This window comes from Tenrec ecaudatus, chromosome 4, assembly GCF_050624435.1.
Source record: "Tenrec ecaudatus isolate mTenEca1 chromosome 4, mTenEca1.hap1, whole genome shotgun sequence".
In the NCBI taxonomy this organism is placed as follows: Eukaryota; Metazoa; Chordata; class Mammalia; order Afrosoricida; family Tenrecidae; genus Tenrec; species Tenrec ecaudatus.
Window position 1 is genome coordinate 124,510,792 of NC_134533.1, and position 144,179 is coordinate 124,654,970.

Here is a 144,179-nt window from a genome sequence, read left to right on the forward strand (position 1 = left end):
ATTAATAAAGATTCATCACTCCATTTAATTTGTTATAAAAAGATATTATCACTGAGTGGGAAAACAAGTCTTACAGTAAAATAAGTTTAAACAACATTCTGATGTCTGTTTTTTGTCACCTAGTTTCTTTTCTAAAGTCTTCTCCAGGCACTGAGGTAAAACAGTGCACCCAAGTCAGCAACCTCACCAGTTAATCAAGTTGCCTATCCTGTACCACCTCTTTAGAGAAGGTATGAACACAGAGATGATGTAAAGTCAGGGCTGTCTTTAGCCAGACTTGAACAAACGATCGAGTGATGTCACCCCAGAGGCTGAGATGGCGGTGGTCTCACCCTGAACATACATAGCAGCATGGCCACATAGCTGAGAAGAAAATATTCTGAGGAATCGTTGGAAACAAACCAAACACTCAAACCCGCGTTTAAGAGAGACTCTAGTTCTAGATTACTTGTGTCAAGTGACTATGATAGCTATTTTACGATCCCCAAGAACCAGGTTAAGGACATTGAAGCAAACTTCCTTTTTTAAAGATAAAATTTTATGTAGTGATTTCAAACTATAAAAAGCAAAATTAGAGAAAACAAAAATCCAGGACAAGACCTTAGGATCCTTCCCCAAAGACCTAACTACCAAGACAATTCTCACTCAGTGAACCCGTTGGGCTGAGTAGAACTGCCCATCTTCTCCCATGGAGAGGCTGGTGGTTTTAAACTGCTGACCTCATGGTTAGCAGCCCAACTTGTAAACCTACTATGCCACCAGGACTCCTTTTTAGTTTGTTCTACTAATACTCTTATTATCCCAATCCACATGTACCCCTAAAACTAACAAGTGGAACAACTGATCATAAATTTTGTTTTCAATGAAGAAACTCTAAATTTCAAAATTTTCATACCACTTTCTTCTTTTTTTATTTTAAAATATAACCAAATAACATACTAGGTAACATTGTTTACATTCCAGTGGTGCATGTTTAATGACCAGGGCATGAACAATTGAAAACCACAATAATTATCTCAGCATTCCTTACAAAGTACCCCATTCTGTTTTGTCTAGAGGACAGTAGTAGTAGAACACAGGAAAGAGACATGAAGGAAGAAGGAATGGAATTGTCTAGGCAGAAAGAAATGTCAATTATTATACTTAGGTTTCCAGGTTTTCAAACCTGATTAACAGTATAAACTGTCATGAGAAAATAGATGGCACAGTCTAGGTAAATAGCTAGTCTAGTTTAACTTCACCATTTGGCTAAAAGATTAAGAGCTTCTCAAAAATATACCAAATATTGGGCCTATAAAAGTAATTTCTTTGTAAAATTTACTAAGATTTATTCCTTTTGTAAAATGTGAAGAATGGACTGATATCACAAGCAGGTTTCTACTTACAAAAACAGACAATAATAATTCCACACATTATATCTAACACAATTTTCCAAGATACAGTGAAAGATTTTACATGTGTTTCTTCACTAATGCAAAGTATATATTTTACATACTCACTGGTATTGTGTCAATATTGGCTATTTAGTATTTAACACATATTTATAATTCACACTCAGTAAAGATCTACCAATAAGGGCACAGCTTACTTGAGAAAGCATAAAAATTAGTATGAGGTAGTTCAATAAAAACCCAGTATTATTTGGAAGTTGTGAGAAAAGAACATTGTGCACAATTAATCCACAGAATAGTATTTCTCAACTCTTCAGTAGCCAAGAAAATTTGTATCAGAAATGCCAGGAAGGTATTACTCTTCTTACTAGACTCTCCTTCAGAGTGCTTGATTAAGAGCAACTAGCTTGCAATTAATTAGGACTTTTGTTTTCTTTTTGAGTTTTCTAATTGTACCCCAAACTATACATTTCTGTTTCAATGCCCCTTACCTCTTCAGCTTTCTTGCTATTAAGGAAAACTCTGTATCCTCTGATTAGGAAGAAAAAAAATCTAAGAGAGATCAGCAGAAACACAATCTATATTAAAGTAGAAAAGAAGATAGAGAGGAAGCACATAAGAAGGCAGAATGATGACGTTGGATTTCTTATCGCTAAGAGTTTATCAGGGGTCCCGGGGCTTCATGCATGCACTCCACAGCTACTGTGTGACTAAGGAAACAACACACACAAACTACAACATCATTTCTGAAAAGATACAAAGCTTTTCCACCTCAGAATGTTGTGTAGGCCTGGGCCTAGGCCATACTGAGTGGTTAAGTCTTCATATGTGTAGCAGATATAAGCTGATAATATATACCAAGTCTTATCTGTAACTCAGGAAAACAGCTTCACTTGTTTGCTGCTGCTCTCACTTCGACACTAACATTCTCTTCATCTTTTGAAAGAGCACAGCACTATCAGAATGAATAGAAAACTGGAATGGGTTACAAGGAGATTTGCTATTTTATACACAATCGAACTCTGCACTATCAGAGATTGTGCATCTTCTCACTGAAAGGCTAGAGTTCTCTTAGAAACCCGAGGGGAATGCAGTCGCCTTTACTAACTCAGAAGGGCGGCACCAGGAACAATCAGCAGTCAGAGGTGCATAACTGAGAACTGTTTAGCAAACAATACGGAAAGAGCTGAAATACTCTATGCATATTATAATTAAGAGGTATCAACCACACAATCATTTTATAAGTGGTATAAATTAGAAGTTTAGAGAATAGTAACCAGTGAGGCATATGCAAAAATATTGAAAGTGTCCCTTCCCTAGCTTACAAAGTTGGAAAAAAAATGGTCAAAATAATTTCTGACAGTAAGATGATTGTATATGTGAAGAAACTTTGAAAATACTAAGAGTTGCTTTAAATAAGTTACTACTTGATAGAAACCATATTTGTAATGACTTTTTTAAAAAAAGTAATGTTTAAGAGGCTTTAAAGATTCATAAAGCTTATACACACATGCACACGAGAGGGTTTCAAAAAGTTTGTGGAAAAACTAATTTCTCTTTCACTTCCATTTTTCCGTACACTTTTTGAAGCCCACTCACATATAATTAGCTTAACTGATTTAATAAAGAAAGTTATATATAGATACTATATTAAAAAACCCAAGACAGCCAACATTATAGGATAGAATTTGCTAAATATTTTAGTCAACATAAGAAGTGTTCATGTTTCCTGAATTCAACTGAAACCTACTGGTTGTTAAGTGGCATTTGGAACTTACAATAAATGAGCAACCAAAATACCTGTTTTTTTTCTTGTTTAGCCAAAAAAATCCATAAATAGAGATAGGTCATCAACAAGGTCATCAACATTCAGCTAGGATATGGAACCTTCTAAAAGCGTGCTAGCTAATTAAAGTGCAATAGTGAAATAATCTATCCTAGAGAAAAATAAAGTGAATTGACTGTCAAGCTAACATAAACCTAAGAACACATTTATACTCATACTCAATTTTTTGCTGAAATAATGAATCCAACCCTGTTTTTCAATTCAAGAAACATAGTCTCAAAATTCTAACTGGCTCTAAAAAATTAATGTACTATGTTGTCTGAATAGGAAAGGGGTCAATAAAAAAAATACTGACTTCAAAAGAAAATAGAAATCATGGCTTTAAACTATCAAAAACAAATTTGTTTTTGAACATATAATCTAATGTATTTTTATGTTAAATATTGCACATTAATGTTTGCAGTCAGTATGTGAATCAATGCAAGTGAGCTTTCAGACACCAAATGTTGAGCCGTAACTGCTCTCACGCTTTATTCGTCACTCATTCCCATGGGCTTGGGGCCCAGAACCTGGCCGCTACTGAAGTATGCATTCCTCAGTTCACTATATGAAATCCCTCCTGTTTCTAAGGTAAAGATGCCTAGGGTCATTACAAACAACAGATAATAAGACTTGAATGACATTTTAGGAGCCATTCAGTTATAAAGAAATAATTCTGCAAATATAAAATGTAAACAATTAACATACACTAGTCCGGAGTCATACCATTCTTCACTACTCAACTTCTACATTTCATGTTGTATTGAAAATCAGGTATAAAAAAATGAAAGGCTCAGACTAAGTAACTACCATTTATGCCTGCTCTGCTCAGTGTGAAAAACAGTCCTTAGAAAATTATATCCTATATATGGCTATGTGCTATTTTCAGATGAACGATATATTGCTCATTTGATATATCACCTACAGAAATCTAAGTAGGTTTTGGAACCTCCTGATATTGATTATAAATATGATTATGCTACAGCAAGAATTACATGGCCAAAAACACCATAACTGGTGCTCAACTGACTGGCACTCCACCTCTTAAGAAATCAGAAGGTCCAAAGGCCTGAGATCGTAAGGAAGGGAAAAAATGGACTCTGAACCATTAAAGGGTATACAACCTGAGTAAAACTCAGTATGTACAAAACAGGCTCATAGCTAGGAGAAGTGAACCATCTCTTTATTTGCATTGAAATGTATTATTCATGAAGTCTCCTCTTGACTTTAGATGATCATACGCTTTGAGCATGCCACAAATTTGCAGAATACACCATAATTTTGACTTTTGTGGGGTGGGGGTGGGAGAGATAGGAAAGTAGTGGCAGATGCCCAACATCTTCAAAGAATAGCTCTGAGATATTCTGGCATATGAGGATGGGAATTTTGCCAGCATTCATGTAGAAGTCTACCAATTGTAAATAGGATTGGCAAGTAGCAATTATTGGAGGTTTCTTACAATGTTCATCATTTACAGCAGTTATTCCTGAATATAACTAACTGGCTACAAGTTATTTTCCCTCACTCTTCAGCGGTTATTTTATTGATAAGCACATAACCCTGAAGGATAGCATCATGAACAAAACATCTAAAATAAATCCTAATTAAAAAAACTATAAAAATCTTAAATAATTCATGATATAGGCAAGTCACCACATAATAATTGCTTTCAAAAACAAAATCTTACAAATTCAGTAAAAAAAACAGCAGCATAAGATAAACAAATATGCAAAAAATTTAAACCACGATAATTAGGCTTATATTATACAGTTAATTACAGCAAAAAATGTACAATAGTTTTGTTGCTGTTCTTAAACACTATTTAAAATTTAAATTACAACACTTGAAATTAAAAAAAATTACTACAAAATGAATTCTACATTTTAAAAAAATCGCTAAAAAATAAAACCACTGAATTGTTTTCGAAGTAGTTCTATCAACAACTAAACGACTCCCTACCCTCCCATTCCACCCTCTAATCCAAGTAGTCATCTACAACAGCCCAGAGGTCCAGATGATGCTTCTAGGCTGCTATCTGTATCAGAGGCCAATGTTGCATCTGTTGACACTGAAGACACATCATTGACAGACGACGACGATGATGGGTGCTGAGAGCCACTGATCACTGCTGCACCTGTGCTATGAGAAACAAAACAGCATATCAGTTGCAGACAGAGTTGCAGATGGAGCTATTTACACTATAATTATCTCCAGTGGTAAATACTTTTTCTAACAAGAGATAAAAACTAATTTGCTATTCAAGACAAGAATTTTAGGGCTAGCTCGTGTTTAGAAGTCCTTTAGCAATATCAATGAATGGCTTCTTGCTTATGTGAAGTGACACTTGCAAATATATGCAAATCTGTCTGTCTGTAAATTTTGTTGAAGAGAGAATCTCAAAAGCCTATTATCCTTCAGAAAGTTAAAAAGCTACTACAAGAAATAATTATTTAAAAAATTGATTTACTTTATTTAATATACACAGCAGAATGTACAAAAACTTAACCATTTCTACACACACAATTCAGAGACAAAGATCTTCCTCTAGAGACCACCTATAAAGAAAAGCCTTCCCCTAGAGACTTTACTATGAATTTGGACTTCCAGTTTCCCAAACTGTAAGGAAACAAATGGCAGCTGCTAAAGCCACCCACTTATATTTCTCCAATATGAGCATTAGATAACTAAGACATATGGGGTCCTGGGGGCTGAATGAGTCAAGTATAAAAGCCTCCTTAAAAGTAGCTATCATTGTGGTAAGCTTAATATGTCATTTATAATTTTCTCTAGGTTCTTTTTAACTGTCACAAGTATTACAGTTAAATATACAGTTAGCGTATAATAAGTTATATCCCTCAAATCAGCTTTCTTCTTAGAGAACGAAAACTTTTTTTTAATCACTTTATTGGGGGCTTGTACAACTCTTATCACAATCCATACATGCATCCATTGTGTCAAGCACATGTGTACATTTGTTGTCATCATTTTTAAAACTTTTGCTTTCTACTTGAGCCCTTGGTATCAGCTCATTTTTCCCTCCCTCCCTTGTGAACCCTTGATAGTTGATAAATTTTTTTTTCATGTAATACACTCTCTGATGTCTTTCTTTACCCACTTTCTTGTTGTCGTTCCCCCAGGGAGGGGGTTATATGTAGATCACTGTGATCGGTTCCTCCTTTCTACTTCCCCTTCCCCTTCCCCTCCTGGTACCGCTACTCTCATTATTGGTCCTAAGGGGTTTATTTGTCCTGGATTTCCTGTGTTTCCAACTCTTATATGTACCAGTGTACATCCTCTGGAGAATGAACACTTTCTAATGAGAGTTTTAATATTACTGCCTTGCTCAACAAATCAAGAATACCAAAAATACTTTGTTGTCATCACACATACCAAGTTATACAATGAAGCTTTTGCTTCACTGAAAGACAAGTATATTGAATTTTGAGTTTTTTCTTTGAAAATGAGAACAAAGATAGTAAGATGAGGGTTTCTGCTTCTGTCCTTTAAGAGACCGTTAATGTCACAGAAAAAGATGTGTATTTTATGAAGTTTCTAGTATATTAGTATAGTTTTTTGATATATTGAGTCTAATAGTTAATTTAATTACTTAACTATGAAATCATAAATAATAGTGGCAGAATTAAAAAGAACTTAGGCTTCAGTAAGACTGAAGATTGAAATATAGTAAGTAAAGGGCAATCTTGATCAAGCTTATATTGTAACCAACCTAAAGGAGATGGCTGACCCCGTACTACTCCATTCTTGGTTCTCTCCTCCAAGTCCAAAACTTCCTTGTATATCAATTCTGAAAAACAGATGAATAAAAATCAATCTTTCAAAAAGAGAGTCAATCTTTTAAGTTATATGTTTTAAGCATTACTCTAAGATTCAAATGTATCAATAGTTGCTCCTTGATCCTCAACTGTGATTTATATTTAGAGAAACAAACAAAAAATATCTCTGGTGTAACTACTATTCCTAAAGTTTAAGGGTAGAAGTAGGGCTAGAAGCTTCATCTTTTAAAATCCTCCAGTACCTTATACATCATATCACTACTATTCTGTATTATAAATGCTTGTTACACACATGTATTATTAACTTCTGGGTCTTTAAAAAAACACTTTATTGGGGGCTCTTACAGATATCATAACAATCCATAAATCAAATGTCAAGCAAACTTGTATATATGTTGCCATCATTTTCAAAACATTATCTTCCTACTGGAGCTCTTTGCTATCAGCTCCCTTTTCCCGATCTCCCCCATGCTCACACTCATGAACACCTAAAATTATTTATATATTCATATCTTACACTGTCTGCTGTGTCCCTTTACCCACTTTTCTGTTATTTGTCCCCCTCGGGGGCTTTGGGGTTGTTGTGGGGGTGGTTATACATCCATCATTGCTATCCATTCTCCCTTCCTCCCCTTCCCCACCTACCCCTCCCCGTACCCTCATGGAATAGCTACTAACGTTGCTATTTCTGAGGGGGTTATCTGTCCTGGATTGTGTGCATCAATAGCTCTTATCTGTGCCACTGTACATATTCCAGTCTAGCCCAGATTTGTGAGATAGAATGTGGGGCATGATACCACGGTAAAGAAGCATCAAAGGACTAGAGGAATGGTGTGTATTTCATTGGTACTATACTACATCCTGAGTGACAATACATACCTTCTGGGTGACCCTTCTGTGAGAGATGTCCAATTGTCTACAGATGGGCTTTGGGTCTCCACTCTGACCCCTCTCCCTCACATCTATGTAATTGTTTTTGATCTTCTGATACCTGATCCTGTGGACACCTCGTGGTCTCACAGGCTAGTGTGCTACATGGCCGCTTTTTAAACTTCAAGCCTTTAAGACACCAGACGCTTTATCTTCTAATAGCCGGGTACCATCAGCTTTCTTCACGCTTACTTATGCACCCATTTTGTTTTCAGCAATAGTGTAGGAAAGGTAAGTATCACACAGTGCTATTGAACAGTGTTCTTGTGTTGAGAGAAAACTTCAGTAGAGGCCCAAAGTCCGCCTTCTACTTTAATACTTTAACTTATAAATTTATGTACATAGACCAATATTCCCATTGTTAATTTACATATGTTCATGCCTATATTTATACCTCTAAGTGTTTTGCCTCCTAGTTCATTCCTTTTTTTTCCCCTCCTGCCCCATTACCATGTTCACCCTTCATTTGGATCTCATAAATCCTCTCGCTACATTACATTTGACTAAACCCCACCAGGCATCTTACATCCTCCTCTGTATAGATTTTAGACCCCTTGTTGTTTCCTTGCCCCTGAATTTGTTGCTTCCCCACTCCCTTTCCCCCACTTCCTCCCTTCCCATCTCTTCCCAGAACTTTGGTACTGTTGTTGTCTCCTCGAGATTATCTTGCCAATCTCATATAGACAGACATATATATATATATATATATAATTAATTTAAAAGTGTCTATTAAATAGTTCCAGGTCTATCTGATGATTTTTATGAATGTCTTCCAACCAGGTCTGATGATGTGCCAAATACTTCCCCCTGAGTCAGAAGTCTATTTTTTGGGATTCCTTCAGGATTTTGTGACTTTGCTCCCCTTGAGGCTCTGTTGGGCTCCTTTTATGATTTGGTCTGGTCAAGAGGTGGGAGTGGGATTAGACCAGACACACTTCCTGCACTGTATCTCCAGAGTTGTGCCCCATAGCGTTGAGGTGATGCCATGCCTTGTGTTGGGGCTGGCCCTAAAGTCTTTGTGCATTGGCTGCTCCTAGCAGGAATATTGTCTTTGAGGCTTGGTGGGACAGGTTAAGGTCCATTCTCTTTCTCGCTCTCTCTCATTGGCTCCCTTGTGGTCAGGACAGGCTAGTCACTCGCCCCAGCCTTTATCCCCAGGGCTGTCCACTGTACCACATCTTCTAGGGAGGGTCAACAATGCTCAGCTTGGAGCCAGCCCAGCAGTCCTATTAATGCACTGCTTCATGCTGGAATGATGCCCTTAAGGATTAATGCACCAGAATGAGGTCTAGTCTCCCTTTCCTGTGGAGACATAAATACCCTCCCCATGGGTGGATTAGTGCCCTGTTCCATACTGTCTTTTTTTTTTTCCCCTATCCTTTTTTAGTTGGACGCCATATGAATCCCTGGTTTAGGTTGGCCCCTGTCAGAGTGCCTGGACCTCTACCTAGGAATTATGCATTAAATAACTTTCCTTTATACCAACTGTATTTTTTGTGCTTACCTCAGTGGACTCATATCATATTTATCCTTCTGTGTTTGGCTAAATTCACTTAACATAATTTTCTCCAACTCTTCCCATGAGATATGCTTTATATGTTCAGTACTGCTTTTTTTGGGAAGCATAGTACGCCACTGTGTGTATATACCAGAGTTTTTAAAATCCATTTGTCAATTGATGGATATTTGGATTGTTTCCAGTTCTTTAAAACTGTGAACTGTGCCATGATGAACACTGGAATGCAAATGTTTGGTCGTGGTCCGTTTCTTACTTCTGGGTGTATACTCAGTAGGGGATTGCTGGGTCACATAAGAGGTCTATTTCCATTTGTTTTAGGTATCGCCAAATCTATTTCCATAGTGGCTGTACCTACAAGACCACCAGCAATGGAAGAGAGTTCCTATCTCACCACACCCCCACTAACATTTGATACTTCCTGATTTTTTGAATTGAAGTGTCTTTGAAGGTGTCAAGTGGTATCTCATAGTTGTTTTAACTTGCATTTCCTTATGGATAATGATCGGCAACATTTTCTCATGTTTACTGGCCATTTGGGTTTCTGCTCTTATGAAATTTCTGTTCTGGTCCTTTGCCTACCTCCTCAATGGGCTATTTTGTAAGATTTTAGTGATAAGCCTTGTCTGATGTGTCATTGCTAAATATGTTTTCCTAGTCTGTGGGCTCTCTTATTACTCTTTTGATGAAGTTGTTCAATGTGCACAGGTTGTTTAATCGTTAGTATATCCCACTTATCGATTTGTGCTTCCTCTATGTTTGTGTCATTCTCTATTTCTGGTAGCCTACATATTATTCCCTGTGCCAAGGTTCTCAGGTTTGTCCCAATGCCTTTGGTGAAGGCCCTAATAGTCTGGGTTTTACTTCGAGGTTGGTGATCCACCTTGGATTCATTCTAGTACATGAAGTGAGGTAAGGGTCTTGCTTCATTCTTCTGCAGTTAGCAATCCATTCTTTTCAAGCACCACTTGTTGAAGAGGACATCCACTTCCCATTTGATCATTTTGGGGCCCTTAATTGAAGATCAGTTGTCTGAATGCTGATTTTAGTTGTGGATTTTCTGTTCTTTTCCATTGATATGAGTATCTGTCATTATACCAGTACCATGCTGTTTTGACCACTCTGATTGTATAATGCATGTTAAAGTCAAGTAAAGCAAGCCCTCTGACTTTGTCCTTCTTCTTGATGAGTTCTCTGCTAATTCTGGGTTTCTTTCCATTCCATATGAAGTTAGTCAGTTTTTTTCCAATTCTTTGAAGAAATATGTCATGTTTATAAGGATAGCATTAAACTTACATAGTGTCTTGGGTAAGATTGACATCTTTCCTATATTGAGTCTTCTGGTCCATGAACATGGAATATTTTTCCATTTGTGGAGGTCACTTTTCGTTAGATATTTGCCTAGATATTTGTTTGTGCTGACTGTAATCTTATGCAATATATATAGCCATCTGATAGACTCCAGTTTGTTGATCTTGTATCCTGCCACTCTCCCATATTCCTTTATTGCTTCCAGCACTCCTGTTATGCAGCTTTTGGAGTTTTCAATGTAGAATCATGTTATCTGCAAATAACAATAGTTTCACTTCTTCTTTTCCCAGGCAATACCACTAATGTCTTCCCCCTGCTTTATGTTGTTAGCTAGGACCTCCAGTATAATCTTGAATAAAAGTGGGGAAGAGGGGCATCCTTATCTGATCCCCCTTTTCAGTGGGATTGTTTTTAGTCATTTCTCCATTGCTGTAACACTGGCTGTTGGTTTTTCATATATCGCTAATAGTTTATTGAGGAATTTCCCTTCCATTCCTTTCTTCTTGAGTGTCTTAAGCAGTGTTGGATGTTGTTAAAAGCTTTTTCTGTCTATTGATATTACCATGTGGTTCTAATGCTTTTTTTTTGGTCAATGTGTTGGATAATATTGATGGACTGTCAGATGCTGAAACATCCCTGCATCCCTGGAACAAATCTCCCTTTGTCGTGAAAAATTATTCATTTTATATGCTATTGTATTTTATTGGCCAATATTTTGTTAAGGATTTTTGCATCAGTGTTTATTAGATATCAGTCTATACTTCCCAATTCATGTGAAAACCTTGCCAACTTAAAGTTATCAGTGTTACACTAGCTTCATAAATAGATTTTGGGTTTTGCTGTCCCTTTCTATGCTCTGGAAATTTGTGAAGGATTAGTGTCAGTTCTTCCCTAAAAGCTTGGTAGATTCTCCTGTGAAGTCATTGTGTTGTTGTTTTTTTTCATTTGGTAGTCCTTTGATAACCCTATTTATTATATTGCTATGGGTCTGTTGAGTTTTTGGAATCTATCTGAGATAATCTAGGGAAGGACTGTTTTTCCAAATATTGGTCCATGTCCTCCAAGTTGTTGAATTCATTACAGTACAGACCATCGTAGTACTGTGTGATTAGCTTTTTAATTTCATTAGAGTCTGTTATAATTTCCCATTTCATCCTTCATACTAGCTACAGAGGTTAGCTCTTCCCTTACTTTGTTTAGGTTTGCCAACGGTCTATTGATTCTGTTCATCCTTTCAAAGAACCAACATTTTACAGCGTTGATTTTTTGGTATTATTTTATTTTCCCATTTGTTTATCTGCCCTCTTATTATTTCTTTTGTTATTAGGATTATTCTATTGATGCCCTTCTAATTGTTGAAGGTTTTGTGACTGAATATCAATCATGCCTCTCTTCTTTTTCATATGTGCATGTCACTATAAAAACTTACTCTGATAACGGATTTTGCCGTGCACCAAAGGTTTTATTAAACAGTATTGTCATTCTCAGTGGTTTCTAAAAACTTAATTTCATCTATGATCTGGTCCGGTACCCACTCATTTTGCAGAAGAGAGTTAATCATCCTCCAACTGTTTGTCCTTGTTTTCTTTATCGTCCTTTTGTTGATTTCCAACCTTATGGTGTAGTGGTCTGAGAGAGAAGTCGGAGTGAACCTACAAAGGCTTGACTTGTGTCCCAGCAAGTGATCTATTTTTGAATATGTGACATGTGAGCTTGAAGAGAATGTGATTTTTTTTTGGGGGGGGGGGGAGGCATTTGGGTGGAGAGCTCTAAAACTCTCTAAAACTATCAGGTCAAGTTGCCTAATTGCAGAGATTAGTTCTGTAATCTCCTTGTTAAACTTCTTTCCTGGTGATCTATCTTTCTCAGAGAGCGTGTATTGAAGTCACCAACAGTGATTGTTAAATCTGTAATTGCTTTTATCCTCTTTTGGAGTTTGGTTGATGAATTTCTGGTTTCTTGTTGGCCGCATGTACATTTATTATGTTCACTGTCTCTTGGTCATATGGATCCCTTGAGGATTATATAGTGCCCCGCCTTAACACTTATGGATTGCACCTTGTGATCAATTTTCTTTCAGAGAGCAGGATTACCATTCCCTGCTTTTTTTGAACTGTTATTTGCTTGGTATATTTTTCACCAGCCTTTTATTCTCAGCCTAGTTTGTCAGCTAGCTTGAGATGTGTTTCTTGTAGAGAATAGACTGATGGATTATGTTTTCTAAACCAGTATGCAAGTCTTTGACTTTCAATGGTTAAATTAAGACCAGTGACATTCAGAGTTATTACATTCATCTGTGGAATCTTTGATGTTATTTTGTACCTTTTGTGTTGGGTGTTTTTCTACCTGCCCCTTTTATCAGTGTGGTGTGTGTATAGGAGGGTTCATTCTTGCCTTCTTTACACCATTGAGCCAATGTTATTTGGGGGGCCGTTTCCAGTGTGTTGACTTCTGGGTGGAGTTGCTCTCTGTGGTGCTCTCCAATTTGTGTTCAGTGAATGGTAGGTGGGTCAGAAAGAACTTTCTATAGAGCTGGGTTTCTTTTAACCTATTCTTTGAATTTTTTGTCTGGGAAGACTTACTGCTGTATTTTGGTAGTCTGGTGTGTAGGGGATTCCTGGGTTGGCATTCCTCTTTCAACGTTTAGAAGATGTTATCCCACTCTCTTTTCTTCATGGTAACTGCTGTTAAGTCTGAGCATATTCTTACTGGATTACCTTTATAGGTAACTACATTTTCCCCCTGCCTACCCTTATAATTTTCTCATTTTCCTCAATGTTGAACAATTTAATTATTACATGCCTTGGCGAATTCTTCCTGGGGTTCAGTGTAGTTGGTATCCTCTGGCTTCCTGAATGGTTGCCTGATCCTCATTCATTAATTTGGTAAGTTTTCTTCCATGAATTTCCTTGCTATTTTTGCAGTTAACTTACTCATTGTGTCATGTTCTGGTAATCGGATTATTCGAATGTTGTTTCTCTTCATAGCCTGGATAGGTATGCAGTGGAGCCATGGGCAGCCTGGTGGGGGCATCAGGAGGCCAAGAACAGACAGCTGGTGGGCTCTCAAAGCAGCAGCCCAGGCGAAGGTCCAATGCTGAGTGGGGTTCCAGGCACGGGAGTGTGAGGCTTGGGGGCACAGCATGGAAGGGTCCACCCCTGGCTCGAAGCATCACGGCTGGCAGTGGAGAAGCCCTAGCCACTGCTACTAGTTCTGTGGGTGGAGAGTGGGAGGGTACCAGCCTGGCAGCGGTAGCCATCACATAATGAAAAGGAGTCTGGTCGTGCCAGGGGTGCCACGGATGGATAGGTTTAAGGTGCTGGGTACAGTAGGAAAAGCCGAGCATGGAGGGTGAATAGTGGCCTGAAGCGTTGGGGGTAGCCGTGCATAGGCAACAGGAGGGCACTGGGCACAGTGAGGAAGGCTGGTGGGTGCTTGCCACAGTAGGAACTGCAGCATCGCAGGCTGGCGTAGTCCTTGCACCAAACAGCAGGACTCTAGGGCTCAACAGCTGGTATGGGTGAAGGTGTGAAGGTTGATTTCTGGATGGTTGTGGAGGTTAACTTTCAGACTGGGATTCCCTACTGGGCTTCCTGATCCCCAGATTCACTGATCTCCATGGAGCTCCCAAGGTGAGCTGCTTACAAGGGTACCATCCTGCATGAAGTCCTCAACTTCTGGAACTTAAGGCAACAAAAAACTCAATGGCACCTAACAACAAGGTCTTAAGCAGCTATATTAGTGCTTGGACTACAGCTATCTGTAAAAATATTTAAATCAGAGTATGTGAACGCTTACTTTAATCAAATGCTGTTGTTAAAAGACACTGAGTCAGTTCCGACCCATATTAATACTAGGCACAGCAGAAAAAAGGAGTCTGGACCTTCACCAGCCTCACAGTTGTTCCTATGGCTGAACTCTTTGATGCAGACACTGTGTCAATCCATCTTAAGGGTTTTCCTGCTTTTTGTTGTCTCTTGACTTTCACAAGCATTATATCCTTCTCCAGAGAATGGTCTCTTCTGATAACATGTCTGCAGGAGGTAAGACAATGTCTTGCCATCCTTGCCTCTCAGGAGCACTCTGGTTGTACTTCTTGCAAGCAAGATTTGTTTATCCTTTGGCAGCCCATGGTACTTTCAATATTCTTCATCAGTACCATAATTAAAACAGAATTATTCTAATTCAGTCTTCCTTTTTCAACATCCAATTTTTACATGCATATGAGGCAACTGAAAATACCGTAAGGTCAGGAACACCTTAGTTCACAGTAACATCCTGCTTTTCAATACTTGAAAGAAGTCGTGCAGCAGATTTACCCAATGCAATATGTCTTTTGATCTCTTGACTCCTGCTTCCATGAATATTGGATCTGGATCCAAATAATAAAAAAAATCCTTGAGATCTCATCATTTTCCCACTTATCATCAATTATTGGTCCAGTTCTGAAGATTTTGGTAGTCTTTCAATTAAGTTGCACTCCATACTGAAGGCTACAATCCTTGACTTTCGTCAGCAAGTGCTTCAAGTCCTCCTTACTTTCAGCAAGCAAGGTTAAGTCATCTGTATACCACAGATTAATAAACCTTCCTCCAATACTGATGCTGCATACTTCTTTATGTAATCACGCTTTTCTGATTATTTGCTCAGCAAAGAGATGATAAAAACCTGATGCACACCATTCCTGACTTTATTTTTTATTACTTTATGTTTAAAGATCAGTTCATTGGGGGCTCTTAAAGCTCTTATAACAATCCACACATCAATTTTATCAAGCACATTTATACATGTGTTACCATTATTTTTTAAACATTTATTTTATTTTTATATCTTATACTGACCACTGTCTCCCCCATGGCTTCTGCTGTTCACTCCCCTGGGTGTGTGTGTGTATATGAGATTATGTGTCGATAACTGAAATCGGTTCCCCCTCCCACCCCTTTGCTCCCCATATTCCCCATACCCTACTGGTATAGCTACTCCCATTTCTGTTCCTGAGAGGTTTATCTGACCTGGATTCCATGTGCCATGAGCTGTTATCTGTTCCTGTGTACATGCTCTGGTCTAACCCGCAGTGAAAGGCAGGACTGGGGTCAGGATAGTGGGGGGTGAGGAAGCCTCAAAAAAATCAGAGGAATGTTGTGTGTGGTTCATTGGTGATATACTGCACCCTGGTTGACTCATCCCTTAGTTGTGACCCTACTGTGAGGGGTTGTTCTATTGTCTAGAGATGAGTTTGGGGTCTCAGCTCCGACCCTTCTCATTCTCAACAATATCTTTTGTTTGTTTTGGGTTTTCTGATGTCTGTTACCTGGTCCCAATGACACTTCACGATCATACAAGCTGGTGTGCTTCTTCAATGTGGGCTTGTTGCTTCTCTACTAGATGGTCACTTCAAGCCTTTAAGACCTCAAGGTCTATATCTTTTGATAGCCAGGCACCATCGACTTTCTTCACCACATTTGCTGTGCACCTATTTGTCTTCAGCAATAATGCGGAAGGGTAAGCATCATAAAGTGCTCTTGCGTTGAGGCAGGGCTTGAGTAGAGGCTCAAAGTCTGTCCACTACCTCAATGTACTGCCATATAAATATAAATCATACTTGCTATGTTCTGTTTGCTTGTTCTGTTCACACAACTGCCTGTTGTTACTGGTATAAGTTCTACAGGAGCACATGAAGTGTTCTGGAACTCCTATTTATTTGAAACTTATTTATAGTTGTGATCCACACAGTCGAATGCCTTGGCACTGTCAACAAAGTACAAGTGAATAACTTTATGGTATTCTTTCTAGATATCAGCAATGGTATCCCCAGAGGAAGACCTGTGGTACTTTTCTGAATCCAGCGGAATCTCTAGCATCTCCCTTTCAATATAATTCTGCAACAGTTGTTGGATGACATTCAGTAAAATTTTACTTACATGTGATGTCAACGATATTGTTATATAGTTTAAGCATTCTGTTGGGTTACCTTTCTTTGGAATGAGTACAAATATGAATTTCTTGTAGTCAGTTGGCCAAATTAGGGAAGACCCACATTTCTTAGCATAGATGAGCAAGTCCTTCCAGCGCTCTATCAGCTTGCTGAAATATTCAAGTGGTATTCCATCAATTGCTGGAGCTTTGTTTTGGGCTAACACTTTCAGTGCAGCTTAAACTTCTACCTTCAGTATCACTGACTCTTGCTCATACATTACCTCTTGAAATGGTAGGCTCTTGACTAGCTAGTACAGGGACTATGCTATTTTCATCTTCTGTTGATGTTTCTTGCATCACTAAATATTTTTCCCAGAGAATTTTACAAGATTTCAACTTGAATCTTGAATTTTTCTTTAGATCTATCATATAACTTATGTTTCTTCTTCCTTTTTAGTGTTCTAACTCTAGGTCTTTGCACATTTCATTATTATATTTTAACTTGTCTTTCGGAGGAGCTACCCTCTGAAATGACTCATTCAACTTTTTAAATTCATCGTATTTTTCCATTTGCTTTACCTACTCTATGATTAAGAGCAAGTTTTAGAGTATCTTCTGATATTCATACTGGTCTTTTTTCTTTTAATGACCATTTGCTTTTTAATCAAACAGAATACATTTTTTTCTTAGAAGAATTACATAACAATGACATTTGATCATAAGAAAATATCTGTACTTAAACATAACATCCAATTCAATATATTCTAAACAGCAAAATCATCAAAGGCTTTATGTAAATGTGAAAGAAAGTAAGTACAGTGCAGATACAGATTTGAAACTTTTATCATCAATATACAGGATTATATAAATTGAAATCTACTGTCTAAAGCAGATATTCTTAGTAAAATTTTTAACAGCTTAAAGGAGTTTAGTGAGCATACTGTTAATTCTCTTGGTGGCTACTGGATTATGTTTGTTCTTTTTCTTTTGTTTGTTAAGCTACAGTAAGGTATTCATTTTACATATTTCATTAATTTTTTCATCTGTGTGCCTTGCTATAAATTGCCCTCTTGAGTATTTCTTTTGCAGTGTGTACTGTATTTTCAATGATTCAAGAAGCTTATTAATCAAATTCTTTTATTTCTTCAATTACTCAGGAGTTTTAAAGCATAATAGTAACAAATTTCTATGTGTTTGGCTCTTTCCTTATTGAAAGAAGCAACAAAGCCCACATGGAAGAAGCACACCAGCCTGTGTGATCACGAGGTGTCGAGGGGATCAGGTATAAGGCATCATCAAAACAAAAAAATCTTACCATAGTGAATGAGGGGGAGAGTGCAGAGTGGAGACCCAAAGCCCATTTGTCGGCCACTGGAGATCCCCTTGCAGAGGGGTCTAGGGAAGGAGACGAGCTAGTCATGGTGCGATGTAGCATGTAGCACCAATGAAAAATACAACTTTCCTCTAGCCCCACCCCCGCCACTATCATGATCCGAATTCTACCTTGCAAGTCTGGCTAGACCAGAGGATGTACACTGGTACAGGTAGGAACTGGAAACACAGGGAATCCAGGGCGGATGATCCCTTCAGGACCAGTGGTGTGAGTGGCGATACTGGGAGGGTAGAGGGAGAGTGGGTTGGAAAGAGGGAACCGATTACAAGAATCTACATATGACCTCCTCCTCCCTGGGGGAGGGACAACAGAAAAAGGGGTGAAGGGAGACGTCGGACAGGGCAAGATATGACAAAATAATAATTTATAAATTATTAAGGGCTCATGAGGGAGGAGGGAGGAAGGAGCGGGGAGGGAGGGAAAAAATGAGGACCTGATGCCAAGGGCTTTAGTGGAGAGCAAAAGTCTTGAGAATGATGAGGGCAATGAATGTACAGATGTGCTTTATATAATTGATGTATGTATGGATTGTGATTAAGAGGTGTAAGAACCCCTAATAAAATGATTAAAAATTTTTTCTTTAGTTTATGAGGCTCACTTTGTGGCTTATTTGTGGTTTATTCCGAAGAATATTCCGTGTGAGTTAGAGTTACTGTACTTATGCTAGGTACTTTCTGTATTTGTCTCTTAAGTCAAATTGATAGATTTTGTTGCTTAGTCTGTATATTTGTTACTTTTTTATAGTTGTTTATTGAGAGTGGTGAACTAAAGTATCCTACTATTATGGAGTTGCCTGTTTTTCTCTTTTATTTTGTGAGAGATTAACTTGAGATGCATTGCTACTATGGTTTCATTTTATTGTTTAATTGACACTTCAATTATAATATGTTGTTCTTTGCTTCCCATGCAGGATTTTGCCTTAATTTTATTTCATCAGAAATTAATATTGCCACAACTGTTTTTTTTCCTGTTTGCAATCAGAATAATATGTTTTTCCATAATTGGATTTTTAGTATATTTTTTCCATTTGTGTTTCAGGTGCATCTTTGTATACAAAATATTGATGGATCCCATTTTCTTATCCATTCTACTATACCCTGACTACAGGCTGGGGCATTTCATCTGTTCATATTTAGTGAAATAACTGAGAGGTATGAATTTATTGCTGTCACTTTACTGTGTGTACTTTTGTGGTATTGTTGGTTTCTTTATTTTCTGTGTTGAATTAAATTTAGCTGTTGTTTTAATACTGTCTTTATGGTTTTCTTTTTATGTAATATATTTTTAATTCACCTTATAATTTATTAATTTCTTGCCAAGTTTAAAATACTCAAATGTGTTCTACCTTAAAATCTACTTGATTTCCTTTCCATTTGGAAGCTCTATATCTACACCATTTCTTCGAGTGATTTTATAAATTGTCTTCAGTATCAATTGGTATCTCTGGTCCTAGCTTTCAGTTGGGTATATTTGTTTAACCACATATATTTCTATAGCTGGGTTGACTTCTAGATAGCGTTATGTATTCTAACCTCATGTTGTTTGCTGCTGTTGATTTGTGGTGCAAAGAACTCCTCTCAATATTTAAAACTTTTTTTTATAATAATGTTGTTTTTACATAAAGCAAACCTGTATTTTGTGTTTACCTGAAAATGCACTTACTCTACCCTTATATTTGAGATATGAATGGCTGTGATTATGATTCTAGCTTGGCAAATTTTTTTCCTTTTAGTATTTAATACATATCCCTATTGAATTCTTGCTTGCATGGTTTCTGCTGAAAAATTAGAGCTTAGTCTTATTAGCTTCTCTTTATGGGTACCTTTGTTTTTCCCAAACTACTCTCAGGATTTTTTATCAGGAACTGATTGTGAATTATTTTTGAGAACCATCTTGTTTAGTTGATTCAGGTTCTTGGATGCAAATTTTCTCACTTTTCATGGTCACAGGGAAGTTTTTACCAACAATTCTTCAACTTTTTATTTTTTCTTCCAATTCTTAATTCCCATTGCATATTCTCTTTATACTGTTCTACAGTCTTAGCCTTCTTCAAAATCATTTATTCTTTTTTCCTTAAAATATTTTTTCATCTCGTAGGGTAATATTGAGAGATTTTTCTTCAAGCTTAATTTAGCTCTGTCAAATTCAATTTTACTATATTACTCTCTTTATATATTTTTGAAATCTTAGTAATAACCTTCTAAATTTCTATTTGTTATTAATTAATTAATTTCAAGTTTTGGCATGTAATTCACATATCCAATTCAACCGTAATAAGAGTTGTACAATCATCACCACAATCAATTTTAGAACATTTTCTTTTCTATTGTACTTGTTATTAGCTATTTCCCTAAACCTCCCCTGACATTACCCCCAGACACCATTAATGCAATAACTGCATCTATAGATTTACCCATCCTGGATTTTATATACAGAACAACATAAAAGCCCTACCCCTATACAACTAGGACCAATAACAATGCTAAATAGTAAAAAAGTCAATAAAAAATACAGCAGAAAGCATTAAAAACTGAAACAAAATTAAAATAGGTGAAACCTAACTGCATCTACAATAATCCATTTTCCAATGCACTTTGTATGATAGTAACAGCTATTTGCATTCCTGGTCTATGGTCAGAGTATATTCACTGAGGCTTAATCCATGTATGTTTGTCCTTCAATTTTTTAAAAACTCAAACAACATTAAAATGGGTTAAAAGGGAGATCAAATGAAATATTACATGTTATCCTAACTATACAACTGTAACATAAAACGATAATGATATCTCTAAAATAAACCAGAGACATATAAACCATAGACATGAATGGATCTTGACCTTGTACTAATTCTAACCTAAATATAAGGATAGTTGGTTCTTATGCATAGCCTTGCTAGATACTTGCCCTCCTGAAGAGATCATGGAAGATATGGGTAATATAGCAATGTATAGAAAAAACTAGATGTGCCCAGCTATTAGAAAGAATAGCATCTGGCGTAAAGTAAAGACTTGTTTTCAAACAAGCAGCCATCTAAGTGAATCATCAACAAGTCCACCTGGAGGAAGCACACCAGCTTATGTGATCCAAGGAATGTAAATAATAAAATCCAAATCTTAACGAGGAAATAGTATGAGCTTAAATTGTGAATACCTGGTTTGCAGAAGGTTACAGATGACACTGGAAGGCCAAAATCCATGTGAAAGGTCCTTATGTGAATTAAACCAGTGGTGAATCTCCCCTGACCGCAATTCACGGATGGGAATAGCCTTGTTATTTAGGACACTGCACTTGCTATTTTTAAATAGTGTCTAATTTTATTTTGTCAAAGTTTTTTTCTTGGATTGCCTTCCTGAATTCTTATAAATTTTGTTTTCCTTTATTTATTCTATTATCTTTCTTAATCTTTCCCTCAATCAGTTGAAAATAGGTAAGTGCCATTCTTCTGAATTCCTTATTCTCATAGCTTCAATGCCTTTGTATCTTAAGAAAGATTGTTTGACTTTATCAGTCACTTGTTTGAGTTACTGTTTCATTTCTTGGTGTGAACAGAAACTGTTTATTTTAGCTCACTAAGGCCTATATACTATTGCTTTTTATGCATTTCACTTATTGACAATTTAGTTTGCCTAGATTCAAAATTCTCTTATCCCACGTTCCATTTATTAATAGATGTTTGCAACTGTTTCTTTTCATTTTGAATTGTACCCATCAGTAAAAGAAAGTTCTGAAAGCTTTGCTCAATCCATAACATTTAGGATATTAAGGTTGACTCTTCTTTGAAGAGGCAGTTCTGCCCCAGTCATATTTTAAGGCTCATCATTCAGCACTAGATCAGACGTTTTGTTGCTACTCATAAGGTCTTTAATGCCTAATCCCTTAGAACTGGACTGCCTTTACCCTCTTATTTGTTCTTAATCAGGAGGATCCTCTGAAATATGTTCACCCTGGGAAACATTAATGGTATTTAAATACTCATGGTGCAGCTTGCAGCATCATAGCAACCCACACCCATTGGCTATATAAAGACATTAGGTTAAACCTTCAACAATCAACCTTAGAACCAAACTGTCAATTGCTCATGTAAATTCCGTTTGAAGATGAAGAAAACTAAAACAAGTTAATGAAAATCGAAGTTTGACTTTGAGTATATCCCAATTGAACTTAGAGAACGCCTCAAGAACAGATAAGAACTGTTGACATTGACAACGGCAATGACACTAATGACGAGATGTAAGGAGTTACTGGATGACACAAGGAACATCATACATGAAGAAAGTAAACAGAAATTTAAAAGTCAAGAAAGAAAAGCCCAAAGTGAATGTCAGAGAAGTTGCAAGAGAAATTGAAATAGAAAAACAAACACACACAAAATGATGAAATAAAAAAATTGAACAGAAAATTTCAAAGGGCAGCTTAAAGAGACAAAGTAACATTTTATAATGAAATGTGCAGCCCTGGAGTTAGAACAACACTCTCAGCATATCTCAAGAAAGAAAGGGGCATCAAAAGAAGATGTAATACACAGTGACGGCATTAAAAAACGGAAGCTGGTGGTGCTGTCGGGTAAGCACTAGATTGCTACCAAGATCGGAGGTTTCAAACCACCAGCCCCGCTGCAGGACAAAGATGAGACTATCTGTTCCCCTACTTAAAAAGTCTCAGAATCCCTATATAGGGTTACTATGAATCAGAATTGATTTGGTTTTCAGTTGGTCCCATAAATAATTATTTGATGAAAACTATACAAGAGATAGTATATGATCAAGAACTAATGGTACCGAAGGAAGAAGTTCAATCTGTACTGAAGTCATTAGTACAAAACAAAGCCCTAAGAATTTATGGAGCAGCAACTGAAATGTTTTAACAAGCTAAAGAATCCATGGAGCACTCACTAGTCTATGCAAAAAAAAAAGAAGAAGAGAGCTACTTGACCAAACAAATACAAGAGATCCATATTTGTGCCTATTCAAGAGAAATAACACTACTATCACATGCAAGCAAAATGCTGTTGAAAATATTTTTAAAATAGCTGCAGCAGTACATTGACAGGGAGTGGTCAGTAATCCGTGTTAGGTTGGGTTTATACCAAGTATCAAGAAAGCATCCCAACCCAATCCGACTCCAGTTAGATAAACCCAATGCTAGTCCTCAAGTCCCTCTTTAGACTCACATAGCCACATGCCAGTGATGCAAAATGATGAATTGGGAAGCAGAAAGAACACAGGCTGGTGGACCCAGGATTGATGGGAAGGTGGCAGGGCTCTAGGCGGGTCCCAGGGCTGGAATCAAACAGTCTCAGTGAAATAACAGTGAGAAGGAAGGCCAAGAGACAAAGAAAGCGGCAGTTCTCAGAAACCTTTAGGCTAGTACTAAAAGCCACACCTTCAAGGTGTGTTCACCAAGCTACCACTTGACTGATGGACTTGACTTTACCCCTAGCTATGAGTGTCTAGTTGACATAAAACCAACCAACTATCACAATGCAGAAAAGGATGTGGTAGGTCAGATGGATCTTGGCTGAAAGCAGAGAATACCAAAAAGATGTTTATTTTCATTTTACTGATTGTTCAAAAGCATTTGACTATAACACTGAGCATGGGAATTCTAGAACACACCTCATTATGCTAATGTGGAACCTGTACATAGACCAAGAAGCAGTCATTCAAATATAACAAAGGAATGCTACATAATTTACAATGAAGAAAGGTGTGTGTCAGGGTTGTATCCTTTCACCAGATTTATTCATTCGGGATGCTGAGCAAATAATCTGACAAACTGGACTGTATGAAGAAGTCAGCATCAGGATTGGAGGGAGACTTATGAACAATATCTGCAATATTCAGATGACAAAACCATGCTAGCTGAGAAACCAAGAAGGACTTGAAACACTTGATGAAGATAAAAAACTGCAGCATTCGGTATGAATCGAAACTCAATATAAAAATAGAACAAAATTCTGCAATAAAGAGCATCCAGATAAACAGACAAAATTGAAGTAATCAAGGCTTTTATTTACTTGCAGTACTATCAGTGGTCATAGAAATCAACTCAGTTAAATAATATTGATTGGGATTCTCATAATTTTCATTTTGATCTTGTTTTTGTGCTTATAAAATCTTTGTATCTTTTTCTTTTTGTGAGATTCATCAGTAATTTCTTTTAGATTATTCTGTAATGTATTATCCTTCTCAAGTTTAAGGCAGTATATTCCATCTTGACATCATCTTGATTTCTCAAGTTTTTGAAGATCTGTAAGTACTATTCTCGCTTTTTGTTTAGTTGTCCTCCATTACAAACTGATCCTCTGTTTTTAAATTTTGTCTTGTATGTTTATTTTACTTTTGATACTTCTATATCTGGGCTGGTTTTGGAGTGATATTTTCATGTGTGCTAATCTCATGCAGTTACCTGTTGTCACTGGTTGTTCAAACAACTTCCTTTGGTAACTTTTATTTTCCCCCCAAAATGATTTCAGGATTCTTTCTGTTGTAGTTTTGGAAGGTTGATTAGGGTCAAGTGATTTGCTCAAAATTACATGGTTACAAATATGCTAAAAACAATAAATGACCGTCAAAGAAACTTGCAGTAAATAGGATCTAAAACTGACCGGATCCAAATATTTCAGAGGACTTTTAAAAGAGCTATTTTAGCACTTCCTTGACTATGAAAATATTATTAATATTCAAATACATTCATAAAATAACTCAGTTAGTGTGGGTAGGGAAAAGTGGCTGTTCCCATACAATGCTGATGGAATATAAACGGCTACAATGTATTAAATTTGGATAACAATTTGGAAGTAACCTTTGGCATATCAGTTTTCTTCTAGGACTATAGACATGTTCTAACAAGTGTACAAGAACAGTATAGGGTTGTTTGTAATAAATATAGCCTAGATGCAACTTTACATTTTTAAAGGAGCAGAAAGTAGAAAATGTGACAAATCCATGCAGAAAAATATTCTAATTCAACTCAATGACATCAAACTGATTCTGACTGAAAGTGATCCTGTAACAGGGTGGAATTGCCCCTGTGAGTTTCTGAGACGGAAACTCTTTACGGGAGTTGAAATCCTCATCTTCTTCCTACTTTGATTTTGAACTGCTGATTGCATGATTAGCAATCACATGAGTAACCACTACATCACAAGGGCTCGAGCCACATATTAAGCCAAAAGCATTGATAGTTGAATTTTCAACAATATGGGATTGAACTGTGTTGGTCCACTTACATGAAAGATGTTATCTCTATGTGAGTAGGTCAACCCTCTGGTAAAGTGTGTATTACAGTAAAAAAGTGATTTCACAATTCTTGAGTATTACTATAAACCTCGAATAAAACCACTGAAGCCATAATGACACTGGTGATGTTAGAAGTGCTCCCAAGGAGCAAAATGATGACATGACAAGAAAGAGTTGAACTACATGATATGTACTACTGACTGAGTTCTGTAGATGCAGTTGTCTGCCATTTCAAGATAAATGCATCCAGCATTAGGACCACGTCAACAAAAGAAGAACAGGGAATTCACCAAGCCACCACTGCCAAAACCTTGAACTTTTCTGGGGATGAAGGGTATAATATACTTAGCATGCAATGTATGTTTCAAATGCTGTTAATGTTATCAGTAAGTGAAATGTAACTTTTAGTAGTTATATTTTTGAGATGAACATTTACACATGTATTTTGAACACATGGGGCTCACATGTTTAACTCTCTCATTGTTCAAAGGTTTAATGAACAGTCTACATTGAAAGCGTAATCTCCAAGGCACATTACCGTATCAACAAAACAAATGTGGAAAGGAGAATGCCTTTTGTAGTCAAAAAGTATTGGCGCACAGAGGAGGGAAATGGTAAACACGCACATTTGTGATTTAAGTGAGGAAAAATAAGAAACTTTGAGAGGATCTATCTCTGAGATTGGGAAATTAGGCGAGAATGTTTAATAAAATATTTACTTTAATAAAAGTATTCATACAAATATACTTAACTTCCTTCATATGGAGAATAAATCACATAAAAAGCTGGACTTTCTTTCAGTAATAAGACTATAAACATTACCTTTCCATTCTTCTATTGTGTGTTCTCTTTCATCTAATTGCTTGTCAGGGATCTTTGGTGGTGGCTAAAAAACACGAGGCAACAACTAAGTCAGTTTACTCTCTAACCACTACACATCTATTCCTCAAATAGATTATTTGTAACATGTGTCATCACAAGACTGATTAACCCTCTTATGCAGAAGAAGAGAATTAGAAGACTCGTTCAGTTTAGAGGAAACAAAGTTATTTACTCATCCTTTTCTTTACTTCCAGATTTTGGAATGGTCATATTTTATTTATAGCACAATTATTTGCTTTATATCTAAACGAAGAAGCTCATATACATATTTAGTAGACCCTCAGGCAAGGAACACAAGGAAAGCAATTTTATCATTACCGCATATACTTGTTTATAAGCCGAGTTTTTCAGCACAAAAAACGTGCTGGAAAGGTGGGGTTCGGCTTATACACGGGTCAGTGGTACCCCAGCGAGATGTAACATTTCATGGGTGATTGCCATTCCTCCGCTGTTCATTCAAAGCTCTGACACTGCAGGGCTTTGAATGTTTGTTTACTCACATCTAACCAATCAGAGCCATGCTATGACATGTATCTTTGAATAAGCCTTTTAAAGACCGTGTGCGAAGGATGTGGCATGAATGGATGTCATCTGATCAAGCCCGACTAACAAAAGGAGGAAATCTCATGAGGCCTGACATAGAGTTATTAGCAAAGTGGGTTCGAGAAGCATGGGAAGACATTCCAGAAGACATGGTGCAACATGCCTTCCAGAAATGTAGTATTAGTAATGCTGTGGATGGCAGTGAAGACTGCGCTTTGTATGAAAATGACAGCAGTGATGGTGATGACGGCGATCTCAGTGAGGACAGCGTCTATGATGACCTCACACCAGCTGAAGCTCTGCATTGGGATACGGATGATAATAAGGAATCCAGTTTTGAAGGATTTTAACTCTTTCCATTTTAGCTTGGTTTCAGATTGAGCTCAGGGAATAGTACTCTTAAGGTATCATTGTTGATATCTTATTGTTTTTGTTGAACCTATTTTCTACTTACTGTGCTGGTTTGCTAATGTTAAATGACTTGCCCTTTTATTTGTTTTTTATTTAAAATAGATATTTAAATACATTACTCCACTGATGTCTCAATTTTTAGTAATTTTATTTTCATTTGTTTTGATTATTAAAACTCACCAATAGCTTCTGCATTTTCCACGCTAGGCTTATACGTGAGTCAATCAGTTTTTCTGGTTTCCCAGGTAATAATTAGGTACCTAGGCTTATATTCGGGTCGGCTTATATTCAAGTATATACGGTACATCTACAAGGTGGCTTGGAGTCCCTGAGTGATGGAAGTGATTAATGCTCATGGGTACTAAAAGATACTGTGAGTCCACCAGACACCTCAATTAAGTCCTGGCTAGCAGTCTACTCCTGAAAAACATCAGTCATTGAAAATTTTATGGCTTTTTACAGTTCTACTCTGACACTTATGAGTTGACATGGGTCAGAATTGATCCAATGGTAACGGGTGATAGTGGTGGAAGAAGGGGCTTAAATATGTACAATGGATTAAACCCCAAACCAAACCTACTGCCATTGTATGATTCTCAGTGTCCCTACATAGGGCTTCTGAGGCTGTAAGTCTTTACCAGAGCAGATACCCTCATATTTTTCCTGTGGAGTGACTGGTGGATTTGAATAAGTGACCTTGCAGTTAGTATTCTAGTACCAAACAGTGCCACCAAGGATCCTGCTCTCATTAACTCAAGTATTCTTTATACAAAGCAATCATTATTTACCTATATTTTTATTTAAAATTAAAAGGTCTCCTCCAAACCCAATTTTAACTCTAACCTTAAGTATGCAACATATTCCTCAAACATTAAAAAAAAAAAGAACTTACAGCTTCTGCTTCAGAAGGGTCATACCAAACATTGATATATGGGTGCTGGAGAGCTTCATCTACAGAGATCCTTTTAGATGCATCTATTACCAGCATTTTGGATAACAAATCTCTTGCCTGACTAGCTGTAAAGACAATGATGTTAATGTACATATATTTATAAATGTTTTCAAATTTTAGAAACTTGAAACTATATTTTTAAAATACATGTTTTAAAAAGAAGAGCTTTTACTTCAAATAAGATCAAATAAATGATTAATATTTATAAAATTAAGAGTTAATAGCTAAAACCTCCCATTATTCTATTATAGAGAAATGACTTTGTTACTCCCATAAAAATTTGTATGCATACACACACACATATATAATTACATTAAATGAAATATTTATAAAAAGTACCTTTAAGTTTGTTGTGTTCCGAATCAGCTGGGAAAAGCACATCGGGGAAGAGTTTCTCAAAGCTATATCCAGCATATTTAGGTCTGTTTTCAACATAAGTCCTTACTGTTGGCTGAAGTTTCTTCATGAATTCAGGACATGGTGTTCCAAGCTGTTCAATGACTTTATTCCATTGATCAATATCTAATATTAAGTTGCTAAGAAGAATACTCTGTATCTAATGTTCAACACATTACTCATAACTAAATTAACATAAGAAAATTATTCTTAAAAGTCCTAAGAATGAATGTGGCAATTATAAGACTAAACTTATTCTTTGAATTTATGACTATGTGGATGTGGAGGGGACAATGGCTTTTAATCGTGATTATACTATAAAAATTGAAGCATTTTAGTTTCAAAAATTTTATCTGCCTCAAAGAATAATTCTAAATACCACATACAGAAATATTAAACACCAATGGTACATAATTCTACAAGACAAAATTTGCTTTTTCTTCCAGGTCATCAGAAAATGCAAATGCACTGCCTAGAGAATGAGACTTTGAGTTTTCTACACTAAAAGAAAATATACATCTCACTACCAGAGTCAAACACCAAAGCGACTCTAGAACAGGGTAGAACTGCCCCTGTGGGTTTCAAAGGCCGCAACTATTTACAGGAGTGCAAAGCCCTGTCTTTCTTCCCAGGAGTGGTGTGTGGGTTTGAACTGATGACCCTGTGGTTAGTATGCCACCAGGGTCCTTTTAGAAAATGTACAGTAAGACTAAAAAGGATCACTATTAAAAAGTGACATTTTTTGGTGCAAGTCGCTATTTTCCTTGTAGTAACTTTTAAAATTTTAAATTAAAAAAAAGATTAGTGATTTACTAAGTTGTAAAGATAAAAATTCCTTGATCTCCTTACTCCAGAAGTTTTACATTTTAGGCCCCTTAAGTATAGGACCTGAAATTACCTTACTATAACCTAGAGAATACAGCTTTGTCAATTCTTCTTCCAAAACAATTCTAAAGTATTACTAGTTACTGGTTGCTAACACATGATAGATCACTATTAACATAACCATTAAAAGTAGTCAGAAGAATAAAAGCACAAACTCAAATGAAACAATCACCATATGAAACAATTGCTACTCAAATTCTCAGATGAAAGGTCAATGTTATGCTGAATGAGAAAGGTGAAAGACAAAAGCAAACAGAACATAAACAAAGAACAAGGGAGAGGCAAAAACAACAGAATGACCAAAAGCAACAATTCCAAAATTGCTATCACATTCTAAAAACTTCTTGACTTACTCAGGTATATAATTAGAAATTCTTAATGCAAGCCATGATTTAGGCTAATAGATCAATCCAAAGGCCAGCTAGTACATAGATGATACTACTTGGGGAGTTTTCAGAATTAACAGATGAAACAATAAAGAAAAGAAGGAAGGTCTATGCCAAGTAATAGGTGGTATTTTGGAAGAGTAATTTAACATTACTTCATTATTTAGTAGGGAGAGACAAAATGCATTATACCTGACACCAAGCTTAAGTGCTGTTATATATATGTTTTGACCTTTAAAAACTACATTTTAGGCCAAAGATAAGGATACGATCTGTACCTGGGAACAAAACACCACCTTTGATCATTTCTCCCATGATGCACCCAACTGACCAAATGTCAACTGAAAACAAAATGCAATGACATTAAAATAAAGATTTTGGTTAAAAAATTTTAAAATATATATAAACATTAAAAAAAAGAACACAAACACACACCATGTACAGTTTAAAATGATAAAAAGCAGAAGAAAACAATAAAAATGAGTGACAGTGAATGGGCTCTGACTACCAGCAGAGACTGTATGTCCTACTGCCAGGTGCAGCCTAAAGGTATTTCAGGTTTTTCACCAAATAATTTTTTTTAATTGTAACAGCCAAAAACTTTATGTGTGTTAAAATAAAACAAATGTACAAATGTGTCACATTAATTTTCCTTAGAAGAAAAATAAACTTCATCACCTAACTAAACTGCTGCAGCAGCATAAGGATACAGTCCCTTCCTGGAAAGAGGATTTTGTGGCAAACCATTTCTCCCATAATGCACCCCACAGACCATAAATCCACTATATGTTTGCAGCACAAAAGAAGAAAAAGCAAAGTAAAAGGTCATTTAAAATCAAAGAAGCATAATATGACTGCATTATATAACGATTGCAAAAACATTACAGAAAGTGATTTTAATTGTAGCTAATGAAATAATTTGAAACAAAATATTTTTCAAAAGGCTTTGATTCACAAAAGAAAAAAGTGTGGTCTTTTAAAATATGTATCTAGTTTTAAAGTGAGAGCTATGCACAGAAACGATATTATTTTTAAAAATCCTTGCATTTTGTATCATTAAATTTGCTAACAGAATAGAGTATAGAAAAGAACCAAATACGAGCATTGTAAATAAGGCTTAAAGCGTGCAGTATCAAGCTCAGAGAAATAATTTTTCTATTATTCTTAAGTTCAACTGTGCAGTAAACTCTTTCTTTAAGTAAAACAAAAGAAAAAAGCATGAGAAGAAATAAGTTAGCACATTAAAATATTAAACACAGATGGATTTCTATGAAAAATCATAGTAAACAGTTAATCGACAGCTCTTAAAAATTTCAAACTGCATTTAATAAATGTATGCAGTTGAGATGTTTATTGTGAATTAAAAGTCAAATTATATTCTTTGCAAAAGAATACTATATTTACCTATATTACCTCAAAAATAATAAGTATATAGAGAATGAAGAACTAATCCAATTAAAAGAAGTACATTTTCTAACTTACCTCAAGTATCATAAACCCATAAATAAAAAGGAGTTACTTGTGGTGGGAGACAGTATGACAATTCCCACAGGTTAATTACCTAGTAAACTTTCTGACTCTCACCAACCTTACATGGGAGCGCTGCTCAATGCTTAAAAGAGTTTACTAAACCCAGAAAGAGTCAAACTTAGGTTTCCATGTTTTTTTAAATTAAAATTAAGAACACATCCTCACATGTATAACTTTGGGTTTCAAATTCAGCTCTGAAGAGAGGTGCAGTTCAACAGAAGAGGAGAATATTAATGTCTGTACTTCTCTGCTACTTCATGGAAGCGTCTAAGAGCGAAACTTTTTGTACACTTGGCCATGATTCAACTCCCATGAAAATTTAATATTCATGAATTTTTTCAGCAAGATTTTTTTCTAATTAAGTACTTTTTAGGCAGAAATTTTAATATAGTATGTACTGTGATACAGAATGTCCTCCCTATGGATCAGTGGGAAAATTGCAAAATTCAGTTAAATATCCAAGACACAATTTAAGGTACAACTATGTGAAAAGATATTGTGAATTCCAGTGTAGGCTTTCTAAGAACATGGTAAGCCTATTTATTTACACAATAAATTAACTTTAGAGGGTTTTATTGCTTCATCCAATTGGTCACTTTAATTATCTCTCACCTTTGAGGAATGACCTTACAATAGCTATTAAAGTTTACAGTAAATAATATAACTATTCATTGACAATGAGTTATAAGTTCACCAGAAGGTTAATTAACACTCACATTTTACACTGATAAAACTAGAAAACCAATAATCTGTGGCAAGCAAGTACCATACATATGAGGGCTGCAAAAAATCCATCCATTATCTTTTAATTACATTTTTCTATGAACTTTTGAAGCCCCCATGTATTCAGTCTTAGAATTCACAGCAGTACATTCTTTAGTTAATGGTAGTACTGATGATGTATGGATTTCTATTTAAATAAACATGGCTCCAAGTTTTCCAAAATAATTACAACAAAGTAGTTACTTTCAAACACCTGATACACAGTTAAGTCAGAAATACATTAACTTTTGCACTTCAGCATATTCAAATAGAAATCTGACTGATGAAAGAAAAAAACAGGAATTATCTTTCAAATAAATCATAAATAATGATTGCTGACCGTTTTCTTTGTAGCCCATCCCTAGGATGACCTCAGGGGCTCTGTAGTATCGAGTCACCACATAAGGTGTCATCATGAAACTTGTCCCAGCCGTTCGGGCCAGTCCAAAGTCAAGAATCTTCAAGGTGCAGTCTGATTTTACTACTATATTACTAGGTTTTAAGTCCTTAAAAAAAAGCAACAAAAATAACCTGCTGAGATATGAATATTTTAGTTCACAATTTTACCCAAAACTTTAAAAACAATTCATGTTAATTGCTCATTTCTTTCATTATAATGGATCTCAGTGTCTAGATTAGTCCTAACTGAAAAATTAGTTTGGACATTTTTCAATTTATGAATGCAGAGAGCTGTTGGAGGACTTAGTAATTTCATTAACTGGAAAACATGCTGAGTTATAAATTTTAGGTCAAATGAAAAGTTCACAAAATAAAGAACTATTATGATAAGACAGAGTAACAGTTACCGTAGTCTACATATTATATTACTAGTACATCCTGTAATTATGAAAAGCTTTATATAGACACTACTGATTAACAGTGGGTTAGTCTATGCTTTTTGTATTAAGTGATGATCACTTATAAAGGATCAAAACTAAAAGAACAAAAAATAAATAAAGGATCACAAGTGTCATTATTGAACTTTCCCTCGCTGACTTTGGTGCCAGGATCGTGGACACGTGCAGCAGGCAGCGCAGGACTACTAGCACTCCGATTCAGGCTCTCCAGTAGCAAAGTACTTCACAAAGCACTCATCTGCAATTGGGAATGTCGACTACTTGTATAATGAGCTTCAAGCTCTACAATAGGATGTGATAAAAAATGGCCTGCCAGTTTTCAGAATATTCTTTCTTTTTAAAACTGGAACACAGCCATGCTCGTTCCATTAAGTGCTGTCTAAGGATACTGTTGTTACAATTGTTGACCTGAGTACTGTGACAGAGACAATAATACCCAAAATCTAAGATATTAACTATTTGGTCCACCCCATGCCACTCCGCCAAAGCTATCCATCCTTGCTATAGAAAATGTTAGTAAACAAGCCTTTACTAGCATGTGTTGGTAAATATGCGTTGCATTTGACAAGGCACTCCAAGAGCAAGAAGCATAGAGAGACTGGAAAAGTAGAAATCAAAGGAAACAGGTGTCCAGAATTTAAGGCAGACAAGTTACCCTAATGGCACTGTGGGTTGGTTAAGCCTTGGACTGCTAACTCAAAGGTTGGGAGTTCAAACCTACCAACTGCTCCCTGGATAAAGAGGAGACTACCTGCTCCCATAAAGATTTATAGTCCTCCAAACACTACACAGGGTCCCTGTGAATCAAGATCAACTCAATGGCAGTGGATTTTGGTTTGGTAGCAGAGAGAACAGTGCTCACCAACACTGAAATCTGCTCGCCCCCAATTTCCCAATTACCTTATAAATCCCTGTAATTAATTTAGCCAGTGCTCGGAGTAGACGAGATATGTGTCACCTCCAGGCTGAAGTTTAGAAGAGACAACACATACCATTAATACCAATTGTAGCCTAAAAATTAGCCAGAGTGGGGTCTGCAATTCACTCCACTGCTTACTGCTTATGCTCTTTCAAGGGAAAACAAACCAAATCAAAGCATCCCGGAGAAAGTTTCCAGTCCTTATTGTATGCAAAAGTGAGAAACAGTGGCACACGCGTGACCGGCAGTGGCACGGAGATGTATGCGCACTTCTTTGCTTCAGGACTGCGTCATCGTTTTCCCAATTCTGATCATCTCTCTCCAGGAACTGTTCTCAGACACCAAGACACACCTTTCCTAAGAACATACCTCTTTCTAGCAACAGTATAAAAGCCAAGCAGAAACATCAGCCAAAGGTGTAGTAGTAACTGCATCCAATTCACCAAGTTTTCCTTCTACTCAATACTCTATTCCAACACGATGGTTATCCAAAGCACTGCCCAACAAACTTCGAACACGTTTTTCCATTCTAGAGTCAATTTCTTAGCAGATTAACCTCAGAGAAAAAGCCTGTTCTCTTCACTGTAGATAACAGACTCCAACAAGTCTCTTGCAAGCTCAACTTTATTACTGTTGGCACTGAGGAAGTAGGTTAGAATGCCCTAATGCTAGTATATTTGTCTAGTTCTATTTTTTGTAGTTTTAAGCTATCTATAGCTACCTATGTCCAATGAAAACATGCGAGCAAAGGAGTTGAACGGGTATTTCTCCAAAGAAGAAAAAGCCAAAAAGTGCACGAAATGATGACTAACATCGCTAGTCACTACTGTTGTTCTATGACATCAAGCAGATTCTACCTCACACCCTATATGGAAACAGAACTTTTCTATAAGGTTTTATAGGCTGTAAACTTTTCAGAATCACATCATTAAGTCTTTCTCATGAAAAGCCACTGGTAGGTTCAAATCGCCAATGTTTAGAGCCTAGTGCTTAACCATTGTGTTACCATGTTCCTTTCATTAGTTATTAATGAAATGCAAACCACATGTTACTAGTGGTGAAATAATGTGTAAACATGTAATAAGTGGTTGCAGGACTTGAAGAATGTAATCAATATCACTGATTCCTGCATGTAGACGCTATTGGTAAATAAAAGTAAAGCTTGGTGAGATACCTACCCCTTCACGCTTCATTAGGCTAGGATGGGAGGGGGAGGGGGAGAGGGGGAGGGGAGGAAAGGATGAAAGGAAAATGGAACCACTATTCACTCTTAGTAGGAATACAGAGCTATGCAGATAGCTTACAGTCCCTCAAAAAGTTAAACATAGAATTACCACATGATAGTTGTTTTACTCCTTAAAAATATTTAAAAGTAGCCAATAGCCAAAAGGTGGGAATCCAATGAATGAATATAAACAAAATGTGACATATACACATTGAAATATAATCGATGGCATGATTAGGGCAAAGACTGTACAGATGTGCTTTATACAATTGATGTATGTATATGTATGAACTGTGAAAAGAATTGTATGAGCCCCAATGAATTGTTAAAATTAAAAAAAAAAACACACACACACAAAAAAAAGAAATATAATCGATGGCAAGGAGAGTGTAGAATGCCTAGTGGGGCTTGATCAAGTGCAATGTAGCCAAGAAGAAGCCAAGAGGAATTATAGAGAGCCGAAATGAAGGTTGAACATGATAGTGATTCAGGAGGAAAGTAAAAAGAAATAAATAAAAGAACTAGGGGAAAAAACCATTTAAAGAAGTATAAATACAGGTATGTACATATGTAAATATATTTATATATGATAGGGATATATCTATGTACATATATTTATATGCGTACATATATACTTGGGTGGGATTATACAAATAAGATATGCAAAACATTCACATAGGGAAGTCTACTTCAGTTGTTATAAGAGAACTATCTCAGAAGCAGAAATGACAGAAATTCCAAAACCATTAAGGTAGAAGACCACCAGTGGAGCATATTTGAGATTTCTTGTCTGAGTTGGTGGAGGCCAAGACCAGAGTCACCAGAGGCTGTGGCATGGAAATCATGGGACAGAGCAAAGGGTCAAGATGAGGCTGGAGGTAGAGGCAAGGAGACCATGAGACAGGAGAGAAGAACAGTGCTGACACAATGAGGTTGTGAGCTAGAGAAGCAAACTGGTTCTTGGCTCATAGAGGCAGATGCTAAGGCACTATGTGACTGAGAAGCGGAGGACTAGAACGAGATTTGTCTGCAGGCTGAGGAGAGGTGCTGCTGTGGATCAATGACTGTATCCTCAATGTTTTTTGAACCTAGCTTGTGGTAACTTAACCTTCCAAATAAATACATGTAGTTGTATGATCTGAGAGTTGTTTATTTGGCCAGCGCAAGAGAGGATCAAATCCAGCAGAAAAGCTGAGTACTGTGGGAGGAACAGCTGCTGTCAGAATGGGGTAAAGAAGGACCTCTGCCTCGTGGTAGGAGACCTTGGGCTGGCAAAAAATCGGATGCTTCCTTTCCCTTGTGGAGCCAGGGGAGACCATGTGGTTTATTCTACTACTGTACACCACTGAGTTTCACTTTTTTAAATAGTTATTTTATGTGAGCTTCACCTTAAACAAAAGAATAGGATAGTTTTTTGTTTTTGATTTTACTAACCCGATGAATAATTCCAGCCGAGTGCAGGTGCTTGATTCCACATAGCATCTGATAGAGAAGGTACGACATTCTTTCATGATCTAGTTCCATCTGAATCACTTGGCAAAGATTTGCATCCATGAGCTCCATGACTATGTAACTTCATGGGTGAAAAAAGATGACAGCTAAAGTGCAGCGACAACCTTAGAATAATGTACTACTAATTACGTTTTAATTATCAGACTTACACATCTTGGAATTCATCGAGGGATTTCTGTGGCGTGAACACATTCAAAAGGCCAATTATCTGTGGTAAAAGTAGGGAGAGTAATATTAGAAACATTTTATAGCACTTTAATTTGGGAACTATAAATATATGGGTTAAAAAATTTTACCACCAGTTTAAAATCTTTAAAGTTTTATTGAACTCATAGACTCTCCTCTTGATTTTGTATGTTATACTCTCTCTTGTCAACAGAAGTTTCACATAACCCATTCCACTTGGGAAAACACAGACACTAAGTACTATGCTCACTGATGCAAACTGAAAAGCTGGAGGCTTGAGTTCATACAGAGATGTCGGGTGATCTACTCCTGAAAAATCACAGCCCTTGAAAACCTATGGAGAACAGTTCCACTCAAGACACCCACAGGAGTTGCCCTAACTGTGCTTTGTTAGTTTGAATTATACCAGCTTCTATACTCTATTTTACCAGTGCATCTTAAACATCATCCACCAGCTCTTTATCCCACTCAATGACTCTATAATAACAGCCGGAAAACTTCCCCCTTGGTTTTTGATACTGCACAGTTAGCCAGTGTTCTTCATTCCTAGTCTCTTCCACTGACTAATGCGGAGGAATGCAGTCTTCCTCACTGTTCCACTTCAATTTTCCTCTTTCTACAACCTGTACCTTTTCCTTGAGTGGTATTACCTATGTCTTTTTCTCTAAACACTTCATGGGGCTAATCCCTAAACATACACTTCAAGTCTATACTCACCTGAAAAGTCTCACACATTTCCACTTCACATCAATGTCTCCAAAGTAATATAAAATTGAATTTACTATCCCACTATAACCCCTCTCCTTTACAAAAAATGAATCAGATTGATTTTTGATTCCCTCTTCATTTTCCACACTAAAAATCTTCAAAAGAATGCTGGCTCTTCTACTGTCAGTCTGGACTTCAATTTCTTCTTCCTATTCCCTATGCTATCTGTACTTATGTAAGGAATTTAACAGGTCATTATCTCCAAACCCAATTACTACTTCAATGTCTGCAACATGGAGAAAGAGAGAGCTGATCATATTACTCGCCACCTCAAAAACTTCCAGCCAACAAGCTTGAAAATCCCCTAGAAGTACATTTGAGGCTATCATCTCCCAAATTGTTAACATAGTTTTGCCACATTATTTCAATACTTTGTGTTTTAAAATCCCACACGACCTTTAAACTATTTCCTATGCTTGTGATTTAATACTGAATTTAAGTTATTTTCATGCTAGTTCTTTTTTTGTAGAATCTGACCACCTGTAAACCCTTGGCAAACCGAAACATTCTTTCCACACTGTCCCCACAGCACTTATGTTAGGATAACATTCAGAACACTGTAGTCTCCATGTTTACAATAGGCTTGTCCCTCACCAGGATCTTTGTTTGAAAAATTAGCTTGCATTTACTTTTATAACCATACATCATAGCATGATTCATGACATACATTAAAAAAAAGTTGAAAATTCTGTTTAAAGGAATATATTTCTAGACATAAACTTTTTAAGATGAAAATCTATGTTATTTAACAATAGAGCTTTGCTTACACAATCCATTAAAATATTTGTCCAGTGAATAAATTCAGAAAAATAATTATTCAAAACAGTATGGATATGGGAAACTTAAGTTACAAAACAAACAAAGCCCACTGTCATCAAGTTAATTCTGACTCATGGCAACCCTGTAGGGCAGGGGAGACCTGCCCCTGTGGGTTTTTGAGACTAAAACTCTTTACGGTAGTAGAAAATCTCATCTTTGCCCTGTCGAGCGGCTGGTAGTTTTGAACTGCTAAACTTGTAATTAGCAGCCCAATGTGTAACCCACTACACCACCAGGCTCCTAAACTTAACATACGCCTAAATTTAACATAGGACAGGTGGTTTCCTCCACCCCCTTTTTTTTAATAAATCTTTTATTTGGACTCACAACTCTTATCACACTCCATATATAAAGCAATTGAGTAAAGCACCCTTATACATTCGTTGCCCTCGTCATTCTCAATATTTGCCTTCCACTTGGGTTCCTGGAATCAGCTCGGTTTCCTTTTTTTCCCTCCCCCTCCCTCCCCACTCACCCCTTCCCCCCGCACCCTTAAAAGTTTATAAATAATTATTTTATCTTATCTTACACTGCCCAGCGTCTCCCCTCACCCACCTTCCCATTGCCCAACTCCCAGAGAGGTTACACATAGATCCCCAAGATCCGTTCTCCCTTTCTACACCCCCTTCCCTCCCAGTGTCGCCACTCCCATCGCTGGTCCTGAGGGGTTCATCCATCCTAGATTCCCTGTGTTTCCAGATCCCTACTGCACCGCTGTACATCCTCTGGTCTAACCAGGTCCGCAAGGTAGAATTGAGGTCATGATAATTAGAAGGGGAGGAAGTGTTTAAGAACTAGAGGAAGGTTTTGAGTGTCATTGTTGCTACACTGAACTCTGGAACGACTCATCTTCTCCCCACTACCCCTCTGCAAGGGATGTCCAGCTGTCTACAGATGGGCATTGGGTCCCCATCACGTACTCACCCTCATTCACGGTGATGTGATTCTCCTCCGCCCCCCCGCTGCCACCTTTGTTGTTTGAGACCTGGTCTCCTCTGCCCTTCACGATCATACATGTTGGTGTGCTGCTTCCGTGTGGGCTTTGTTGCTTCTGGGCTAGATGGCCGCCTATTTGGTTTCAAGCCTTTAAGTCCCCAGACGCTATATCTCTCAATAGTCGGGAACCATCAGCCTTCTTCACCACACTTGCTTATACACACATTCATCTTCAGCGTTTATGTGAGGAAGGTGATCACACAATGATTGTTTTTGTTCCTTGGTGTCTGCTACCTGGTCCATTCAACACCTTGTATTCGCTTAGGCTGTGTGCTTCTTCTCTGTGGGCTTTGTTGCTTCCGAGCTAGATAGCCGCTTGTTTGCCTTCAATCCTTTAAGACCCCTGACGCTTTATCTTTTTGACACCATCAGCTTTTTTCACCACGTTTGCTTACATATGCGTCTGTTTTCAGTGATCATGTCGGGAAGGTGGGTATCATGGAATGACCATTTAGCTGGGCAAGGTGCTATTGTATTTAGGAAGTATGCATGAGGAGGCCCAATGTCCAGGACAGGTGGTTTTAAGACAGCAGTTAACTATTCTAAATTAACTCAAGTCTCCTACTCAAACTGTACACTTGAAAACTTGGGAAGTAGCAAAACTCATTATTTCTCATTAATATCTGAGAAATTCCAGAGTAAATAAAAGGTATTAAAGATTAAAGAAGATCTATTGAGATACAATGTAAATTAGTGAGTGCTTAAGCCTGAGGGATATGGAGATGATAACTAAAGGTATTTAGGATTTTTTCTTTTAGGTGAAGAAAATATCATATAATCAATTATGATAACTACCTATGAATACACTAAAAAGTACTGAAATGTAGTCTTTAAATGAGTGCGCTAATGGTAAAGGTTATTTAAAAAGATTAAACAATTATCTCAATTTTTAAAAAAAGGAAATAAAAATTATTATGAATTATAAATAGATTGAATAGCAAAGCAAGTCAAGAAGTGATTAGGGTAGTATTACCTTCTGTAAATAAAAAAAATTACCACAGATTGAAGAAACACAGTGAGATATAGCATATGAAGATTTCTTTAAAAAAAGAAAATGTTTCTAGTATAAACATTCATATAGATTACACAGGTATCTATATTTTTGGAGTAAACCCACAAGTGGGCCACTAAACAAATCTAGCTGTTAAAAAGGAATTCTAGGATGTTCACTAACAAGATAAAAGTCAGAATAAGTAAGAAGTAATCCCAACAGTTTAGAAAGGAACCAACTTTCACAAATAAAATGCAACAGGGAGAAATAGAAAGTATTAGTTACTGGGGTAAACCAAACTAAACCCCAGCTCACTGCTATCGAGTCAACTTTCAACTCAAAGTATCACTAAGAGACAGAGGAGAACTACCTCTTAAGAGTTTTCAAGGCTGCAATTCTTACTGAAGCAGATTGCCACATTTTTCTCCTGTAGAATGTATGGGGGGGGGGGGGAGATGCTTATTAACACCAAGGTTTCTTAAATAGATTGGACTACCCTTAATTTCCCAAAACCAAAGCAAAAATAAAACAAAGAAAAAATTCAAAAAGAAACCATTTTTGGATAGAGGAAGGAAAACCCAAGGATGCTTGAATAATAAAGAGATCATGTGTGCAAAACATAAAATTGTTTAAAAAGCAAAACATTACAAAATCAACCATCAGGGAATAGAAAAAAATCTGTTTCTTCTTTGTTTCCCCACATTTCCCTTTATATTCCTTATTTGATGAAATATGTTTTGAGTACTCACTCCATGCCACCAGCACCTCTGCACCAACCTCGCTACACGGCCAACCATGTGAAACGTGCTCCCACACTCTTCATTTTGTCCGTGTTGTCACACATGCCCAAAGGTAGGAGTCAAGGTAGCTCTCCCCAAATGGAAAATGAAGCCAAGGCTGTCACTGTGAAACCAGGTTCTCAGATCACAATGAATACATTGTAGGCTACCTGCAACACTTTGAGGACTGACTCCTTCCTACCTGGATGTAGTAAGAACTGCTGCTGAAACTTCTCCCTTCAATGTAGGTGTCAATGAGCTGGCATTAACTTAAATTCTCCATGATAGCATTTTCTGTCTATAGGCCTCTTTGTGTTTCTCAGACCTTTCTGGGAGGCCCATTTCCTTTAAAAACCTACTACTAGCCCCATCTTTTAGAGATAATGCAGGTCCTTCCCTTCCTTCAAAGTCTTCCCATTTAATTTAATGGGAATCTCCTGTCTCTGAGATTTAGCTTCATCACCTATCATTGGGCAACCAAAATTCAATTTTTTGTGATATCTGATATTTAAATTTTATATATTAGTTTTACCTACAAAGATCTTCATATGCTTCTAAACCAGAAACCTAAATTTGAACATACATTATTTTTTCCCTTCAGGGAATAAACTATTGATTCAGAACCTTATACATAGTTTTCAAAATGCAGTATCTGAAATCAGAGTTATGAGCTCATTACATTCTAGAGACTCAATAGGATAAATAATGCAAAATGTTCAGTCAGACGATTTTAGTTTAATACTGTATAAAATATAGTACAGCATGGGAGGCGGGAGAAAAACTGGGCTTTCTACTCACATTAAAAGTTACAGTCTCAAAAACTCATAGGGGTCGCTGTGAGTCAACACTGACTGTACGGCAGTGAGGGAGAGCAGTGAACGAAGGTGGAGACTTGGACTAAGTATGTGCAGAATTTGTGTAATATTTGGGACTACATTTCCAAGAAACCTCCTCTCTACCACACCCTAAATGTCCGCTTCCCTGCAAAAGTTGAAAATCAAGGTTCTAAAAAAAAAAGAAAATCAAGGTTCTATTTGTGGGTGGGCAGGGAAACACCAGAGAGCCCGTTGTTCAGTTTGGTGTGATTTCTCTCTCTCTCAAGAGAGATTTTTTAAAAAAATGTTTTATTAGGGGCTCATACAACTCATCACAATCCATACATACATCAATTGTGTAAAGTACATCTGTATATTCATTGCCCTCATCATTTTCAAAGCATTGGTTTTCCACTTAAGCCCTTTGCATCAGGTCGTCTTTTTCCCTCCTCCCTCCCCGCTCTCCCCTCCCCCGTCACTCATGAGGCCTTGATAATTAATAAACTATTATTTTGTCATATCTTGCCCTGTCCGACGTCTCCCTTCACCCCGCTTTTCTGTTGTCCATCCCCCAGGCAGGTCACATGTAGATCCTTGTAATCTGTTCCCTCTTTCCAACCCACTCACCCTCTACCTTCCCAGTATCGCGACTCACACCCCTGGTCCCGAAGGTATCATCTGCCCTGGATTCCTTGTGCCTCCAGCTCCTATCCGCACCAGTATACATCCTCTGGTCTAGCCAGACTTGCAAGGTAGAATTCGGATCATGATAGTGTGTGTGTGTGGGGGAGGGGGGGAGGACATTTAGGAACTGGAGGAAAGTTGTATTCTTCATCATTGCTACATGGCACCCTGACTGACTCATCTCCTCCCCTAGACCCCTCTGCAAGGGGATCTCCAGCAGTCGACAAATGACAAATGGGCTTTGAGTCTCCACTCTGCACTTCCTTCATTCACTATGGTAAGATTTTTATGTTTTTTGATGATGCCTTATACCTAATCCCTTCGACATCTTGTGATCGCACAGGCTGGTGTGCTTCTTCCATGTGGGCTTTGTTGCTTCTGAGCAAGATGGCCGCTTGTTTACCTTCAAGCCTTTAAGACACCAGACACTGTACCTTTTGATAGCCGGGCACCATCAGCTTTCTTCGCCACATTTGCTTATGCACCTGTTTGTCTTCAGCGATCGTATCATGGAGGTGTGCACCCAATGATATGATTGCATGTTCTTTGATGCCTGATAACTGATCCCTTCGGAACCTCATGATCACACAGGCAGGTGTGTTCTTCCATGTGGATTTTGTTGCTTCTGAGCTAGATTGCTGCTTGTTTATCTTCAAGCCTTTAAGACCCCAGATGCTATATCTTTTGATAGCCGGGCACCATCAGCTTTCTTCACCACATTTGCTTATTTACCTGCTTTGTCTTCAATGGTTGTGTCAGGAGGGTGAGCATCATAGAATGTCAATTTAATTGAAGAAAGTATTCTTGCATTGAGGGAGTACTTGAGTGGAGGCCCAATGTCCTTCCACCATCTTAATACTAAACCTATAAATATAGGCACATAGGTCTATTTCCCCATCCTCATATATATATTTGCATATGTCTTTGTCTAGACCTCTATAAATGCCCTATGCCTCCCAGCTCTTTCCACTATTTTCCTTGACTTTCCTCCTGTCCCACTATGATGCTTTTTCCCCACCTGAGTTTCAGCAATACCTGTTCATTACATTAGCCTTGATCATGCCCTACCAGGCCTCCCATATCTACCTCACCACCAATTTGGATCACTTGATGTTCCCTTGTCCCTAGGTTTAACACCACTTCCTTAACCCCCGCCTCCCCCTATCCCATTTCCCCCCTGGAACTGTCGGTCCCGTTGTTTTTCCTCCAGATTGTTCATCCAGTCTATCTTATTTAGAAAGACCTGCGGAGATAATAACATGCACCAAAAAAAAGACAGAGCAAAACCAAGCAACAATATACAACAAAACAATGACAACGAACAAAAACAAAATACAAAAAGAAAGAAAAGCTTGTAGTTAGTTCAAGGATCATTTGTTGGCCTTTAGGAGTGTTTTCCAGTCCAGTCTGTTGGGGCACCACGCCCTGGCCCCAAAGTCCACCATCAGCATTCCCTGGGGACCTTGCTGCTCCATTCTCAAGGGAGATTCTTAATAAAAGCTCTCTATGCGAAAACCCCACTCTGGGTCTCTCAAAGTTAGTTCTTATTTTTGGAATACAAGAGCTCCCGAAACATTTCTGGCCAGCTAAGGAAGAGAAAGAATGTTCCCATGTCCTAAAATATCATTTGATAGCTAGTTTGTAATGATAAATATATCAAGGAAACTGTACAACTGAGAAATGACAGGTTTTATTAATTTGAAAGCCATATATAATCAAGTATAAGCCAACCCGAATATCAGCCAAAGCACATAATTTTACAATAAAAACTGCATTAAAATTTGCTGGAAAACTTGGCTTGTACACGAGTATATACCGTAAGATGTTATATCTGAAACTTTCAAGCATTGTACATTATGTTTTCTTTCTGCCTTCATGAGCATTTGCAGTCTACGTCGTCCAGTGGTGTTGCTGGGAGCTAGTGTGGACTTGGTGGCAGTGAGAAAAAGAACTGTTACAAAGACTGTGGAATTTTATCTTTGGCCACTTTATCTCACAAATACAGCCAAGATGCAGTTATACTTTTGGGATCTTATGAGCACTCTCCAACCTTCAAATTATCATCTTTACTAGGCTGGCACTCTTTTGTAAATCCCCAAAACTATGCAAGAGGTCTTTTGACCTGCTATCTTTCTTAGCTAATTCTTATCCAAGGATTTTAGGAGTGGATCCAGGACTGAGAATTTTAGCCCCTGTGAGGAGGTATTATAACAGTTTCTACAGTAGTGGGCATTATACTACGCCTCAACAGACAGGGGTGAGGTAAGGCTAACCAGTAACGACCAGTTAATTCTGGAAGCCCGTCCAAAATAGGTTTTTCAACATGGTTAAGAGACCAGAGGATTCTTGAAATCTACCATGTTCTCTCTTCTGCTCTTTTTCAGATGGGAAAACCAAAATCTAAGACCTCCAAATATAGCTCTGGAATACAAATTAATCCTCAGACCCTAAAGAAAGAGTGTTATTTCTTTGTAATAAGTGGTGGGAAATTTGGCCTGAAGACAGTAGTCTGTCTACATTATAATGGCAAACTAGTCACCATTAACCAAAGCTCTCAAGGGAATCAGGGGGCATTTTTAAAGTTACAGGGGGCTATAATAAAACCTACTTACCTGGATCCTGAGAATCCCATAGGAAAAATGGTGCTAGGAGTTAAGTTTAGAAATCTGCCCAAGACATCATGAAGTAACTTCAATGGTTGGGGATAAGTTTGGCAATTCTAGATCTCTGGTAAGTATTGAGAAAACAGAGAGAAGACTGCCTACAAGAATGAAGTGTAACAGAACTTTGTCTGCTTGTCTTTGAACCAGCTCATTATAGATCAGGAGAACTGAAATACTTTCCTTTAAAGAGATTAGATTTCAATTTCTCCCAAGGATGCCTAATGGACGGTCAGTTTGGGCCTGTCTCACATTTGCCACCTCTTATTATAAAACTTAGCATCTTCTGCCCTAGTCTTGCAGGTTATGTTTGCCTTAGTGGGTATATACAAATTACCAGGCATAAAATCTTGGTACATCTTTCTAACCTAAAGACTAAATTCTTGACTTGGTGGCCAAAGCAGTTACAGGACAGAACCTACAAATTATGCACCCTCTTGCACCAACCCTTGCAGTCTCCTTTCTGATGGGTGACTCACCTGCAGGTACAATTTAACTATCCCCACATGTGCTACATGTTATATCTCTTCATCTGAAATTTTATTAATTACCTGTCTTTTAATTACCTTTTGCCTTATAGGGAGATAGATACTTGGATTAAGAATCCTTCTGTTGAACTGTCAAAATCCATAGCAAATGCTGGTAAACTAATGCAGTGTTAAATATCCCCCAAGAGACTGTTTGTTATTTGATTCTGCCTCATACTTTATAAACTTTTTCAAGATTTTACTTCATGTAATTACGTAAAATTATGAGCTCCCATTTGTTACGTGACTACCTCACTTAAAGCCTAGTTAAATGACAGATTGCTTGTGTGGCACACAGTTGCCAAAGCGATATTCTTACTTGCCTTTCAAGGAAAATACATGCCTTCTATTCAAGAAAAAACATAAGCCTTTCCTTAAACTTTAAGTATGTGACACCAAGAAGTTATAAAAAAATTGCAACTGCAGCATTGCATGCTGTAAACTGAGAATAAGAGCGGAATCTCTTAATCTAACACTCAGGCTGGGGTGAGGCATTTTAAAAAACTTTAATCCCTAGTTATGTTAGAGTTAAATGTAAAGTCTTTCAGAAACTTATCAATCACCATGAGGCACAGGTGCACAACAGCAATGCTTAAACTCTATTGCCAGAGTGTCCCAACCATAGCAGCGTTGAGCTTTATTTTCATTAGCCATCCTGTACGATACACTTTGCCATTACTATACTTCAGAGTCTGTACTCTAGAGAGTCTGCATAGTGGTACTGTAAATGCACTCACTGTGGCACACAGATGGATAAAACAGAGACAGAAGAAGACATACACAGAATCAGACAACGGTCCACATAACTACTCACTATGACAGTCCTACAGGCGCCAGATTTACTGAAGGAGTGGCCATCAAGAACAGGCACAGAAATAAATTAGGTCAGCTTTAGAAAGGATAGTAGTTATCTCATCTCCATTCCACTCAAAGCATTATTTTCCACTACAGTCTCATATTTAGTAAAGGAAAAAAAGTGGCTTAGACCAAGGTAATGAGCACAAGCTCTGATCAACGCTAGGGACGTTCCTGGTGAAGACAAACAACATGGTATCCAGTGGAACACTAGCACTGTGAGTTCAAAAAGCCCGCTGTGGCCATCTTTAGCCCAGCCAGCTCTTACTCTTACTGCCATCTAGTCGATGCTGGCTCACAGGACTCCTGGGGGTTTCTGAGACTGTAACTGTTTATAGGAGTAGAAGGCCATATCTTCAGTTTCCAATCCAGAGGAATGAATGTGGCAGTGCCAGAAGCCACAAACTGCACACAGAGCCCTGCTTTCATTCTATGCCTTGAAATCAGTTCAAAATCCATCTTCAATACTCTAAGTATACACTTACTTCTAGCACAAAAAAACTGTGAGTGGCAAGAAAAATCCTAGAGAAAGCAAAGAGAAATAGTGTTCTTCTAGAAAGAGTGAGACATGCATGCAGAAATACACATACACAAATTATGTAGTGTGATCTAAAAGTGTCCTCAGAGCTAGAAACTGTCGAAAAGGAAGTTTTCTTTATCCTATCATTTCAGCCTGGTAGACCAACCAACCTCTTCCTGTCTTTTTAATATAAAGTTTAAGAATTTATTAAGAAGAAACGAACGGAATAATTTGTGTTATCAGTATTGTTCTTAGGACACGCATGGCATTGATGGATGCCAATACGCTTGTCACCTCTTTCCTTTTGCCTCATTATCACTAAGAATTCCCCCTAGGGCAACCTTTGTGTGTGACTGTTGGAATTTTCTGAAAGAACAGTTAATCCTGTAGGACCCAGACTGCTACCCAGTATCTATGAATGACTGGCAGCCTCAAATCCAGCCTCTTACCTCAAAGAGCTTGCTTCTCTTTAATATAGATTGAGAGATTTTTACTCATATAGGCAGGGTGATGATGTACCATGCCCCATAAAAGCAGACAGTAGCTAAAGGGGAGAGCGAGCCTTGTCCCTGATCCCATAAAAAAATGCTTGTAATCTCTCAAGGGGAAATGTGGTAGGGCATGGGAGCAAAGAATGAAATCTCAACTAAACTTGTGCAGAGTCCACGCAGTATGTTGGGATTACATTTCCCAAAGCCCTTGCTACCCCAGCAGAAATCCCCCTTGCCTTTGAAAAGCTGGGTTCCACCTGAAAGGCGGACAGAGAATAATCAGAGGGCCAATCATGCAAGCTAGTGTGGAAATTTCTCTCTCTCCCTGGAGATTCTTAATAAAATTTCTCTATGCAAAAATCCCATTCTGTACCTCTCAGTAAGCCTTCACTTCAGGAATGCAAGAACCTGAATCTCTATGTAATAAACCATCTGGTGCACTAATCATTCCTAGTGTATTTCCTCTTTGCTTCGAGAAAATAGATGGCTCCACCAGTGGATATTTTAAGTGGATTTTGAAGTAGTACTATTTATTCTTATGTGTAAAAGTGGTACACTTAAATGCAGCATTATTAAGTAATGAAAAAAGTTCTAGAGTCAAATTTTAGCAGTTACAATTCCACTTCTGTGTTAAGGCTCTAGCTTCTGTAATTTTAGCCGGACAAAAATCAAACAAAGCCCAAATAAAGTTCTGTTGAAGCAGTTACCCTTTAAAACTGTATATAAGTTAAATGTCTGCAAATTACTTGTATAATCAAAATTTCCGGAACTGTGTTATCACCTGGTATAATAATATAAAATAGGAAAAAAATTCACATTAAACTAAGTTTCCATCCAGAAAATAAGCTAATGCCCTTAATACTTAAAAACAAAACTCATACATTCATGAATAAAACTTGATTTCACCTGTACTGAAGAAATTTTTAAAATGGTCACTTACATTTTTGTGATTAACGCATTTCATAAGGACTAGTTCTCTATACGCACGCTTAGCGTGAGTTTGATTCTGAAATGGCCGGCTCAGCTTCTTGATGGCGACGTTTCTCTCAAGGATGGCATCATAAGCTGCACTGCAATGAGGAAATTCAAACAATAACCAAATACAGCAGAAATCTGTAAAATCCCTGAAACACCCATGTAGACCCTTACTGTCCTAAAGATATTTGCAATGGAATCAAATTCCTTGACTATGCATATTTCTCCTTTATTTAAGGGATTGAAATAAAGTGCTACTACAAAATAATAGAAACATTAAACAAAAATTTATCAGAAGTGATGCACTGATTCTTGACATAACCTTCATTAGGTCTATGTATTTCTGAAGTCCATATTTCCATCCTTATAACCTTTCTCCAAAGAATTTAAGAATTTACTCTTTTAATATATACTACATCAAAACAGATGTTTTGATATCTTTGAGGAACTTAAACTGCATTCCTTTCAATGTTCTTTGAATTTTTGAGGGGAAAACAAAATCTGAAGGGAAAAGATCAAGCTGTCGGGTGGATGAGATACAATTTCCTAGCAAAATTCCAGAGGCCAACCCTCAAGAATAAGCATGTGCACTGTTACGATGGGGGAAAAAAACTTTTTTAAAACAATACAAACTTATCATTATAAAAAAGGAATGTTACATACATAAAAAGATTTTTTTCTACTTCTAATTTTTATTATTTTGTTGTTGAGACTATATACAATAATGTATACAATATTTATACAAACTATACGCCAACCATTTTTGTGTGTGAAGTTCAGGTACACTTATTACATCCAATTTTGCACGACTTCTCACCCTCCTTTTCTGAGTTGTACCTCCCTCTTTAACATAAACACACTGCCTCCTAAGCTTCTTATCTGGTTTTTTTTTTTATCGCTTTATAAGGACCTCATACAACTCTCTTCTGTACAACTTCCCAAGCCTTTTTCTGACTAATGCAGCTTTTAGTTTTCTTTAATTTCTTCATAATAAGCCTTAGTCATTATTCTGTGTCTTTTGGCAAAATCTACCAAGATTACCCTTTTTGGAATCTCACAAAACAGTTGCCATAACCTTCTAAGCTAACTGGCCTCTCTACCTGGAATTGGCAGCTGCCCAGTTGGTGCAGTGGGTTATGTATTTGGCTACTAACTGCAAGATTAATAGTTCAAAACTATCAGCCACTCTGCAGCAGTAAAATGAGCCCTTCTACTTCCATAAAAAGTTTCAGGGCAGTTTTAAAACCCACAAGGGTAGCTTTACTGTTTTCTATAGTCACGGTGAGTAAAATGCAGTGAGTTTGGTTTTTGGTTGAAAGCAGGTTAGATGGAGCCCTGGTGGTGTAGCAGGTTACACTTTGGGCTGCTTGCTACTCACAAGGCCAACAGTCCAAACACACCGAGCACTCTTCAGGAGAAACACGAGGTTTTCTGCTCCTGTAAAGATTTATAGCAGGGGTCCTCAAACTTTTTAAACAGGGGGCCAGTTCACTGTCCCTCAGACCTGTTGGAGGGCCGGACTATAGTTAAAAAAAAACTATGAATAAATTTCTATGCACACTGCACATACCTAATTTTGAAGTAAAAAACCAATTAGGGCAAAAACACCGGGCGGGCCGGATAAATATCCGTATGCGGCCAGAGGGCCGTAGTTTCAGGACGCCTGATTTTACAGCCTTCGAAAGCCACAGGGGCAGTTCTACTTTGTCCTATGCAATGGCAGTGAGTTTGGTTTTGGAAGTAGACTAAGAAAAAGTGTATAACTGAGAAGACTGTCTGCAGTCATCCATCCACTGATCGCTAAGACACATTTATGTCCTGTTTAGAATAAACCTAGCCATTTAGAAATTAGACCCCTAGTAGCAATACTTTTTAACACCCTTCCCCACAAGCCCCAGTATAAAATAAAAGTACCACCAACTAATGGCATATAGGGTTTCCAAGGCTGCAAATCTGCAGGGAAACAGTCTCATCTCCTCTGGCGCAGCTGGTGGGTTTCAACTGCTGATCACACAGCCAGCAGTCTAACACTAACCTGACAGCGTCACCAGACTTACATCTACAATCAGCAAATTTGTGTTATTTCCTGTGGCCAATTAGTGATAGCGACTGATAATACCTGTTTTGATTCTTTTTAACATGGATACATCTATAGTATTTATATGCATATATATACAACATAAATATAAATCCATAAATCTTTTTTTGTTTTGTTTTGTTTTTGACTTTTCAACTTCCATCTTTTTAGTGAGGCTGATGTGAGTGAGTAGCATGCAATACTGGAGAATCTTAGCTCAGGGAGGACACTGGTGGGGACGTTTACACTTCAAGTGAGGAGAGCAAAGAAGTCAAGGGTTTGAAGACACTGCCTCCAGGTTCCCTGGGGCTTCTCGTCGATGGCTATCACTGGAAGGCCAAGAGAAGGCTGTTTGGGGACATTATTTAAAACCGAAACTGCTTTCTTCATCAGGTCCTGGCTCAACAGTGGTTCACTGAAAAACATCAGGTACAAAATTGTGGATTTTGACACTAAGCTTTTGGAAGGGAAAGTAAAGCAGGATCCTGTCCAGGGGGATTCTGTGAAACCAGTGAGTTGCCTTGCATCTTTCTTTGTACTTGGGACAGACCGAAGCTGGGTGCAGTGCGCGTGGTGCCCTGGGAACCCAACCTGGGCAGTTGTCAGCAGTCCTGGGGCCACCTTCTCTTGGGTGGGGTCTGTGTGAATAAGAGCCTAGACAATGTTTCTTTCCTTTTTGACAGTTAATCTTCGCAAGGTTCTACTTGCTGGTTCTGGTTCCCAGTACGAGGAAGGTCATCTATGTGGACGATGATGTGATCGTGCAAGGTACTGGTGGGGGGGGGGGACGCCCTGCCCCGCGCCTCCACGGAGAGGTGGGTGACGTCTTACCCTTTCAGGGGAAGTCCTTCCCCTTTACAACACACCGCTAAAGCCAGGGCACACAGCTGCATTCTCAGAAGACTGTGACTCCGCCTCGACTAAAGTCGTTGTCCGGGGGGCAGGAAACCAGGTAAGTGTCCTTGCCGACTCTCCACAACACAGGTTAGCCTTTCCAGAGCCCTGGTTGTAGTGGGTTATACATTGGGCTGTTACCTGCCAGGTCAGCAGTTCAAAACCAGCAACTCCCGGCAAAGATTTATTGCCTTTGGAGCCACAGAGGCAGTGTGCTCTGCCCTATAGGGTCGGTCACTGTGTACTGGAACCACCACAATGGCTTTCCCGTTCTCCCAAAACACAAACATGCTCTTCATCAGTTGGTTTAGGATGCTGAGGGCCACGATAGTCAGTGGCTCACAGTGGCCTCTGTGGGTTTCCGAGACTGTAACTGTTCACAGGAGTAGAAGGCCCAGTCTGTCTTGAGGAGCCTGTTGGTGATTTCACACTGCCGTCCCTGAGCTTCATGGCCCAGGGCATAATAACCACACCGTCCAGAAGCTGCTGGTGCCACTTTTATGTGTTGTATGTTAACCTGAGAAGTCACAGGCAGTGTTTTGTCACCTGCTGCTGTTGCTGGGAAAATCCATAAATCTTACTTAAAAATGTTATATTTAAAATTATGTTCTACGTAGATTAAAAAAGCACAAAACGAAACATTAGGAATTATGCAAAATAATTAAAATTTTTGATTACCTTCTGAGGTAGTTTATTGTGCCAACCTGGCCGATAAACACGTGGGGTTAATTGAAGGGTGGAGAGATAAATGACTTGGTGAGCCTCGCCTTTCAAGTTTTCAGGTCTCTTGATTTTTGATGGTTGGACCAGCGTGCAGCTGCCTTAGCCAGAAGTCACAAGGATCTACGCCGATGCAACCCTGGGTGCTGGAGCACCTGTGTGGAGACCCCTGCCAGCGCTGAGATGCTTACACATTCACTGACTCAGCTTTCCTCCTGCAGTCAGCATCATTGCGTCTATTTTGTGAGATGGAGAACTTTGTAGATTGGTGTTGGACGTATAGGTTAATGTTGGGCTTGTAGGCTTGGGCAGCATGGGTTGGGATGTTTCCTTGATGTGTACTTACCCTTTATATAAAGCTCTCTCTTATACATGAGTTTCTGTGGATTGGTTTCTCTAAAGTACCCAGACTAATACACCTTCAGATAAAGCAAGTTTTAATTTCAAATTCATTCTATTTATTTTTAATCTCCCAAATCAAAGAAGTATTTTAAATTCTAATAGTTTAAAAGTATCTGAGTAGATCCATTCCATTATTTTGCATCCAAAGACATTAGATTTCTGGTTAGTTGTTCCTAAATGTACACAAATGAGGGTCACCTGGGTGCCTACGGAGCAATTCCAGCTCAATGAGCCATTCTATTTATGGGTCACCCCCAGTGTGTATGTTAAGACCATCATATAACAAGTTTTTTGTTTAATACTTGTATATGTCATAATATTTTTAAAATTGTAATTATTATAGCAGTGAAATTGTGAAGATAATTATTCCTGAGGACAGGGCTAGTCAAGAGTAATATTTTTAGAAATCTGTGAGGTTAGGCAAAGATACAGAAAAGCTTCTATATCTTTAAATACTATCAAATATTTTATAAATAATGTAATTTTCACAAAATCTCTATAAATTCTGTGAGAAAATAGGCATTAAATATGTCAAGAGTACAAATCTGGTGACTCATAGAGCTAAATTGTTAAATGAGTTGCTTTTCTGAATCCTTGTAATATTGCATATACCAAATAATTTTAAGTTGAATTTGTAGCTCTTTATGATCTTAAGTTGACAATCAGACAATACCAGTTTAGAAAAATGATTTGTCTTTTCACAATTTTTTATATTAGTAATTACTATAAGAATCCAGAACAGAGGAAAAATCCGTTCCCATGTTCTAATTTTCTACATATGCGTATACACATAAATATAAGGTATTATTTTATAAGTGTTAAAGTATACATAAATATCTGTAGATTTTAGACATTTAAACTGAACACTACATTTCTGAGACTATATATACCTAGCTCATGATGCAATGATAAAGTCAACAAGCAGAACAGAAAACTTCAAAGTGCAATTGGAGAACACAGTAAAATATTTTAAGAAAATGTGCAAAGACCTAGATGTAGAAAAACAAAAAGGAAGAACACACTCAACTTGCCTGAAACTGAAAGAACTCAAGAAAAAGTCCAACTTCGAGTTGCACTACTGAAAGATGGAACAACGCAGGGACCATCAAAAGATGCAAAGAACACACAAGAGTCACTGTACCAAAAAGACCTCATCGACATTCTACCATTTCAAGAGGTAGTAAGTGTATGGTCAAGACCAAGGGTACTGAAAGAAGACAGTCAAGTTCTGCTGAAGACATTAGCCACGGAAAGGCTTTAGTAATTAATCAATTTAAATGTTTCTAGAAGCTGAAGAAGCACTGGGCCCACACACACGTCAATGCCGGGAGATTTGGAAGTCAGCTACTTGGTCAACTGACTAGAAAAGATCCATATTTGTGTCTATTCCAGTTTGATTTCTGTGTATTCTATCTAGAGAAGCCTATGTGTATAGTTGCATTTTGTGTCATTGGAAAAATATTATTTGCTATGAAAAAATAATTAGTAATGCATCCTGATTTGATCAATTTCAGACAGAAGACTTTGGTAGAATTCTTTAATTTCTTCATCACTAGCTTTCATGGTTAGTGCTTAAGTTTGAATAATAGTTCTTTAATGTAGATATATAAAATTCTATGACAGCACTATCCTTCAAGACAGATCTTAAAATGTCTTCTTTGACAGTGACTGTAATCCCATTCCCCTTATTTGTGTCATTCCCGACATAGTAACCAGGGGTCCTCAAACTTTTAAAATAGGGCCAGTTCACTATCCCTCAGACCCATTGGAGGGCTAGACTATAGTTTAAAAAAAAACTATGAACAAATTCCTATGCACACTGCACGTATCTTATTTTGAAGTAAAAAAACAAAATGGGGCAAAAACACCCTGTGGGATGGATAAATGTCCTCGGCAAGCCGCATGTGGCCCGTGGGCTGTAGTTTGAGAACCCCTGTAGTAAACCCTATGACTTTATGACTCAAAATGGCCAATACCAGTCCATTTCAATTCCCAAATGCCTAGAATATCAACCTCTATGTGTTTCATTTTATTTTTGACAACTTCTAGTTCTCTTAGATTTATACTTAGTACATTCCAAGTTCCAATTATTAATTAATGCTTGCAGCTGGATTATCCCTTTTTTTGACTTGTAGCCATTAGCAAATGAAGATCTTCTTACTCCCAACAGGATTTGCTCCATTCAAATCACCATTGCCAACTCTACGTTGAGAATGCAGCACCTTCTCAGTAACATTTCGAGTGCCTATGGACAGAAGAGGCCCAATCTCTAGCACTATCTCTGACAATGAATGTTCTGTTTCCATTCATTTGGTCTTTAGCAACAGACAGTGTTTGGATGCTATGCAAATGGCTTTCAGCAGCTTCTTCCTCTGAAGTACAAATATCCTCTGACAAACCTATTTGTGAGCATACTCCCCCATTCTTTTGCCCGCCCATTCAACATACATACCCATACATGCAGCCACTTATGGAACATTATTATTATAGGATTATGTATATGAGAGTATTTATCTGTTACCTCAAACTCTTGAAATTCTCCTCTGTCTTCCCCTGCCTCCATCATGTTTTACAACCTCTCTTATTCCATATTGACTTCGTCACACATGTTAACATGTGTCTACCCTTTAGCTAGTTAACTTAATAGTCTTTTCTTCCTGGTCCCACTTCTGGTAATCAAAGAAAATTTCTTTTAGTGTAAAAAGTTTTATTGTCTTTTTACAATAGTGATCTTATACAAGAGTCATCCTCTGTGATTGACCAATTTCACTCAGCATGTCCTCCAGATTCATTCATGTTATAAGGTGTTTGAAAGATTCATTCTTAATCCTTAACGTTATATAGGATTCCATTGTGTGTTTACTCATTCATTAATTTAAAGACGGCTACATTATTTCTATCTGTTTGCTATTGTGAATATCGTCCTGGATGGAACACAAATGTGCATAGATCTATTTTTGCCTTTCTGAAGCCCCTTCTTATTAGCTGACTTGCACGCTTAGTGCAAAGTATGATTTCTAAAATTCCAGAGGTTCTTCATAATGTGACACTGATGTTTTTAATTAAATAGCTTTAAGAATGGACGTACAAATACAATTAAGCATGCCACTTACTCTTTACTGAAATAGGTATTTGGCTTTATATGTTTTTGAACAAATATTAATCATTGTGTATACATAAAGATGATAATGTTGATTTATAAATAAATTATTTTATAATAAAAGATCATTAGTACCTGAACAAAACAGCTTACTCATGTTATAGTTTTAACTCACTTAATATTTTAATGCAAGTTCAATGGTGAAAAGAGAAAAACATAGCTATTATTAATTTTTAACTTTTTAAAAGGAAAAACTTACCAGACAATTCCTTGAGCTCCAGATCCTATAGGTTTTAAATTCTGATATCGTTTCAGAACTGTAAATGTAGAATCGCCAATCTCTACACTATAAAAATTGCTGTCCCGTTTGCTTCTGCTCATGATGGCACTTTTGATGGCTTCATCCAAAATTTCACTTAGGGGCTGCAAATTGGAACAAAATATGATGTAATACAATGAACTTTTTTAAGACTCTGAAAGTAAAAATATTTCTATAAAACCATACAAATCTTTATTAAACAAAATCTTTATTCACATGCTGTGAAGTGACTGTTTCTTAACATATCCTCCCTTCTCGGTCTATATGCTTTTGAAGGAATTCTGCGCTCTGTAATTTACGTCACATCCAGACAGCAGCTCTGGCATCATCATAGGACTCAACATGGGTTCCTTTCAGATGTTCTCAAGTTGTGAGAACAAAAAGATGTCCCCAAAAACCATTCACATAGCCTCTGTGCTGGCCTTTTAACCTTAAACACAAAAGGACGAGCCGATCCCCACGGATCCCACTGCTTTGATTAGAACTGGCTCTCTAGATTATGCTGGTAGTTTCGAGCTGCTGACCTAGTTATGAGTATCCCACTACGCCACCAGAGCTACTAATACATGACATAAGCTCACTAGCAAACATAATGAAAAACACAAATAGCAAAATAGACAACTGAGACATTGTAAAATTAAATAATTATATGTATCAAAAGATTTTATCAAGAGTACAAAGGGAATCCACATACTGGGAAATTTTTTCTACAACAAAGATATGGGATGAATCTCTCAAATCCACAGAAAACTGATACCTCAACATGAAAAATATGAATAAGCTATGTACAAGATGGGCATAGGACATGAACAGTTCATCAGAGATGACATCTCTGCAGCCAAAAATTGTATGAAGAAATGTTGACAATCACTGGCCATCAGAGAGATGCAGGCAAAATTTGCCATGGTAACCTCAAATTGATATTGATAGCAAAGTACAAAGAAACAGAAATAAATTATGGATAGAATCTAGAACCCACACATACTGTTAATGGGGCTGTAAAACTGTGAAACCACTGTGGAAAATGGTACGGAGCTTCCTCAAACAACTGAGCATAGAAATGCCATGTGATCTAAGAATCCTATTACTTGGTAACATACTCCAAGGAAATAAAGCATTGTAACATGAATAGATATATGTACACCCATGTTCAGAGTAGCATTATTCAAAAGAGCAAGAAGATGGAAACAACTTCAAAGCAAAGGCTGGAAGCTGAGAATACCAAAAAGAGGTTGAGTTTTGCGTCATTGACTAGGCAAAGGCATTCAACTAGGAGGGTTATAACAAACAATGGATAACATCTGGAAAAATGGGAATTCTAGGACATTTCGTTATACTCCTATAGAATCTGTACAGGAACTAAGAGGCAATCTTTCAAACAAAACAAGGGGATATTATATGGTTTAAAATAAGGAAAGGTGGCATAGCAGGCATACTTTGACCACACTTATTCACTCAGTATGCTGAACAGTTAACCCCCGGAGTTGGCCTGCATTAAGAAAAACATGGCAGAATAGTGTCTAGGGCAGGTGTCCTCAAACTACAGCCTGCGAGCCACACGCTGCTCACTGAGGACATGTATCTGGAACCGGAGGGTGTGTTTGCCCCGTTTTTTGGTTTTTTTTTTGAACAATGGAAGACATTTTTATTGTTTTTGTTTTTTAAATCATCTCAACACTGCAACTATTGGTATAAACCAAAAGTAAAACATGTGCATTTTTAAATGAACATACATTTAACTATCTCGATCACAGCGACCTCTTCAACAAGCTAAACACCCAGAGGGAGGTGGTCAGAGCATTCCGTGGGGGCATGGGGCACTCTGCTCGCTCCCAGCTGGAGTTCTCTCTCCTCACTCCTGCGCTGGTCACTGTGAGCTACGTGGCTTCCAGGTGGGAGGGGGAGTTGGAGGGGTGCTGCAGGAACAAACGAGGTGGAAAACCAGTGCACTAGAGCTCTCAGGAGCGGGACAGGCATGGGCACTCCAAGAACATGGAAAGTGCGACCATCGAAGATGAGTCCCCTGCGATGAGCTGGTCTTCGTGATCAAGTTGGCTGAAACTCAGCTGTGTGTACACCTTGTGTGTCTATAGGTGCTCGACCTGGGCTGGTGCTGTCGAGCCGAGTGGAGGCCGACTTAGCTTGGCCCTCTAGGACAGAGTGGAACTGCCCCACAGGGTTTCCAAGGTGTTCACCATAACAGGAGCAGACTGCCATCTTTCTCCCGGAGGGCGGCTAATGGGTTGGAACTGGCAACCTTTGGGCCCGCCGCCAAATGTTTTAAAGACTGTGCCACCAGGGCTCCCATGTTATGTTCTACAAGATGAGAGTTAAAAGAGCCACAGAAGAGCTGAGAAATCTTAAAATCATTCGGCTGAGTTGGGAGGACATGGGCAAATGAGCAGTGACCTCTGATTGGAACTTGCTCCAGAATGAAACAGCCGCATCCCACTGGCAAACCCTCTGCCCATGAGTTCCGCTGACATGCTGTCCGTCACGAGCACTGAGTGCTGGAACACAGTTCTTCTTAGTCTACAGGGAGCCGTTCTCTTTTCAAGCTCTTGCCTCACTTCTGTCCTGCACCCCCAGGAGGGAACCCGGGTCACTCATTCACCCGAGGAGGTGGCCGGGAAATGCTTACGCTCCGCTCTGTGTCTGAGACTCCGTTCTGTGTCTGAGACGTCTCACTAAAGAACGCACGCCAACTCCTGACTTTTGGTGCAAAACGATGGTAAAGCTTGCTGCAGGTGAGTCCCGGGCATGGCGAGAGGAGGGCTGAGTGGAGGGGTGGAGGGAATCTCGAATGATTCTTCTGACAAGACTCCAGGACTCTGGAGAGGCTGGGACCGAGGCTGAGGGTCCATGCACACTGGAGGTAGGTGTATAGTTACTGGAGGGGAGACGGAGTGGCTCCACCAGCTCAAGAAAAAGGGACATCTTCTCAGGTCCTCCCCAGCCCCAAACCATTGTTCACCTTGACTCTCGGGCTGCAGTGAATGGAGGCTATGATACGAGAGGGCGGAAGACCCTCGCTCGGAAGACAGAAGAACCCAGGGCATCTTTATAAATAGCTACATCATTAATTTTCTTATCCACTTTGAAACACGCGGCAAGTTGAATATTTATTTAAAAATAAATTTCAAAAACCTGTATTTACAGTACAGTAAGACTAGGATGTGCAAACAATGGGAGGAGGCGAGCTCATCCTGTGGTGGAAAGTCCACCTGATGACGTGGGGCACCTACCAGCTGAGCGGGCCACAGCAGGACCTTCGGTAACACTGAGCTCTGTGCGGCCTCTCAAGCCCGGGGCGGGGAGGCCAGGTCAGGGTGCTGGGCTCAGGACTGGGCCATTGAAAAGGCCCCAGTGTGGCAGGAGGACTCATTTCACAAGCCAGCAGGCCTCTAGCTAACTCGACTCCCCAGGTGGTCACTCAGAAGTGACCTGAAGGGCCCTTCTCAGTCCAATGTAGCTTCATGGAGAGACGGGGAGGGCAGAGAGGCCCAGAGATCAAAATCCTCATCTTAAACAAAAAGCAACAACCACACACAAAATCTGAGTAAGGAGTGATAAGCCAAAAAAAAATGACTCTGAACGGAAGTGCCACCCTCTCTTCTCTCCCTTGTCAAATGACAGAGCAGCCGCAGTTGAAGTCACCGGTAGCTGAGTGAACTACATGGCGTGGCATGACATGACGTGGCGTGGCACCCCCGTGTGCCCCTGGCCCCTACATGTGTGTGCAAGGGTAGGCCCTGGTCACTGGGAAAGCAGGTCAGTGGTGTAGCCCTTGTGGCAGGAAGGGGCTGGGTCAGGTCTATCTGTACACGAGGTGGGAGAACGAGGCGGACTTGTAGTTCAGCTGGTGGTTGGGCATGAACTTGTGCAACTCGCTCTGCTTGCAGCAGGGGTCGTAATGGTAGGCGCTGAGGCAGGCGTGACAGGAAACTTTTGAGCACTGCGTGCAGGTGTGGGTGGCGCCTGGGCGGTTACAGAAGCCACAGCGGGAGGTGGCCGTGGCAGGGGGCTTGGACTTGGAGTGGAGGGGCAGCAGCCGGTCAAGGCCCTGAGTCTGGCCCGAGTATTTTTCCCGCAGTGATGTGTGGGCCAGTCCCTCGTGGGCAGAGGCCTTGCTGGAGCCGGAGCCAGGCTTGACAGGTGGGGGACCAGCGAGCAGGCTATCACAGCGCTGGCAGAGGGAGGCGCTGCTCGCCAGCCCGCACTTGGAGAGGGCGGGCTCTTTGGCGGGGGGCGGGCGCTTGTGGTAGAGGGGGTGGGCATCATTTCAGGCCAGCCACACGTCTGGCCGCAGGGCATCCTGCCGGCGGTACGCAGCCCTGGACTCCGAGTCTGTGTACAGGTCCACGTCATCCTGAGTGGAGAAGTATGTGCCACGCAGCAGGCCGTTGCTGGGGGAATGGGACGGCAGGTCATCCGGGCTGCCGTGGGGGGAGCTGGACGTGGTCAGGTGCGAGGGGGACGGGCGGATGATCTCGTCCCTGAAGTCATCCCCCGAGTCTGCTGCCAGGGGGGGCTCCTTGCGCAGGCTCAGGGAAGCCTTCAAGGGCGGCTTCCTGCTCTCCCAGTAGCTGTCGTAGGCGTCCACCGACCTCGAGGGCTTGGTCACGCGGGGCTTGTAGTAGTCCTTGGCTGCCCTCTCGCTGGCCGACTTCTGGAGCACCACCCGGGCCATCGAGGTTGTCAGGTGCTCCCTGCCCTTGGCGCGCCAGCGCAGGGCATCGGAGCATCCACGCACGTCCTCAGTGCTGGTCTTGCGCTCGCTCACAACGTCCAGCTCAGAGTAGCCCTTGTCCTTCACTTGTGAGTGGATTTCCAGCATCTGCTCACACTCCACCCTGGCCAGAAAGAGCTCGAAGGAGACCATCTCCGTTTTGTTTTTTTACTTCAAAATAAGATGTGCAGTGTACACAGGAATTTGTTCAGTTTTTTAAAAACTATAGTCCGGCTCTCCAACGGGTGTAAGGGACAGTGAACTGGCTCCCTGATTAAAAAGTTTGAGGACCCCTGGTCTAGGGTCTTAAAGGCTTGTTTTCAAATAAGTAGGCATCTAAATGAGGCATCAACTAAGTTCACATGGAAGCAGCACAAAGGCCTAGGTGAACCAAGGATTGTAAATATAATATTTTGTATTAAATAATATAATAATATAATCCAAATCTAAAGGAGGGGATGGCACCAGAGCTTAAATTGTGAACACCTGGTGTGTAGGCTATGGATGACGGTGGAAGCCCAAACTCTGCTTGCAAGGTCTGCATGTGAATCAAATCCTGGTGAATGCCCTCTGGTGTTGCGGGATGTGAGTAGCCCTGTTATCAGACTATAAATGTGATTATGGAAGATGTAGTCAGGTCAAAATGTCATACTTTATCATCAGATCTCCCTTTTGATCCAATTTAAATGTTTTAGTTTAAAAAAAATTAGTAAAGGATAAATACAATTGGATTAGCCCCTGTTGAAATCCTCTCTGTCCAAGGGCTAAGGATGTGAACATGCAAAATGCATTGAAAAGTAGATTATTGCAGATGCAGAAAGGTAAAATTTTACTGCCACATCATTTGATCTCCTTTATGATCCATTTAAATTTGTTCTAGTTTTTAATATTTCTGCTTTCTTTTCAACTGAGGTTTTTCATCTGTTTACTTTGTTACTCTTGTTACGATTTGTTTGTTTGCTTGCTTGCTTGGTTTTTTTTATACATATTTTACTGTTTATGAAATCTAGGACAGGTAAATCTATTGAGACAGTAACTGGATTAATGGTTCCTTGGGGTGTGGCAGAGGAGGTTGGTGAGAAATAGGAAGCTAATAATAGTGATTACAAGAATGAAGAAAATGTTCTAAAACTGATTGAGGTGATGATTGAACAACATTTTCATATGACTGAACTATTGAATTATATGTGTAAAATTGTTGGGGACAACAAGAAAAATACAATTTACATGGGCAAAGCACTCGTTAAAATATAATATGCAAATTACACAAGCTAGCTTGCTGAAAGCAAAAAGGACTAGCCAAGAGGACTAGAAGCACGTAATGGTGAAGGTCAATCAATACATTCTTCAGTACTGGATTACAACTCAATATAAAGAAAACCAAAATTCTCACAGCGAGATCAACTGACAACATCATGATAACTGGAGAGGAAACTGAACTTGTGAAGAATTTCTTTTACCGTGGCCCCACTGTCAATGTCCATGGAAGCAACAATCAAGGAATCAAATGAAAATTTCAAAAGGAAACTGGGTAGACAATGTATTATAACAAAATGTGCAAATATCTGGAGTTAAAAAACCAAAGCAAAGCAAAGCCTCTTTTTCAGCTGAAGAAACTAAAGAAAAACTCCAAACCCTCAATATTATTAGCATTAATATTGAAATCCAGGATTTAAGGGTTTCTATGGACAAAATAGTGGTATAGTAGTTCTGCATTACGCTGTGATATGCAAGTTTGGTAGTTCAAAACCATTAGTTGTTCCTTGGGAGAAAGTGCATTCTACTCCCGTGAAGAGTTAACCATACTAATTACATCTGTAGGCTGTACAAATAATCAAAGGAGGTGCACCACATGAAAAATATCATAGTATCATTGAACTGAAAGAAAGCTAACAGGAAGATGGCATCCAGTTGGATTTACCTGCCCAGAGCTCCTGCCGCTGGACCAGAAAATTGGGAGGTGAAGGAGTCTGGGAGGTAGAGTCCTTAAATAAGAATCAGAGTACTAGGGTCTGTCCTGAACCCTGCTTTTTGGGATTTTAACTCACAAAGCGAACCAAGAACACACTATACTCGCTCTAGGCTCGGTGTGCTGGGCTCATAGGTTCTGACAGAGGAGGTACCAGCGCCCTAGTTTGGTAGTGAGCAGCGATGTCCCCAAGCAGACGCCCAAGGGAACATAATCCCAGAAAAGAACCTCAGAAAATGAACCACAGGACTCCACACTAGCGCTCCCCACCTCATAGGCTGGGAATTGGGGTTAGCGGGTAGCCATAGTTTGGAGCAATTGAAAAGACGGCAGGAAATTTACCTGACATACTCCAGTGAGCAAATTCAGTTCCAGTTGGCAAAGAAGAAAATCACTGCTGATAAGCTAGATCTCCTCCTCTGGGAGTCAGTGTGACATCCCCAAAATCAGTGCATCCCAGAAGCCCAATATAAAAAAAGAGAGGGCAGTCAGTGCTGGCTTTCTCCCACTTTGTGGGTGTCGAGGAACTCGAGATGGGAGCGCGCCCAGAGCGGAAAGATATCCCACTGTGGATCAAGTCTCCTGACGATTTAAGAGATCCCAAGGTGTTTTAGGCTCCGACGTGGCAGCTGGTAGCCATATTTGGCCCTAATGGATCTCGAATCCTGTGCCTGGAGCGAGTGAGCAAGACTATGCTTGAGCTAAAGTTTCTGGAATCCTCGAACTTGACCAAGGTTGTCATCTGTGGCTCCTATTTGCACAAGTTACGGGCTAAGTGGATGCTCGAATCTCTGCCCCAGTGGCACCGCCAGCGAGAAGAGCGAGGAATGCTGAAACTTTCGGAAGCCATGAAAGCTCTCGAACTAGACCTTGGATTCAGTGAAGCCAGTTCCTAGTCCACCTGTATAGAAGAGTACAGTGTGCTCTGAGCTTAGTGGATCTGACCTAACAAGTTGGAGGAGAACAATGATTTGGGGGTATGTCTTTGCCTATGAATTCTGCAATGAACACTTGTTTCTAAGGTTTCAATTAAAGGCCTAAATAAAATAATTTCTTTTAAAAAAAAGAGAAAAAATATTTTCTCAGTAAAAACTGAAAATCCCAGGCTCACTGCTTAACTCCAAGACAACTGGTAGAGCAAGTCTTTTACCATACATTAGTGTAATAAGGGAGCTCCAGCTAAGGAATGTCAGAAGTAGGCTACAGCGCCTAGAGGCTTTTAATATAACAAAGACCCCATGGTGCAAGTCTCTGTTTCAGAATAACCTAATTAAAAAATAAAAACCTGAGGTATTAGGGAATCAGCAGTCTTGACACAAGCTAGAACAACTTCACAAGCCCAACAGGGGGAGCTACTGTCCACCCTCAGTGATCCTACACACAGCCTGTCCTCCCTGTGCCTGGGGGACCACCTGCCTGTCAAATGGGGCCCCACACGAGGCTGATGGAACTCCTACTTCCTGCTGCAGTGCTGTATACAGCTCAAGGCAGCAATGGAGATCGCTAGTATTGCTGCCTTGTGCTGTATACAGCACTGCAGCAGGCAATCTCCAGCACTCAACCCTGCTTTGGGAACCGCTGCCTGGCATCTGCTGTGATCTTGCCTTCGAGGGAAATTCCGCCCAGCATCTATGGGACCCTACACCAAGTGCAAACACCACCCTGCTACCCTAAGGCAGGTTTGGAACTCCTATAGCTCCACAGTCAGGTGATGAAGCCTCAGTTATCTCCTTACTTACTATTCTTTTTCTTCTCTCTGTATTCTCTCTCCCACCACAGTCAGTCTCAACAGGCCCAGTTTTGTTTTTTTTCTTTTTATCTTTTTCCTCTTCTCTCCTTTCATACACCACTGCTGGCATGCGGGTCACTACCCTCCACCTAGGGCAACGCCACCTAAATAGCAGGGGGAACTCCAACCTGCCGTCTGTGGGAGCCATGCACACCACACAAGGTAGTTATGACAGCCCTCTACAGTGCCCCACGCAGTTGAGGAGACCTCAGTCTGGCCTCTACTGTGATCTTGCCAACTAGGGCAATTCCGCCCAGGGCTGGTGGGACCCTACACTAAAAGGGCACAACAACCTGCCACCTTCGGACAGGGTTTAAAACTCTCCAGCCCAACGTTCAGGTGAGCAGCTATCTCCTTACTCTCTATTTTTTCTACTCTTTCTTCTCTTTTCTAACAAAATCTAAGCGAGTACAGTTGTGTTTTTCCCCTTCTTTCTCTTTCTTCTCTTTTATTTTTTTCCTGTTTCTCTCCTCCTTCTTTCCTTTCACATGCCACTGCTGGTTTCCAGCCCCCTACACTCTGCCTAGGGCAACTCCACCCACCCAGTGAGGATAGCTCCAGCCTGTGCCCATGACAGTGCTGTATACCTCATGAAAGTGCTACACATGACATGGCACGAGGCTCAGCTATCTCTGTATGGATTTTTTTCTTCTCTTTCTTTTCTTCATCTTTTCTCTTTTTTCCTCTTCTATCTCTTCTCTCTTTCCTGCCAGTTTCAGCAGATTCAGTTTTTTGTTGTTTTCATTTTTTGACCCTGTTTTTACTTTGCATATTGTGTGTGTTAGTTTATTTTTGCTCTCATCTTTTTTTCTCTTGTCCCTCTCTTTCACAAGCCACTGCCGGCCTCCAAGCCACTCCCCTCCGCCTAGGGAAACTCTGACGGCCAATTGAAGGAGCTCCTACCCACACTTGGCTTTACAAGAAGCAGGGAAAATTATGCCCGTCTTCCACCATACCCCTAGCAGCTGGGTTATCTCCCCTTCAAATAGCTGGGGGAATTCCCGCCTAAACCCCAAGGCCCTACAAGTGATTAGGGGAGCTCTTGTCCACTTTCTGTGGTGTTCCATGTTGCTGCAGGAACATCTGCCTAACCTCCATGGTGATCTCTCCTACTAGGGTAATTCTACCTGCTATCCAGGGTGCTCTACACCAATGAGGGTGTAGAGCACCCTCCTCTGTGGCACTCCAGTTTCAGAGGGAAACAACACATCACCCAAGGCCCCCCAAGCCCACTACAGCTTACTGAAAGATCAGCCAGTGAAATGCCATCATTGTGGTCAGTCCCACAACCACCCGACCAGCATCCCATGAGAGGACTATCCCACTCACATTCCAAATAATAGAATACTGGTTGGCTAGAGTAGTGAAACCTCAGGAAGATACAGCGGTAGCCTGACCCCGCCCCCCCTCCCCGTGCAGCTACCTGCAGGTAGTTCACAGAAGCACTCATAAGAGTCCAAGAGAGAGCCCAGTGCTATTCAACTCTGAAAGATGGCACCGGGCTCCTCTAAAGCAACAAAAAGAGCAACCAGTCCCAAGAGCTTCAATGAAAAAGCAGGAGAAAGAAAAGACAAGGCTGGAAGAAGTTAAGAACCTAACAACATGCATAGAAGAAGCAGACCTTGACCTGCCACAGAAAGAAATTTTCAGAATGCTGCTTGAAGTCATACAGAATATGAGGGAAGCAATACAGAAAAAGGATAATATGATAGAGGAGATAAAAGCAACACACCAAAGGAAAATACAAGACCTAAATAGAGATCCAGTAGCAAATTAACAGACTTTGCCAACAGACTTGAGGCAAAGAATGGCACAAGTGACATAGAGGACAACTAAGCAGACCTTAACAAATAGGAAAAGCAGTCATATAAGACAACTGGAGATGAAGAAAATCTGAAAGCAATGTCTGATGCTATGAAGAGAAACAATATTAGAATAATTGGACTACCAGTTCATGACACAACAAAGAAGTCGACAGCGAAAATAGCGAGGGAATTCTTAGAGGTAAACTTCCTCAGCTTAATAAATAAGTATCAGGCAACCATTCAGAAGGCTGAAAGAACACCAGCCAGACTGAATCCCAAGAAGTCACAAGATACATAATAGAGCAGCAGATGGACCAGAGTGATGAAACCCCGGTGGAATACCAAAAATAGACTTTGGCGACACAGTGTGGCACCCCATTAGACTCAACTGGAAAACACCCATAAAGGCCAACAAACAGACCTTGAACTCTTTATAGGCTTTTCCATTTTTTCAGTGGCTTCCTTTTTGTTATTATTTTGTTTTTATTTTAAGTGGTTTTTTGTTGATTTTGACTTCCTTTGTTGTGTTATTTGGTTTTTCCAGGCTTTTGCACTTATCAATGTATCTGCATGTGTATTTAGATAAGGTAGGCGGGATTAATAATTTGGAGATACAAAGAACAGGACCAATGGTTCCAGGTGGATATGAGAGAATGGGAGGTGGGAGACAGGAAGGGGTGGGGATAACCAACCTAGGGACAAGGGAACAAGAAATGAACTATATTCAATGGAAGAAAGTTAGTAGGATGCCTAGTGGGGCTGAATCAAGGACAATGTAGCAGAGAAGAATTGCTAAACCAGAATGAAGGTACAACATGATGGTGGGACAAGAGGAAAGTAACAGGAAATAGAGGAAAGAATCAGAAGGAAAAGGACATTTATAGAGGCCTAAATACAGGCATGTACATATTTAAATATACATACATACATATAAAATTATGTTCTCATATCTATATGCAAAAGATTAAGGTTGAAGATGGACATTGGGTCTAGCCTCAAGTACTCCCTTAACACAAGAACACTTTGTTCTAACAATCTGGTATTTTGTGATTCTCACCTTCCTGGCACGATCACTGAAGACAAAATGGGTGCATAAGGAAATGTGGTGAAGAAAGGTTCCCGGCTATCAAAAGATACAGCATAAGCAGCCATCGAGCCAAGAAGCAACAAAGCCCACATCGAAGAAGACACCAGCCCAGGTGATCATGAGGTGTCGATGGAATCAGGTATCAGACATCTAAGACCCAGAACAATACCATACCCAAGGTCAATTGGGGGTGGAGGGCATTGAGTGGAGACCCAATGCCCATCTGTAGACAATGGACAGCCCGTCACAGAGGGGTCAGAGGGAAGAGATGAGCCAGTCAGGGTGGACTAAAGCACCAATGAAACACACAACTTTCCTCTAGTTCTTTAGTGTTTCCTTCCCCCTACTATCATGACCTCAGTTCTACCTTACAAACCAGAGCATGCACATTGCTATAAGGAATCCAGGATAGATAAAGCCTGCAACACAGGTAACCCAGGAAAAATAAACTCCTCAGGGTCAACAACGAAAGTTGAGATACCAGTAGGCTTAGGGGATAGTGGGGGCAGAAAGAGGGAATTGATCACAAGGTTATCAATCTAGAATCCTTTCCCAGTGGGACAAATAATGGAAAAGTGAGGGGCAATGGCGAACTATGTAAGATATGGAAATAATCATCTGTAACTTACCAAGGGTTCATGAGGGAAGGTGTATGGGGTAGGATAGGGGGAAAATGGGTAGCTGATATCAGGGGCTCATATCAGGGGCTTAAGTGGGAAGAGAATGCTTTGAAAATGATGATGGCGGCATATGTGCAAATGTGCTTGACACACTGGATGAATGTATGAATTGTGATAAGAGATGTAAGAGCCTCCAATAAAAGTATTTAATAAAAAGAAAGCTAACAACATTGTTTGTTGGAAGCAAAGAGGACTTGAAGCACTTATGGATGGAGATAAAGAATATAGATTTCGGTGTGGATTACACCTCAATATAAAGGAAATAAAGATCCGCACAAATGGACCAGTAGGATACATCATGATAAACAGAAAAGGATGGAAATTATCTTACTTAGATTCACAATCAACACCCATGGAAGTAGCCATCAAGAAATAAAATTAAGTTTTCACTGAGCAAATCTTCTACAAAAGGCTTTTTGAAAGTGTTAAAGAATCAAGATTATCTTTGAGGCCTAAGGTGCACTTGATTCTAAGCACTGAATTTTCAATTGCCTCCCATGGACCAGGCAGTGTTTCACTCTGTTCTACGTAGTGTCACTATGAGTTGGAAACAACTATATGACACCTAACAACAATCAACGGCATCCCTCTAGCAAGAACTCTACCATGCCAACATAGCTAACTGGTCATTCCTCAAAAATCCTCAGACATCTGCTTTGCTCAATTTCTTTCAGCTTTCATGAAAGAATTTCCATTCTCTTGTGTATATTTTCAATTTTTATCATTCATCAGAAACTAAAATAAGATCTTCAGGAAGCTTTCTATTCAAACCATCTTAAATCTAAATTCTCACAGAAACTACCTTGCTGCATATTTACTTGTGTAGATTTACTTTCCTTTTTTTACTGGGGGAAGGAAGGATTGTTGTCTCTATAGTCACAAAAATCCAAATTGCTTAGGTTCTACAGTTAGAATTTAATAATAGCTAAAAATTTCTTCAAAGAGTAATCATTTAAAAGTAACATAATATTTAATAAGTTGTTCTGATTATTCTCACTAGTGCTACTTTTTAGCAGACAAAAGGAGAGTCTATTAGGATCTGGTAAGAAGGTTTATTTCTGTGATGTCTAAATAAGAAACAAAATCTTGGCTAAAAGGCTTATTTGAAATTCTACAGGCTGACTTTTTTCTCCTAAGTAGCACCAAGACCCTGAAGCAGAATGGCAGGCTTCGTGGCCCACAGAACGACTTAGTTGAGTCCAAGTACTAGAGAGGTACATGCCTATCAATATGGCTGAGAGGAGGGATTATAACCTATTATGTTCCTTAACAAAGCCCATAATTATTAGTACTGCCTGAGTTTATATAGCCACTTACATATAAAACCCAGCAAAGGAGTTAAGAGTGCTGTGGGAGAGATGGCTGGTGTTAAAACAGGGAAAAGCAGAATGGAGGGTGAAGGTATGTGTGACCACTGCCTCATGGCAGTCGGCCTTGGGGTGGTATGGAATTAGATTCTCCTTCCCACTGAAGCCAGAGAAGATGAGCTGTGGGCCCCACCCCACTTCTTAAGCAGTCACAGGGCTTAGGTTTCATGGATTCGGGGGATCTAGGCAATAACCCCTGTCACTGTGGTCACTCAGAACCTCTCTAGCTCTACATCTGTTCTTGAGGCTATAGGCACACCACATAGCACTCTGAACATGTAATACTTCCATCTAACTTCTGGCTTTTACCACATCAATGTATCCTCTCCTCAAAGATGCTTTGCTCCACTAGCTTATCTAAAATGGTCCTCTCAATTCACAATCCCCCATCCTCATTTTTCGTCATAGCAAATACCACTATTAGCATGATAATATGCGTATTACCCCTCCATGGAAAATGCTAACCTTGTGAAAGCATGAAGTTTATTCTGGCCAAGAATAAATCAGCATGTCCTAGAACACGGCCCAGTAATAATAGGCATACAAAAGGAGTAGAAAGAAAAAATGAACACAAAGTAGCCAGATTTTAAGTTTCCATTTTGAATTGCCTATCATTCTCTCAAGGAGTAATTCTGAGGAAGAAAAAGGGAGGGTAAAGAGTGAATTGAAAAAATTAAGTACTCATTATTTGTTTGTATAGTTTTCATACAAGGTCATTATAGGATCAAACAGCAAGACGGTTGGAAGTTTCCCACCAGCTTTAATGCTGTTATTTGTTTACAAACAAATCCATGCTCCCTATCTCTTTGCACAGTCACGAGGAAAAACGTCTTCTCAGCCTGCAGATGTGACTGTCCACCTATGGGTGCAGAAGAATCCAACCAGAAAGATGCACAAGGACCCTATCTAAAAGAATTATGTCAACAGTTCTCAACCTGTGGATGGCGACCCCTTTGGGGCCGAATGACCCTTTCACAGGGGTTGCCTAAGACCATCAGAAAACACATAAATATTTCACAATATAAAATTACATATTGCTTTGTGATTAATCACTACTATACTTATGTTTAATTATGTTCAATGTGCAACAATGAAAATATATCCTGCATATCAGAGTTACATTACCATTCATAACAGTAGCAAAATTACAGTTATGAAACAGCAGCAATGAAAAAAATTGTATGGTTGGGGGTCACCACCACATGAGGTACTGTATTAAAGGGTCACAGCATTAGGAAGGTTGAGAACCACTGAGTTATATAGACATCCACCAAAAGACTTAAATACCCAAAATGAGTCTTTGTTCTCTCTCTTACTGCTCTTGGGCTACTTTGTTCACTCTCTTGCTGTTCTTTACTCCTGCTCTGTGGGCCCTCTAAAATAGTGCTCTCTCTCTCTCTCTCTGTCTCTCTCTCTCTGTCTGTCTCTCTCTCTCTCTCTCTCTCTCTCTCTCTCTCTCTCTCTCTCTCTCTCTCTCTCTCTCTCTCTCTCTCTCTCTCTGTTAGTACCTTACTCCACTTGTATCTGCCAGCTCCTTCCTCACCAGCTGGTTCTCTGCAATCAGAGCTGCAGTGACTGTAGCAAGCAGAGACCCTGTTAACTCCTTCTTCACCAAACTCTACTGTAAAACATACTTTTCTTTAAAACTTGGGTTCTTGTAGCCCCTATACCTAGGTGTCTCCATTTCTTTCACTCAACTCCAACCTCCCTTGACTATCCTAATTACATTTATCTCATTCCCTTTGATTCCTGTAACTCCCATTATCCCTCAATAAAACTTAACTAATACTCTTGTCTTTCATATCTCTTCCCTGGTTTCTAAAACCTTACAGTCACCTTGTAAGCCACTAATCTGCCAATAATAGATGCTTGTCCTTGGGTCTCAGGTCAGCCCTAGTCCAATCAGTTATAAACCAAGTGATAAAACCACTAGGTAAAGGACCAATCTAAGCCAAAAAAACTGCTGTGGGATGCATCTTTGACAAGCAGCTAATATCCTAAAAATTGAGAGCTCTGTGTATAGCAGTCACTTAAAAAAAGGCCAAACTTTCAATCACTAGTACACTGGTAAGAACTCTACACTCAAACTAACATGGCTAATTTCCCATCCCCCCAAATCCCCATGCATTCGATCTGCTCCTTTTCCTTCCCCTTTCATGAAATATATTCACCTTTTTTGTTTCTATCCAAGGATCCCTGGTGGTATAGTGGTTACACATTGGGCTGCTAACTGCAAGGTCAGCAGTTCGCCACCACAAATTGCTCCATGAGAGAATGACTGGCTTCCTACTAACACAAGGAATTACAGTCTTGGGGCAGTTCTATCCTGTTGTATTAGGGTTGCTATGGCTTGAAATCAACTCAATGGCATTACGTGTGTATCTATCCAAATTAATTGCTCAAACATCTGGCAAAGATGGTGACTTACACAGACTCACTACTCATATGCTTTACAACAAAGACTCAGAAAGTACATGCAAGCAGAGAAGAAACTTGGGTAAGTAATCTAAATTAGTTGAACAGTCATTGTTTATCTTCAGTAGTAAGTCCCTATTTACTGATATGAAAGCAGAGCATAATTTTGGACTTAAAGTTTTTCTATGACAAGTCTTATGAACAGTGTTCCTACCAGAGGACTTAAAAACTGCGAGACAGCCTGACTATGCTTCTGTTGCTGCTGTCACAAGCACTGACCAAAAAATTTCTCAGAACTTTATCCTATTCTTATTCAGTGCACATTATTGAAGACAATTATTTTATAATTTCTTAAGAATACAAATTTGACATATGGGATCAAGCATAAGAACAATTTTAAGGATGGTACAGAACTGGGTAGTGTTTCATTCCAATGTACATAGGGTCTTTATGAGTTGGAACCAAGCTGATGGCATCTAATAACAAGAATAATTAATTTGGGATTGTGTATATGTGTAGTTAAAATGGTTTTATATTAACTCATGGTGACCCCACATAGTGTTTCTTAGCTTCCAGAAAAAGACTGTTGTGTACTGGCAAGTATATTCCAACTTATAGTGAACCTACAGAACAAAACAGAAATCTCCAAGGGCTTTGTAGACTGCTTCAAAGTCTTTTCTCCTGCAGTGATGGGTTTGAGCCCTTCGAAGACAATGATAAATAGTGACAATCACAATTATTAAGCCTCGGAACTTTTTTCTAGACTTGTTTCAGACATTCAACTTACTTATTAAATATCTGAGGACTTTGTAGCATTGTGCTTAACAGTAAACTATGGACAAGATTCGTGCTAACTTTGAAATAACATAATTTAAGTAAAAGAACTCAAGTATAATGATGTTACCATAATACCATACTTTGGTATTTTACAGTACAAATTGATATCATGGCATTAAATAAACCCTGATGGATAAGTTTTGGGCTTCTAAACAATAAGTGGCTCAAACCCACAGGTCACTCCCAGGAAGAAAGATGAGGCTTTCTGCTCCCACAAAGACTTACAAAATCCTAAAAGAAAATGTACAGGGTTGTTATGAGTTGCAATTAGCAATATGGCAAGGTGTTTAGTGTCCAAGATTCTAAAATTGCTTTGTATACCAATTGGCAAAAATTTCAAAATAGTAAAAAGTTAGCTCTAAGTCACTCAACTGTACCCAGATTACTACTAGTGACTAAATAGCAACACCATTTTTCTCAATACCAATAAATTCAGAAGGTACCTAATTTATAAGAATATACCATTTCCCTAAGTATTTAAAAGATAATACAATTTTTCAAATAAATTGCTGGGCCGATGAGCTGAGGGTCAGAGCGTTGGGGAACAAGAAGTTCAAATGGCCTATCTTGGTCCGCAGTCTACAGCAGAGGTCCTCACACTTGTTAAACAGGGGGCCAGTTCACTGTCCCTCAGACCTGAACAAATTCCTATGCACACCGCACATATCTTATTTTGAAGTTAAAAAAAAAGAACAAACGGGGCAAAAATACCCGGCAGGCGGAATAAATGTCCTCGGTGGGCCACATGTGACCCGTGAGCCGTAGTTTGAGAACATCTGGTCTACAGCCTACTCTGGTGAGCAGTGATTAAGCTCCTAAAAGCTAATGGCTGTCTGAGGTGTAACTCTTAAGTCTCTCCTAATCCAGAGAAAGGAAGAATGATAAAAGCTAAAGAACAACGACACAATTAGTCTAACAGAGTATAAGCTCACAAAAACAAGGTTTCCACGACCTTGAGATAAGAATAACCAGATGATGGTCAGCAGCAACTACCAACTGTTTTGAAAGGAATCACATTAGACAGTCCTGGGTAGAGTGAGAGAAAGATGTAGAAAAAAACTCAAAAATCTATTAGAGACTACGGTCTCCATCTGAGACTATGGTTATTGGTAACTCTTTGGGTTTGGAAATAAACTTTCCCTTGTGGCTCAATTTCCAGCCAAACAATAGGTCTATAAAGGTGATAACTCTTGATGTCTACAAATCTTAGAATAACTGACCTTTGGGATCAAGGGGGCATCATTTTCAAAAGAATAAAGTTAAGAAAGAGGAATAACAACAAGAAGCAAAAAGGGGAAGGGGAATGGATAATGTTACATGGCTAGGATTGCAATGAATGTGATGATACACGATGTATATGAATCATTGTAAAACTGATGATTTAATTCTGTAAATCTTCACCCAAATCATAATGTTAAATTTTGTTTAGAAAAAGAATATGAAAAACAGAATAAAATGATGCATTTGTATTAGATATGCAAATTCATGCCTACAGAAATATTTTAATGGCTGTCTTTTTCAAATACTAATTTTTGCCAATTCATATGAATAAAATCTCCAGGCTTACAAGAGAAGATAATGCTGACTACATTCAACAACCACCAGAGGCACATTCTAAAACCATGCTACCAATTGGTGGTTGGCATCTCAGGTGTATCTCACAGAGAATTATTTTGTCCTAATAATTAGCTCATAAGTTAGTTCTACAAAAAGACATTGCTACTAATTCCATCCTGCCAACATCATTGTGTTAGATTAAGCTGACTAGAGAAAAAAAATCCAGGGACATTCATATATGTATAAGAAAGAGCTTTATATTAAAAAGTAATTGTATATTGACAAAAGATCCCTGCCCAGTCTAAAACAAATTCTTAAGTCCATTATGTCCGATCCTAGTTCATATATTCCTCTTTAGACTCCTGCAGCACATCCAATGATGCTGAGTGCAGGAAATTCACAGGCTGGTGGGTGAAAAGTCTTGTGGATCCAGTGGCAGTGGAAGCATCTCAATGCTGGCGTGGGTCTCCAGCTTTCTATCTCCTTCACATGAAGGTGAAACAGACTCCAGAGAAAACAGAGAGGAAGTTCCTCGAATCCTCATGAGAAGGCCATGCCCACAAGGAGCCATCATCATCAGGCTGTGCCCTCATTGACAGGCTAGATGCCACCCTTTCATAATTAAAACCCTCAAGTTGACACAAGACTATGTAACTACCACAGTGATTATGAAAAGAATGGTAAAAGAATTGTGTTAGAAAAATAATTCCATGACAAACACCTTTCTTTAATCAAATATGCTTGCTCCAAACATGGAAAAAATTAATTTCAAATGAAATTGTACCATTGTTCACAATCCCAAAGCTTGAAAAGATGTGGAAATGTCTATTTCATTGTAATAAGTCGTTTTGAGAAATATAGTGAGACTGCTGCTTCCATAAGCATCCATTGTGGATCCAAGTAAAATGAAATCCTTGATAATATCAATCTTTTCTCTCCATTTATCATAATGCTATCTTTTAGTCCAGTTTTACTGATTTGGGTTTTCTATAAATTGAGCTGTATACTGAAAGCTGTAGTCTTTTTTAAAAAAAAAATCATTTTATGGGGGACTATTACAGCCCTTATCGCAATCCATACATTAATGCATTATGTCAAGCACATTTATACATATGTTCCCATCATTTTCAAAAAAATTTCTACTTGAGTCCTTGGTATCAGCTCATTTTTCACCCTTCCCCACCCTCTTCCCTCCCTCATGATAGTATAAAAAAAAAAAATCATGTCTTACACTGACCGATGTCTCCCTTCTGTTGTTCATTCTCCCTGGAAAGGGGTTATATGTAGATCATAGTGATCGGTTTTCCCTTTCTCCCCCCCCCCCGCCCCCCATCATCTCCTTCCCTTCCTGGTATGGCTACTCTCATTATTTGTCCTCAGGGGGTTATCTATCCTCGATTCCTTGTGTTGCAAGCTCTTATCTGTATCAGTCAGTATACATGCTCTGGTATAACCGGATTTGTAAGGTAGAATTGGGGTCACGAAAATGGGAGGGAGGAAGCATTAAAGAACTAGAGGAAAGCTGTATGTTTCGTCGGTACTATACTGCATGCACCCTGAGTGGCCTGTCTCTTCCTTGTGACCCTTCTGTAAGGGGATGTCCAATTGTCTGAAGATGGACTTTGGGTCTCCACTCCATGCTCCCCCTCACCCACATTGATTTCTTTGTCCTGAGTCTTTGATACCTGATATCTGATCCCACTGACACCTCAGATCACACAAGCTGGTGTGCTTCCATATGGATTTTGTTGCTTCTCAGCTGGATGGTCACTTCTTTATCTTCAAGTCTTTAGAATCCCAGACACTATACCTTTTGATAGCTGGGCACCATCAGCTTTCTTCACCACACTTGCTTATGTACCCATTTTGTCTTCAGTGATCGTGTCAGGAAGGTGAGCATCAAAGAATGCCAGATTATTATAAGTATATGTACATAGATCTATTTCCCTATCATTATATATAAATACATTTACATATGTACATGCCTGTATTTACACCTCTATCATGTCCTTTGCCTCCTAGTTCTTTACTCTATTTCCTTTTACTTTCCTCTTGCCCCACTATCATGTTTAGACTTTATTCAGGTTTCAGTAATTCCTCTCAGCTGCATCGCCCTTGATCAAGCACCACCAGGCATCCTACGCACTCCTTGTCATCGATTTTAGATCAATTGTTGTTCCCTTGTTCCTGGGTTTATTGACAACCCCTCTCCTCTTCCCCCCCACATCCCCTTTTCCCATATACCCCAGAACCATCAGTCCCATTGTTTTCTCCTCCAGATTGTTCATCTCTCCTATCTTAACGAAATAGATATGCAGAGACAAAAATAAGCGCAAAAACAAGACCAAAAAAATAGCAAAAGAAAACAAAGAACAAAACAACCACAACCAAAAAAGGAAAAAAGAAAAGCCTATAAATAGCTCTGTACCTGTTTGTTGACTTTTAGGAGTGTTTTCCAATCAAGTCTGATGGGGTGCCACACCCTAGCCCCAAAGCCTATTTTTGGTATTCGCTAAGAACTTCATTGCTTTGCTGCTCCCTCACCCGAGTGTGGTGTAGTGGGGGTCAGATTGGTCACATTTCCCACAGTGTCTCCAGTTGTCTCCCATAGTGCTATGGGTCAGTGAGGGACATTGTGTCTCATGGTGAGCCTGGCCTTATGATTCTCTCTTTGCATTGGCTGATCAGCAGGAATATTATCCTCAGGACTTGGTGGGTCAGGATGAGTTCCACTCTCTCTTTCCCGCTTCATTTGCTCCTGTGTGCTCTGATCCGATGTGTCCCTCTCCCTGAGTTGTAGCTTCAGTGCTGTCCTCTGAAGTGTATTCTTCTTGGGGGGGTGACGAGGTGGAGGGAGTGTCCACATAGTTGGGATTGGGGCTGGCCCCACAGACCTCTCTACTGGTTCACAACTGCATGCCGGTATGTTGCATTCACATCTTGGCCCACCAGGTTGAAGTCTGGTCCCTTTCTCCCTCTACTGTGGAGATAGAAACACAACCCTCACCTTAGGTGGGTTTATTCCCTGTTCTCCCACTACTCATGTCTCCCCCCCCCCACCTCTTTCTTTTCCCCTCCTTTGCAGTTGGCTGCCATATGTATCCCTGCATTGGGTCTGGCCCCTGCCAAAGTACCTGGACCTTACTCCATGAATGTATGTATATAGTAGCTTTTCTCCTATGCCCTTTTTGCATTTTTAAAGCTTATTTCAGAGGACTCATATTGTGCTTCTCCTTTTGTGCTTGACGTACTTCGCTTAACAAAATCTCCTCCAGTTCTTCCCATGTGGCGATGGGCTTCATGCATTCATCACTGCTTTTCAGGGATGTATAGTACTCCATTGTATATATGTAACAGTTTTTTGATCCATCCATCCACTGATGGAAATTTGGATTATTTCTAACTCCTTGAAATTCTGAACTGTGCCGTGATGAGCATTGGAGCATAGATGTCTGGCTGTGGTTTATTTCTTGCCTCTTCTGGCTATATCCCCAGTAGGGGCATTGCTGGGTTGTATGGTAGCTTGATTCCATCTGTTTTAGATATCACCAAATTGATTCCCATAGTGGTTGTACATACCTACAGGTTCACCAGTAGTGGTCCAGAGTTCCTACCTAACCACAGCCCCTCTAACACTTGTTACTTTCTGATTTTCTGAACTGGGCTATCTTTGAGGGTATTAGGCAAGGCTGTAGTCCTTGATCTTCATGAGTACATACTTCAAGTCCTCTTTGCTTCCAGCAAATAAGATTGTTCCATATGAATTTGCAGATGATGGGTCTTCTTCCAATCCTGATGCTCAGTTCTACTTCATATAGTCCAGATTCTTGGGTATTTGCTCAACATAAAGATTGAATAGGTTTACTAACTTCTTAAAGAGATAGAGAAACCCAAGATAAGCAAGAAACTCCTTGAGAGTAACAAAATACTAGACTTTGCACTACCCAACCTCAAAATCTAATATACAGCCACAGTCGTGAAAACAGCCAAGCACTGACACAAGAGTGGATACTTAGACCAATGTAATGAACATCCAAAAATAAATTCATTCACCTGGAGGCAACTGATCTTTGACAATTGCCAAAAAAAAAAATCCTGTGTTAGTCTGGGTTGATTAGAGAAACAACTTCAGAGACACTCATATATATGTAAGAAAGAGCTTTATATCAAAGAACAATTTATATTACGAAAACATCGTAGTCCAGTCCAGATCAAGGCCCTAAATCCGATACCAGTCAATAAATTCCTCTTCAGACTCACTCAGCACATGCAATGACGCAAAATGCAGGAAGATCACAGGCCAGTGGGTGCAAAGTCTTGAGGATCCACTGGCAGTGGAAGCATCTCTCAAGTCTCAGTCAGAGTGGCTCCACATGGCTTGTCACTGGAAGACAAGGAAATTCACAGAATCCTCATGATGATGCCCACAAGCTAGACTAACTGGAAGACAAGGAAGTTCACAGAATCCTCATGATGATGCCCACAGGCTAGACTCCACTCCTTCTACCTTCAAGTTCACACATAATTACCTCAAATACTAAATGGAACATAAAGAATAACTCCAACAAATGGTGCTGGCAAAATTGAATCTGTCTGCTGAATAATAGGACATATACCTTACCGCATGGACAAAAATTAACTTAAAATGGATCAAAGATATATATAAAGTCAAGATCATTAGTAAGAAAACAGGAACAAACTTAAGGGTCAATTAAAGGGCACAGGCATATTAAACACAAAACAGAACAAAATAGATGACTGGGACCTACTGAAAATAAGATATATGTGCATCAGAAGACTTCATCAAAAGGAAAGAGAGCCCAAACATTGGGAAAAAAAATTATCAGTAATGACACAACAAAAGGCGAATCTCTAATCAAAAGAACACAGCAATACTTGTACAAGAAAAACAAACAAGCAAACAAATGAGTCAATCAAAATCTGGGAAAGAGAAATCAACAGAGTTCACCAAAAAAGACATTGAAATAACTACCACAACACGAAAAAATTCTCATAATCACTAGCTATCTGGGAGATACAAATCTAAACAAGGACGAGGTACCATCTTACACCAACAATAACACCTAATTAAATAGGAAACAACAAGTGCTGGAGATACTGTGCAAAGATTAGAAATCGTATACTCTGCTGGTGGGACTGTAAACATGTATAATCACTGTGGAAAGCCATATGGTACTACTTAAGACAAGTGGGAATCCCACACATCAGGACCTCTGCTGGATATGCACCCTAATGAAGTAAGAGACAGAACAGGAATAGAAGTATGCACTCTCATGTTCCCCCTCAGCACTATTCACAATAATATGAAGTTGGAAACAGACTAAAAGATCATCAGTATAAGAATAAAGAAACTTTGAAAAATACACACAATGGAATATTAAGCACTGCTAAAAAATCATGATGAAACCACAGAGCACCTTACAATCTGGTCAGAACTGGAGAAAATTATGCTGAGGGATGTCAGTCAAACATAAAAAGACAAGCATTGGTTCTCAGGTAGAGCAGTCATTCAATCCAGCCTGCCAGACAATGGAGCAGTAAAACTGTCTAATGCTTGTAACCAACCCATTTAGCATTCCCTTATATAAACATTATAAAGACAACTCTTTTTGCAGAGGCCTCACTTCTCATTAGGGGAAGAATGGGAGTAAACCAAGAGTTTATTCCACATGTCAAAGCCCTACCAGACCAAAAACCAAGTTTCCTGCCATAGATTCAATGCCAATTCAAATTGACCCTACAGAACAGCATAGTCTGCACCTGAGAGTTTCCAAGACCATAACTCTTTATGGGAGTATACAGTCCCGTCGTTCTCCTGCAGTGTCTTAAGATCACCCTTATTCGGTGAGCACTCATAGACTAGTATTCATACACTCTGGTGGAGATTCATAATAAGAAGGAAAGAGAAGATGTGTCCGTCTCAAAGATGATCTCACTTCTGTTGGGCGAAAGGGAAGGTACTGTAACTTGTCCTGGGAGAAAATGCTCCTAAGTTGGAGAATCCACCTTGTACTATATGGCTAACCATGCATGGTTAAGCGATTTTCTTGTCAGTTGTTGGCGAAACAAGCCAAATGCTAAAGGTGATCTCAACTGTATAGTCATCTTCTCAAAGCATACGGCACACTACAAAGGCCAAATCAGAATAATCTGAATAGAAAAAACCCTCTAAGTGGCCACATATCACCTCCCTTATACGCAATTCATAAGAACAACCTTGAAAGAGGAGACCTCATAGCGGCTGGGGTCAATCCTTTCAAAAGGGGGAAAAGAAAGACTACCATTCATTTGATGCCATACAACACTGAGACGAGGATGTGACAAATCAAAGACACCATACAGGAATGAGAAAGGAACCTTACTGGAAAGTCCAGTTAAGACCAGGGGAAGGGTGCATCTAGATTTCACAGGAGGCACTTGTACTTTCGTTGGGGAGGAGCAGGCTTACATGGGAAAGAGACACGCAACAATAAAGACAGAAAACCCAAGGGGAGAATTAACATTTACTATATTCCTCGTCAGACGCTTTTGAATGAGTTTCTACCCAACCCTTGGTGAGCCATGCCATGGATTATGCACAAAGATAACCTCCAGACTCTGGCCGTAGAGCAGTGATTCTCAACCTTCCTTATGCCACTACCCTTTCATACAGTTCCTCATGTTGTGGTGACCCCCCAACCATAAAATGATTTTCGTTGACACTTCATAACTGTAATTTGCTACTGTTATGAATCATAATATAATTATCTATTATGCAGGGTGTATTTTCACTGTTACAAATTGAGCATAATTAAAACACTGATTAATCACAAAAACAATATATAATAATATATTTTGAAATATTTATTTCTAATTACAAATAAAAATGTCTTGAAGCATGGTGTAGCATGGGTAATAGTCTTAAAATAACAACAGCAAACTACATTGCTACATTTGTGACAATATGTGTAAAAAGCCAATGTCAGTGTGAAGGTTGAGATAGCTTCTTTCTCACCAGATCAGAAATTCTCGAGGCAGTCTTTGCAAAAGCACAACGAAGACCATCTTCCACAACAAGTCTACTTCTGTATTTAGACTTGATAACCAACAAGCTGCAAAGCCCTGTTTCACAAAGATATGCTGTTGGAAACGGAAGAAGGATGATCAACACAGTCTCAACCAGAACAGGATATGACTACAAACACTTGATCCAGAATTTTGCAACTGGCATTGTAGAGAAATCAGTTCTCACTGCATCGCTGTTAATAAGTTCAGTGAACTCTTGTACTGTCTCAGGAACATCTTCAACTTTGGCTGTGAACAGGCTCTGGCAAGGGCAAATGGGGTGTCAGGTAACTTTGGAAAGTGTGAAGAAATTTTATCTGCAAGCATGTACAAGTGTTCTTTCACAGAAATCATCATCGTAATACTTTTGTCTGGTTCAATGTCATGTTCCTCAAAGAAAGCAGATAAGGTAGGCAACATGTAAATTTTATTTTCATCCTTTTTTTTTTTTTTGCCAAAGCTGGTTTCCTTTGGAATGATCGAATCTTTTCAGACAAATCGAGGTATGTTGCATTTGGTCCTTGAAGTGATAAATTTAATTCAAGATAGCAAAGATGTCAACCAAGTAAGCTATTTTCTACAGTTCACTTTTATCGCTGAAAAGTGCTTTGAACTGCGGTCTTGCTTTCTGATAAAAAAAACGTTTTGAGTTCATCACGAACCTCAAAAACACGTCGTAAAACTTTTCCTCTCGACAACCATCTCATTCAGTGTGAAATAGCAGAGCATTGTTCCGCGCACCCAATTCATTGCACAATTGCAAAATCTGTTTAAAGTGCTCACATTTACAAAGCAGATGGAACTTAGGACATTTTTCATTAGCTCTTATAATTCTCGTGGCAGCATTTTCATTGCTAATAATTGCCGATGAATCATACAACAGGTTCCGATGACTTGTGGTGACTCAGTCAGTATCAAACGTTCAGATCCAGTTCGACATCCTAGCATAGCTGAACCACCATCTGTGCAAACACGACAAACCTTTTCCCAAGAGATCTTATGTTTTTGAAGAAATGAACCAACTATGTCAAATACATCATGTGCAGTAGTTGTCATTTCAAGAGGTTTGCAAAAAAGAAACTCATCTTTGAAGTTGCCATCATTAATATACCTCATGTAAACCAGTAACTGAAAAGTTTGCAATGCCTGTAGATTCATCAAGCTAGTTGTTAAATATTGGATGTGGAGCAGATTTCATTTCCTAGATTACCTGATCGAGAATATCAGCAGACATGTCATCTATTCTTCTGCAGACAGTGTCCTTAGATGAGGAAATTGCACTTAATTCCGTAACAAATTCGTCTCCAATAATAACTTGAACAATGTCTTTGGCCACTGGCAACAGTAAATCATCAGCAATGGTGTGAGGTTTCATAGCTCTGGCCATCCTAGTGCCACCAAATATGAAGCTTTAACAGCTGCTACATTTTGTTTGTGGTACTTTCCATCAGTGTCAAGTCTGGCTTTCTTGACTCCATCAGCTTTGCTTCTAAAACATTTGGTATTCTTGCTGGCAAAGCTCGGATACTTGCCATCAAAATGGTGTTTTCGTTTGTCCGGCTTCATGGATTCAGCTGACAAAACGTCACATTCTCAATTCCTGCTGTAATTATTGAGTAAAACCATACTATAAAAAATCCTCGTGCAGAGTGGAGACGCAAGGCCCAAGTGTCGACCAATGGAGATCCCCTCATAGAGGGGTTTAGGAGAGGAGAGGGTCAATCAGGGTGCGAGGTAGTACCGATGAAGAACACAGCTTTCCCCCCAGATCCTGGATGCTTCCTCCCCCCAACTACCATGATCCGAATTCTACCTTGCAGGACTGGATAGGGCAGAGGTTGTACACTGGTACATATGAGGGCTGGAGGCACAGGGAATCCAGGGTGGATGATACCTTCAGGACCAAGGGTATGAGGGGCGATGCTGGGAGAGTGGAAGGTGAGTGGGTTGGAAAGGGGGAACTGATTACAAGGATCCGCATGTGACCTCCTCCCTGGGAGATGAACGGCAGAGAAGGGGGGAAGGGAGACTCCGGATAGGGCAAGATATGACAAAATAACGATGTATAAATTACCAAGGGCACATGAGGGAGGGGGGAGCGGGGTGGAAGGGGGGAGCGGGGAGGGAGGGGAAAAAAAAGAGGACCTGATGCAAAGGGCTTAAGTGGAGAGCAAATGCTTTGAGAATGATTGGGGCAGGGAATGTATGGATGTGCTTTATACAATTGATGTATGTATATGTATGGATTGTGATAAGAGTTGTATGAGTCCCTAATAAAATGTAAAAAAGAGGAGAAAAAAAAAGAAAATGATTAGGGAAAAGAATGTACAGATGTGCTTTATATAATTGATGTATGTATATGTATGAACTGTGATAAGAGTTGTATGAGCCCCTAATAAATTGTTTAAAAAAAAAAAGAAAAAAATCCTCACTATATTTTCTTTTCTTAATGTTCTTTTCTACATGATTCAATATCATACGATGGTTTGCTAATGAATAATATAAAACAATAGCTCTAATAATACAAAAGATAATACATGGCATAGTTCAGTCAATACAGTTAATTAAAGTTTTCTATGCTTTACCTTTCTGTTGTTTTTTTTTTTACATACCTGTCACTACCACAAGGGACAGTATTCACATCAACCTCAGCTTAATAAAAAAGACCAATCATCCAGATTAAGTTTCCATGGTGCAGGTTTGGGTTTTTTTGCAGTTGATGACTTTACAGTACATAATTTTACATTTACCCAGTATTTATAATTCATGAAGTGTCATTTTACCTCTAATACTGCTGCTTTCAACACAGTAGCTGCTCTCTACACAGTAGCTGTTCTCTACACGTGTGACTGGTCCACATAAGTACATTAAGGCACCAACCCTGTCACATACACCTGTATTTGTACGGGGTGTATGTGAACCATCACGATGATGGCATCATGTCAGGTACTTGCATGTATCTGTATGTGGGTGACTCGCCTGAAGACAGATGAGCAGTGTCTTGGTTCCTAAGGCCATCGGAAACATGTTTTCTGATGGTCTTAAGTGACCCCTGTGGGGTTGTGAGCCACAGGTTGAAAACCGCAGCCATAGAGGGAACATGGCATCTCCCATAGGCCCTACCAGACAAACTCGACATGAAAACTACACTGAACAAACTGGGCCTCCCTCAAAATTACTTGAAGCTCTTGGGGTTACTACTGAAAATCCCTGATAAGAGAAGAAACAAATGACAGTCACCCCAAGACTGTGGAACTGGCAGTCACTGGACTTTGGTTAGGCTCTCTGGCTTAGTAGGCAACCAATGAAAGGGACACAGAACCACCAATTACTTATCTTATAGCTGACCTTACATTAAATAACATATAAATCTGATAGGCAAAGATTTGTGATTGTAAGGAATGATATAAGAAATTTTCTCTTGGTACCAACCCCCATGATCAATGTAAACAGAGCTCAATCTGTACAAAGCAATAACTCATTGATTGTGGTTTTGCAGCTGGACTAAACTTGTATAACTTCCTTTTTAAAAGTTATCTTAAATTCTATGCCATTGGATAAATTATGGATGTTATCAATGAAATCCCCTTACAGCCAAGGGACATAATTGATTTATTTTTTAACCATAAAATAATAAGGCCACTAAAGTAAACCAAAGTCGTACATTACCCACGAAGAAGCAGATATGTTCTGGGCTCCTACTTAACTCTAGCCCCAATCTAAGAACAGTTAGTTTGTATAACATGCCCCTGTTCAATACTCGCCTTCCTGAAGGGATCACTGAAGATAGGGTGTTACAGCAAAGTATGGTGCCCAGATCTCAACTGCAATTTTGTCTGGGAACTTAAAGACTTACACACAAACAAGCAGCCCTCTATATGAGGAATCAACTAAGTCAACATGGAAGAAGCGTACCAGCCTGTGTGATCCAAAAATAACAAATAATAAAATCCAAATGTAAAGGGAAACGTATCAGCAGAGCACCCAATATATACAGAAGACTATAGAGGACAGTAGGAGCCCAAAATCCATCTGCAGAGTACCTAGTCTGATCAAGCCTGTGGTAGTTAACATAATTTCATGCCAACTTGATGTATGAAAGTACAAGGGTGGAATCTAGCCTATCAATCAGGTCACAGCCTGATGGTGTGACTCCTTGTGGATGTGGCCTTCTCATAAGGAGGGTCGTGGGAACCTCCATTCTCTGCCTTCACCTTCCTGCTGGTGAACCACGCTGGTATCTGCCAGAACCATGGAGAAGCATCCACCACCATTACATCCACTGGTCTGTGACATTCCCGCATTCAGTATCATTGCACATGGTTTCATGAGGCCGAAGAGGGACTTATAGCCTGGGCTGGGATGTTTTCCTTATATACAATTAGTTCTTGACATAAAGCTCTTTCTTATACATACATATGAATGTCACTAAAATTGTTTCTCTAGTCAACCCAGCCTAAAACAAAGCCTCTGGCAGATTCCCCCTGGCCCTAGACTAGGGATGAGAACAGGGATTATTGTAGACTTGAGCTTATGGTGGATGGGACTATGGTATAATATGTTGTCTGGTCAGTTGACATTCCTCTTGATCCAACTTGAATTTGCTTTAAGTTTAAATATTTCTCATGTCTTTCAAGACAGAAATTTTCTCTCTGGCTTATTTTCATGTTCCTGGTGGTCTTTTCTTACTTCATATTTTTTGTTTTGTTTTTGCTTTGTGTTGGTTATGTTTTCCAGTTTATGAAGCATCAAAAGAGCAGATGCATAGAGACAATTACTGATGTAATAGTTTATTGGGATGGAAGAGAGAAGGGGGGTGAATTAGGGAGCATATAATGAATATGGGAGGAGGGAGGGTACACTAGAATTGATTGTGACACATACAGAGAACTCCTTTATAAAAGAGACTTAACTATGGAAGTATATGATGTGAATTTTATATCAATAAAATTATTTTTCATAAAAACCCTCTCAGTGAACCTGTTTCACATTAAAGGAACTAATAGACACATTTGGAGTTAAAGCTGTATTGCCTAAGGAGAGATTGCTACCCTAAAGTGGTGGAGTTGGAGGTTATTGTACTATGGTTTAAGCCTCTTGCTTCTGAGGTTGCCAATAAGATGCAATTTAAGACTACCATAAATTTGCCACTTTCATATTTTCAGTTTTTTAAGACATGACATTTCTGCAGAAATGGCTCTGTTGTAGTGAATGACTGTTACAGAACATTGTGCCCTGTGTCTAACACTCTATGTTTTCATAGAAAAGATCAGTCACTTAAGTTTTTAATATGTATAAGAGTACACCCCATTTAGTTTAATCTAAAAAACATTTCACTATATGAACATTCCCCCATCTCCATAGTATCCTAAATACTATACCAGTAGCCAGTTTAACACTATTATTAAAATTACCAAAGGCCCCATGGAGATTATATATGAATTGATTTTGAGCTGGCACATAACTGTAAACCCTAATCTAAAAACAATCAGTTCTTATGATATGGCCCTGCTTAATACTTACCCTCAAAAGGGATCAATGAAGATAGAGGTGCAATAGCAAAATGTCACCAAGAAAGCAGACGGTATATGGCTCTCAGAAAGGATAGCGTCTAGGGTCTTACAAGCTTGTCCTAAAACAAGCAACCATCTAAGTGAAGTGTCAGTTAATTCCACAGGGTTGTACATAGTAACAGCTAGTGTTATATTTCATGAAAACAGAGGAATTTACTTAAGGGTTATCCATAATAAAACCCAAGATCAGACGAATGGAGTGTATTAGAGCTTAAATTCTAAGCACCTGATTTAGAGAAGCAGTGAAAGCCCCAAATTCATTTGGAAAAACCCCACTGGAATTAGGCCTCCATTGAATTCCCTCTGACCATTAACCAAAGAAGCCTTTGTCTCTCACAGTGCATCTAAAAGTAAATTAATGTACATATAGTTAGGTCAAAATGTAATCTCTTAATATCTTACCATTTGTTTTCTTTTGGCCTATTCTCAATTTGTTCTAGTTTTTATTATTGTCTTCTTTGACGTTTTTCTGCTATTTGTCATTGTTAGGAGGGATTTGTATGATTTTCTTTATATGAAATACAGGCTAAGTAACTCTACAGAGACAGTAACTAGAGTAGTCGTTTCTTAGGACTATGACGGGGTGACTGGGAGGAAAGGGGAACTCCACTGACAACCCTGGCCTTGTTGTGGCTGCTGATACTGAGATTCTCCATCGTTCTTTCTACAGATGTAGTCAATTTGATCCCTGTGTATTCTGTGTGGGAAAATCCATGACTTTAGTCGTTAGCACTGATGTTAAAAAAGCAATAAAAAAAGGGATGTGTGTGTGTGTGTGTGTGTGTGTGTGTGTGTGTGTGTGTGTGTGTGTAAATCCAATGAAGAAGTTACTGGCCTTGAAAAATTTTATCATTCAATCCCTAGCTTCATTTCTATCACCAACACTGTATGTTCCAATAGATCCTATTTGTTTCCAACTTTTGCAGTTCAATTGCCAGGAATTATCTGTGTTATCTCAATTTTCTGTTTGATCAATTTGAGACTAAAGACCAGGGGACCTCAAACTTTTAAACAGGGGGCCAGTTCATGGTCCCTCAGACTGCTGGAGGGCCGGACTTTAGTTTTAAAAAAAACTATGAACAAATTCCTATGCACACGGGACGAGTCGGCTGCTAAGCAGGACAGGCAGTGGAAGCAAAAACACCCGGCGGGCCGGATAAATGTCCTCGGCGAGCCATAATTTGAGGACCCCTGCTGAAGACAGTGGTAGAATTCTTTAATTTATTCATTATTGGATTCAGCGGTTACAGCATAATTTGAATAATAGCTCTTATCAATTAGTCTACCTTATAGGCATATAGATATTATCCTATCACAGACAGCACTGCACTACAAAATAGAACTTGAAATGTTCTTTTTGATTAAAAAAAATGTGATGTCATTGCTCTTAAATTTGTCATTCCCTGCATAGTAAACCACAACTATTCAATTAAAAATAGCTGATACAATCTATTTCAGCTTAGTACTTCCTAAGACATCAATCTTTATGCACTACATTTCATTTCTGATTCCCAGTTTTCCTAGGTCCTAGGTCCATACTCTGTATGTTCCATGTTCTAATTAATAAATGCTTGCAGCTATTTCTCCTAATTTTGAGTCTTGACCCATCAATAAGTGCAGGTTCAGAAAGTTTTGCTCTATAAAAGTCGATAGAGTTGACTGTCCTTTGAGAAAGCAGCACTTCCCAGTTGTATTTCTCCAGTGCCTTCACCAATTCTGACATCAGCTGACCATGCAACTCAACACAGGCCAGGTTCCAGCCATGATAGCTTCTCAGCTCCCTCTTCAATCGGAAGAGCGCCCAACCCTCCTTCTCAGTCATGTCTGCAGCCTTAGGGGAAGAGCCTTCTCTGCAAGGCCAGCAATAATTACAGCTTTGAACTCCACTGACAATTACCCAGAGCCGCCTCACTCTCCCAGCAAACCTTCTAAAGGTGCTCAACTTTCTCTCTTACTCTGCGAGGATGGAAGAACCTCCACAGCCATGTATTATAAGCTGGTCCCATGGTTGTTGTCATTCATGTTGCAGCTATTTCTGCTGCAGAGCTCTGCTGGGGTTGTCATTGTCTCATGTTGGCTCACTTTTCTCTACATGTCCTAGGTCTAGGAAGTTCACAGCACGGGGACATTGGGTTTAAAGGACATACTCTACTCTGGGTGCTTCTCGATAGTACTAAAGTCCTCTGGAACTTCTGTGAGATTGGCCCTTATAATCAAGTTCTAGACATGGTCTTCCCACAAGAATCACTGAACTGACCAATCCTCCCAATCACTCTATGTGTACATTAACAAACCATTTTTTGCTTGCTTATTTAATCTTATTGGGTGGTTTCACACAAAGTATTTACATGTATACTAATTAATCCCTTGTAAAACTGTGTCACGCACAATCATTTTGGCAGAATTAGAAATATAAGGCAAAAAGGCCATATATAAAAGAAACTCATTGCATAAGAACTTAGATTACTTTAAGACTATGCAATAATCAACTACAGTAACCAATAATACAATGCTGTAAGGAAGTCAGTAAAGGGCTCTCTGCCATGTTCCTATACCTGTAGGGAAAGTATTCTGTTTTCATTAAATACTTGTCGCGGTGTTTTTTAAGAAGCCCTGTTGGCATAGTGGTTATGAGTAAGGCTGGTAACTGCATGGTTAATAGCGCCAAATCATCAGTTACTCCAAAGGAGAAAGATGAGGCTTTCTAGCCCCGTAAAACATTGTAGTCTAGTAAACACACAGGGGCCATTCTACCCTATCCTATAAGGTGGCTATGAGTTGGAATTGACTTGATGGAAGTGAGTTTGGAGGGCTTTGAGTTTTTTTGTTTTGTTGTGGGGTTTTTAAGTTGCCTTTTAACAGTTTGAGGAATTTTTAATACGCTGAATAATTTTGCCACAGATATAGTCAAATGTTTTCATGTCTTGTCTGCATTCTTAAAGTTAATCATAGTTTTTTTCTTCTTTATTCTGTTAATGTATTAAATTACACTACTTAGTTTTAGAATGTTAAGCTAGCCATACATTCCTGCTGCAAACCACAGCTGGTTACACTACTGACATTAAAGTTGATTTTGTAAAACACTTATAAAACATTCCTACATACATGTCTGTTTTCGTTTTCCAGGGCCATCATAAAAAAAGTAGGTGGCTTACAAGAAGAGAAATGTATTGCCTTCACAGTTCTTGAGGCTAAACATCTGAATAAGGTTACAAATCATGTTGACTACTTCTGAGCACTCACAGGCAAACTTCCATACCTCTCCCCCAGTTATTGTTAATACAGTTTGGTAACAGTTTCCTTGGCTTGCAGCTGCAGTGTCAATGGTTTCCTTCTTCTATTTCTTTATCTCTTCATGTGTCCTCTTCTTTTGAACAAGAATACCAATTATACAGGATTAGGAGCCAGTCTACTGCAAAACAAGTTAATTGACATCTTCAAAGACTCTAATTTCCAAACAGTCATATTCGCAGGTATGTGTTAGGACCTCAATATTTTGTGTGACACACAACTCAACCTTGAGAATCCTGTCTATAATTTTCCTCTTCTAACAACGTATTTTCTCATATGTAGTGGTCTCATAAAACGAAGTTGGAATTGTTCTCTCACTCTTACCTGAATATGTATAAGAATGGCATTCTCTCTTAAGAATGTGCTTGATTTTGCAAGTAATTCCACAGAGTCTATGGGGAAAGTTTTAATTACATGCTCAGTTCTCTTAAAGATTTGCTGCTTTACTCGAGCCATTTTGGGAAATGCGTAAATTTTTTTAATGTCAATTTTATCTTTTTACCAACTATTGGTAAAATAATTTTTTATAGTCCTTTATCATTCATTTTAATGTCTGTAGGGTTTGTTGTGATGTTCCTCCTTTAGTTCCAGAGTTTGTAATTTGTGGCTTCTCTCTATTATGATTACTCTGAACAGAATTCTATAAATCTTTTGGACACTTCTCCTTCCCTCCCCCTGACCACACCCTGCCCATTTTTACTTATAATAAAGCTTTGTTTGGGAAGGGGTGGAGCCTACCCTGTCAATCAGGTTGCAGCTAGTTGACTTCATTTGGAGGCGCAAAGGAGATAAATAGCTGATTGGAGGGCAGACACTCTATTTGGTTTTCCTGCTTAAAGGATACATAAAGCTACATTGATGGAGGCAGAGCCACATGGAGACCCATACCAGCGCTGACATGTTTCTACTGCCACTGGATCCGCAAGACTTCGCCCTGTGATCCAGTGGCCTGAGATCTCCCTTCCTGCATTCAGCATCACTTAGGTGATGTGTGAGTCTGAAGAAGAATTTATAGATTGGTAACAAACATGTGGGCTAATGTTGGATTTATGAACTTAACCTGGTATAAAGTTCTCTCTTACACATATGAGTGTCTTTGGATTTGTTTCTTTAGTCAACCCAGACTAACAGGGAGTGCCACCCAAAAATCTGGAATTTTTTTTCAAAGATAAGTATTTAAATTTTTCTTTTTTAAAAAAACAACCTAACACTTTCAAAGTACTCTCCATTACATTTAATGCATTTGTCAAATCTGCTACTCCATTCATGGAAACATTTTTCAAACTCAACTGTTTGGATGGCAGACAGCACCTCTTCTATGTCGGCAGATTGCTGCCTTTTCAAGTTCCTTCTGCATTCACGAAAACAAAAAGAAGTTGCATGGAATGAGGCCAGGTGAGTAAGGTGCATGGGACATGAGAGGCATGCTGTTTTTGCTAAAAGGTGGTGTACTGAGATGGCTGTGAGCAGGTAAACTGTCATGGTGGCAAACCAGTCACTTGTCTGCCACGAATCAAGGATTTTTTGTCACACACAGTTACACAATCTTTTCAGAACCTATAAAGAGAAAGCTTGATTAACAGTATGACTTGGTGGAATGACCTCCAAATGTATTATGAGTCAACATTTTCCCATCCAGGGACTGGTATCTCCAGAAAACCTTGCCTCCAGGTAGCACTCTGGCTATACTTCTTCCAGGATAGGATGGCTTGTTATTTAACATTCTATGGTACTTTCAATATTCTTCTCCAGCACAATTCTTATGCATTAATTCTTCTTTGGTCTTCCTTATTCAATGTCCAACTTTCATATACATAACAATTTAAAATAGCATGGTTTGGATCAGGTGCATCTTAAACCCTTAAAATAATAACCTTTAATACTCTAAAGAGATCTTGTGCAGATTAACCTAATACAAGTCTTTGTTTTTTTCCCTCACTTTATAGGGAGTTAACAAAGGTATTCCATAGTTCAATCACATCAAGCATTATTGTACAATTACTACCACAATCCATTTCAAAACATTCTATCCCTTCGCAACATCAGCTCCCTTTTAAACCCCTCCCCCACACCGCCACTGGAGGCCCCCAGAAACCCTTATTCTACTTGCTGTCACTTTAGGTTCATCGATCCTGGTTTCATAGACTGAAGCACACAAAACTGTAACACAAATTCAAGAGTCACCCCCAATGACATCTGAGATAAACTTCAATATGACAAATACAGAAAATGTTGAACGTCAGATCAGGCCTAATGTGCATTAGAGGGAGGCTCAAATGATGATGTTTTACCATTTGAGTCAGGCTTATAATTTTGATTTTCTAGTCATCTCTCCGAAGTCACTGTGTTTGGTACTCACTTTCCTCTCATCCTCTACTATGGATAGAAGGAAATCACAGGAGGCTTACTTCTATGTATATCTCACAAATGTATCTTGGGCTCCACTGTCATACATAGCCTTCTGTAAACCAGACTCTCATAATTCAGACTCTGATACTATTCCCTTCAACTTCGTATTATATGATTTACACTCCTTCAGTGACTGATGTTGGGTGTAGTTCTTCCTCATGGACTTAGGTGACATCTCACTTAGAGGGCTACTTGTTTGGAAAAAGCCTTTAAGAATGCAGACACTATTTTATCTGATAGCGGGGCACCATCTAACTTCTTCACTACATTTTGCTATAGCACGCGTATTTTCTCTATTCACTTCCTGCGAGTGAGTATCAAGCAAGTTCATGATGTAAGGACTAACTATTCTTAATGCTAGGATGTAATGCACAACCCCAAAACCCATTTATAGATCTATGTTGGTTTTTGTTTCGGTTTGATTTATTTCATTTTGCCTTTGGCACCCTTTCAAAACCTCCTTGCTAATTTATCAATCATTCCCCGGGGGCATAACAGTCTTCTGTTTAAATTGACTTAGATTAGCCCTGGCACTAATTTTTTAAACTCCTGTGATGAGGGACATTAGGCAAATGTAGGCCAACTCAGTATTAGAGTACCTGAATTATTCATTTGTACATGGTTGGATGCTATTTACAAAAACATTGGGAGTTGACTGTCAGGGGAAATTTACAATAATATTCACGGAAAATGTCAGTCACAGATTTGCCAGAGTAATATACATAGGGTATTGATGTAACACAACCATGTTTGTCTGCCTACCAATGGTTCAACAATCTTGGTACAACTATTAAACCATCTTGTAATAGTTAAGTTTTTTGTGCCAATGTGGCATCTCTAAGAAGATATGGATGGAGTTTAGATTGTCACTCAAGTTGCAGCTTGATGACTTCATTTGGAGGTGCCAACAAAAAAAATGGTTCTCTGGACATGGATCTGTGTTCCTCCCCTTTCCTCTTCCCTCCACTACCTTCCCCTCTCTCTCTGCTTCACCTTCCTGCTGGTGAGCCACTGAAAGATCTGTGTCAGCTCTGTGATACTTCCACTGCCATTGGATCCAAAGACTTCCCACCCACTGTCCTGTCATCTTCCTGCTTTTTGCATCATTGCTTGTGGCTGTGTGAGTCTGGACTAGTATCGGACTTGTGCACTAGTATCAGCCTTATCAACTTGATTTGGACTTGGCTGGGATATTTTACTGATATATAACTACGTCTTGATTTAAAAGCTCCGTCTTACACATAAATGGTTGTCAATGGATTTGTTTCTCTAGTCAACCCGCTTTAACACTGCTGTCTTCCACTTCCTCAGACACCAGGAATTTTCAGTCTTAAAGTCTTCAGGTTACAAGTGTGTCTGAGGTAGAATACAATTCACCCAGTGGACTTTCAGCATTGAATCTCCCTGATGCAGCCTCTGGAGCATACGAGGCACCGTGAAGATCTAGAATTCTTCAGTGTCCAAGCATTCTACAGGGTGCACCCAAGCATGCACCCAGGAGCCTAGGAAAATGTGGCCCATTCAGTGCATACCAACAGGGACACACCCTCCCAGGGTCCCCAAAAGAATTTTCAGTTATTCTTCCACTTAACTAGAGACCAGTCCTGCTTTCTCCACTAAGAGTCATGCATTTGTGCTCCCCAAGACATGTTTGCTCCTCTTCCCCTCTCCTGGCTTGACTTGCCCATCAGTATCCTTCACCCCCCATAGGGCTGTCTACCTGTCAGTGAGGTCTTGTCACAGCTTTGCATGTCAGCCACTCAGTAAACAGCATCCCCTTCTATTACCTAACAATTTTATCCCAACTGAAGTGAGGTGCCCGCCGGCAAAGCAACCTTCAAGATACATACCTAGAGATAATGGTGTATGGTTCACTGGGACCAGCCAGGCTCTCTACTAGGTCGTCTGGCCACCGTGGCCAGCAGACTGGATGCCTTACAAACCTGAGCTTGTGTCCATCCTGTTGCTTGTTCCTACCGCAGGACTCATACAGTATTTATCCTTTTGTGATTGACTAACTTCATTCAGCTTAATAACTTCCAGATCCCTCTATGTCATGATGTGTTTCAAGGTTTCATTACTGTTTTTTTATGGATGTGTAGTATTGCATTGTGTGTGTACATGAGAGGTTTTTATATCAGCTAATATTTATATAATCTTTATTATATGTCAGGCACTCCTCTAAGTACTTCATGCACCTTGATTTTTAAAATCTCCATTCCAATATTATGAAGTCAATATCAGTATGATTGCCTTTTCTCCCTTTTTTAAAAATCATTTCACTGGAGGCTCATACAACTCTTATCACCATACATACATCAATTGTGTCAAGTACATTTGTACATTTGTTGCCATCATCCTTAAAACATTTGCTTTCCACTTGAGCACTTGGTATCAGTTCATTTTCCCCCTCCCTCCCCGTTCCCCTCTCCCTCATGAACTCTTGATAATTTATAAATTATTATTATTTTGTCATAACTTACACTGTTCAACGTCTCCCTTCACCCACTTTTCTGTTGTCCGTCCCCTAGGGAAGAGGTTATACATAGATCCTTTTATCGGTTCCCCCTTTCCACCCCATGTTCCCTCCACCTTCCCTGTATCCCCACTCTCAGCACTGGTCCTGAAGAGATGGATCATCTGTCCTGGATTCCCTGTGCTTCCAGTTCCTATCTGTACCAGTGTATATCCTCTGGTCTAGCCTGATTTGTAAGGTAAAATTGGGATCATGATAGTGGTGGGGGAGGAAGAATTTAAGAACTAGAGGAAAGTTGTATGTTTCATTGTTGCTACTCTGCCCCTGACTGGCCCCATCTCCTCCCCGAGAACATTCTGTAAGGGGATGTCCAGTTGCCTACAGCCAGGCTTTGGGTCCCCACTCCACATCCCCCCTCATTCACAATGATATGATTTTTTGTTCTTTGATGCCTAATCCCTGATCCCTTAGACACCTCATGATCACACAAGTTGGTGTGCTTTTTCCATGTGGGCTTTGTTGCTTCTGAGCTAGAATATGAGAAGTTTGTGGGGGGTTTTTATCCAATTCTCTATGGATGGGAATTTAGGCTGTTTCCAACTTCTTGCTCTTGTGAATTATTCTTTAATAAACATGATCTGTTTCTTGTTTCTTTGAGGTATATGCCAAGTAATGGTATTATTAAGTCATATGGTATTTCAATTGCCATCTGTTTTGAGAATCGCCTTATTGCTTTCCAAAGTGGCTATATGTATTTACAAGCCCAGTGGCAGTGTATAAGAGTTCCAAACTCTCTCTACCCTATTAAGCATTTGCTGTTCTCTGTTGTGTTTATTTTTAATTCAGCTACAGTTAATGGGTGAAAGTATCTCCTATTTGTTTTGCCTTGCATTTCCTAGATGGCTAATAAATGAGAGCATTTCCTCATGTGCTTGTTATTCATTCTGTTGTCATCTGTTCAGGTCCTTTGCCCACTTCTCAGAGGATTGCAATTTTTTTTCTTGTTGTAGGCTTGTAGTATATTGTTGATTTTAGTAATTCGTCCTTTGCTTGTATGTCATTGCTAAATGTCTTTTCCCAATCTGTGGACTCTCTTTTTACTCTTAATGAAATCTTTTGATGTACAGAAGTGTTCCATTTTTAATAGGTCCAGCTCATCTATTTTGTCTTCCAAGGAGGCAACGCATCTTTTGATCTCTTAACTGCTGTTTCCATAAGCATTGATTGTGGATCCAAGCAAGACAAAACCCCTGACAACTTCAACCTTTTCTCCACTGATGATGATGTTGCCTATTGGTCCAGTTGTGAGGATTTTGGTCTTTACAGTGAGTTGTAATCCACACCGAAGACTTCATGCCTAGATCTTCATCAGCAAGTGCATCAAGTCCTCCTCATTTTTATCAAGCAAGGTTATCTCCTTATCACAGTTTGTTAATAAGCCTTCCTCCAATCCTGATGCCACATTTTTCATATAATCAAGCTTCTCAGATGATTTGCTCAGGATAGAGATGGAAAATGTAAGGTGATAGGATACAACACTGTTTCATATTTTGCCTGATTTTAAACCATGCAATTATTCCCTTGTTCTGTTTGCACAACTGCCTCTGATCTATGTACAAATTCCTCATGAGCACAATGAAGTGTTCTGCAATTCTCATTCTTCTCAAGGTTATCCATAGTGTGTTATGGTCCACACAGTCGAAAGCCTTGGCATAGTCAGTAAAACACAAGTAAACATCTTTCTGGGAGTCTCTGCTTTGAGTCAAGATCCATCTGACATCAGCAATGATACCCCTTTTTCCACCTGCTCTTCTAAATCCAGACTGAAACTCTGAGAGCTCCATGTCAATGTACTGCTGCAACTGTTGTTGGTGGACCCTCACCAAAATTTTACTGGAACGTGATATCAGATATATTCTTACACAGTTTAAGTATCCCTTTGGCTCATATTTCTTTGCAAGGATACAAATATGGATCTCTTCTAGTCATTTGGCCAAGTAACTGTCTTCCAAATTTCCTCACATAAATGAGTGAGTCCTTCTAGGACTTCACTGGCTGGTTGAAACACTTCAATTGGTACACCATCATTTCCTAGAGTCTTGTTTATGGTTAATGCTTTCTGGGAAGCTTGAACTTATTTCTTCAACACCACTGGTTCTTGTTCATCTTATACGTTCTGAAATGGTGAAGTGTCAGCTAGTTCTTTTTAGTACCTTGACCATGTGTATTCTTTCCATCTTCTTTTGCTGCTTGTTGCATCCTTCACGATTTCGCCCATAAAACCTTTCAATATTGCAACCGAGGCTTGAATTTGTTCTGAGTTCTTTCAGGTATGCCGAGTGTGTTCTTCCCTTTTGGTTTTCTAATTCTAGGTCTGTACATTTCAGTATGTTTGGCTTTGTCTTTTCGAGCTGCCTTTTGAAATATTTTGATTCAGCTCTCTATCATTTCTTCCATTTGCTTTAACTATTCTATGATTAAGACTGAGTTTTAGAGTCTCGTTTGACATCCATTTGGATCTTTTCTTTCTTCCCCATCTTTTTAGTGACCTTTTACTTTCTTCATGATGTTCTGGCTGTCCTCCCACAGCTCATCTTCTGTTAAATGTGTTACATATGAGCAATTGATGGTCTTCCACAGTCGATCCCTGGCATGGGAATAGCAGCTGATACTGGGCTTCTCTGTGGTCTCTTCTCATAGATGTAGTCAATTTGATTTCTGTTATCCCATTTGGAGAAGACCATGTCACCTTTTGCGTTGTTGAAAAGGGTACTTGCTATGAACAAGCTATTGGTATTGCAAACTTCTATCATGCTAGTCCCGCCTTCATTTCTACCACCTAGTCCACGGTTAATGGTTTTCACAAGCCCTTATTTTCCAACTACTATTCCTTCCTCTTTGTTTCCAACTTCTGCATTCCAATGGTCAATGATTATCAATGCAATTTGTTCACATGCTTGATTGATTTCTGACTCACTAGCATTTGTGGTTGGTGCATAAATTCAGCAACTCCGACCTCGCCCTGCTAAGCAGCCATTGCAGGATACCCATCTTCCCGACATGATCACTGAAGACAGCTGTGTGTGTAAGCAAATGTGGTGAAGAAAGCTGATGGTGCCCGGCTATCAAAAAAAGATATAGCGTCTGGGGTCTTAAAGGCTTGAAGGCAAATAAGCGGCCATCTAGCTCAGAAGCAACAAAGCCCACAGAGAAGAAGCACACGGCCTAAGCGAACACAAGGTGTTGAATGGACCATGTAGCAGATACAAAGGAACATAAACAATCATTGTGTGATCACCTTCTTCACATAATGGCTGAAGACGAAAGTGTGCATAAGCAAGTGTGGTGAAGAAGGCGGATGGTGCCCGGCTACTGAGAGATATAGCGTCTGGGGACTTAAAGGCTTGAAAGCAAACAAGCGGCCATCTAGCCCAGAAGCAACCGAGCCCACACGGAAGCAGCACACCAACATAGGTGACCATGAAGGACAGAGGAGACCAGGTCTCCAACATCAAAGGTGGGGTGGTGGTGAGAATCACATCACCGTGAAAGAGGGGGAGTGCATGATGGGGACCCAATGCCCACCTGTAGACAGCTGGACACCCCTTCCAGGGGGGTAGTGAGGAGGAGATGGGCCACTCAGGGTTCAGTATAGCAACAATGAAACTCAAAACCTTCCTCTAGTTCCTGAACGCTTCCTCCCCTCCCAATCATCATGACCCCAATTCTACCTTGCCTTGCGGACCTGGTTATACCAGAGGATGTACAGCGGTGCAGTGGGGATCTAGAGGCACAGGGAATCTAGGGCAGACGAACCCCTCAACACCAGCGGTGGGAGTGGCGACACCAGGAGGGAAGGGCATGTAGAAAGGGAGAACCGATCTCGGAGATCTACGTGTAACCTCCTCTCTGGGAGACTGGCAAGGGGGAGGCGGGTGAGGGGAGACGCCGGGGAGTGTAAGATAAGATATAATAATTATTTATAAACTATCAAGGGACCAGGGGTGGGATCGGGGAGGGAGGGGGATGGGGGGGAAAAAAGGGAAACCGAGCTGATTCCAGGAACCCAAGTGGAAGGTGAATTATGAGTGACGAGTGCAATGAATGTATAAGGGTGCTTTGCTCAATTGATGTATGTACAGATTGTGATAAGAGCCTTATGAGCCCCAATAAAAAGATTAAAAAAAAACAAAAAAATTCAGCAACTCCTTCTGAAGGGGAGCGCCAAGTCCTGTTCAATATCTTCATTACTAGCCTAAGCAGTTGCCGTGTAAACATCAGTGTTAGTTTATTAACTGTTCTTCTGATAGGCATATAGATATTATCTTACCACAGACTGCATTGTACTTCAAGACATATCTTGAAATGTTCTATTTCCCAATGAAGACACCATCCCTTTTGAATTTGTCATTCCTTGTATAGTAAACCACAACTGTCAGACTCAAAATGGCCAATACCAGTCCCTTTCAGTTCATTCATGTCTACAATATCCATTTCATTTTTTATAACTTCTAATTTTCTGAGATCCATACTCTATGCATTCTATGTTACTACTATCAATTAATGTTTGCAGCTACTTCTTTACTTTGAGCTACAGCCCATCAGCATGAAAATCGCAAAGGCTTTGCTACATCCACATCATGAAAATCAACTCAACTTTGAGGAGGCAGGTTTTCCTCATTCATATTTCTCCATATATGTTTGGTGCCTTCCTACATAAGGGGCTCCCTTTCTGGCACAGTATTTGACAGCTTTCACTGCTGCCCATAAATGTCTTCACATGGTTAATATATCAGAAATGGGGAGTCTATTCTTTTCTCCCAGTCTGTTCTTAGTTTGGAAGCTCTGCTGAAACTTCTTTACCACAGTTGATCCTTCTAATACAGTGATACCTCAGTTGGAAAACTCAGTTTTTCAAATTTCATGTTCTAAACCCAAAAGTTCAAGAACTGGGAATATTTTTCGCATAAGAAACAATGAAAAAACAAATAATTGGTTCTGAGGCCCAAGAATTATACTCATAAATTCACTATGGAGGATCTTAGCCTTCTAGTTTATCACTGCCTCAGATTTGATAATGCCATCAAGTTGTTTCTATTTATCCAAATTCGCAGTAACTTCTCAATCTCTTCGATGGCCTGAGTTCTTTACTTCATAGTTAACGATTTCACTTTTTGCTATGTTCGCCACTTTAATTATACGTTTCCCAAAGAAAGGTTGATGATGTCAACCTAGCCATGTTATATTCAGCTGTCAAATCAGACAAGCAGCAACCTGATTCAAATTTCAAAACTCTTTCTTTCTTTAAGTCTACCATGGTCCTCAGTTTTCCTCAGTGTGACTGCTGGTATCACTAACTTTCTTGGGAGTCCTGGTTACCATAATTTATACAAAGAAAGCACACACACACAAGCACAATGGTGAATGGTTTCATGCCCTCACATAAGCACGATGTGCTGTTTGAGCAAGAGCGGCACTTAGACTGAAATATCACCCCTTTATATCTGAGATAACACACTCGCAGCCTGCATAGGTTTTATCAAGTTGGATTTTCAGTTCAACTATCAATCAAAGTTATAAACATCAAGTAGTTTTGTCAAATGTTGCTGTTTTATTAGAAAGTTCAAGCTTGGAGCTTTTTGACAACTGATGTATCACTGTATTTAAAATGTAAAAATAAGTGAAGTAGTCAAGAGACAGACAAGAGAATTATCAACACAGAATTCATTAATATGGGCTCTACAAGAGATATTTCTTAACAACAAACAAAAAAGTAGACTAAAAATCAAAAGAATGTAAAAATATGTATTCAAGCAAATGGAAACCAAAAAAGCTCAGAAGAGGCAACAATAATTTGTGAAATCCTTTAAAAATCAAAACCAACGTTTAAAGGAAAGGAAGAACACTGTTTATGTGGTGATTACAAGGTCAATCAAACAAGAGCACAATACAGTAATAAACAATCTATGTACCAACCCAATTTATAAATCAAATTAAACAGATTTAGAAAAGAAATTAGCAACTACACAATAATTACAGGATGTGTTAAAACTTTATTTGCATTGACAGGCATATCAACTAGAAAAAAAATTAACAAAGATACCAAACTCAAACCAAACAAACTGCCATCAAATAGAATCCAACTCATAGCAGATTTAAATAACACACTCAATAAACATGATCTTACACACATATGGAGAACACTCCATGCAAACAGAGAATATATATTCTTTTCCAGTACACATGTACATTGTCCTGAACAGACCACATTTTGGACCATGAAACAAGCCCCAATAATTTTAAACACTGAAATACCACAAAATATCTTCTTGGGCCACACATTATAAAGTTAGAAGTAACAACAGGAAGAACTAGAGACAAAGGGTAAAAATAAAATACGGAGAAACTGAATATTCTGCTTAAAACAAATAAAAGAAATAAAAAGTTAAATTTTTTAAAACTACTCAAATTAGGGAAAGAGAAAAGTTTCGAGATAATTAAAGCAGTGCTCAAAAAAATTTACAATAAATGTATGCATCAGAAAAGAACCAAAATCAGCCCCTTAACCTAATCTCTTCAACAATTAATAGAAGAATAAATAAACTAATAAATAATGTCTACAGTCACAAGACAGCAGAGTAACATTAGAGGGAAAATAAATGAAAGAAAAAAACAGAAAGAATTAAGAAAAGCAGAAGTTAACTCTTTGAGAGGATTTTACCAACTGACAAACCACTGAAAAATCTAACAATGGTTAAGGAAAAGAGGCCAATATGATAAACTGCCAGTAATACAAATAAGTGGATGTCATAACAAAACCAATAGAAACAGGAATCAAATAAAAAGAAAAAATAATACATCACACACCAAAATAAAAACCATGTTACTATAAAGAAATATATTCCCACAAATTTGAAAACCTAGGGGAGGGGAAAATGGACACATTTCTCAAACCATAATAATTCAATCTGAGGTTAAAAAAATTTCTTTAACAGCTCCACCACAAAAGAGAGGGACCGAACTTAAATCCAGTGTTCCGGGATATGAATGCAGCATGCCGGCATGGAGAGGGGAGCCAGTGGAGAGGCCTGAAGGCTCGGCCCTCATACCAGCTACATGGACAACTGCCCCGTCCCGCATGAAGAATTTACTTTAGAGGACAGCACAGAAGCTGCAGCTAGGGGAGAGGGACATGTCTGATCAGAGCACACGGAAGCAAATGAATTGGGAGGAAGAGACTAGAGCACATCCTGGTCCGCCGGACCTGGAGGACCATATCCCCACTCTGAACAGCCAATGCACAGAGAGGACCATAAGGCTGATTCCACTATGAGCCACGACGTTCCTCGCTGACCCATAGCCCTACGGGGACAACACTGGAGATTCAGTGTCGGGACTGGCTCGGTCTGACCCCACACCACCGAGGCAAAACAGTAAAGGCGTACAGCAAAGCAATGGGGGAAGCAGAGCAGGGAGCTCCCAAGGGAGTGCAAAGGATAGACTTTGGGGCCAGAGCGTGGCACCCCATCAGACTTTTGACTGGAGGACACGCCTAAACAGAGATCATAAATCAGAACTTTATCTATGTACAGGTGTCTCTTTCTTTTTAAAATTAAAAAGATTTTTATTTTCTTTCTTTTTTAATTTATTCTTCTCTGAGTCATTGGTTTTCTTTTTTGTAGTCATTGTTGTGTTCTCTTTTGTCACTTTGTCTTGCTAGGCCTTGTTTTTTGGTGTACGGTGTTCTCTGCAGATCTATCTAGTTAAGATAGGCTGGATGAACAGTCTGGAGGAGAAAACAATGGTTTCAAGGGAACATGGGGGAGGGGGAGGGAGGGAAAAGGAGATTGTTGAACAACCCAGGGGCAAGGGAGCAACAAGTGATCCAAAATTAGTGATAAGGAGAGTGTGAAAGGCCAGGTAGGGATTCAGCAAGGACAATGTAACCAAAATTACTGAAACCCAAATGAAGGCTGAGTATGATAGTGGGACAAGAGGAAAGTAAAAGGAAATAGAGGAAAGAACTAGGTGGCAAAGGGTATTTATAGAGGTGTAAATACAGGCACACACATATGTAAATATATTTATATAGGATGATGGGGAAATAGATCTACGGGCATATATTTATAGGTTTAGTATTAAGGCAGCAGATTGACACTGGACCTCCACTCAAGTACTTACTCAATGCAAGAACACTTTGTTCTATTAAACTGGCATTCCATGATGCACACCTTCTGGACACGATCGCTGAAGACAAAAGTGTGCATAAGCAAATGTGGTGAACAAAGCTGATGGTGCCCAGCTATCAAAAGATATAGCATCTGGGGTCTTAAAGGCTTGAAGATAAACAAGTGGCCATCTAGCTCAGAAGCAACAATGCCCACATGGAAGCATCGCACCAGCCTGTGTGACCACGAGGTGTCGAAGGGATCAGAGATCAAGTATCAAAGAACAAAAAAATCATATCATTGTAAATGAGGATGAGTGCAGAGTGGAGACCCAAAGCCCATCTGTAGGCAACTGAACATCCCCTTACAGAAGGGTCCTGGCCAGAAGACGAGCCAGTCAGGGTGCAAGGAATCAACGATGAAACATACAACTTTTCTCTAGTTCTTAAATGCCTCCTCCCCCACTGTCATGTTCCCAATTCTAACTTACAAATCTGGGTAGACCAGATGATGTATACTGGTACAGATAGGAAATGGAAACACAGGGAATCCAGGGCAGATGATCCCTTCAGGACCAGAGGTGAGAGTGGCGATACTTGGAGGGTGGAGGAAGGGTGGGTTGGAAAGAGGGAACCAATTACAAAGATCTACATATAATCTCCTCCCTGGGGTATGGACAACAGAAAAGTGGGTCATGGGAGACATCGCAGAGTGTAAGATATGACAAAATAATAATTTATAAATTATCCAGGGTTCATGAGGGAGAGGTGAATGGGGAAGGAGGAGGTAAATTGAGGAGCTGATATCAAGGGCTCAAGAAGAAAGAAAATGTTTTGAGAATGATGATGGCAACAAATATACAAATGTGCTTGACACAATGGCTGTATGGACGAGCCCCCAATAAAATGATTAATATACATATTTTTTTAAAGAAAAAAATTCTGGCTCTAATGCCTTCAATGGTAAATTCTACCAAAAATTCTAAGAAGAGGTTGATAACAATTCTACTCACACTATTCCAGAATACAGAAGAGGGTAAATAACTTTTGAATTCTATTAAGTAAGCATAACCTTGATATCAAAAAAGTAAAAACACCTCTAAAAAAGAAACTAACAATTAATTATCTTACTGACAGATGCAAAAACACTAAAAAAAATATTTTCAACCTTAGCGAATAAATCCTACACAATATTAAAACCAGGAACACAAGATGACCAAATGAGATTCATACTAGGTTTCTAAACTGGGTTCTAAAGAAGCACATCAGTGAAACTTAAATACATATATACAGAAAGAATTTTATCCAAAAAAGCTTACACAGTTGTAGTAATGAAGCAAGCTCCAGGTTCAGATAATTTCCAAGTCCATGGGTTAGGTATTAAGCAGGCTTCATCGGACTGAGGGTCTGATCCATTCAAGGTCAGCAGAACAGGCTTGAGGCTGCAGAGGTAAATGAACCCAAGGTTAGTGAGTGAAGCTTATGACTGGAGAAGGGAAGGAACCTAAGGTTGGTAGCTCAGATGGCAATTGCTGATGATTCCCAAGGTTGGCAAGCAAAATGGCAGGCTATTGGTTCAAGTCTAAAGAACCAGAGCATCCCAAGTCAAATACAGGATCCAGACACAGTAAAGAGCAAGCTTTTCAACAGTGTACAGTCCTGAGACCAAAAAAATGCTAGCTAAAAAATATAACACAATTTTTTAAAATTATAAGTATGATTCATACTAGCTATCTTAGGCTAGATCCTCTAGAGAAACAAAACTAATGGAGCCTATACATGTATATACAGAGACGTAGAAAGCCTTGGTGTTGTTGGGCTGCTAATCATAAGGTCAGCAGTTTGAAACCACCATCTGTTCCATGGGAAAAGATGAAGTTTCTACTCCCATAAAGATTTATAGCCTAGAAAACCCTAGAAAACAGTTCTACTTTCTCCTGTAGGGTTGCTATGAGTGAAAATTTACCCAGTGGCAGTGAGATTCTTAGTTTAACTGCAAAATCCTGGCAAATCTTGGTCCAGTCAAGTTGGCATAAAATATTAACTATTACACAAACTGTGGAATATACATACACAGAATGCAATATCACACAATATTAATGAATAAAAATGAATTCATGAAACGCCACATAAATTAGATGAACCTGGAAGAGGTCAAACTACGGTAAATAAAATAAGTCAATCAAAAAGTTTCAAACATTATATGAAACCACTATTATAAAAGGTTTACACACTGGAAGAAACATGTTGATGGCTATCAGTAAATAAGTAAATAGAGAAAGGAAAGGCAATATACAGTATGAGAGAGGTATACACAAAGTGACCAAGGCATAAGAACACACAGGTAGGTACATAAGAGCTAAATGTAACTGATGCAATATGGCCACATAGCTGGAGGCTCTGCTAAACCATCTTCGAACAAAATTTTTTTTTTTTTTTTCCAAATCACCACAGTACGTTTATTTGAGGGGCAAAAGGATCCAATTTCATCATGAATTGCCCAACTGGGCAGAACCAGAGACTCTGATTGGCAGGACTTCAGGATATTCCTGGCCACACAGGCAGCCCGACCCCATGGGTACAGGGCGTCCCTGTAAGAAGGAGGTGCAACAGATCAGGAAATCCTGAGTGCTTCCAGGATTTCCCACACCAAGGTGCTGCCCTCCCGGCCGACAGGTAGTGTTGAGGAAAACAGGCAGAACACGTGCCCCTGGCCCAGGCACAATGGAGGCCTCTTGGGGGGGTTGCTGGGTATCAGGCCTTACTTACAAAGCGGGAGGGAGATTTCCAGCTGAGCTGAGGGTTGAGTGTGGGGCTGACTCTGGGGTACAAGTCGGAGTAGGATCTGACCCTGTTAGCCATCCAACCTCGGCCTTCACCAGTTGCTCTCTGGGCCGCTGTTCCAGGCAGGCTCGGCAATCCCACCCGGGCGCCTTCTGCAGGGCTAACAGGTGACCCAGTCCATCCAGGGGGGGCATGGTCCACCCCTCCTCTGCCCCCCATCTCTGGACACACGGCAGATATGGAAACAGATGCCCTGCTGGGCTGGAGCACATGTAGTGTTGCTAGGGGAAGCTGGCCTGCTCTGCAGGTAGTCCAGGGGTGGGGGGCTGGGCTGTGCCGACATGGCTGGTTTGCTGAGAGTGATTCTGGTTACTCGAGGGCAAAGCATGAGCCCGAGGACACCCGGCGGAAGAGCAGGCTGGAGCCTCGGAAGAGCTGGCCCTGCATGCTCAGGTACTTCCAGCAGTGGATCCAGGACTTGAACACTGGGGAGTATGGGGGGAGCCCTGCCTGCAGCCCGCAGTTGTTCACAGCCATGAGGTCACCGACCAGCAAGAAGGGGTAGGTCAGCATGCTGACTGCGATCCCCATCACAAACTTGGTGTAGCTCCGGATGGCCAGGGCCTGGCTGAACTGGGAACCTGGATTCTGGTCGTTTCCCAGCCCCCCGGGGGTGTCACTCACGCTGTCATCCACCAGGTAGGCATTGATGAAATGGGCCAGCAGGTTACAGCCCCACAAGAAAACCACATCTCCCAGGAGGTGAGGAATTAAGCCTACGAAGAATCCCAGCAGCCCCTCCTCTTTGAAGATCTTCCCAATGGAGCTCAGCACACCACTGTACTTGGCCTCGCGCCCCACATACTGGACCATGCAGCACATCGAGATGACGTGCAGGGGGTGGGCCAGCATGCGGGACACGCACTGCATCATCATCTCGTAGGAGGTCTCCTTCACGACTTTCTTCAGAGAAGTCTTCATGTCATCCTTGTTGGACACCTGCTCCATCTCGTCCGGAGGGAAAACCTTCTTCATGCTGCCCCGAGTCACGGTGGAGAGCGCATTGGACATCAGCCGGGGGCTCAGGCCTCGGAACAGCCCTATCTTCCCGTCCACCTGCACGATGTACTTGGCGTAGGTAAAGAAGCTCGGCAGGTAGAGGACCTTCCTCCCCAGGACGTTGGTCCCGATGGTGGGGGGCATCGGCTCATGGCCCACCTGGATGAGCAGCTTCACGTAGAGCAGCGGGTGGCTGAGCGCTGTCACGCCCGCGCCCAGCGCAACAAAAAGCGCCTCGGTGGTCGGGGTGCTGTCTCCGGAGCCCAGGCCCCCCGCCGCCCCGTCCATCCTGCGGGCAGAGGGTGGCGCCGCAGGCCGAAGGTGCCGAGGATGGGCGCGATGTGCGGGCGGCGGGTCGCGAGCTCGCGCCTCGACCCCCGCCGCCGCGCCGCCACGCGCCCCAGCGCCCCAGCCCCTGCCCCGGCGCCAGCCATCCCAGCGGCTCCACAGCCTCGGGCCCAGGGCGCTACTTCCGGGTCCGGAGCTCCAAAATTTTTTTAAAAATCAAAGTTAAGGGTGCTAAGTCTGCTAGGAAGGACTGAATATGACTGACTGTAATTGACAAATAATTCACAGGTTCCCAAATCCTAGGGTTGAGAGATTCACAGCCCATTCACTGCAGTCTGGGCAAATAGGAGGGATTAAAATCAGCTGGAGAAATTTTCCTTCCATTCCTATCTTCTTGACTGTCTTAATTTAGGAATAGGTGTTGAATGTTATAAAATGTTTTTTATCTATATCTATCGATATGCTGTGATTCTTAGGCTTCTTCTTATCAATGTGGTGAATAATATTGATGGTGTAAGGACGAGCTGAGGCACAGGACAAGAACAAAGTCAAGACGAAATAGATGCAGTCAGAGACAGTTTTATTGTAGCAGGAAGGGAGAGGGAGAGGGAAAGAGCCCCCGGGCATGTAAGTAGCCCAGGAAGGCCCGGGATTTTTAAAGGAAAAGGGGGGAATGGGGGGGGGGGTCATGCTGACAGGGGAAGGTTTATGGCCCAGGATGTCAGCAGTGAGGTTTATGGCCTAGGAGGTCAGTGGTAAGGCTTATGGCCCAAGATGCAGTTTATCTGCTCTGGCAGGTAGGGTGTCCAATTATCGGGGAGTGAGGCATCCCTGGCGCCATTTCTCAGTCTCCTCATTCCAGGGGGGCAACTGTTGACCTCCAGGGATGTGCAGGAAAATGGAACCCTGGCCTGCTTTTAGCTTAGCCCAATCAGATGGATTTTGGATGCTAAACCATCCCTTCATCCCTGGAATGCATTCCACCTGATCATGGTGGATGATATGTTTCATATACTTTTGTATTCTATTGACCAATATTCTGTTAAGGAATTTTGCATCTATGTTCATTAGAGATAGCAGTTTGTAGCTCTCTATTCTTGTGAGATCCTTGTCCTGTTTGGGTATCAAAGTTATACTGGCTTTGTAGAATGAATTTGGGAGTTTGCCAGCTGCTGGGTAGTCTTTGCCCCCAACTCAATCACCCAACACACTGAGAATATTCCATCCAGACCCCCTGAAGGAAGGGGAGGGGCTTAGAAAGCCTGACCTTGTCAAGTACCATCAATAAAGTACACTATACCCAGCCAAAAAAAAGTATTCCTCAATTTAAGCAAGCAAAGGTGTCGTCTGCATATTAGATTCTTAAGACTTGCTCCAATTGTGTTGCCACATTCTACTCCACATTTGCTCAGCATACAATTAAATAAGTATAGCAAAAACACACACCAGGGCACACCTCTTTTCTCATTTTAAACCCTGCAGTATTCCCTTGTTCTACTCTTATCAGTTCCACCTGAGCACAAAGAAGTGCTCTGGAATTCACATTCTTCACAATGCTATTCATAGTTTGCTATAATCCACACAGTTGTATGCCCTTTACATAGTCAATAAAATTCAAATAAACAGCTCTCTGATTTCTCTGCTTTAAGCCAAGATGTATCTGATATCAATAATGATATTCCTATGCTACAACTCTACTAAATCTAGCTTGAATTTCTAGCACCTCCTTGTCAATGGACTATTACAATTAATTTTAATTATCTTCAACTCAATTCTACTTATATGTGAAATTAGTATGTGATATCATTACAGTGAATTATTTAACGTGACTTTCCTAACCATAGTCTAACTTCTACCAAATGACTTTTCCTGATGGGGCTGGGTAAGAGAAGGTGGAGAAAGACATTGATAGGATTCAATTGTGAGTTATTAACAAGACTCACTGTCACTGCCATCCTCCTGGGTATAAAATGAAGCATCACAGAAGTAGCAAGGGGTTTTCACTACCAGCAAGAGTCAGGAGAGGATCGTGTCCTCTAAACCCTGAGATCTCAGCATGTTGAACCTTCTGGATGCAGGAGGCAATTGTAACACCAAAGCAGTGGCAGGAGCAGTAGTAGCAGCAAACTTAGGAACTAGAGCATGTGACAGAGCTGTGGACTTTGCAGCCTACAGAGCAACTAAATCGGAGTGCTTTAGCGCAGGAGGTTGGCTTGTGGTGTGGGGTGCCTCTGGGCACTTAATTGGCAGCTCTGGCTTTGTTAACCAACAGAGCTGGAGCTAAAGGCATCAGGTTGAGGCTTACATTGGAGTAGCATGCCCTTCAGCTATTACTGACAGCCAAAGACAGTTTTGTAACATTAAGCAAGCAGGGCACAGGACATTCCTGAGGACTGAGGGGCAGTCAGGTCAGGCCGACTCACCTCCAAACAAACAACCCAGAAACAAGTTGCCTAACCCTCTTCCAACATTGCTGCCATGAAGTGATTCAGCAGCTCCAGTTGGAGGCCAGACTCAATCATGTGCAAGTTTCCCAGGCAGCTACAGATTTGAAACAAATTTGTCTACAGAATGCTCAACATGACCCTCCAATGACTAGAGTATCTTCAAGTACAAATCCCTTTATACCCCAGAAAGTCTGTTCATTTGGGTAGTAAAATGAATCTTTCAAAGGTTTCCTAAGCCACTTTTCACGAACCAGTGAATATTCAAGGAGAGCTGAATTTGAAGCCTGTACAAAAGCCTGTCTTCACAGTACATGTGCCACACTATACAAACTCCTACTTGTGTCAGTCCTTAACATCTACCTCTCTGAATTTTCATGAATTTCTATTTCACAAGGGTTAATTGTTTTATATACACTGACCTCTGCAGATAATAAAACATTTAGTACCCAAAAAAGACTGAGGGTTACAGAGGCCTGCTTGCAGACACAGGAGAAAAGAAATTGTCCTGACTGAACACCTGTATTCCAGATCATTTCTCCCCTGAATTGAAAACTGTTAACTTCCCCCCAATAAACCCCATATGAGTGAGCATCATTTGTGAGTTGTGTAACCACTGCAATGAATTATCAGACCTAGCCAAAAAAGCAGAATTTTAGGAAAATACAGTGCTATGGGAGGGGGCAGTGATAGTAATACAGTAGACACACTGTATTACTTTTCTACAATCCAAACAAAACGTCAGTTCTGGCTCAGGGCAACCTCATGTATGCAGGGTAGAACTGTTTCCTATGCTTTCAATCACTAGGCCTGTCTTCATAAGCACCTCTGGTTTGATTCACAGTGCGAACCTTTCAGGTAATAATACGTACCTAACTATTGGCACCATCTAGAGACTCTAAAAAATTAGTTACCATCAAGTAGATGATAAATCTTAGCAACCCCACGTGTTATAGAGCTGTGCTTCAAAATGTTTTCAATGGCCGAGGTTCCAGAGGTGGATCCCCAGGGCCTTTTTTTGCAAGGCAGCTCTAGGTGAACTAGGACTTCGAACAGTGCAGTTAGCAGCCAAGGTACATTAACAGTTGCACCACCTAGAAACTCTTCTAAATCAATTACTGAGGAACTGTTGCTATTGTAAAATGCCATTAAATCGGTTTGAACTCTGTGCCCAATGTGTTCACAAAATTGCCACACAGTTTTCAGGGCTGATATTCCAGAACCAGATCTCCTGACATGTCTTCAAGGCACCTCTGAAAGGGTTGAAACCACCAGCCTTTGTGACTAGTACCCAGTTGTATGTTCAGCCATTGAACCACCCAGAGACTCCAGCATATTTACATTTACTTGCAAACACATAAATCATCTCTGGAAGGATTCATAAGTATAAGAACTGGGTAACTAAAGAATAGAAAGCAGACTTTTTACTTTCATGTATGTCTTTTTTAAAGCTTTGGGATTTTGAATCAAAATGAGTACTACATAGTCAAGACATAAATAAAACCTTTTAAGCTTGTCTCCAAACAAGCTGCCTTGTCAAGGAGATGTCAACTAACCTCACAAGGAAGAACACCACCAGCATCAGTCACCTAAGGATTCTAAATCATATAATCAGAAGTCAAAGGAGGACACAATATCAGAGCCTAAATTGAGAATCTGGTTTGCAGAAGGCGATGGATGACAGTGGGAGTCTACAAAGGAAATAAGCCTCCGGAGATTTCTCTCTACCCATAATAGATAGGATGGAAGTGGTTACCAGGTAAGAGTGCATTGGAGAGATGACTATAGAAGATCAAAATTCTACACCTGTCTGGAACCGCTAGCATCCTGTTAGTTGATCCCTACTCTGATGTACGTGAGGCTGGACATGGTTTTCTACATTTTATTTTTGTTTGTTCATATTGGGGTTTCTCTCAGATCTCTAGTCATTGGGGTGACCCTCTTGAATTTGTGTTACATATGTTTTCCTGTTTTTAATGGATGAAACCCAGGATTGATGAGTCTATGCGGACAGCAAGTCGAATAAGGGTTTGGGGTGGGGGAGATAGAATGGGAGTGGGTGTAAAAGGGAACCCAGGTCAAGAAGTCCCAGAAGGGAAAGAATGTTTGGAAATGGACTGTGGTAGCAAGTGTACAATACTGCTTGGTGTGACTGAATGATGGAATGATAGGACATATGTATTAAGCCCAATTTTTTTTAAAGTTTAAATTCTCATTTCAATTTTTAGTTTAAAAATAACACAAAACGCCCAATGGTTTGGTTTTTGTTTTGCTAGAACGTGATCCTTTCTCAAGTCCTAGGGAGAGCTATACAGTGAAGCCTATGACAGCCAGAATCTGACTACGCTGTCTTGTTTTTCCAGGTTTCACAAGTTTTCTGCCTGTGAAAAAGGTGCAGTCGTTTCTTTCCTATCACTTATCTTAGTGGAAACGATTTGAGTTTTTCTTTCTCTGATTGCCTTACACAGGTTCCAGTAGCTTTCCTTTATCTCCTCTTTGGTTGATCAGAATGGAATCTGCGTCAGCACTGCTCTTTCAAACAATTTGGAAAGGTTGGATTTCTGCCCCAATTACCAGCTCTTAGGAAACAGCAACATTCTAATTATTTTGATACCTCTTGTCAAACACACCAAGAATGCCATTGGGATTTTGACTAATCTGTACCACCCCCCAGCTTCAACTCTAACCAAATATTCAAAGAGATGACTATGACAATTTGCTTTTTGTAGCTTATCTACCAAGTCTGACTCTGATTATTGGGGTATCTTTTAAAATGCAGAGGACTATACAGAGAACCATTCCTGCAAGCACAGCTAAGGAAAGGCACTGAAGACAAATGAACTATCTCCTCAATGTCTCTGACCCTGACTTGAAACCAGTTCAAAACAACTCACTGCCTTTGAGACAATTCGGACTCACAGCGAACTTACAGGACAGGACAGAACTATGTCTTTGGGTCTCCAAGGCTATAAATCTTTACAGGAGCAGAAACTTTATCTTTCTCCCACAGAGAAGCTGGAGGGTTCAAATGACTGATGTTGTGGTTAGCAGCCCAACAAGTAAACCATTACACACGACTGTATTGTTGTGTTCCCTAATACACTCACATAACTGTGCCTGTTGTCTATGGATTCCGTATGGCCACTGCACTGAATTATTGAACCCAGACAAGAAACAGTGTGTCAAGATGGTTAGTGTCAGAGTAAAGGAAGTTGGAGAATGAAGGCTTGCCAAACCAGTGCCTTGTTAGAATCAGCATTGGGCTGGAGAAAATTGGATTCTTCTCTCTATAGAAGCCAGAGAAGGCCAAACTGGCTTCAACTCCATTTCTTATCTCTATCATAAACCTTTTGAGGCTAATGAACTCTTTATGCTTACATATTTTTACAAAGCCTCTGTAAGAAACTAGTCCAGCTGTAATAAAAATGGCGGTGTGGAAATGAATAATATCTCTTAGCTTGTGGTAAATCTTTTATTATTTGCTTTATTAGTCTGAATATTATTAAAATATCCAACTTAAAATTTTTGTTTCTTAAAATTAGAAAAGTCTAACTTTCACGGCTATTCTTGGCATAGAAGTCAGTTTATCACCAACAACAATTCTTTTTGTCCCAGTATGATTCTACCGATCCGTATTGGAAGAAAGACCAGTGTGCTCCTTAGAAGCAAGGATGGTAAGAAGTCTTACATACTCTGGAAATACTTGCAGGAGAGACCAGTCCCTGGAGGAGGACATCATGCAATGTGTTAGGGCAATGCTAAGGCGAAAGGTACTCAAGATGGACTGACACAAACGTATCAATGGGCTCAGGCATAGGAACAATTCTGAGGAGGAAGCAGGACTGAGCAGTGTTTCTATTCTGTGGTGCACAGGGTCAATGTGGTTGGATCCATCTCGATGGCACCTAGCAGCAACAACATGATTTTTGAAGAACCACCTACCTAGGAAACAAACCTTCCAAAAGGAAGCTTTCAAACAGCCTCAATTTTCACTCCTAAAACCGGAAAGGTAAAGCAATTTACCTAAGTTCCAAAGCTTGTTGCTGACATAGTACAGAGGGCAGAACTGAGATGTGACCTTGCATCTAGTGCCTGAGTGATAGAGCCATCTTCTATCAATATCACTGAAATCACCTGACTTCATGAAGAAAGGGCTAGTGCACTGCTTCTATAAAAATGACAGCCAAGAAAACCCTCCAGAGGAGCTTCATTGTAAATACATGGTCATCCAGGAGTATGAATCTATGCAACAGCCACAGGTTTGGGTTTGGTTAATCATGTTTTTGGCAATAAATTCTACTGAATCAGAATTAATCTCTAAAATCAAAGTTCATTTTACCCTGCATTAAATACACACACACAGCTTTTAAATGCTCAGATACAGAGCTCATTACTAAGACACCAAGTATCACAGCTCACTAAATAGGCAAATGATTCATGTCTAACATTATGTGATTACCGTATAACTATTTCCTTGTACTATATGAATCAGAATGGTTACTACCATACTATCTTGATCAGAGACCCTTGATATCCCAATGGTCAGACATTGTTTAATATTTCTACATATGCACTAATGCATTTCAACTATCTAGATGACTCAAATAGGTAAAAACCCAACTTACAGGCAAAGGAAACTAACAGGATAGTTGGGGGGGGGGCGGGAAGGGGGGGTTGTCACTTAACAACAAATTACTTCAAGTTGTTTCACTGAGCAGCATATCCTCACAAAATCATTTCCATAATATTAGACACTAAGTAGTTAAGTTTCTAATCTTATTAACTTGGATATAATACAGCCTTTCCCTATTTCATTTCCAAGTTGCATTTTTCCATAGGATCTAAAGCAGTAGTTTTCAAAGTGGGCAACACCCCCGCTCCAGGGGCGGGAGGGAGGGTGCTGGTTCAAATGGGGGGGAGGGGCCTGCAAATGCAGATAACTACTCTTTATCATGAATAAAACGCTACAGTATAAATGATTTTAATTGTTGGAGTGGGAAGGGGCACTGTTTCTTCTGAAAAGTGGGAGGGACCAAACCAAATTCACTGCCACTGGCTAAGTTCTGACCATAGTAACCCTATAGGACAAGGTAGAACTGCCCCTATGGGCTTCCAAGACTCTAACTCTTTATGGGAGTAAAAAGCTCATCTTTATTCCAACGAGCTGCTGGTGGTTTTTTAACTGATAAACTGGTGGTTAGCAGCCCATTTCATTGCTACTACACCACCAGGGCTCCCGAAAAGGGGCAGTAGGCCAAATATATCTGAGAATCTATGATGCAAAGGAATATAAAGACTACAGCTTCCTAGTCTGCCAGGACACTTAAACAGAGCCCTTCTCAAACTCATCAATGGAATATGTCCATTAACAACATCAGTACTATCTCTTCTTCACAACAGCATTTAGAGGGGAGTGGAAAGTAACTAGGAGCCCTGCAGGTACCAAAACTCAGGGTCATAGAGTCAATTCTGACTATAGGGCAGGGTAGCACTGTCCCTGTAAGTTTCCAATACTGTACCTCGTTACCGGAGCAGAAAGCTTTGGTGTTTTTAAAATGCTGATCTTGGTGTTTTCAAACTTCAAATCTTGCTGTTAGCAGCCCAGTTAGTAACTACTATACTACCAGGGCTCCTTATTGGTGGTATAGTGAGTTTGAAATTCTACTGTTTACTAAAGAACAATGGTTTGAATTCACCAGCTGCTCCATGGGATAAAGATGAGGCCGCTTTCTTCCATTAAGATTTACAGAGCAAAAAAAAAGATTTACAGAGCATGCTGTGGAGTGGTTTAATTCTGCCTTTTAGAGTTATGAGTCAGATTCAATTTACCAATAGTGGGTTTGATTGGATTTGGAGAAATGATTTAATAGGGTGATGAAAATGTTCTGGGATTAGGTAGTGGTGATCAATTTTCAACTTTGTTAATACTCTAAAAACCACTAACATTGTACCTTTGAGAAAGTCAAATTTTATGGTGTGGGATAATTTTATTTCAATTATTTTAATTATTTTTAGAAAAGCGAAACAAAAAAACTTGTTATTTTTTAGCCTATGAGCTATTGCCAAAGGATTTTATCACCAAATTTTAATTGGAATCTGCTATAATTAGGAAAAGCAGTAAACAACAGTATTTCAAATTTTCATCACTTAATAAAGTATCTTTTTCTAATTTTGTTATTCTACTTTGTATCAGATGACAAAAATAAGCTCACTTCAAATAATAATTTTCAATAAAAGATGTGTTGCACACATTTACATACACCCATCCATTGCTACCAAGTTTATTCTGACTCATAGCAATCCAAAAGTACGGAAGAGTAATTGATGGGTTTGAAAAGCTGACTATGTAGTTTGCAACCCAACACTTAATCCACTGTGCCACCAAGGCTCCTTACTTAACACCATGTCAGAACAGTAGTGTGGTAGTTACATAAGTTCAGTTCAACTTGCTTAAAAGAGTCAAGGGGTGGAATCTAGCAGGTCAATCAGGTCGCAGCTTGTTGACCTCAATTGGAGGTGCTATGGAGCTATATGGCTCACTGGAGGCCAAACATACTCTCCCTGCTTCTTCCTGCTGACAAGCCACACGGAGCTATGCTGATGGAGCCCTGGAGCTGAAGGAACCACATGGAGACTCACGTCGGCGCTGAAATGCTTCCACTGCCACTGGATCTATAAGACTTTCCAGCCACTGGCTTGTGATCTTCCGGTATTTGACATCATTGCATGGCTGCGTTTGAGTCTGAAGAAGAATGTCTGGACTAGTATCAAACATATGGGCTAATATCGGACTTATGGGCTTAATCTGGACTGGGCTGGGATGTTTTCTCAATATACAATTACTCTTTGATATAAAGTTCTCTCTTACAAACATGAGTCTCCCTGGATTTGCTTCTCTAGTCTACCCAGAATAACACAAGCAATTTTTATATTATCAAGGAACTCGATCATATTTATTTAAATGTTCTTGGAATATGGAAAACAAAAAGCCCAAAGAGGCGATATCAGGGGTGTAGGGTGGATGGGTAAAGTTTACCAAAAAACTCCTCTAAGACAGATCTTGTTAGTCATTAAGGTACTTGTAATTAAGGTACTTGTAATGGGGGAAAAAATTCCTCTACATAACTTTCCTGGGCTTTTTCTCACCAATACAATTTTGAATTTTCTCACTTCTTCATAATAATCCCATGATCATCTTGTGTCCTTTTAAAAAAAATTATCAAGACTCAAAAAAAGTCACCATAACCTTCTAAATTGACCTTGATTTTAAGGCCCAGCAGATCTCTTTGGAAGCCATTGGTTTGACTGGACCTTCTTCTTATGATCCACAAATCATTCCATCAGTCCACAAAACTATCTTACTTAGCTTTGGATCTAGCTTAAAAGACTGATGGCAAGATCCCCTTTGAGCTAGCTGATCTTGCAATGTTGTTGGCAGCCATAGATCCAAAAGTTTGCTCAGGTCAAGGTGTTGGCTTAAAACTGAAAATGCCAAACCATGTGTAATCACAGTATCAGTAGATATCACATCACTGGTATCTAACTATGGTATTTCCCCACCAGTTTCTAAACTTCTGTCCATTTCTTCACTCCCTGGCCTCATCTCTGATGGCTTCCTGACTTTTCTTTTAAAAGCTTGATCCATCTAAAAACTGCTCTGTTGTGGAGCTTCAACTATGTGGTGTGGTAGTTACAGAATCTCGTGTCAATTTGATAAATAAAAAGTGTAGGGGTGGAGACCAGTCTGGCAATCAGGTGACAGTATGAGGCCTCCTTGTAGGCATGGACTCATAAGGAGGGTCCTGGGAACCTCCCTCTCTTTCTCCCTGCTTCAACTTCTTGCTGTCAAGTCCCTCTGAGAGATGCTAGAGATGCCGCCTCTGGATCCACACAACTATGCATCCACCAGCCTGTGATCTCCCTGTACTCTGCATCACTGCATGTGGCTGTGTGAGTCTTAAGACGACTTTATGGGCTAGTATCGGACTTATTGACTTGTTCTAGACTGGGCTGGGATGTTTGCTTGATGTATAATTAACTCTTGATACAAAGATCTCTCATACAGATATGTGTGTGTCATTGGTTTTGCTTCTCTAGTCGACCAGGCCTAACACTTTTGGGAAGATGGCCACTTAATGTTTGTTAAAATCTGGTATTAGCCTGGACCTCAAATCCTTTTTTTCCCATGGCACCATACCATACATTTTCTGAAAGTATGGTACCTAAGTACGGAGACTAAGATAAAGTGTATTACTGGGAGATCTTATCTGCAGCCATCCATTCACTGGTCACAGAGACAGTATAAAACCTTTTCATCTAAGAACTGGACCCCTACTAGCGATACTTTTTTACCTTACCCTTGTATCACTTACATCATCAATCATCTCATTTAAAGATACAATGTATTTCACTTGAAGACACCTTTATGTATTAAAAGATATCTATCTTTACCTTCAAACCAATCTCTGTACACTGCAAGGGAGCTTGCGCGAGCGAACTAACGAATGAATGAAATACATCTTCTAAGTGCCAAAAAGGAATTCGACAGATGCCTGATTCAAAACGATTGACATTCTGGAAGGTTACTTGAAAGCTCACTAAATTTCAAGGGTTAAAAGACTAAGTCCTGGATATTGTCGGATTGCATGGAGTCAACACAATTAAAGGATCCGTACAGACCTGACGGGGGAAATTTTGGAAGATGACAACGAAAAGTGCCAATCAGTCCTTTAGAAGGACTTGGTGCTACCATCTATGAACCAGGGATGCAAGTGGAAGACAAAGAGATGGGAGTGTAAGGTGAAAAAGGTGAGTAGACCACCACAGAGTAACCCTCAGCGAGACCTAAATGCGCAGTGACCACGGGAGCTCCGGCCCAGTGTAGAGAGGCCACGTGCCCCCACGCAGTCTTCGGGCTTGCCTAGTCTCACCGCTCTTCCCGGCGCTGTGTTCACCAGGAACATTAGCACAAAGAAGCCACTGAGGTACAAGCCACGGCCCCCGTGGGCACCCACCGGAGCCAGGGGAGGGAGAGTACTCCGGTCGCCCACTGGGGACGCCGGGTGTGGAGGCGCTCCGGTCCCACCTTCCCTGGGGTGTTTCAGAACTTGCCCCTCGCCCCCCGCCCCCACTGCCTCCATTTTCACCTCCCTGCGCGGGGGCCGGACGCGAGCTCGAAGGCGAGCAGCAGCTGGCGGGCAGCGGGCGGAGCTCGGGAGAGCAGGCTTCGGGCGAGGGCTGCCTCAGGCCCGCCCGCGTCCCAGCTCAGCCCCCGCCCACCTCCAGCCATTGTCCCCGCACCGCCCCCGCCGCGCCTCCGCCCGCCCCCGCACCGCCTGCCCACCCCCACTCGCGCAGGCGGTGTCGGCTGAGGAGGCTGCGGCCGCACAATAACATAAACACGGCAGAGCGCCCCCACCGCCCGGCCACCCGCGCCCGGGCACCCGCAAACTCACTGAGCAGCGGCGAGAAGCAGAAGCCCGGAGAGCCCGCCGCGGGAACAAGCGCCGTCCCAGGGGCGGCCGGGCCGTTAACCGCCGATCGCAGCTGACGGCTTTGCCACCGGGCCGCGAAGTCCGGCCGCCAAGGCTCCGCTGAGTAACCGGGACGCGGAGCGTCACCGCGTACGCCCGCGACGTCATCGCGTAGAGTCCCGCCCCACGCGCCTCCCGTGCTGCCGGCCAGGCGGGGCAACCAGAGGCCCGTACTGCGGGAGTGAGGACGCGCCTCCTGAGGCGGGGCTTTCGGGGGGTGGGGGAGGGGAACCCTGAGCGGTGGTCGGGTCGAGGAGCTGCAGTCTGGGAGAAGCCTCTCGTGCGGACGAGTGAGGGGTGTGGCAACAGTGGAAGGGGCGGGGTCCTGCCTGCCCCGCGGGAGGCCTGTGACCCCCAGCTTCTGTGGGCCTGAGGTCAGCTAGTGAGAGCAAAAGTCGCAAGCACTCAGTGCCCCGCTTGGTTGGAAGATTAAACTCGGGCCAAACCTGAGCGTAGAGCAGGGATCCCCAGTGCCAGTGCACAAAGCTGAGACGGGCAGTAAATTCATTCTGAGGACATCCACCTGAAGTCCAGCAAGTGCAACGCAACCTCCTCCTTTTTTCTCCGAATCCACCTCATCTCATCCTGTCAGCTCAAATCACCTGATTTATATTTGAGACCACATAAAGCATGGAATGAAATTATGCTGTGATAAATTTTTAAAAAAACAACTCACTGCCATCCAGTTGATTCCAAATGACAAGACTGAGCAGAACTGCCCCGTGGGTTTCTGAGACTCACTTTTTTTTTTAATCATTTTATTGGGGGCTTATGCAACTCTTATCACAATCCATACATACATCAATTGTATAAAGCACATTTGTACATTCCTTACTCTCATCATTCTCACATTTGCTCTCCACTTAAGCCTCCTGGCATCAGCTCCTCACTTTTCCCCCTCCCTCCTCACTACCCCCTCCCTCACGAACCCTTGATAATTTATAAATTATTATTTTGTTATAACTTACACTGTCCGATGTCTCCCTTCACCTACTCTTCTGTCGCCCGTGACCCAGGCAGGAGGTTATATGTAGATCCCTGTAATTGATTTCCAAGATTGTACCTCTTAACCAGAATTTTAAAAACTGCATCTTTCTCCAGCAGTGTGACTGGTGGTTTCAAACTGCTGACCTTGTAGTTAGGTCTAACCCATAACCACTATTCCACAGGTCTCCTTGGTAAATTGACAAGTCCTTAAATATTCAAACCTGTGGTAAGGCGTTTAAATCACCTTGTTGTTATGTGCATGTTGAAACATTGCCCCAGCTTGTGCTATCCTCACAGTGTTGCTATGTTTCAGCTCATTGTTGAATCTACTGTCAATCTGTCTCATTGAGTGTCTTCCTCTTTTTCACTGTCAATTCATGCTACCAAGCATCATGTCTTTCTCCAAGGACTGGTCCCTTGTGATAATATGTAAAAAGTCTTGTTGTTGTCCTCACTTCTAATGCTGTACTTCTTCCAAGGTAGTTTTGTTCTACTGGAAGTCCATGATGCATTAAAAATTATTTATCAACACTGTAATTCAAAAATATAGATTCTTTGATCTTCCTTATTCATTCTCCAGCTCATATGCATAATATAGGCAATTGAAATTGCCATGGCTTGTATCAGGTACACCTTATCATTCTTCAAAGTGAGATTAAAAAAAAAAACTCATTGCTGAGAGGCAATGTGAGCTGCATGAGGCAAGAAGCAGATGCCAGTGGTTTGAGGAGGATCCCAGAGCAGGCAGGAGTTCTGCAGCTGTGGACTTGGCCAAGATGGCAGGCAGATTAAGCAGAGACGCTGCCCAGACCCGCTAACAACAAAGACTGGAGAGAGCTGGTGAAACTGAGGCAGATGATAACTTTGAGGGCCTGAGTTTCAGATGGTAGAGAAAGAGAAGTGGGTTGAATACAGACTAGGAGAAGAAGCTAAACAAACGCAGTGAGAGAAGAAACAGATGGGTGAATTGTCCAAGTGCTACCATCTTGAATGTTTACAAGCAGCTTTTGACCCAAACATGTCCGAACACAGGGTGGCTGACGAAAAAGGAGAGACAGCAACACCATACCATACCTTCAGTAGCCTCAAAATTGGGCTACCTGATTATTGACAGTCCACAGCCAGCATCAGCCAAATCTACCCTCAATTGTGGTGCAGAAACAGGAACTGTATACACACACACAGTCCCATTCTCCATCACACCCTGAAGAGACAGGTAGCAAGGACCTAAGAAAGCCAACACAACAACAATCTTCAATTAAATTCAAATTCAACGATGCCTCCAATATACAGTTCCACTACAGATCATGTGGAATAGACAAGGTGGCTCAAATAAGTGGCCAAAATAGAGTTCTAGAAAGGATTACTGAAAAACTACTTGACAAGACTATACCTGATGAGGGACTATGTGATAAAGAATTCCGAAGATTGTTAATTAGACATATTCCAAATTTGAGGAGAAGGTTACCATGCTGCTAGAAAAAAATTGACCAAAGACCAACAAAGAGAAATGCAGAAGCTAAATAAAATTCTTTCAGTAAAAGACCCTACAGTTAAAAATCGAGAGTAGAACTGAGTCACTGGAAGGCTGAATTGGATAGCTTGAAGTAAATCTTGCATTATTAATCTGGTAGAGGGAGAATTGGACAAAAAAGGGGGAAAATATCTCACAAAAGTTTGGGAATGATGGGAGATGCCATCAAGAGGAACAAGAAGACTAAAAACCACACAGAGAAGATGGTCAGAAAGTCCTTGATAGAAAACTTCCCTGATGTCACAAGAGAGAAGACGGCTTCATCTTCTCTTCAAGAAGCTGTGTGAAGCCCAGGAAGAATAGACACCAAACTAAATCAACGTGATGTGTTGTGTTCAAAATTCCAGAACGAAAGACAAGGAATTAATCCCGGTGATAGTTTGGGATAAACAAAAAGTTACCTAAGAAATAGCTAAGAAGACTGACATCTGATTTCTCAGCTGAAACGTTGGAGGCAAAAAGGCAATGGAATTGATCCATATTAAAAACACTGAAATAAAAAAATTGCAAGAAATATATGCCCAGCAAAATTGTCCCACAAGTATGATGGCAAAATTATGACATTTCCAGATAAATAGAAACTGAAGGAATTTGTATAAATCAGACCAATTTTACAAGAAATACGGAAGGAAGTTTTTCAGATAAGTAACTGAAAACAACCTGACATTCACACACATCACAACACCCAGAGCCTGCTTAGATATCCAAGGTAAAACAAACCTACAAACTAAAAATGAACCCGAGATGATAATTTGTAGGAAAGATAACTGCAACACTGTGAGAAGAGGGAAATAATATAGTTACAGAACTTCCAAATAGGAAGTCAAGTAGATCTTACTTGGGGAAGGCAATATGTGTCGAGGGAAGTTGGACAAAAGGGCCATGGAGGCAAGGAAAGATTCTAGAGTAGTGTTACAATTAGGCAACAGGTAAATACAGCTATATACACAATCCAATAATGGTGACCTATGGGTAGGTAAACAAGCTGAAGAGGTGTGGGGAGGGCGAAAATATACTACTCACAAATACATGGACAGGTTTTGCTCTATATTTGGTATGGGTATTTACTTTTTCTGCAAATGTGGGTAAATGTGGTAGAGCATAACAAGGGCAAAGTTATGAAAATGAATTAAAACATAAGCAAACACCTTGAAGGGATAAGTCACTGTGCTGGGGGCTCAGGACCAAAGTCTCCAAGGACACCAAGATCCATTGGTATAACAGCGAACATTCTAGAAGATTCTGGAGAGAGTGGGATACAAATGTGGAATAAAACTGAGAACCCTAGAAAATATCAGGCTTTTGCTTTGCTTCTTTGTAATTGTTTCTTTGTTATTGTTAATTTAATAATGCATTTTTGTGCCATTCTTGACAGTTTGCTCAATAAATTACGTCCCCACTTTTTTTGGTATCGTGGTTACGTGTTCAGCTGCAACCCACACGCTCAATAGACCAGGCTTTCTCCTGCTGTAAAGAGTTACGGTCTTAGAAACTCAAAGGACAATTCTATTCTGACCTATACAGTCCCTGTGAGTCAGCATCGACTTGATAGCAGGGATTTTACTTTTGGTTTATAGTTTGTTCAGTGACCTACACTATATTTTTTGCAATGAGTCAACATTCGCTTTCATTGTATTCTACTTGTTTCATTTTCAATCCTTGAGCTTCCCTGTCCCCCTCTAATGTTTGTTTTAAAGAAATTGTTTACTTTTGGTCACCTAGACATTATGTTGTTTCACAGAGTTATATACTCGCCATGCCTTTATTTGTGTGTTGTTACTTTATTAGTTTGATAAAAATTGCCATCGGGGATTGTTTGAATTCAGGTTGATAGTTTAAATTCCAGGACCATAATCTCAGGTGATGTAACAAGGTTAGACTTTTTACAGATTTAAGATCTATTTAATGAAATAGACTGTGCAACTACATGCAACAGGTTTTTCTTTATATGTGTGGTATTCTACAAACAAAAAGGGAAAATATATAATAAATAAAATACAAGGTTTTGCTTTTGTTTTAAGAGAGAAGGGTTATGCTCTTAAAAAATAATTTGAGATATATTATGTATTTTCTCTCATTCTATCAAGGTTCGTTTATTATAACCCTGACCAGAATGGTCAGTAATTTTAATCCAAACACAATCTAGTTCTTCGGGTATCAGAGTACAGGAGGCACTGTTTTTTTGTTTTGTTTTTTGTCGCTGATACGCTGGCTTCTCTTTTGTTTCTAATAAGCAGAATCCAGTAGTTGTATCTTATACTGACATAGCTGCTGTCAAGCATTTGCAACATTTCCTCACCTAACTAGAATGCAGAACAGGAACCTCATCAACTGTAATATATCAATGGGCCGATTTATCCCATAAGAATAAGGTCTCATGTCTTCGACCCCACAAAACAAATCTCTTAAGATTTTTTTGTTATATCTGAGAAGTTTCTATAATTACCTCCTCTATTGAAGAATTGGCAGGGAGCTGCCAGAAGTTCAAACCCAATTCAGAAGAGGGTGTATAACAAGGTATATCATTGCCGATCACATCAATATTGACTGAAAGCAGAGAATACTGGGAAGGCGTTTACTTGTTTCATTGACTATGCAAAAGCACTCAACTATGTGGATCAAAACAAACCACAGTTAGCCTCGAGCAGAATGGGAACCCCAGGGTACTTCATCCTGCTCATACAGAACCCGGACATGAATCAAGAGTCCATGGTGTGAACAGAACAAGACAATGCTGCATATTTTAAAATCAGGAAAGTTATGTTTCAGGGTTGGATCTTCTCACCAGACTTATTCCATCTTTATGCTGAGGAAATCATCAGGGAAACTGGGTTATATGAATAAGAATGTGGCCTTCGGATGAGAGGAAGGCTTATTGCCCTCCAATGTGCAGATGACAGCATCTTGCTTGCTGACAATGAGGACTTGAAGTGCTTGCTGAAGATCGAGGACAGTATCCTTCAGTATGGATTATGACTCAATGTAGAGAAAACCAAGACTCTCACAATTGGGCCATGAAAAGTGAAGAAAAGATTGAGGTTCTCGATTTCATCTTGCTTATCTCCACAATCAGTGTTCGGGGAAGCAGCAGGGAATAGATCAGAAAACACATTGCAATAAATCTGGGTAAATCTGCTGCACAAAACCTCTGTAAAGTTGAAAAGCAAGGATTTTACTTTGAGGACAAAGGTATACCTGACTCAAGCCATGGTCTTTTCAATTGCTTCATATGCATGTGAAAGTTGGACACAAGAAGGAAGACCGAAGAATAGATGTATTTGAACTATGGGGTTGTCAAAAATATTGAAAGTACCGTGGCTGCTAAAAGAACAAAGAAATCTGCACACCTGAATGCTACTTAGAGGCAAGGAGGGCAAGACTAATTCTCATATGCTTTGGACATGTCATTAGGAGAAACCAGACCTTAGCATCGCACTTAGGAAAGCGGAGGGGCAGCCAAAAAAAAACAAAAAAACAGGTAGGCTCTTAAAATGGATTGACACGGTGGCTGCAAAATGAACTCAAATGAAATAACAGTTGTGAGTATGGTGTGGGACCTGGCAATGTCTCATTCTGTTGTACATAAGGCTGTTATGAGTCAGAGCCAATTCAATGGCACCTAACAACAATATGGATATATGAGGAGGTACCCCCCCAAAGCCAGCATTGCGCTTGGCGTAGCGGAGCTTTCTTAGTATGCATTTTTCCCATTAGCTGAGCATCAAGCAACCAGCTCTGCGTTAGTGCACCCTGGGTCTTGCCTGGGAAGCTTCTCTCTGGTTGCGGTGCATTCTTTTTCTTTTTGCAAATGTAGTTTATCTCAAACCTCGGTTGTTATGGTGGCCGATTTAAGGGAACAGTGTGTGACTGTGAAATTTTGTTTCCTCTAGAGAAAAATGCTTCAGAAACTGTTGTGATGCTGAACACAACTTACAAGGACAGCACTATGGGAAAAACTCAAGTGCACAAGCGGTTTTCTCATTTCAAAAATGGTGAAATGTAGATTGATGACTAACCGCGTTCTGGACATTCATCAACTTCCCGAGTGGTTGAAAATGTCAACTCATAGTGCATTTGGAGTTTGCTCCATCAAGTCAGACTGTTAATCAAGCTTCTATTTAGAGGTTCTAAAAAGATTGCGAAACAGTGTGTGACCAAAAAAAAAAAGGCTGATTTGTGACTGGTTTTCCACCATGATAATGCACCTGCTCAACCAGCCATCTCAGGGCACCAGTTTTTGGCAAAGAACCATCATGTCTCTCATGCTCCATGCACTTTACTCACCTGACCTCACTCTGTGTGACTCATTTTTGTTTCCACGAATGAAGAGAGACATTAAGGACAGCAATTTGACACCATAGAAGAGTTGAAGAAAAAAATGAGGGAGGTGCTGTCAGCTATCCACATAGATGGGTTTGAAAAATGTTTCCAGGTATGAAATCACAGATTTTACAAAGTTTTAAGTGTAATGGAGAGTACTTTGAAGGTGATATGGTTGTTTTGAAAAAAAAATCTGTTTGGATGGGGGTTAGCTCCTTGTATATGCCTACACACACACACCCATAGTTACTGATTTATACATATATAAATATATATATATATTCCTACAGGTGTACACATTTGTGTGCCCCATATCCATCTGTACACCTACATGCCTATACACATACATATGTGACCACACCCATTTTTTCAGTAATGTTGCTGTTGTTACTGAATTATGTACCTCAAATTCTTTTGTACAAAATAATTCTTTTGTATATCTCTTGAGTGCTTTTTAATTCAATTTTTACTTGATAGGGTTTTTGGTGGTTTCTTTTTCAGAAGTAGATTGACTGTGGCTTTTTGAGTGGACTTCAACTGTAAGCTTTTCAGTCAGCAGCTGATTACATTAACTGTATTTACCACAGAGGGAATTCCTCTCCTCAAGCTTTCTTTCCTTCATTTTTTCCAGTAAATGTTTATTGTATGTTCACTTTGTGCCAGGCAGAACACTAACACTGGAGATACAATGGAGCTTATCGATTGAATCACTATAATATGAAAATAACCGTGCATGCGAAATTATCACATATTACTCATATAATTCAAATTTATATGGATATATAGTATGAGGATAAGCTAAGCAGCACCAATACTTAAGCTCCAGCTCATATATGCATAGATTGATTCCAAACAAAATGTGAACATGTTTCTGCCATGGCTGCAGAGAAGCTACCTCTGTATTACACTTGTTTTCCTCTCCTTGGAGTGACTTCAAAGGAAAAATTCAATCCAAACAGTGGTTCCCTAGGGGATCTATTGGGCCAATTAAATTCAAGACAGAGAATTTAGCTCAAAAGATTATGGAGACTGTGTTTTTTTTTTAGGATTCCAAAGGAGTAATCTTGATAGATTTCCTCTAAGGAAACAAGATCATCACAGGGTTTGTTATGAAGAACTTTTCAGAAAATTGAAAACTGCATTGATGAGTAAAACTTGTGCAAAATATATATTTTTTTCAAACACAGCAATGTATCTGCTCATTCTTCAAGGGTACCAAGGGGTACCCTATGAGCTCCATTGGAAAATCTTATACGATCAGCCTTGATCTTGCCCTTTGGACTTTTTTTTGTTTTCCACATATTTTTCATTTACTTTCTTAAATTTTTACATATTTTTAACAGTTTTATTGGCACTTATGCCACACTTGATACAATTCAATAGTTTAATAGTATTAAGAAGAGTTGCGCAATCATTACCACAATCGATTTTAGAACATTGTTTCCTCCTCCCTTGGTTAAATCACTTTTAAAATGAGTCCTGTAATCACCATCAGTTCTAGTGTCCCCTCCCCTCCCCCACATACATTGTTTTCTCCACCGTTCCCTCACCTTTCCTATCTCTCAACCCCAACCCCTACCTCCCCTATAAACCCATGTATAAGTTCTTATCTCTATGCATATACTCCTGTGATTCACAAACTGGAAACTCCAATAGAAACAATTTTTTTAAAACACAAAGTGGTAAGGATAAAATAATAATAATAATAATATAGAGATGAAAATACAAATAGTAAGAAAGAAAAGAACCCGGTTAATAGTTAAAAGGCCAGTGAAGAAATTTTTGTCATGAAACAAGCCAGAAATATTTGCATCTAGAATTTCAGGTTGGGTCAATAGGGGGGCGGGGGTCAACTGACCAAGTATCCAGTTCGCTCCAGTATAATCATGGTTCCAATGAGCTCTATCTGACAGTAAAGCTGTCCGAGGCCCTTACCTGTGGCTAGTGGGGATCTGCAGTAGCTTAATCAGACTGGATCCTCTGCAGATGTGTTGGGGGCTCCCACTGTCATCCACAGCCTTCTACAAATTAGGTGTTCACAATTTAGGCTCTGATACTTTTCCCTTGGTCAAATTTGAATTTTGTTATTGTCATCTTTGTTATTGGCATCACACAGCTGGTCTGCTTCTCCCATGTGGGCTTAGTTGACTCCTTGCTTAGCTAGCTGCTTGTTTGCAAACAGGCCTTTAAGACCCCAGACACTATTCCAATTGATAGACAGGCACCGTCTGCTTTCTTCACCATACTTTGCCATAGCACCCTTATCTTCAGAGATCATTTCATGAAAATGAATATCAAGCAGGGCCACATTATCAGAACTAACTCTTCTTGGATTGGGGATAGAGTTCAGTGGGGACCCAGAATCTATCTGCTTGTCCCTGGGATATGCATGACTCAGGTTTATTTTGGTGTGCTCATCTTATGAAAAGTTCAGAAGCCCATAAGACCACCTACCCCCAAAACAGGAACAAAGCAACTATCAGACAACAAGACAAACAAAAACAAGCAAACTAAAGGGAGGAAAACAAAAAAAAACAGAAAAGGAAAACATTGTTAATCATCCCACTGGGGTTTAGGGCAATACCACTTGTAAAATCATCAATTTTTTCAATGACACATCACTCTGGACACTGTAGGTATGAGGAGTCCATGCTAGTTCCACCATGAGCTGCAACACATGAGTTGTTGCCCCACACAGTTCAATCTCAGATTCAAGTGAGGTCTGATTACCCTAAGTGTAGGGATTGATTCCAAGGGGTAGTTTCCTGGAGCAGTTCTTCCAAGTTCAAATACCCACCCAACGGATCAAAATTTGTCATGTCACTGTGAGGGGGACTTCAAGGTACTAAATGTATGGTAATTCTGGGTCCCTTTTCATTGGACACCCACCATACTGGGGAGTCCCCTCCAAGATCCAATGGTCACAACGTCTACAGGTCTGGGGGGACACTCTGCTTCCTCTCCCATCTGAGTATCCCAGTCCTCAGTCCAAGGGTGCAGGCACCTTTGAGGCAGGATTCAGGCCATGCAGCCCGGCCTCTATGGTAAGTCCCTCTGGTGTAGCCCCTGGGTTATACCATTCTGCCCTCAAGGTCAGATTCCAAGGTCTAATGTATTCATAGTATCTACCCAGGAACATAAAATCTGGACCATTGCAATCATTGTTTAGCATCTAAGTTAGTCTGGGTATGTTAGAGAAACAAATCCACAGAAACTCATGTGTAAGAGAGAGTTTTATATAAAGGTTAAGTGCACATCAAGAAAACATCCCAACCCAGTGCTGCCCAAGCCCACAAGTCCAACACCAATCCACAAAGTCCTCCTCCATCTCACATAACAGACACAATGATGCTGACTGCAGAAGGAAAGCCGAGTCCGTGAATAAATAAACATCTCAGCGCTGGCAGGGTCTCCACACAGCTAAGCGCTGGCCGGGTCTCCACACGTCTACTCCAGCACCCAGGGCTGCATCAGGGTAGGTCCATGCGGCTTCTCCTCGGGGATGTCTTGCAGGAAGTGAGCTTTGCCAGCTAAATCAGAGAACTGGCTACGGCACTAGCACTGTGGTCCAACTATCAGAAAGCAAGAGACCTGAGAACTAGAAAGATGAGGTTCACTGAGCCATATATCCCTCCGCCTTTAGATTAACCCCACATGTGTTTATAGGCCAGGTTGGCACAATAAACTAACTACCTCAGCATCCCTTCCTGATGTGAGGTTACTTCCCTTAAATCACCCACCATATCACCATCAGAACTGTCAGTGTCTCCTCCAAAATGTAGAGGTTCCTCTCTCCTGGCCTAGGCTTGATTTCTGGCCAGGTTCTCCTTCCATTCCTGTAGTGGGGGAGGGAAGGAGAGGGTGTTGTCCATTGATTTGTCTCAGCCTTGCTGCAATGTTGTATAAACCTCAAGTGGATTGTCTCCTCCCATCTTCCCTGCTTGTAGGAATGACCCCAGACTATGTGAGATCTTCTCCTTCAAGATGGCTCTTGTGAGGAGCATAAGAAGGAGGTGTTGCATGGTTCACGGCAGGTAGGTAGTCTTGTCCCCTTTTGTTCAGGAATTGGACTCTAAAATTGGTTTAATTGTTTCTCTTTATAGTAGTGGGCTCATCCACTAATTGTCCTTTTTTGATTGACTTACTTCACTCAGCATAATGGTTTCCAGGGCCTGCCATGTCGTGTGGTGTTTCATACTGTCGTCACTGTTTCTAAAGTATGTATAGTATCCCATTGTGTGTATGTACCAGTTTCTTTATCCATTCTTCTGCTGTTGGACATCTTGTCTGCTGCCAGTTGCTTGCTATTGTGAACTTTGATGCTATGAACGTGGGCGGGCATACCTTCACTTGTGTTTCTTACTTCCTCAGGGATATACCTAACCATGGTATTGCTGGATCATATGGTATTTCAATTCCCATTTACTTTAAGTATCACCATAATGTTTTTCACAGTGGCTGTATGTATATTTACAAGTCCACCAACAGTGTATATGAGTTCTAATCTCTCTACAACCTCTCAAGCATTTGTTTTTTTCTCTCCTGTTTTGTTGAATTAGACTAGCATTGTAGGTGTAAAGTGGTATATCATTGTAGTTTTAATTTGCATTTCCCTGCTTGCTACTGATCACGAACATGTTTTCATGCCATTTGCACTTCGTTTTTGTTAAACCGTCTGTTCATATCTTTCCCCAATTCTTAATTAGATCTTTTGTTATTTTCTTATTGAGCTGTTGTAGAGTTCTGCATATTTAGTAATTTGCCCTTTGTTTGATGTGCCACTGGTTAAAATATTTTCCCAATCTATAGGTTCTCATTTCACTCCTGATGAAGTCCTTTGTGTGCATAAGTCCTTTGTTGTAGAATTTCAGCATGTCCCTATCATCTATCTTGTCTTCTGCTGTGTTTGCCTCCTGCATTATACTTGGTAGTCTATGGATCCCCTGAAATAGGGCTCTTAAGTTTGTTCCAGTCTTCTCTTTGATGAGCTTGAGAACTTTGAAGTTTACATTTAGGTCTTTAATCTGTCTTGAGTTCATTTTTGTGCGTGGGGAAGGGTTTCATTTTTCTGCATATGGAAAACCAATTTGTCTGACCCCATTTGTTGAGGAGGCTGTCTGTGTTAGGTGGACTAGGGAAACAAACCATATGTGTGTAAGAAAGAGCTTTATATAAAAGAGTAATTGTATATTAAGAAAACATCCCAGTCCAATTCAAGTCCATAAGTCTGTAATCAGCTCATATGTCCAATACCAATCTATAAATTCCTCTTCAGACTCACACAACACATGCAATGACGCTGAATACAGGAAGATCACAGGCTAGTGGGAGGAAAGTCTTGTGGATGCAGTGACAGTGGAAGCATCTCAGCGCCGACATGGGTCTCCATGTGGCTCCTCCATCTCCAGGCCTCTGATTCCATCAAGTGTCTCCATGTGGCTTGTCAGCAGGAAGACAAGCAGAGTGTGTGTGTCCCACCTCCAGGGAGGAAGACGGGAGTTCCCAGAATCCTCAGGAGAAGGCCATGCCCACACAGAGGCCTCATTGGCTATGACCTGTTTGACAGGCTAGACTCCACCCCTTCGCAAGTTGACAGATTATATAACTGCCACACTGTTTTTCTCCCATTGGATATTTCTAGGTCCTTTGTCAAAAATTAGAAACCAGTAGGCTGATGCATTTATGTTTGGGTTTTCTGTTCTGATCCATTGGTCGTTTTTCTCTTGTTACAGTACCAGGCTGTTTTGACTACTGTGGCTACGTAGTAGGTTCTTAGCTCAAGCAGTGCTAGGCCTCCTACTTGGTTCTTCTTTTTGAGAACTTTGCTAATTCTTAAGTCTTTTGCCTGCCCATATGAAATTGGTCATTAGTTTTACCATTTTTTTCAAAGAATTTATTTGGGATTTGAATTGGGATTGCATTATATCTGTAGATTGTTTTAGGTATTGCCAGTTTTATAATATTAACTCTGTCTATCCATGAGCATGGGATATTCTTCCATTTGTGTAGGTTCTCTTTAGTTTCTTGTAGTTGAATTCCCTGTGAAACTGTCTAGTCCTGGGCTTTTCTTGGTAGGTAGTTTCTTTCTTTTCTTTTTAAAAAAAATCATTTTATTGGGGCTCTTACCGCTCTTGTTACAAACCATACATCAATTGTATCTGACATATTAGTACATATATTCCATCGTTCTTTTCTAGACATTTACTTTCCATGGAGTCCTTGGGATCAGTTGCTCTGTTATTCCCCTCCCTCCTCCTCCCACCCAGCCCTCGTGGCCCCCTGATAGATTGTAGATTGTTAATTATTTTCAAATCTCACACAGACCACTGTCCTCCTTCCTCTCTGGTTTCTGCTGTTCTTCCCCCTAGCTGGGGGTGTGTGGCTATATGCCATTCTTGCGCTCAGTGCTCCTCTTCCTTCCCCCTCCCCCTCCCCCTTCCCTTTCGGTATCTCTATTCCCATTCCTGTTCCTGGGTTCCATGTGCTGTGAGTTTTATCTCTCGCCTATACCTATGTCCATGCTCCCATCTAGTCTAGATTGGGAGGCAGTGCTGAGGTCGTGAGAGCAGAGGGTGAGGAGGCCTCCAGGGAACAGAGGTATATTGTGTGACCCATTAGTGCTCTACTGCACTCTGATTGACTCATCCCCTCCCCGCAACCCCTCTGTGGGGGAATGTCCCATTGTCCATTGATGGGCTTTGGGTCTTCACTCCAATGCCCCTCCATTCTCACCAATGCATTTTTTGTTTGTTTGTTTACTGTTGTGTATCTTCTGATGCCCATTGCCTCAGGACATCGCACCAGCTGGTGTGCTTCTTCCATGTCGGCTTGCTGTTTCATTGTTGGATGGCCGCTTGCTTGACTTCAAGCCTTTAAGACCCCAGACATTACATCCTCTGTCTTCACCACATCTGCTTATATACCCATTTTGTCTTCAGCGATCATGTAGGGTGTGGCAGTAGGAGTGGGGGCTGAGCATCAGAATGCCAATTTGTTAGAACAACATGTTCTTATATTGAGGGAAGGGATGAGCCAAGGCCCAAGGCCTGCCTGCAGCTTCAGTGTATTGCCTTATAAATATATGTACATAGGGCAATACCACTATTGTTCTGGATTAATGTATTTGTGTAAGTGCACACCTCTGTTAATCTCCTATCTATGCCCTTGCTTCCTAGAGCTTGCCTGTTTGCTTTTGCCTCGTCCTGTCCCGCCATCACTTCCCCCTTCTTCCACCTCTTAGTGCTCCTCTCCACTAGCTTGGTGTTGCTCTTATTCTCACAGGATCTCTTACCTATCCTAGATGTTGGTTCTGCCTCCCTAGTTGCCAGATGTCCATGACGCCATCCGCTCACCATAACCTTCTCTCCACCTCCTTCTTCCCCCTCTACCTTCTGGAGCCATTGACCCCATTGCCTTCTCCCCGGGCTTCCCTCCCATGGTCCATCCCATATAATTAGGCAAACCATCCATGTTCTAGTCCTAGCAGTAAGAAAACATATGGTTGAAGAAAGACAAGGAAAGAGAAAAAGATGAGAGGAAAGGGAAAAAAAAGGAAAAAACCCAAAAAACCTACATAGGTCCAGGTCTGTTTGCTGGTCCCCATGAAGCCCTCCACCCTGGTCCTGCGGGAGATCCGGGGCTGCCTCCCCTCACCTGATGTCCATTCCTGAAGCTCCTCAGAGGCTCTGTGGCTCAGCTTTACTCCCATTGCTGATCTGTTATGCTCCATTCCCCCACTGTCTCCCTGCTATGTGTCCCCATTATTGTGCCCTGTCTCTGTATGCTCCAGTTAGGGGACAACATGTCTTGAGCTGTCAGCAGTCCCACAGTCCTCTCTGTGCCCCAGCAGCTCCATGCAGGGACCTCATCCTCTGGGCTTGGTGTGTCCATATGGAGTCCAGGCAGACTGCCCCTTTCTCTTTTTCCTTCTTGATTTGCTTCTGTTTGGGTATGGTAGGTTGGTTCCTTTCCCCACCAGAAGGTCTAGTGTCCTTCTCTGCAGCACACACCTCCAGGGTGGTGGTCAGGCTGGTTTTGCTTGGGGCCGGCCCTGTAGTCCAGTTTTTTCATGGATTCCTCCACATGTTACATTGCACTCCTGGTTTGGCACATCATGGTGGGGTCTGTATGCCCACTCCAATTCTGTAGACACAAAAAATTCTCTCCCTCTTGGTGGGTTAGTGGCCTGTCCCCTCATGCCATCATCTCAGTTTCTCCCCAGCCCCGTTCTCCCTCCTCCTTCCCCATTTCCCCTTCTTTATGTTGGCTTCACATTTATGTCCCTGGGTTTGATCTCACCTCCCTTGAACTGCCTATGCTTCCAACCATATATTGTGAGATAATTCATTTCTTCTATTCCTGCTGTGCTGATTGTATTTACCTCAGGGGATTCATCTTATACTTGTTCTTTTGAGATTGGCTTACCTCACTTACCATAATTCCTTCCAATTCTTCCCCTGAAACAACATGTTTCATGGTATTGTGCTTTTCAGTGCTACATAGTACTCCATTGTCTATATGTCCCAGAGTTTACTACTCTACTCATCTATTGATGGAAATTTAGGTTGTTTTCAACTCTTTGCAACTGTAAATTCTGCTGCAATAAATATTGGAGCACAGATGACTGGTTGTGTTTTATTTGTTACCTCCTCTGGGTATATGCCCAGTAGAGGGATGGCTGGGTCATAACATAAATCAATTTCCATTTTCTTTAAGTATTGCCAGATTGCTTTCCACAGTGGCTGTACATATCTACACGACCACCAGCAGTGGAGGAGGGTTCCTATTTCAACAGAGTCCTCCAACATGCTGCTCTCTGATTTGGGGTAACCTCAGAGGTGTTAGATCATATCTCACATTTGTTTTAACTTGCATTTCTCCTATGGCTAATACATGGGAACAATTTCTCATGTGCTTGTTGGCCATATGGGTCTCCCCCCTGGTGAAAATTATTTTCAGTTATTTTGCCCCCTTCCTTGGGGAGGGTTAACTGTTTTCCTCTTTTTGGAGGCCATGAGGGTGTTGCAGATTTTAGTAATAAACCCTTTGTCTGATGTGTCATAATTAAAAATCCTCTCCCAGTCTGTGGGTTGCCTTGTTAACTTCTTGGTGAAGTCTTTTGAGGCACACATGTGTTTTGGTCTTATTAAATTCATTTGTCAATTTCCAGTTCGCCTGTGTGTGTACCCTTCTCTATTGCAGTGAGCCTATGTTTGCCCTGATTCCCTCCTTGATGGTCCTGATGGTTTAGGCTTTATTTCTAGGTCTGTGATCCATGTTGAGTTTGTTCTTGTGCATGGGGTGAGGTAAACACCTTGTTTCATTTTTCTACATGTGAATATCCATTGTTTCCAGCACCACTTATTAAAAATGATATCCGCTTCCCACTTGATGTTTTTTGGACCCTTATCAAAGATCAGCTGTCTATTTGCTGATGGTTTTACTTCTGGACTTTCTATTCTTTTCCACTGGTCTGAGTGTCTGCCATTGTGCCAATACAATGCTCTTTTGAGAGCTGTAGCTGTGTAGTACGTGTTAAAATCAGGTAAAGTGAGTCCTCCAAATTTGTCCTTCTTGAGGAGTTCTCTGCTAATTCTGGGCTCTCCATATGAAATAGGTGGTCCATTTTCCCAATTCTTTGAAGAAGGTTGTTGGTATTTGAATATGAATAGAATTAAAATTATAAAGTGTGTTGGGTACGATTGACATCTTTTCTATGTTGAGCCTTCTAATTCACGAGCATGGGATGCTCTTCTATTTATTGACATCGCTTTTGATTTTCTGTAGTAGGGTCTTGTAGATTTCCTTGTATAAGTCTTTAGGTTTGTTTTGTTAAATGTATTCCTAGCTATTTCAGTTTGCTCTTGGCTACCGTGAAGGGTACTGCCTTCTTGATCTCCTCTTCCATGGTCTTGTCCAATGTCTATAGCAAACCTATCAACTTCTGTGTGTTGATCTTGTATCTTGTCACTCTTCCATATTCCTCTATCTCTGTCAGTTCTCCCATTATGGAGCTTTTGGGGTTTTTAATGTACAGGATCATGTCGCAAATAGCGATAGTTTTATCTCCTCCTCTCTCATTTGGATACTTTCAATGTCCTTCCGTTGTCTTATATTGCTAGCTAGGACCTCCAGTATGATATTGAATAGAAGTAGGGACAAGCAGTCTCCTTGTTTTGTATCCTTTTTCAGTGGGATTGGTTTTGTCTTTTCTCCACTGACTATGATGATGGTTTTTGGCTTTTCATAGATAGCTTGCATTAACTTGAGGAATTTACCTTCCATTCTTATCTTTGTGAGTGTATTAATTAGGAATGGGTGTTGGATATTGTCAAATGCTTTTTGTGCATCTATGGATATTATCATGTGGTTCGTATAGTTTTTCTTATCAATGGGGTGTATAATATTGGTGAATTTTGGATGTTAAAGCATCCCTGAATCCCTGGAAAGAATCCTACCAGGTCGTGTGGATGACATGTTTTATATACTTTTATATTCTATTGACCAATATTATGTTAAGGATTTTTAGATCTATATTCATTAGAGATATTGGTCTATAGTTCTCTATACCTGTGGGTTCCTTGCCTTATTTGGGTATCAAAGTTATGCTGCCTTCTTAGAAGGAGTTTGGGAGTTTGCTATCCTTTTCTGTGCTCTGGAATACTTTGTGGAAGATCGGTGTCAACTCTTCCCTGAATGTTTGGTAGAATTCCACTGTGAAGCCTTTTTGCCCAGGAGCTTTTTCATGGGTAGCTTCTTGATAACCCTCTCTATTTCTTCTTTTGCTATGGGTTTGTTGAGGTTCTTAACCTCTATCTGAGATAATCTAGACAGGAACTGTTTTTCCAAGTATTTATCCATATCTCCTACATTGCTGAATTCATTAGAACACAGTCCTTCCAAATAAAGGAAAGAACTTAGAGGCAAAGAACATTTATAGAGGTCTAAAAACAGGTATGTATGTATGTATGTAAATATATTTCTATAAAATGATGGGTAAATAGGGCTATGTACATATATTTGTAGGTTTAGTATTAAGGTCAAAGATGGACATTGGACCTCCACTCAAGTACTCCCTCAATTCAAGAACACGTTGTTCTATTAAACTGGCATTCCATGATGCTCACCTTCCCAACAAGATCCCTGAAGACAAAGCAGGCACATAAGGAAATGTAGTGAAGAAAGCTGATAGTGACCAGCTATCTAAAGATATAGCATCTGGGGTCTTAAAGGCAAACAAGCAGCCATCTAGCTTTGAAGCATCAAAGCCTACATGGAAGTAGAATACCAGCCTGTGTGATCATGAGGTGTCGAAGGGATCAGGTACCAGGCATCAAAGAACAAAAAAAATCATATCATTGAGAATGATGGGGAGTGCAGAGTGGGTACCCAAGGCCCATCTATAGGCAACTGGACATCCCCTTACAGAAGGGTCACAGGGAGGAGAGGGGCCAGTCAGAGTGCAGTATAGCAATGATTAAACGTACAAATTTCCTCTAGTTCTTAAATGCTTTCTAACCTCCCCCCCTCCCACTATCATGATCCAAATTTTACCTAACAAATCTGGCTAGACCAGAGGATGTACACTGGTACAGATAGGAACAGGAAATGCAGGAATCCAGGAAATGTGAGCCCTTCAGGACCAGTGGTGAGATTGGTGATACCGGGAGGGTGGAGGGAAGGTGGAGAAGGAAAAGGGAACCAATTACAAGGCTCTAAATATAACCCACTCCCCGAGAGATGGACAACAGAAAAGTGGGTGTAGGGAGATGTCAGACAGTGTAAGACATGACAAAATAATAATAATTTATAAATTATCAAGGTTCCATGATGGAGCGGGATACAGGGAGGGAAGGGGAAAATGAGGAGCTCACGGGCTCAAGTAGAGAGCAAATATTTTGTGAATGATGAGGGCAACAAATGTACAAATGTGCTTGACACATAATGAATGTATGTATGGATTTTGATAAGTTGTATGAACTCCTAATAAAATGATGAAAAGAAAAGGACACAGTCCTTCTTATTACTTTGTGATTATCCTTTTAATCTTATTGGGGTCTGTTGTTATTATCCCTGTTTCATCCCTCATCCTGGTTATTGATGTTTGCTCCTTCCTTTCTTTGGTAAGGCTTGCCAGTGGTTTGAAAATTTTGTTGATCCTTCCATAGAACCAAGTTTTGCTGCATTTATCATTTGCCTTGTTCTCTTGTCTTCCCCCTGGTTTAACTATGCTCTGATTTTTATTATTTCTTTTCTTTTGCTATTGAAGTGGTTGTTCTGTTGACTCTGTTCTACTTTTTGGAGGTTTTATGATAATGTATCAGTCATAAGTCTCTCTTTATTAATATATGAATTTATTGATATCAAGCTACCGCTGACAACTGACTTCACAGTGTCCAATCAGTTTTGATACATTGATTCTCATTCCCATTAGTTTCTAGAAATATACTAATCTGGGCCTGTACCATTCATGTTGCAGAAGATTGTTGTTCATCCTCCAATTGATTGCATTTGCTTTTCTGGTTGTCCATTTATTAATCTCCAACATTATGGCATGGTAATCTGAGAAAAACATCTGAATAATCTCTATGTGTTTGAATTTACTCAGGCTTGGTTTGTGTCCCAGCATGTATTCTATTCTTGAAAGTGATCCATGTGGATTTGAGAGGAATATGAATTTTTGCATTTGGATGGAAAGCTCTATAAATGTCTATTAGGCCCTGTTGCCTAATTACATTGTTTAGCTCTATAGTCTCTTTGCTGACCTTCTTTCTCAGTGATCTGTTGTTTTCTGATAGTGGAGTATTAAAGTCACCTACTATGATTGTTGAATCTGTGATTTCTTTTTTCATCTTTTTAATAGTTCGATGAAATTCGCTGCTCCATTGTTGGGCATGCAAACATTCAATATGCTAACTGGTTCCTAGTTTACTGGTCCTTGGATCATTATATAGTGCCCCTCCTTGTTTTTTTTATGGTTTAAACCTTCAGGTTCATTTTGTTGGAGATTAGGATTGCCATCCTTGCTTTTTTAAAGTTGCCATTCGTATGGCATACTTTCTGCCAGCGTTTTATTCTTAGTTTGTTTTTGTCTGGGCGCTTAAGATATATCTCTTGCAGGCAACAGATTATTGGGTTATGTTTTCTAAGCCAGTCCTCAAGCTGTTTTCTTTTAATGTATGAATGGAGTCCATTGGAATTCAGAGTTATTATCATTATTTATTTATTTATTTATTTATTTATTTATTTATTTTAATTTTAACAATTTATTGGGGCTCATACAATTCTTTTCACAGTTCATACATATACATACATCAATTGTATAAAGCACATCCGTACAGTCTTTGCCCTAATCATTTTTTTCTCTTTTCTTCTTTTACATTTTATTAGGGACTCATACAACTCTTACCACAATCCATACATATACATACATCAATTGTATAAAGCACATCCATACATTCCCTGCCCCAATCATTCTCAAGGCATTTGCTCTCCACTTAAGCCCCTTGCATCAGGTCCTCTTTTTTTTTCCCCCTCCCTCTCCATTCCCCCCTCCCTCATATGCCCTTGGTAATTATCAAGGGTTCATGAGGGAGGAAGGGGGAAAATGAGGAGCTAATACCAAGGGCTCAAGTAGAAAGCAAATGTTTTGAGAATGATTAGGGCAACAAACATACAAATGTGCTGGACACAATGGATGGATATATGGATTGCAATTAGAGTTGTATGAGCCCCCAGTAAAATGATTGAAAAAAGAAAAACTCTATAGAGCCAGTACAAAAGGACAAATAAAACAGGTCATTAAGAAACTACCTACCGGGGGATTCAGGTCAAGATGGGGGTTCATTCGTGCAAGGCAGGTCTAGTGTCCAGGTGGCCTAGCAGAAGGATTCTGGTGAGTGAGAGAATCCCCTGGACAAGACTCCCCCTCCTCACGCACCTGTCCTGAGCTGAAGCCTTTGAAATCTGGGATCTGATCCTGGGAACATCTCGGCTCCTTCGGCTAAGCTGCCCCAGCGTGCCACCACTACTTCCCTGAGCACCGATTTACCCACCTCACCCCAAGCCTGGGTTTGCACATCAGGATTGCTTGGCTGCTCCACTGAGACACACACAGCTGTGGCGGGACCCCCTGCAACAGCTGCACGCTCGTGGTGCTCGACTAGGAGAGAAATTTCCCTTTCCAGTAGTTCCCCTCTCCCAATGTGGTAACGATCCGCCTCTGTCCAGCACATTTGTATGTTTGTTGCCCTAATCATTCTCAAAACATTTGCTTTCTACTTGAGCCCTTGGTATTAGCTCCTCATTTTCCCCCTTCCTCCCTCATGAACCCTTGATAATTTATAAAGTATTATTATTTGGTGGGTCTATTGAGTTTTTCAATATCTGTCTGCATTGATTTAGGTTTGAGCACAGTTTTTCATAGTAGTGCGCTGTATTTCTTTTTACTTCATTTGGATCTGTTGTAATGCCATCTCTTCCATTTCTTATTCTGGGTATTTGTACCCGCCCTCCCTTTGTTAAGTTTGCCACTCAGTGGTCTCTATTTTGTTAATCCTTTCATAGAACCAGCATCTTGTCCTGTTGATTTTTTCCAATTTTTTTTTGTTTTTCATGTCATTTATTTCTGCATTGATTCTTATGCTCTCTTTTATTTATTGAAGGTATTATGTTGTTGTCTTTGTTCCAGTTCATGGAAGTGTTCTGCTTGGGTGTTGATTTTACATTTCTCCTCTTTTTTCATGTGTGTGTTCATAACTATATATTGGTCTATAATTATTTCTTCTATGTATTCCAAAGATTTTGATATCTTTTGTTTTCATTCTGTTTTGTCTCAAGGAATTTTTTAATTTCCTTCTTTAGTTTCTTTATTATCTAGTCATTTAAGAGTATTATCCTATTCAAACTCCATGTGTTTTCCATTAAGTTTCTGCTCATTTTATTGTTGATTTCTAATTGTATTGCTTTTGGTCTGAGATTGATTGTAGGATCTAAATCTTTTTTAATTTGGTGAAGCATGAATTGAGGCCTAGTATGTGTTTTATTCTTGAGAATGTTCCTTTTGTGTTGAAAAAGAACATATATTGTTGTTTTGTTGGATGAAGAATTCTGTATACTTGCATGTCTACAAAATAATTTTTATTGATTGTGTTATTGAGCATTTTTTGTGTCTTTGTTGAGTTTTTTTCTTCACATTGAGTCTTTCCTTGAGAGTGGTGTATTTAAGTCTTCTGTTATTGTCAACATGTCTATGTTCTTTTTCAATTCGGTGACAATTTGATTGGCATATTTAGAAGGCTTTTTATTGGGTGCATATGTTTATTATAGTTATGGGTACCTGAGCTATTGTTTTATTTATCAGTATATAGTGCCTGTTCCTATCTCTTATTATTTTGCCTTGAAGTCTATCTCTTTTGACTGATGTTTGCTTGGTATACCTTTTTTCAGCCTCTGATTTTTAATTTATTCATGTTTTTGTTTGTGAGGTGTGTTTCTTGTTGGTAGCATATTAATGAGTTTGTTTTGTTACACATTCTGCTATTTTCTGTCTCTTTATTGGTGCATCTAACCCATTAACATCCAGTAAAATTATTGATATATACACATTTGTTATCATTTTGCTTTATATATGTGTTTGTATGTGTATTGTGTTTAGTTTCTTTCTTCTTTCTGTGTCATTTCCTTGCTTTGGGTGTTGTTCTGTGTGTGTTGGATTTTGTGATGAATTGTCTTGTATGTTGGCGTCAGGTGTGTGCTGTTGCTGTTGTTTTTTTGGCCTCAGTACTTCATTGGTTATTTTTTTAGTGGTGGTCTTGTTTTCGGCAAATTCTTTTAGTTTTTTCTTGACTTGGAATATTTTTATTTCAACATCATGTTTGATTTGTAATTTTTCTTGATACAAGATTCTAGGTTGACAATTTTTCTCCTCCAGTACTCTGTATATGCCACTCCATTGTCATCTTGCCTGCATGGTTTCTGCTGGGAAACTGAGGTTATTCTATTTGCTGACCCTTTATTTGTAAACAAGGATCAAAATCATGAAAATAGTAAGAGGTGGGAATATTTGAGAACCATATAGTACACTAATGTACCAAACTTAGTGCTTGATTATATGGGGTATTAAAGGAGAGAGTCATAAAAGAAAACTCATAAGTTTGGGGCTTATGGCAAAGAGGGGATGTTGGTGCTTAAATGGTGAATCTTGGAAGGCTTGGATGGAATATTGTGAAATCAAATTGTGTTTGAAGACCCTAAAGAGATGCCAAGTTGACAGTAAAGTATACAGAGCTGGACCAAGTTAGAGAAGAGAGAAATTATCCACAAAGAGTGATGACATATAGGCTGGTGTGTGTGTGTGTGTGTGTGTGTGTGTGTGTGTGTGTGTGTGTGTAAACAATGGACAGGAAGAGTGGCTGGAAACAGGCTTGAGGAACTTCAGCATTCAAAGATGGATCCTTGAAAAGACCTGCCAGGCATCACTCAAGTACTCCCTCGATGCAAGAATACTTTCTTCTATTAAATTGGCACTCCATGATGCTCACCTTCCTGACACAATCACTGAAGACAAAGCGAGTGAATAAGCAACTGTGGTGAAGAAAACTGATGGTGCCTGGCTATCAAAAGATATAGCGTCTGGGGTCTTAAAGGCTTGAAGATAAACAAGAGGCCATCTAGCTCAGAAGCAACAAAACCCACATGGAAGAAGCACACCAGCCTGCATGATCACGAGGTGCCGAAAGGATCAGTTCAGCTATCAGGCATCGGAGACCAAAATATCTTACTATTGTGAATGAGGGGGAGGGATTGCAGAATAAGAAACACTGAGGGAGGGTCCCAGAAATGTGTGGAGGTGATGGTTAGGGCTTATGTCAGCTTTTTGCACCTGTGTGAAGGTAGGAGTAGAGCTTATCTATCAATCAAGTCATAGCCTGATGATGTCTCCTTGAGAGTGTGGCCTTTTCAAAAGATACACTGAGAGCAGGCCTTCCTCTTTTGCCCTTCTACAACTTTCTGCTTGCCTAGATTCTATGCCTGGCTCTGGGTCAGCAGATCATGTGGCTTACTGATTCTGGAAGCTGTCAGTATCCTTCCATGTTCCACATTCATATTTTTAATATTTTTACACATTTATATATTTTGTGTAAATATACTTGTATTTACACATTTATTTTTGGCTTGGGGTTTGGGTTTTTTCAATAGTTTTATTGGTATATAATTCATTGCTCATATATAATTCAATAGTTCTGTCACATGAAGAAGAGTTGTATAATCATGGCCATAATTAATTTTAAAGCATTCTCTTCATTATTGTACTCATCACTATTAGCTCACCATCTGCTCCCAACCTCCCCTGTCATACACCCAAGGGAACATTAATAAAGTTTCTGTCTCTATAAATTTACCTATCCTAGATTTCATATCAGGAAAATATTAACAACAATAACAAAGTAAAACAGATAAAAAACCTCAATAGAAAAGAAAGGAAATATTAAAACTATAAAAAATTTAAATGGATCATAAGGGAGGAGCTGATACCAAAGGCTCAAGTAGATAGAGATGTTTTGAGAATGATGATGGCAACAAATGTACAAATGTGCTTGACACAATGGACGTATGTATGGATTGTGATAAGAGTTGCATGAATCCCAATAAAATGATTAAAAATATAAGGGAGAGGGTAACAAATTTTAACCTAACTACATCTACAGCAATTCAATTTCCATGATCGCAAGACTATTCACATCTCTGGACTATGGTCAGAGGGTATTTACCAGGAGCTTAATCCACATGTATATCCTCTTCACTTCAAAAAAATGTATTTATTAGGACCTAATCCAGACACATACCATTCCATAGTTC

The 144,179-nt window shown here is 40.0% G+C and overlaps 2 protein-coding genes and 2 pseudogenes across 6 annotated transcripts; 1 reads left to right on the top strand and 3 right to left on the bottom strand.

Moving 5' to 3' along the window:
• Window positions 1-4,465: 4,465 nt before the first annotated feature.
• On the bottom strand, window positions 4,466-119,560 carry MAPK8 (mitogen-activated protein kinase 8). 5 transcript variants are annotated; one of them, XM_075546753.1, is made up of 14 exons: window positions 119,402-119,560; window positions 104,691-104,813; window positions 56,096-56,259; window positions 48,609-48,738; window positions 36,727-36,785; window positions 36,500-36,638; window positions 32,405-32,570; window positions 30,456-30,554; window positions 30,042-30,113; window positions 28,445-28,627; window positions 28,046-28,170; window positions 26,140-26,203; window positions 6,944-7,021; window positions 4,466-5,350 (listed from the first exon to the last, which is right to left on the bottom strand). In XM_075546753.1, the coding sequence occupies exons 3-14, from the start codon at window positions 56,215-56,217 to the stop codon at window positions 5,205-5,207; spliced, it is 1,383 nt and encodes a 460-aa protein (XP_075402868.1). In that variant the 5' UTR covers window positions 56,218-56,259; window positions 104,691-104,813; window positions 119,402-119,560; the 3' UTR covers window positions 4,466-5,204. The 5 variants fall into 5 exon arrangements, with proteins under 5 accessions (XP_075402868.1, XP_075402865.1, XP_075402864.1 ...); XM_075546750.1 differs by lacking the exon at window positions 30,456-30,554 and adding an exon at window positions 78,651-78,774; XM_075546749.1 differs by lacking the exon at window positions 30,456-30,554.
• LOC142447101 (spermatogenesis-associated protein 2-like) lies at window positions 59,808-61,037 on the bottom strand (annotated as a pseudogene).
• Window positions 63,387-63,749, top strand: LOC142447102 (developmental pluripotency-associated 5 protein-like; annotated as a pseudogene).
• On the bottom strand, window positions 105,795-119,587 carry LOC142446035 (mitochondrial carrier homolog 1-like). Its single transcript, XM_075547849.1, is given in 6 exon segments — window positions 105,795-106,788; window positions 106,840-107,622; window positions 107,625-107,698; window positions 109,961-110,043; window positions 119,093-119,322; window positions 119,402-119,587. Coding segments are annotated over 6 exon segments (1,620 nt in total). The 3' UTR covers window positions 105,795-106,524.
• Window positions 119,588-144,179: the final 24,592 nt, after the last annotated feature.

Excerpts from the sequence above, each read along its gene's own strand:
- MAPK8 (XM_075546753.1), bottom strand. The coding sequence starts at position 56,217 with ATGAGCAGAAGCAAACGGGACAGCAATTTTTATAGTGTAGAGATTGGC. Across the intron at positions 36,639-36,726 it reads CTCGATGAATTCCAAGATGT|TTACATAGTCATGGAGCTCA; the intron begins GTAAGTCTGATA and ends TCACCCATGAAG. Across the intron at positions 26,204-28,045 it reads ACCCTTCTGAAGCAGAAGCT|CCACCACCAAAGATCCCTGA; the intron begins GTAAGTTCTTTT and ends CGTGTTTTTTAG.